General features: G+C 38.5%; 12 protein-coding genes, 2 long non-coding RNA genes and 1 pseudogene across 28 annotated transcripts in view; 4 read left to right on the top strand and 11 right to left on the bottom strand.

The window, feature by feature from the left end:
- Positions 1-2,499: 2,499 nt before the first annotated feature.
- On the top strand, positions 2,500-3,642 carry LOC103715155 (uncharacterized). 2 transcript variants are annotated; one of them, XR_015968893.1, is made up of 3 exons: positions 2,500-2,845; positions 3,035-3,353; positions 3,451-3,642. It is a non-coding gene; the product is annotated as an uncharacterized LOC103715155 (long non-coding RNA). The 2 variants fall into 2 exon arrangements; XR_001879899.4 differs by having other exon boundaries at positions 3,035-3,642.
- Positions 3,643-7,122: 3,480 nt separating this feature from the next.
- Positions 7,123-10,914, bottom strand: LOC120112541 (uncharacterized; annotated as a pseudogene).
- Positions 10,915-12,854: 1,940 nt separating this feature from the next.
- Positions 12,855-21,762, bottom strand: LOC103715156 (uncharacterized). Of its 2 annotated transcripts, none has more exons than XM_039131714.3 (5): positions 21,618-21,762; positions 21,372-21,507; positions 18,265-18,460; positions 14,149-14,205; positions 12,855-13,198 (listed from the first exon to the last, which is right to left on the bottom strand). In XM_039131714.3, exons 2-5 carry the CDS (start codon positions 21,485-21,487, stop codon positions 13,187-13,189), a joined length of 381 nt encoding a protein of 126 aa, XP_038987642.1. In that variant the 5' UTR covers positions 21,488-21,507; positions 21,618-21,762; the 3' UTR covers positions 12,855-13,186. The 2 variants fall into 2 exon arrangements, with proteins under 2 accessions (XP_038987642.1, XP_008800913.1); XM_008802691.6 differs by having other exon boundaries at positions 14,186-14,205; positions 21,618-21,733.
- A 1,980-nt stretch (positions 21,763-23,742) lies between these two features.
- Positions 23,743-41,279, bottom strand: LOC103715157 (2-oxoglutarate and iron-dependent oxygenase domain-containing protein CP2-like). Of its 12 annotated transcripts, none has more exons than XR_003387175.4 (10): positions 40,565-41,279; positions 38,788-38,835; positions 34,755-34,931; positions 34,487-34,637; positions 34,284-34,370; positions 30,647-30,771; positions 30,018-30,136; positions 28,450-28,568; positions 24,095-24,206; positions 23,743-23,979 (listed from the first exon to the last, which is right to left on the bottom strand). XR_003387175.4 is itself a non-coding variant. In XM_008802692.6 (9 exons), the coding sequence occupies exons 1-9, from the start codon at positions 40,871-40,873 to the stop codon at positions 23,947-23,949; spliced, it is 1,161 nt and encodes a 386-aa protein (XP_008800914.4). In that variant the 5' UTR covers positions 40,874-41,279; the 3' UTR covers positions 23,743-23,946. The 12 variants fall into 12 exon arrangements, 7 of the variants coding, with proteins under 7 accessions (XP_008800914.4, XP_008800915.4, XP_088560701.2 ...); XR_003387176.4 differs by having other exon boundaries at positions 30,018-30,133; XR_015968892.2 differs by having other exon boundaries at positions 30,018-30,133; positions 38,788-38,829; positions 40,565-41,252.
- Positions 41,280-45,838: 4,559 nt separating this feature from the next.
- On the top strand, positions 45,839-47,448 carry LOC103715159 (oxygen-evolving enhancer protein 1, chloroplastic). The gene is made up of 2 exons (XM_008802697.6): positions 45,839-46,167; positions 46,545-47,448. The coding sequence occupies exons 1-2, from the start codon at positions 45,922-45,924 to the stop codon at positions 47,301-47,303; spliced, it is 1,005 nt and encodes a 334-aa protein (XP_008800919.4). The 5' UTR covers positions 45,839-45,921; the 3' UTR covers positions 47,304-47,448.
- Positions 47,449-49,521: 2,073 nt separating this feature from the next.
- LOC103715160 (sec-independent protein translocase protein TATC, chloroplastic-like) lies at positions 49,522-56,645 on the top strand. Of its 2 annotated transcripts, XR_605339.6 has the most exons (5): positions 49,522-49,981; positions 54,317-54,615; positions 55,051-55,341; positions 56,082-56,365; positions 56,442-56,645. XR_605339.6 is itself a non-coding variant. In XM_008802698.6 (4 exons), exons 1-4 carry the CDS (start codon positions 49,750-49,752, stop codon positions 56,289-56,291), a joined length of 1,032 nt encoding a protein of 343 aa, XP_008800920.3. In that variant the 5' UTR covers positions 49,555-49,749; the 3' UTR covers positions 56,292-56,645. The 2 variants fall into 2 exon arrangements, 1 of the variants encoding a protein (XP_008800920.3); XM_008802698.6 differs by having other exon boundaries at positions 49,555-49,981; positions 56,082-56,645.
- Positions 56,646-58,875: 2,230 nt separating this feature from the next.
- LOC103715161 (uncharacterized) lies at positions 58,876-65,688 on the bottom strand. Its single transcript, XM_008802700.4, has 4 exons — positions 65,528-65,688; positions 65,341-65,434; positions 60,034-60,243; positions 58,876-59,739 (listed from the first exon to the last, which is right to left on the bottom strand). Exons 1-4 carry the CDS (start codon positions 65,603-65,605, stop codon positions 59,036-59,038), a joined length of 1,086 nt encoding a protein of 361 aa, XP_008800922.1. The 5' UTR covers positions 65,606-65,688; the 3' UTR covers positions 58,876-59,035.
- A 3,388-nt stretch (positions 65,689-69,076) lies between these two features.
- LOC103715162 (protein DETOXIFICATION 12-like) lies at positions 69,077-73,845 on the bottom strand. Its single transcript, XM_008802701.5, has 7 exons — positions 73,416-73,845; positions 71,690-72,234; positions 71,507-71,593; positions 71,378-71,434; positions 71,038-71,276; positions 69,732-69,937; positions 69,077-69,422 (listed from the first exon to the last, which is right to left on the bottom strand). Exons 1-7 carry the CDS (start codon positions 73,839-73,841, stop codon positions 69,360-69,362), a joined length of 1,623 nt encoding a protein of 540 aa, XP_008800923.3. The 5' UTR covers positions 73,842-73,845; the 3' UTR covers positions 69,077-69,359.
- An 8,620-nt stretch (positions 73,846-82,465) lies between these two features.
- On the bottom strand, positions 82,466-87,063 carry LOC149752913 (uncharacterized). The gene is made up of 3 exons (XR_016396511.1): positions 84,614-87,063; positions 84,375-84,513; positions 82,466-82,991 (listed from the first exon to the last, which is right to left on the bottom strand). It is a non-coding gene; the product is annotated as an uncharacterized LOC149752913 (long non-coding RNA).
- A 968-nt stretch (positions 87,064-88,031) lies between these two features.
- LOC149752912 (protein C2-DOMAIN ABA-RELATED 4-like) lies at positions 88,032-88,518 on the bottom strand. Its single transcript, XM_089925474.1, has one exon. It carries the CDS (start codon positions 88,516-88,518, stop codon positions 88,267-88,269), a length of 252 nt encoding a protein of 83 aa, XP_089781600.1. The 3' UTR covers positions 88,032-88,266.
- LOC103699575 (uncharacterized) lies at positions 88,032-96,509 on the bottom strand. The gene is made up of 9 exons (XM_089925473.1): positions 96,027-96,509; positions 95,809-95,921; positions 95,587-95,722; positions 95,121-95,442; positions 94,926-94,987; positions 94,623-94,720; positions 94,367-94,446; positions 89,941-94,132; positions 88,032-88,557 (listed from the first exon to the last, which is right to left on the bottom strand). Exons 1-4 carry the CDS (start codon positions 96,331-96,333, stop codon positions 95,318-95,320), a joined length of 681 nt encoding a protein of 226 aa, XP_089781599.1. The 5' UTR covers positions 96,334-96,509; the 3' UTR covers positions 88,032-88,557; positions 89,941-94,132; positions 94,367-94,446; positions 94,623-94,720; positions 94,926-94,987; positions 95,121-95,317.
- A 986-nt stretch (positions 96,510-97,495) lies between these two features.
- On the bottom strand, positions 97,496-100,715 carry LOC103715163 (2-hydroxyacyl-CoA lyase-like). Its single transcript, XM_008802702.6, has 2 exons — positions 99,186-100,715; positions 97,496-98,108 (listed from the first exon to the last, which is right to left on the bottom strand). Exons 1-2 carry the CDS (start codon positions 100,620-100,622, stop codon positions 97,794-97,796), a joined length of 1,752 nt encoding a protein of 583 aa, XP_008800924.2. The 5' UTR covers positions 100,623-100,715; the 3' UTR covers positions 97,496-97,793.
- A 743-nt stretch (positions 100,716-101,458) lies between these two features.
- LOC103715176 (uncharacterized) lies at positions 101,459-102,402 on the top strand. Its single transcript, XM_008802718.4, has one exon. It carries the CDS (start codon positions 101,561-101,563, stop codon positions 102,368-102,370), a length of 810 nt encoding a protein of 269 aa, XP_008800940.3. The 5' UTR covers positions 101,459-101,560; the 3' UTR covers positions 102,371-102,402.
- Positions 102,403-108,667: 6,265 nt separating this feature from the next.
- Positions 108,668-115,078, bottom strand: LOC103715164 (histone chaperone ASF1B-like). The gene is made up of 3 exons (XM_008802703.5): positions 114,522-115,078; positions 109,418-109,533; positions 108,668-109,328 (listed from the first exon to the last, which is right to left on the bottom strand). The coding sequence occupies exons 1-3, from the start codon at positions 114,628-114,630 to the stop codon at positions 108,990-108,992; spliced, it is 564 nt and encodes a 187-aa protein (XP_008800925.1). The 5' UTR covers positions 114,631-115,078; the 3' UTR covers positions 108,668-108,989.
- An 8,763-nt stretch (positions 115,079-123,841) lies between these two features.
- Positions 123,842-142,713, bottom strand: part of LOC103715165 (zinc finger CCCH domain protein) — an 18,887-nt gene continuing 15 nt past the window's right edge. Inside the window, exons 1-12 of the mRNA XM_008802704.6 lie at positions 142,589-142,713; positions 139,996-141,420; positions 138,082-138,089; positions 134,291-134,466; positions 133,558-133,618; positions 133,378-133,476; positions 130,719-130,813; positions 130,350-130,463; positions 127,747-127,814; positions 126,578-126,688; positions 124,897-125,140; positions 123,842-124,172 (exon numbers count right to left, since the gene is read on the bottom strand). The exon at positions 142,589-142,713 is cut by the window's right edge and continues 15 nt beyond it. Of these exons, the coding sequence (XP_008800926.3) occupies positions 124,062-124,172; positions 124,897-125,140; positions 126,578-126,688; positions 127,747-127,814; positions 130,350-130,463; positions 130,719-130,813; positions 133,378-133,476; positions 133,558-133,618; positions 134,291-134,466; positions 138,082-138,089; positions 139,996-141,317 (2,409 nt within the window). The 5' untranslated portion in view covers positions 141,318-141,420; positions 142,589-142,713 and the 3' untranslated portion in view covers positions 123,842-124,061. The remainder of the gene's footprint in view (positions 124,173-124,896; positions 125,141-126,577; positions 126,689-127,746; positions 127,815-130,349; positions 130,464-130,718; positions 130,814-133,377; positions 133,477-133,557; positions 133,619-134,290; positions 134,467-138,081; positions 138,090-139,995; positions 141,421-142,588) is intronic.

Here is a 142,713-nt window from a genome sequence, read left to right as displayed (position 1 = left end):
TCTGAACCCTTTGTGATAGGATGCAAACATATTTTGCAATGCAATTAAGAGTATATGCCATGATCCCATGGTCGTGCCTCTCTTCTCCATACATCTACTCGGAGGAGATTCCAAATATACACATGATGGTAGGTGGTGACATGCTCATGTACATACCAAATTTTTCAAAATAAAAGGTGCCTTAAGACATTATAATAAAGTAGCACCACTAGCTTGAAATCATGCCTTTTTTTCACCAGTGGAATGATCTTGAAAGCCATACTTACACCCGATCGGTGTGAACCGCCGTTGTATCAAAAAACATATCTTTAAAGGCATCTCTCTCTCTCTATATATATATATATATATTATATTTATGTAGAGGGAGGTATTACCACCCAAAATTTATCAAGGGCTCGCTTGGTTCACGGAAAGCATTTTTCCTCCTAAAAATATGATGTTTGAAAAAGCAGATTTCTAGAAATAGGATGTTTGGAAAAGTACTTTTGGTATGTTTGGTTGACAATGGAAAAGTGACAGATTTTTAGAGTGCTTTTGTTTGGTTGACCATCCACTTTATTGAAAAAGTTATGTGTAATTCGTATTATATTTTTAATAAAAATTAGGTCTTTAATATCTCTTTAATGTTGAAGGGATTTTTTGAAAAAAATAAAAATGAAGTGATTTTCGGTTAATAGAAAAATAACTTTTTATGTTTTTCATAAAAAAAACTTTCTCATAAAAAATAAAAATTATATTTTTGAAATACAATTTTTCTGTTTCTTTTTTTTTTAAACTTCAATCAAATAAAAGATATCCCGTTACCTTTTTTTTGTTGGCCATACTTTTCTCCTTCTTTTTTTTCTTGAACCAACGAGCCCCGGTGGGAAAGGCATCTACATTGATACGGAACACCTGGTGGGGCCGCGCTCTATCCCTCTCTGACGTCCCTCGAAGACGGAATACCAGGAACATGCCAATAAAGTCTACCTCCGTGAATAGGATGGCGACACGTAAGACTGTACCAACACCAATATTATGCGGGCTTAGCTCATGATAGAGATCGCAAAACATCATTACAGCGATAGAAATAATAGAAAGAGTTATCAGGGAACATGGACACTACGGTCATATAGTTGATAAAAAGATTCCTGTCGGCCTCCCCCCAACTTTCCAAGTCCATTCCCTAAAGGGAAAGATTCCACGAAGCGCTCCAGTCCAAATTACATGAAAAAGCTCTCTCATTTTTCCCAAAAAGGAAAAAAAAGGACACCGCTATCTCCAGCCGCAGGCATGGAAACTCCTTAACGCAAGTGTAGTGTTTTCTTTTCCCCCGTGTCCCTAAGTTGCCTCTTTCCACCCCATTTCCTCATGTACAAGGTCCTACCACCATGAGTCCCAAAAAGATTTTGACATCCAATCTACCACCCATTATGCTGTGTGCAGTCCCCCACAAAAATGTTATATAGTTCATGTATGAGTTTCCTGTTGCACCTACGCGCACTGACCATGCATCACTTGGAGTCTTGGACCCAAAAGAGAAGAAAAACAAAAAGCTATACCAGTCATGTAACTTTCTTGCTTGAAATTTTTGTATTACTCATTCAGCATTCACAATAAGATTCACTTAGTGATCGTAAAACTAGTATGTAAGCTTGACCAATACGAGTTTGAACGCTTGAGACTTGCAGTCACCATTTCAACCAGAAAATGAGACAAACCTGAGGATGATGCATGCGTGGTAACTTCTATATGCACGTCCGGGGGGAAGCCTTGTTCAGGGAACTTGATACTAGCTTTGGTTTGCGGGATTCCATCAGTCAAGTGGAACCATCGTGCATCCACCTGTAATAGATGCACTTGTGGCAAATAGGCTTGGGGTCTCAACGCGACCACCCTTTGGGGTCACGCCCCATTATTCTCCTGTAATGGACGGATGAAACAGTGGGAGATATGATTGCAGGATAACGTGTGGTTGGGAAAGCTTTTAATTCAACCCTATGCTGTCTCCTCTTCCCACCATGACACACAGAGAGAATAAGAAATAAGAAGAAGAAAAAAAAAGGTATAAAATATTTATATAATTCGTTTTATTAATCTACATCCATAGATAGAAATAATATAAAAGTTTTATCATGAAAAAATATATTTTTTATTTTTATAGAACTTATGGACTCGAGATATACTCAATAACCCCTATCCATTCTTCTAGCCTTGTTTTTTCCCCCCTTTCTTTTTCCCCGGGGCGTTGGGGGGATGCTTGTGGCCTAGTTGCATGAACGTCCATATCCTTTACCCAATCCTCCTAACTTCTTGTCATCGTATGGGCCCATGCATGTCTTCCTTTAGCTGTCCGATCCCCATCAAACTTTTGCAGGGTTGTGCTCCATTACCTAATCTTGGAATCAAGGCAAATCAAGCAAATGTACTCTGTTTGAGCTCCAGTCACCATTTTAGGTCGCTCCCTTCTATAAATAGGAGGGTGTGGAAGAGTCGTTTTGGTTCTTATACAGGCATTAAGACTCTTTTTGTTTACATATTTCCTAGTCTAATTTCCTTTGTTGATCTGCTCCTCTAGATGATGTTAGCTTGTTGTTAGTAAGAGGCAAAGGAGGCATCCGGTGATGCTGTTGACAGAAGATAGAGAGCACAGATGATGACATGCAAGGCCCTTTGCATCTCATTCCTTTGTGCTCTCTATGCTTCTGTCATCACCTTCAGCCTCTTGCTGAATCCTCTTGAATTAGTTCTCGAATGATTTGACCATGCTAATCTGCTGTTGTTGTTGTTGTTGTATTCTTTTTTTCAGTCTATCTCGAGAAAGTCTTTGATGGAATGCTGGAGCAGCAGTTTCAGAGACCTACAAGTAATTGCTTTGCTTTGGCTGTTATTTAGTTTTCCATGTCAACTGCTTGTGACTTGGCCGTTCTTTAACCTTGTGCATCCAAAAGATTGTTTTATTTCACTTCTTATAAGATTTGAGGATTGTTCTTTTAAATTACCATAGTAGATGTTTAGGCAAAACATCTGTAACTCCTACATGCTTATCTTTCAGGTATCATGAAAGTTTCTAATCCAACGACCATCTCGAGTTACTAAGATGGTATTTCCAGAACCGATATTAATTTCCAATCTACTACCATAACGGAAATTCTGGAGGTGCGTCTCCATCCCCAAGTTCTACTCCTTCACCTCCATGTTCATGTGCACCGGATATGCAACACGACACAGCATAGTCCTTTAATCTAGAACTTGAATCAATATTGAGCAGCACGAGAATGCCATAGATTCCAATTTCTGACTCCAGAAAAGGGGGAAGAGGCCTTAGCAACCTAGTAGAGAGCGCTTGTGCTCCAATGATCTTGCTATCGGAGGTAGTCAAATATGTCCTTGTTTCTGAACTTGAACTTCAATTACTGTGATCAGCATCTTTCAGATGATAGTTCAAATTAATTGCACCATATATTTCAGATACGAAATCAGTCACTGTTTATCCGAGTGAGGTTAGCATCCGTAACTGAAGGCATCCTTATGATGAGTCCGAGAAAAACTTCTCCTACTTTGCTTACAGATGCTTGCTTGCAGCCTTTGTTCGATTACTACAACTTGAAACAACTAAATGAAATTATATATTGACATGTAAGTAGGGACCTTTCTTTGCTAGCTTCTTATCTTATGAATTGTTGAGTTGTTGGCTGGTTTATAGATCATCTTCGATATTTCTCGTCTACCTCAGTTTTAATGGAATCTTTGTTTAAACAGCTGTGGTATATGGTTAAGCATATATAGTCAAGAAAATCATCATATCCATTCCTGATATGGATACTGATATCTACAGTAGTTAGACTGCCTGGATCAACATGAGATTGACTTATATCTTAATTTTCCTTGTTAGCAGCTTAGTTTTATTAATATGGTTTTCATGTGCATGAAGATACAAAACAATATCTCCGCGTCCCCCACTCTCTCTCTATCTCTCTCTAATTCTCTAGCCATACTTTTTTTTGTTTCTTTTTTTTTTTTTTTTTTGCTAAGACGGGTGTTTCACACCACTCTAATGTGAATATATTCAAAAAAATCAGAAAACAACATATTCCGAAGAGCCCTTAGCATCTGTGCCTCAGTGGTCCAGAGAACCCTCGAAAGTGATGTAGAAAAGCCTGCTGGCTCTTCTAGATCAACATTTGGCTATACCTTTAAGTATACCTACATTGTACTCCCATAGATATCATGAGATGCTCAATAGCAAGAATATGGGGTATATACTATATAACAAAGTAAACTTATGTTCCGATCTTCTTGAACAAAAGAAAAGGATAAGAGTTGGGAAGAATCTGCATGCCTTTGCTATTAGTGGAAATTGATGAGCACTCTATAGTGAAGAAATGTGGCGAAGACAAAGCGATGTTGTGACCGTGACCGTCGTAAGTGGGAAAGCCACCACTGGCAAAGATGACAAATTATCCGGTTTCTAGGTACCAAGAAGGTGGTCTCAGCAAAGATTCCTGTGGATATGTAAAAAGCAGCGGTTTTGAGCTAATGATAGCACTTGTTCTTTTATTTATTTACTTATTTATTTGTTTATTTACCTTTCTTATTGAATGAATTTGCTGGGGGCTGAACAACATTGATCTCTCATTTTGTATGACAACTGTGTGAATATTTTAGCCAAAAAAAGAGAGTGAATTAGTATGGTGCGATGCAAACTTGAAACAGATAAGATATTGCATACTTCTGCAAGTTGAATCGGCGTACAGATGAAATAATTGAAGGAAATCAATCAATGAAAAGTTCTTAAGGATGTTTCGGTACTGTCATTGCTGGATGATGTAGAACGTGCGACCCGATGCTTCAATTCACGTATAATTCCACCAAATATTATTCAAATCGATACGTATCATTGGTGTTGTCATATGGATAACCAAAGCCAAACTAAGTTTGTGACAGATTTTAGCTTTTTTGCAATTCAAACATGGCCCTTTGGGTTAAGATTTTCCATTCTATGCACTAACGGTTTGATTTGCCTTGGCTTGCACAATAATTAATTCAGACTTCATATTTATATCATACACATTTGAAGTTGATCAAGGAAGAACAGATTTGTTCAGGTCACAACCCTTCATGTCATGTTATAAAGCAAGTATGGGGTGTATATATTTTTGTTTCCCTAAGGTGGTTGCATATATAGTTGCCATTAGACTTCTGGGAAACACTCAGCTGGAGTATGGCTTACTGCCAACAGGAAGGAAATAGGATAAAACAAAGGAACTCCTAGAACAACTGTGTATCTTATGCTCCTTTCATAATGTTAATATGAGATCACAGTCGTTAGAATTTTAAGCATGTGATGAAAGATTATGGAATAAATCACCATAAGATACGTGAAATTGTCTTTAAGACTAGAGCACGAACCTAACAAGGAAAGATCAGTCCAGTTCATTTTTCATGAAAGATTTTTTGATGGCACTCAATATGTTATTCTAAAGTTTGACTAAATGAAGATGGTATGATAATTCAAAGCTAATGCCATCATATTTGAAGGTTGGGATCCAATTTTGTCTGTGAGCTTGGGTTGCAAAAATTGCAGCAACAAAACATTCTCTTGCCAAATAATAGCTATAACTTTTTATTTTTGGTACATAAAAATACCTACAAATTTACAATATTAATTGTTGTTCATGTTCCATGTTATCAATTGTTAAAAGAAGTAATGAGGGATCCCGACTGTTCTTTAAAGGCGACAACGTCGCAACTGCTCTTTAAAGGATCTGACCTCAAGGGGTATGGCATTTTTTCTGCCTTGTTGCAACACTGAACTCTAGCTATAAAAATAAAGTTGATTAAATATTCTCCATCGTGTTAACATCAATCTAATTTGACCACACCACTTGGATTGCAACATTTTTTTTCGCGTTTTTCTATATTGAATCTTCTTCCGAAATAACTGTAGCTAAAACTCCAAGGAATAAACTATGAGAGCTGCAATCCCACACCCTTATACAAAGACTTGTCCGCAGCATTGTGAAGGAAAATTCTTTGGTTTAGGCTTACCACCCAAGTGTTGATTTATTGCATGCTTGAAGACCCAAAACAGTTGCCCTTATGTTCTTCTATATTCTGAGCTCCAAGTATGATTATTTTATGCAAGTCAGTGACAAAATTAGTGACAGGCCTCCGAGCACCATGGCCTACTCTCTTTAACATCATGATATACTTCGTGATGCCTTGATCTTTTTGGTTGTTTTCCAGTGGCTGCGGCTTCCACGTCCTACGTTGTAGATCTACAAGCTGGTTAGTGACCGTGCGGATTATATGAGTCAATCTCAAAGGATATTAGTCATTAAGATGAGGAGTACTGCATCCTTCAAATTGACAAGGGGATTCATGATATATATATATATACACACACACACACACACACAGAATGATCAATGAAAGGACTTCATCAGAGTCTATCCCTGTTAGAGAACTGGACTTCATGCCATCATAGGAAATACCAAATCCCGATCTCCAATATGTTGAAGCAATTCAACACAGAAAGCTTCCAGTAGAGTTGGAACGAATGTAATAACCACAACTCAGACCCTAGGGGGGACTAAGTTCGCTCGGGCTAAACCAACAACCCCATGTAAGCGAATATATATTGTACATTTCTTGTATATTATTCTTAATAAATTTCGGGTGGTAAAACCTTCTGCTTCATGAAAAGAAAAGGACATGCAGCAACGACGATGACCTAGCATTGAAAACATAAATCAGACTCACGTAGGCTATAGGCATTGTTGCATCCCCTGCAAGACCATCCAATCAGACGAAGTCTGATAGTAAACATGGACGATAGATTGTACTCTATGTGATAATTTCATCATTATTATTTTTTTCTCTTGACAAAAAGAAGGAATTAGTTCTCACCGAGCGAGCTAGGAGTAGATGAGAAAGAGAAAAATAATTTTATTTTTCTGTTCTATTATATTTGATACATCCCAGGAGTTATATATACTTATATACAGATTTCGTATAAAAAAAATAATATAGGCCGATATAGAATCATACTAATAAAATTAATATTATAGGTGATGTAGGTTGTTACGTGATCTCTAAAATCATACTAATAAATAATTTTACCAATACATCTGTGGCAATAGAACTAGATCTAAATGAGGACTCCGTGTAAGTTCCAAACCTTCCACTGATGGGGACATCAGAGCAAGAGCCCTCCATTCAGATGATCCTGAGCCCCCGGATTGAATCAGACCCGGATTGGGTCCATTTGAGTCCGAGTCATTTTCTTTCATTGCATTATTTACTTTTGTCTTAGTCAAGTCAATTTGGTCCGTTGTTTTAGTATTAAACTAGTCAATTGGGTTTATGTAATTGGGTCAATATGTAAGGTCTATATAAAGACCACCCCTCTCATATATGAGGGAATTGATGATTGAATGGAAAAAAACCCTAGCCTCCTTCTTGTTCTTCTTCTTTTTTCTCCTCCTCTTCTCTTCTTCCTGCATCCCTATAACCACTTCTTCCTTCTCCCTCCCTTGTTCTTCCTCCTTCTTCTCTTCCCCTGCACTTGTGCTACATCATCCACTCTCGATCGTCCATAGTAAATTACATCATATACAAATACATATAAGAATTTGAAATTCCAAATAACTCGTGCCCAAGAAGACCTTGTACCAAATGAGATGAGGCGTAGCTAGAATATAAGTAGACTTTATATTAAGCTGTTAACGACAAAGTTATATCTCGTGCAAGCATCGATATCCCATGTGCTTTCACGAGTTCGTATATCTCTACCCACATATATACGATCATATATACATCCTCCTTGGCCTCATCATTCCCACCGAAAGAGTCATGAAGGCCTCGCGTGTACTCCAATAAATACAGCAAAAAACACAGGACTCGCCAACATTGGAACCGGACAAAAAGATCCAGATGAACAGAGTGAACGACGCTTAGAACCCCCTCAAACCCTGGGACCAGAAGAAGCTCCCCCGGTAAACAGTACTCCTCCCCACGTAGGCGGCGGAGACGCCGCCGTCCCTCCATGCGGTGGTGGCAGCGGGCACGGCGAGGAGGATGCTGACATGCATGGGCGTAGCGGCGGATCGATGGACTGGATCACGTTTCAGAGGAAATTAAGCGAGGATGAAGCAGAGGGAGAGGGCTGTCTTACTGCCGTAGACCAACAAGGAGGAGGCCGCGGAGTTGGCGGCGGCGGCGGCGGCGGTGCCGACAAAGACAGCGATGAGGGAAGCGAGGGTGATAATTGCGGTGGTGGGCAGCACTGTGGATGCCATGATATTATTGCGCACTGTATGCACTGCTAGAACACCGTTCTTCAGTGTGGGTCGTGGTCATGACACAAGGAAACAAGAGAGAATGGCCTGCTCAGTGCATGTGAATGCAAATGGCCGGACCAGAGCTGAGGATATTTTAAATTTTCCATGGAAGTGGCCTTCCATCCAGCTTCAGCACTGTAGAACTTTGGTTTGTAGTCCTGCTCATTTGCATGTCTACATCCGTCTGCAGTGGCTACAATTATTTCTTCTTGCCATTTGACTGGGCCCATCATCTTATCAACCCCACAAACTCCTCCGCCCCTTCAATAAATCAATCAATAAATAAATATAAAGTCAAAGAAAAGCACGTGAATCAGAACAACGTCTCTTTCTCGATGCATTATATCGCGGTGAATATTTAGTTTTATATCAACCACGCATTAATTAGATAAATATTTGATATTTATATAAACCAAAAAAATTAAATAATATTTTTTTGCTAAATTTTTTCGATAAGATACTAAGTTATTATAAATAGTATGAGAGCAAATTCAATTCATAGCTAATGAAAGCTATTTATGATTGAATTTGAATGAATTTGAACTCTTCGTCTAATGAGTGTGCTAAAATTTAAATAAAAAATTATATGACGATATAGCATGTATTTAGTTGTATATTAGTTATATACTGAATAAATCTTGAATATTTATACAGGATAAAGAAATCCAAATAACATATTTTAACTAGATTTTTTGGATAAGATTCTAAATTATTGGAGGCATATAACAAAAATAATAAAACTAAAATAAATAATAGTCATTATTGATATCAGCATTACGTTATCGCAATTGATGTATAAGATAAACAGATTGTTGTCTATTTTTGTTACTATTTTTTTAATAACATATAATATTTTAAAATTAAATTTATACGTCAAGTTTTTTTTTGGTTCAATAAATAATAGGTCAAGTTGGAGACACTGTTGATAAGCAGTGTGTGGTTCTGGCATCGCTCATGTGGTCAAAGTTTTTGGTGCGCCGGAAAGGAATGGTGACGTTTGGCAAATACTCTCCCAAGGATCAAAAAGAAGTACAAAGGAGCTCAGCTGCATTGTGACTTTGTTGGATTGTCTAATTCTTTGTTAGATACCGGCTACCTTCAGGTATCTCAACTCAAAAATCTCTGTACTTCCCATCCTCCAAGTCCCTGTCACCTTGTCCTCAGTACTTAAAGGATGCTAATTGTTTTTTGATCCTTTTCTTTTTTAAGCTGTTAGCTCACTATTCTTAAATGATGGCACCTTGACACATACTCCATTGCCACCCTATCAACTCCACTGAATAAAATGGTGTCCCACCAATTAAAATGACCAGCCATGAGATCACAATTGTGTTGGTTCTGTGATAACCAGTTTGCAGACCTTGGTCTCCTCCTGGTTTCAGAGAAAGCACAGACTCCCTGCAGCTCTGGATCCTGTAGACATGTCTTTTTTAGTATTGTTCATCAGACCTATGCATCTCATTGAAGATAGTGAACGCTTAGCAAAATAAAAGCTAGTGATTAGTGAATGACAGCGATGTAATCCCCCCCTACCTACAATCTTATGCTGCAGGGATAGCACAGTGACATATTTGTCCTTGTACGATGCAGCGGGCCATCTATATTATTGCTGGGTGTCACTGAAACTGAAGCAAAGTTTCAATCTATTGAACCGAGCGTCCACCATTCTGATTCACTTAATAATCAGGCACTGGCAATTTGAATGGATGTTTTTGAGTCCGTCTTTCTATAGTTTGCACATGCCCAACTGCATGAGCTACAGAAAAAATACCCACCATGTTGTGCCCAAAGTTGGTCATTCATTTGGGTCGCATCAATCACTTCGCCGAAGGAAGAAGATTCTCGTCTATAAGGTGGTAACTGAGCATCAATCAGCCTCTTCAAGGCACAATAAATAAAAAAACTTCCATGGGGAAAGCTGGGTGCTCACTCCAATTCCCTATTCCCCAACAAAGTAGGCCAACCTTTCAATTGTAATCGTCTTTTCAGCAGCTTCGAACACATGGCTGGTCTGCATCTTTTGATGCTTTGAGCTGAAGTAGCAGAGGAATCTAATCAACAGTAGTTTGTGACAGTTCATACATTTTCATTTATTTTTTTTTCAAAATTGAACCAAAGTGATCGATTACAGCTGAGACTGTAGCGTATTCTTTGATGAGAATGTATAAGAAATCTATGGACTTTAAACTCCTGGTGTTTGGTTATGAAATTCCCAATAAATAAGTGAACTTACACAAGAGATGGGAGGAAGGAGAACAGGGCCATCATTGTTCTGACCCAGGGCGTTGAGGCCGATGACTGTGCGCTTCAGATGGCGAAGTATGGCGAGGAGGAGCCTCCAGTGGTAGGTGGCCGCCACCAGCAGACCCAGGGAACAGGCACCAGGTCCAAGTACTCCGTTCTCTCAGTCCGTGAACAGACGTAAATAAAAATAATAAAGATAAAAAAATTCATATATATTTTTTTTAAATATTAAAATTTATGTGAATACCCTTCTAAAATTGATATTTAGATGTGTACTCTTATAAAATATTTGTTTTGCATGTATATTCTTTATTTTTCTTTTTTCTTACATATGTGCCCACACCATTTAACACCGTCAAAAAATTAGCGGTTTAAAATTAAAAATGATTGAAATATCTTTAATAGGTAGGTATGTAAAAAAAAATATTTATAAAGGTATATATATGTAAATAATACTTTGCGAGGATATTTATGCACTTTCATATATTTAGGAGGATTTACATGCAAAAAATTCTAATTTTATTTTTTTCTATTTCAGCCTATTTTAATACTCGAATTTGTCGAGGATGACCTTCTACTACATGGCCGTAGAGATTGTTAATAAGTCTGAAGAGTTAGAAGTCTAATGATTTTACTTGGGAATGATTGATGTTGTTCTTCTATCTATGAGCATAACATTAGTAAAAAAGCCTGATCATTGCAATATATCGTATGCCTTTAAGAGATTCTAATCTTTTTCTATATTCTAAATGTATACTCTTATATATGCATTTATAACAATAAATATTATAAGCTATATTTCGATAAAATAAGATATAAAGGTTGTTATAAATGAAGAGGAATAAAGTAAAATAGTTTCATAATTAGTAAAAAAACTTCCATAACTCTTTTTGTTATCAAATTGTCGAATCAATCTTTTTTTTTAAGTAATCTTTTTATGAAAAATATTAAGAAGCAGGCACTAGACAAATCTAAGCGTTAAAGCAGGATAAAATAGAAAAAAATTAAATTAAATTTTTTTGCATGTAAATCCTCCTAAATATATAAAATTGCATAAATACCTTCGAAAGTATTATTTGCATATATACCCTTATAAATATTTTCTTTTGCATATCTACTCATTAAGGATATTTCAGTCATTTTCAATTGTAAACCGCTAATTTTTGACGATGTTAGATGGTGTGGGCACATATGCAAGAAAAAAGAAAAATAAAGGGTATATATGCAAAAACAAATATTTTATAAGGGTATACATGTAAATATTAATTTTAGGAGGGTATTTATATAAATTTTAATATTTAGGAGAATATGTATGTAAAAAGTCTAAAAATAAAAAATTAGTATCTTGTAGCCAAACCGTGCCTGGGAGGCCCACCTCACTTGTGGAGGGCAGGAGCACCTCGTTAGGCTTTTGGACTCATTTGACTTGTAAGAAAAAAAAATTTCATACTGAAATATTTTTTTTTTTGAAAAACTAATATATGAGTATATGATAGCTAAAAATAATTTCTACATATTTAATTGATTATAAAAAAACAGCATATTCTGGACTGACTTATATTTAATTAAGCAGAAAAATTATATAAAATATTTTGACAAAAGAAAAAAATTTCCTTCATTCTATCTAGAAGTTTAAAAGTATTTTTGGAAATATGCCAACGACCCGATCTATAGTTTGGAGAGACTGGCCAATATGTATCTAACTTGGGTCTAAATCAGGTTAGAAAACGCCAACGACCGGTATTTGATTCAAAACTTGAGGAACCAAATTAAGTCAAATCCAAACCAAGTTCTTTGTAATTAAGACTCCCAACCCAACCTGACCTAGAGAAAACTAATAAACCAATCTAAGCTAAAATTTAATTGTATCGACAAAGTCTCCTACCAAGCCGACTTAAATTTGGTCCGATTAACCCAAACCAACCAAACTTGATTCAACACCATATTTGTTGACCTTGTAAGATTTGGTATTGGATTAGGCTTAGGTTTTGCGTACTTGAGTCCATTGTCGGGTTTAACATGTTCGGTCACTAAAGAGGAGAAAATGAGGACTTTGCTGCAATTCGCGATATAAGAATAAAATAAGAAAGAAAAGGTTATGCATCAAGCGAATAAACCAGAGGTTTCTCCTCATCAAGCGGCTGCTAAATAATCATGACAATAGCTCTCAGCAGCAATGCATTTTGACGATGCTGTGAGCGCAATTAGCATTTGATAAATACCATCCACCCTGCATCACCCTTCAGGCGAAAGCAAATATGAAAATATTAAAAAAAATCTTGCAACTGAAAAGTTGAAATATTGTATCTAGTCATTATAGAGTTACGTGAAACAGAGTATGGATGGGATGATAGCTGGGTCTCCCCAAGAATACATAGAGAAAATGACGACTTTGCTGCAATCCTCAATGTTAGGATAAAATAAGAAAAGGTTACACATCAAAAAATAAGCCAGAGGGTTTCTCATCAAGTGGCTACTAAATAATCATGATGATAGCTTTCAGCAGCTATGTATTCTGACAGCCGTGCGCATAATTGGCATTTGGCAAACACCATCCACTCTGCATCACCTTCAAGCACAACCACAAGCTCCACTTTGCTCAGAATATATGAACAATGTCATAAGCAAATCTGAAAATGTCAAAGATCTTGCAACTGAAAAGTTGAAGCACCATATCAATCTTGTTATTATACAGTTATGTGAAATAGTATGGAAGGTAGGACAGCTGAGTTTTCTCCGAGGAATACATCAGATTCCGCCATCCCCGCACCACCAAACATTAAAAAAAAAAAAAACCTTCCTGTTTTATTGTGTAGTCATAAGTGCTGGATGCAAAGCCTTTTGAATTGTAATATGGCTGATAAAAGTAATAAGAGTTTAGCTTGTAAAGTATTCAAGTGAAAAGCAGTTGTAGGTGCAAGATCAAGTTCTTCAAGTTTTGTCTTTGGTATAAGGTGCAAGCAAGAGTCTTTTGAAGATCGGCTTTTGAATATTTAAATCAAAGAGTAAAAAATAAGTAAAAATCTTATATATGAAATTGCTTTTAAATCTAGATACTGAAACATATGAGCAATGCTCTCTGACATGACTCTCATACAGAAGATACACAGCTGTGTGCGACCTTCCTATTGCTCAAGCTGGTAACAGCTAGAATCCGGGCAATAGAATTGCTACATATTGGTTGTCTTTCCTTTTTCTGAGCTTTCTTTGGTACCCTAACACTGTTCGATAAGGAAGTATTTATCAAGGGGGTACATGTGCAGTCATTTTCACAAAACTCCTTTTAATATTATTTCTTGGATATTGAAGATTAGTTGGTTATCTGTGAAAATACTCCTATATAATTTCTTTTATAGCTACATACACAAAGATACAACAGAGAGAAGACATAGGATAGTTTAATGTGGCAATCACTTGCTAAGGTTAAAGTTGCTAATATTTCTTTTTCACAACCAATTTTTAGTGACGAAATAGGAAAGTAATGAGACAACTAAGGGTGACCTGATTTTGCATAAGGAATTTAGTGAATAAATGGTAGTGAAAAATATAAATCCATTAAAACAAGCAAGTTAAAGAATACGTAAAAACATAAACTTTCTACTCTGATAAAAGGATACGTCCAGAACAGCACGAAGGACTGCAAACACATAATTAACATAATGTTAGAGAAAATATTTAGCAGTATCAAGCAAAAAAAAGTGAGATAGAGATGCAAACATGGAAAATATATTAAAATGAAAAAAAGCATGCTGAAAACAAAAATGATTAAGCACAAACTAGCAAATTTTTCAAAAGACTCGTTTAATCAACAATCTATTTTCAGATAAGACTCTAGAAAGTCTTTCTTTCACATATTATAACCTCATCATTTTGGAGGCATTTTATATTTAATTCAAATCAGAAGAGCCCTTTGGATACTAATCTTGACAGCGAGGGACACATACTATCTAAATCAGTATCCATTATACAATTTTTGAACTTTGTCACTTATTCCAACAATGCCATCTAAAGTGAGTCTATTCTGGATAATTAATATTATTCCAACATACTATCTACCATTCACCTAAATCTCCCAAGATCCCTCAATTTGATCCCAGATTCATGTCTAAAGCAAGAATCCAGCATTCCTAAGAAACTGATCAAACCAACAACAATTCTCTACTTATGATTTTCAAAAATACATAATTTTTGCAAGCATCTTGTACAAGAAACTAAGAAAAAAATGGGTGGGATAATGACCATGATAGCTATGCAATGGTGGCCCTTACACATCGACTTCTCGGTGTTCTTGGCTCAATCTACATTAAGTACTCCCTCCACCAAGCTCCCAATAGCAAAGAGTTTGGATCATCATCAATTTGGGGTTGAACCGGAGAGGTCCAATCTCTAAATCATAGCCATCGATGATTTGCAAAAACACCATAATTGAGCCCCCTGTGGTACATGGGACAGCAGGTTGCATGATGCTGACTAAGACCCTCTCAATCACACCTGCTGCACAATACATGAATGGCCATGATTGAGAGACCGGACCTCTCCAATTCAACCCCCTGGAGAGGATCCTGGTTCTTAGCAAAAAACCCTTCCAGCAGGTTTGGAATCAGCTAACTAAAAATTGGAAAAGGGTGTTATAAACCTTATGACTCAGTTTTGAGGAGTAGCAATAGGCTTGTCAATACTTGAGCATTTGGAATTGGAACTGGTGCTAGGTGCTAGTTTGTGTCAGTACAGCGCATACAGGCCAGCATGAACTAGGCATGGCTGGTGCCTTGCTTCTTGGATTAATCCAATGATATTACATGGCTAGTTCATATACTTATTAGAATTGATCATTATTAGACTTTTCCCTTTGAAATCTACAATTTTATCTCCTGTCAAAACCTACTTATTTTCTAGCTATTCTTAATCTGCTGCTGATTTGATATTGGCTGAGTTTTGACAAAGAATAACTGTGAACTAACATGTTGAGTCCAAATTTTTATAAACCCATATGCCTTGCTTGTAATGAGACATTCTTTATAACTAAAAAAGTCTTAGACATATGATTTTTCTCTAGAAAAAAAAATCAGGAAAAACTAACTAGCTCATAATTCAAGAACAAACCAATAGTTGTGTATAATTATTATTTTTTTGCTTCTTTTATTCATGTTATGCATTGTCTTCGTAGTGCATAAAAACAAATGGCAGAAGAACCACGTTGAATAGTTTCATTTCCTTCTAATGACATGCTGCCATGTCAGCAAAAACCCATATAAACAGTTTGCCTGCAGGGGTATTTAGTATAAATCAGAGAAAACGAATAACAGGAATTTTTGGAAAAAGAGGAAAAAAGTTCTATATACATGCGTGCCAAGATGATCAAAGCCAACAAAAATCCACTAACCGACCCAAAATCCCGAAAATGCCACAAGTAACCTCATATGTTCTCTACGAAAACATCCTAATCCAACCTTATATAAAATCTCCCACTCCAAGACCCCTCTCCTCTCTCTCTTCCTGAAGAGTATCAACCACCCAATTATTTTCCGAGCTCCACCAACCCACTCATATAAACACCATCCATCTCCAACCTCCTCTTCTTTAACCCTCAATCACAGATCGGCAATTTCCTTCTTCGAAGCCAGTTTAGGGTTCCGGTGTTGTCAAAGGCATGCCTCAATGCAAGGCAACAGTGAAGCCCATCTAAGCACTTCACCTGTAGTGAGGCAAAGCCCCTCTAGAGAGGTACAAAAAAAAAGACTTGAAGTTGTGTGCCTTGTTGAAGCTCTAAGTTGCAAAAAAAGATGCACCTTTTTAAATAAAAAATTCAATCTCATAATTAGATCTGTAGTAATAAATCTCAACCATTGATCAAAGCTGCACAATCTAAAAGCCAACAGAAATTAACTGAGAAGCTGATTCGGTAAGAGGAAACAGGAGAAGAGGAACTCTAGGGTTTGGTCTGGCAAGCTGCTTCTCTCTCTTGTGTGCAGCAACAAGCCATCGACCAAGTAAGCTTCTCCTCCTCCTTCCTCTTCCTCTTCTTCTTCTTCTCCTCCTCCTCCTCCTCTTCTCCTCCTCTTCTTTGGACAGGGGTGTCCATGCCACTGTGTGAAACAAGGGGATGAAATCCCCCTTTTTGGGGAAAACAGAAACTCCAGGATTTGGTGTGGCACGGTTCACTCTCTTGTGCAGCAGCATCAAGCCATCAACCACGTAAGCTTCTTCTTCTTCTTCCTCTTCCTCCCCCTCCTCCTCATCTTTGGACAGGTGCATCCATGCTATTGTGTGAAACGGTTCGTCTTTAGACGGGGCTATCCTTGCTAACATGTGAAACAAGGGGCTGAAAGTCCTCTTCTTCTTCCTCTTCCTCCTCCTCTTTGGATAGGGGCGTCATGCTACTATGTGAAACAAGAGGCCAAAATCCCCCTTTTTGGTGCATCTTCTTCTTTGCACAGAGGCAGGAATCCATGCTACTGTGTGAAACAAGGGGCTGAAATCCCCCTTTTTTTGCTCCTCCTCTTCTCCTCTCTAGACAGGGGCACCCATGCTACCATGTGAAATAGGGGGCCGAAGTCGCCCTTTTTTGTTCATCTTCTTCTTTCAACAGGGGTATCCATGCTACTATGTGGAAAAGAGGAAAGAGGAAAAAGAAGGAAGAGGGGAGGGTGGTGGTGAGGAGGGGGGATGGAGGATCAGAAGTGGGAATCGGGAGAACATAATTAATATAAAAAAAAATTTCCAAAGTACTATTTGAAATTTTAGGACAGGTTGCCTAAACCAGAGTGAGGAAACTATTATATATTTATAATAAAGGTCAAGTAATTAGTTATTGAAGAATAAGTTATCAGATAGTCACATCATTGATTGTAGCCCATATATGCGGGTGAGTGCATGCACTTGTCTACTTGCTGCTGATATATCAAGTGGAGAAACCAGTAAATCAAGTGGAGAAACAAGGTCATCTTTTCCTCTTCCCTCATCAGTGCCTACTGATAGTAGAAGTTTGTTGATATTTGTGTGTTGTCTTTATGGCATGGCATAGTTTATAAGGAGTTCCTCCAGACATCCAAATCTAATTAAATATTACCCAGAAATTCATATTAGATAGCAGTAAATCAAACAGAATGATTGTTTACCAAGTTTCAGGTGTGAGATTGTAGAACAAGAGAGGTAATAAACGGTAGTCCCGTACATATGTTCTCCAGGTTGTTATAACTTCTGAATTCTATCTAATACATTGTTGTCCAGCTGCAGACCTAAAGCCAATTAGAAGCTGCATTGGAGTCGACACATCAACTCTATTAAGCAATCAACAGAAGTTTGGAGTTCATATTATCCTAAATGATAGAAAGAAAAAAGATCTGGTATTCTAACCCCTAGGAAATGGTTGCTATATTATATTACACATGAAAAAACTGTTCACAAATTTCCACCAAGGAAACCAATCAAAGGATGTGCAGGATTTGATATTGCATCCATGTTACTAGAGAATAAAAGAAGTTTTTTATAACTTTTGAAGCAAGAAGCCTTAAACATTATGCATCAGGAAGATAACAGGTACATGTTTAGGCATAGTTACTAGAATTTCTTACAAGACAATTGGCCAGGAAATAGACATTTCATGTATTACAGAAGCAATTATAAACTTGCACTTTGCTAGAAATATTATAGACAGACAAACTCCACAACCAATATAAATGATTTAGAATCATACCATGAGGCCGCCCAGAAATCCATCAACTACAATTCTGTTCCAAGAATCAAAGTATTTCTGGATCGAAAATTTTGCCTTTGCAGCAAATCCCAAAGAAGCGATTGCCATAATCAAGAAGTAAAAAATGAAGCCCATCAAGCCAGTAAATCCCCAAATTCCAGCAACCACTCCACCAATGATAGACAAGAAGGTACGACTGCAGAAACAGAAGTTCGCTGCTCAGTTTTCTGTTAGATGGTTTTCCACCCATTCTGGAAGCAACGTAGCAAACCCAATTGCAGTTTGGATAAGGCATCTAATTGCTACATCAGTTGAAATTAACAATAACAATATTTTTAAGCAAACCAACATTGACTCTTAACCACATGAAGCAAGAAGGTAAATTTACAAGAAACAACTCACAAATTTTGCAAATAATTTAAACTGAAAATAAATAAAAAATGCCCAAGTTGTCATCTGCCTAATGAGATTCCTGATGCAAACTTTCCTTAGCAACCATAATTGATTTCTTGCCCACAGCATTCTGAACATAAATTTACATATTTTACATCGTTGCGCAAAATGGATGCCATGCTCAACAGAAACCCAAAACATTATTTTCCATTTCACCCAAGGAAGTTTGCACTTAAATTTCTGTAAACATCATTATAGCAAATTTTTAATCCTTCACTTTGTTTCTTGAATAAAAGATTCCATTTTTTACTCAATAAACTCTTCAATTTACTTTTATCATTTGCATCTCCTAGATCAAGATCTGCAAAACAAGGATCCTATAATGAAACAATCATCCTCCAACATGATAGAGGAAGGCCAATCAGCTGAAATTCCATAACTAGAGCAACAAATTCATATTCAATCATTATTGATCAATCATGTGAGCATCCACAGTGTCCAATCACTGAAGAGAAGATCCATGAGCATTCAATGTTATTACCCAAGACCCTATGCTTTGAAGATCCATTCGTTGATGCTTTACCAGATCCATCATTGTAATTGTTAATTGACTGGTGATTGAAAGATGTGCAATTGTTAATCGACATGAAATAGAGCCATTGTCTAATGATCTGAATGCAAATAGGTCATGTGTTGGTTTGCATCATCAAGTTTTTGAAATCCAAGAACAAGGACCATGCAAGTTATGCCATCAAAAAGATCCGAGGGATGAGATCTATTCAGCAGAAGTAAATGATGCATCTAAAGGTTGCAGATTGTCAAAGCGAGAACAGATCTATTTCGCTTTTAATTTTTTTCTGTTGTTTTTATTTATTTAATCTTTAGTGGGTTTATGTTAATCTATGGCTGAGATCTTTGCATCTAAAGCCTTAAGAGATAATTAAATAAGTCATGTTATTGTAGCTGGTACTAGTCATGATATCATTCATGCTACACTACCCGGGAGTTTCTAATGCTCGTTTGGTGATTAAGGATTGCATTAGGGATTTTCTATTGTTATAAAAGGGGCATTGAGTCTATTAATGTAGTCTTGGAATGGTTATGCAAATTTTGTCGGATTGAAAGTAGGCTGCAGGCCTTTTCTCTTCTCTTTCTTTTCCCCTATTCCTTCTACTTTTTATGATCCATTATTTTCTCCCCTTTGCATATTGATCGAGATTGAATCAGATTTGAAGAAAATTGGTTATTATCTATATTTTTGGTGGAGCCGTTGATCTTTTATGAGGCTACATTGGGGCAATAAAACTTTAACTGGATTTCAGAACACATTAAGAATTTTAATAGAAGACAATTAGTTTCATTCCTTATCTAAAGGATTCTTATGTTGGTGAGATGATAACAGCCAATTCTCTACATATTGAAGCCAGTGATAAAAGTTCAAGAGAGGATATGTGCCGCCTGAATATATCTCAGTTTTAGTTCTTATAAATTTGTTGTTTGCATGTGAGAGGACTGAAGATCAGTGTAAAGCGAAGCCTACTTTCAAACCGGAGATCAATTGTTTTCTTTTTTAATCTGTCTCCGGTATTCTTGCTTTCTGTTTGGGCATAAAATTGATATTCTACGAAATATTTGGGTTACCAGTGTGCCTCTCACACTCGGAGAAGCATTGACCAGCTTACTGGTAACAAATTGCATATTAAATAATGGACCAAGACCACATTTGCAGGTATATTAACTACGCTGTTTTGTTATATTGATGTCCTGTTGTTATAGCAACTTGCTTAAAGATTGCCAACTAAGTTTCACCTTGCATTTCTTGTTCAAGGAGTTTGTACCTATCTTCTATCCACTTGTCAAAATAATAAGGAATCCTTTGTTTCTAATTCTATTTTATACTTTTGTTTCTATTCTTTTAAGCCAATCAACCTTTTGTTCTTGAAGACGAATTTCAAGCCTAAGCTTTGTTATGATGAGGTGTGACCACACAAATTCCTATTGCAATACTCTTAACCTCTATAATTATCCCCATAATATGAATAGTATATCATTTTCTGCAATGTGGTTTCTATAATTCTCTCCAGTCTTTGTTCTTCAACCATCTGGTCTTTGAAACCTTAAGTCTTGTTCCCTAAACCTCACTTCATAATGCCAATTGGTCCTAGGACACTTCTAACTCGTCCTAACATTTGTTCTCTAACTATCTCTTAAATCTTCATAAACGTAATTAATAACAACAACAAAGAAGGCTGGAAACGTCCATTACTTACAGATGTATGAAACCTCTATAAAGAGACAAAAAAATATCTTTTAAACTACTAAAAAATAGTCTACATGGCAAAGATAAAAATAAGGTCAAAAATGTGATAAAAATGAGGTCCAACAGAGTAGCTCATAATTATATTACCCTGAATCCCAGGGACACCTGAGAGGCAAAATTAGCAACAGAATAGTCTACATGCAGAGAGGAGAGTGTCAAAAATCCAAGCTTTAAGACCATACGCTACATATTTCTAAGCACGCACAAAGTAAAAGAACAAATCTCTTATAAGACAGCAGTGCGCAAAGTTACACCCAGATGTCACGAGTAATAAGAACATGAGCAACTTTTAAGTATCATAGAATTATCATGTAAAACTTGAATTTATAGAGGCAATATTCTCTCAAAAACCATGAATCTATTCATAAATTGATGTTAGGGCTTGAGATTGGACCTATAGTAGATGGATTTCATGTTGCTCTGAAGATTCTCGGCGTTGAAGATGGGCATATCATCGTCATCTTCGTGAAATCTCTTCCCAGAAGCTCTCCCGTCTTCATGTACCGCCATCGCCGATTCCCTCTACACCTCTACCAATTGGCAGAGGGCAGAATCACAAAAAAAAAAAAAAACAATTCAAAGAGAGAATTGGAGAACTGAAAGGCATTAGGGTTCGGGTTAGGGTTTTCGAAGTTCCAACCTTCTGTCCCCAAAAAACGCCGCTCGTCCGGGTTCTCCTCCGTACGTCTGCAACACCGAGGAGGAAGAGAAGAGCAAGGGCAGAGGCCTCCTACGATCTATAAACTACGATTAGTCCTTTTAAACGGATCAGAGTAGGGCATGTTCAGGTTGACCCGAATCCGGTCCGCTAACTTACAAACCCGTTCCGATGATTCAGCGAGGAGCCTCGGAGGGTGGCAGAGTGGGAACGCAATTGCCTTGTGATGGGTAAAAACCAAGTATAAACGGAAGACATATCAACAAGAATAACCTGTGTAGGTTTGTTATGCTTAATTTTTCAAAAAATGGTAAAGAATTTTTTTAAAAAAATCTAAGGTTTAACAATGATATATCTAATGTATCTTTGTTATTGTTATCTAAAAAGAAATAGCACTATCTTAATATAAAAAGTTTGTGACATTGTTATATCATTGCTATAAGTCATTTAAACTGCTAATAATGACCATAATAACACAATAGTTTCATAGTTCCAAGAAAAAAGGAGTCTGGGCTTAATGCAACTTATTATGATAATCTAACAAAATTGGTTCTTGAGCACGGGCACCAGTGATTATGGCAACATAAAGCCTATATTTTAATGTGAGGAATTTCCTTTACTCAGTATGAAGAGAAGGGTTTTATAAGGTGACAATTTGTGCCGTTAGGAAGGGGACAACTCGTTTAGTTGTTAAAGTCATTGAAGGTTGTACAAATGACCTCACTTCGAGTCCTGTCCTCCCCTAGTCTTGATTGAATTTCGTTTCTTTGTTATCATCACAGCAATCAATATATATATATATATATAATTCCAATGGTACACAAAAGAAAGAAAGAATGAACCTCCGCTATTTCATCTGAAAAATCATCAAGAACAAGATGACACACAAACACAATAATTCAACACTTTCTAGACAACTATCCGACCTTCATCGAACCACCATTTTCAGTCCTCTTCAACTCAGGCCCCCTCAGATTTGCTCATCGTGATTTGCCTATCAGCTATGGGTCATCCCCAACAGATGCTAACAATTACTGGTAGCTTCTGATTGAAGATTAATGAAGGGCATGATGGTCTCTGGTTCAAAGAAGTTTTCAGTAATCAAAGGCAGGGATTTATTTTTGCAAATAGCTAAATTTGCTAGGGCACAAATTCAATTATCAGACAATAATGGTTAATATGGAACATTGCAGTATTCACAAGGGAGATCTGCAAAATATCTATACGTATTAAACGACAGCAATCACCCACTGGATCTTTTGAGAGCATCAAGCTGGAGATTTTATGCTATCGAATCTAAGCAATTTACCAAGTAAACACCTCAGATGTCCAAATAAAATGGACTTATAAGGAAACATGAACCTCAATCAGGCGATACATGACATTAACTTTTCAGCCATACTGGACTGCAGACTTCTTAAGACCAAAAGAGCCGGTCGGAAAAAAAAGGGAGAGCTCTCCGTTCCTGATTCTCCTGTAGCTTCAAACTGGAACGAACTCGAAGTTAAGTGAGTTTTGGACCCCTGATTTCACTCCACCTTCAATAAAAACAGTTACAATGGTCTTCCATATATCCCCAGTCAATGGTATAGAAATGCACATACATACAACCCAGCAGCTGGAGAAAACATTAACAAAATGGCAGTTTTGAATAACCAACTAAAATGCAATTGATCGAAGAGAAAAATGCTCGACCAATCCTTTCCAAGCACTAGCCAATAATTGCTCCATATGTTAAACCATTTTCATCAAAATTATAATCGATGATTTTCAAAAGCATTCTACAAAAAACCCATGCTTAGGCATCAAAATGTTTCCCAACTCATTACTTCGACTTTAATGAATTTCTTCAAGAAGATGTAGAGATTATTTTCCTTGGGAAAAAACATACCACATCCATAGAGAACAGACTTGACTCAAGCCTCCCAGTGAAAGACAAAGTAAGAGCCTTCCAAGAAATTTGAGTTCACTGACATATTGCTTGCTCAGTACAATAACAGTATTTCTAACGGAATCCTGCATTCTTATACTCGCAATTGAATATCCATAAGGTTGCACGTAGCTATGGCCAACCATTCAGAATTTCAATATAAAAGTGGTGCAACGATTTAATCAACTGTACTTAAAATATTATGACAGGATTCTGACATTAGTTACTTACCATTTACAAATATCCTTCAAAGTACAACCATTTAAAAAGAGGGGCTAATAGAACTAATGTGAATTACAATAGCAACCACTTGATATCTGAGGGAGGAGCAAGCTTGCTATTTTACAACCATCCAATCTAAATTACAAACAAAAAAATTGCCTAGATGCAAGATCCTCCACTCCGAAGGAATGCCTGTTGAAGAGAAACAAAGGCAAATATTATTCTAATAGTCATGCACTGTTAACTTCTTTCAAGTTTCACAATATGCTCAGAATTCCATAGTAGTGAAACAAGGTAAGAATGCAACCAGCTTGGTAGCAGCAACTGAGTGACGCTGCCTTTCCTTCTTTTCACGCTGACACTCACCACACCAGTTGGAAAAATCCTTCTGATATTGCTTCATCTCCCTAAAAACTGAACTGTAGCACAATGAATTTAGTTAGTAGACCACATGGCTGTTAATTGCATACATAAAAGATAGTTGGAAGTTAAAGGAAACGGAATCACAAAAAAGAAAAAGTGATGCAAAAGAAAATATGACAAACACAAAAGAAGAAAGAAGATGACTGATTAATCAGGAGGAATGCATCATGATTTCTGAGCACATGCCAAGAATATTTCCGCAAAAAGTTGCCGCCAAGATAAGTGTCTCCTTCTCACACAGACAATGAGAAGATATGCCCCAAAAGGAAAGTCGAATTTCACTAACCTAACTAGAGAGTGATTATTGAGGCCTTGTCTGGAATGGAGAAGAGAGGAAAGAGGTTACCGGCAAGTTTAAGAAAACACTCAGAGCACACTGCCATGGAAAAGAAATACATCCGACAACAAAGTAGTTCTTTGTCGTCTGTCAGTTGCTGCAGCATACTCTTGCTCCTGAATGGTAGGTATCAAATGGCAAATGCTATACTGAAGAATGAGGAGGACAGAATGTAGGAAAATGATTAACCATAACAATCTGTAACTTGATGGTCATGCACCGAATGTTAGCCACAAGAACTCAAACTCAGAAAACCAGAATGGGTGTCTTAAATACTTCAAGACAATTATGAGACAATCAAGCGCCACAATTCCCATGTCTCCTTCAATATAAACATTGACCAGGAAACAGAAACAAATAATAACGAGCAGAAAACTTCATGTGAGGCTCAACATTAATAAGCAGTAAAAATCTTGCACATAAATTTAACAATTATGAACCACCAGATCATGCTCATTACCCTCCCCCCAACACTTACTCTCGCCGGAGAAGTTATCCCAGATGAAACATGTGCAAGGTATTACAACATAAATTCGAGAGAATTACACATGCATGCGCTAACCTATGCACATACAAATGATACACAAGCATGCACACATTCCCAGTAGAACTGAGCCTCCATTCTGAAAAAAAGGGGCAGCTCAGTGTATAAGGCTCCAGCCATTTTGGGTCTAAGGAGGGTCCTATGCAACCTTCCCTAAGGATGTCAATTGTCAACAGGGATAGATACCCAAATATTTTATCCATCCCAGAACCGAATGGGATATTTTTAAAGAAATTAAATGGGGATGGTTTTAGTGATGATTTAAAAAATCAAAAACTGTTCGGTTGCAGTTTTGGTGAATTCTCCGACCCGAAACCGAAACCGACACCAAACCCGAAATCAAACATACCCAATATCTCTAAGTACCCTAGAAGCTAGAGAGACGGCTTTTTTTTCTCCATTCAGTACTTCTTCGCAATTATTGTATTTGTTGGACTTTTTTTTTTTGATGCAGTTGGACTTATTTTTAACTTGGATTATTGTATCTGTTGGATAGTTGTATTATTATTTTAGAATTATTGAGTTTGTTGGATGGTTGTGTTATTATTTTAGAATTATTGAGTTTGCTGGATAGTTGTGTTATTATTTTTGGACATATTTATTAGTTGATTTGGTATGAATTATAGAAAAATTATAGATGATATCTTTATTTTGGATATTTATATATATAAATTTTGAAAAGAATAAAAAAAGTTAAACGGTTTTCGGTTTTTCGGTTTTGGTTTTATGCTTTTTTTTGGGTGGTGGTTATGTTTTGTTATTTCAAAAAACATTCGGTTTCGGTTTCAAAAAGCAGTGGTGGATCTCGAGTTCGGTTTTGATTTTTTCACTAACTGTACCAAATCCTCTCCATTGACATCCCTAACCTTACCCCTGTATGAAAATAGGCCATTTCAGTGTTTCAAATATGTGACCTACAAATCAAACAAAGTAACCTTTCCATTGTGCCGGGGCTCACCCTTTGAAGCTTTCCATATGACTGATGAAAAATAAGAGTGCTATGTATATTAAGGATCCACAAGGTTGAACATGAACTGCAATATTAAGATGCACAAAAACAAAAATCCCCATGCTTTGACAGTCTATTGTGCATGCATCAAGTGAACATAAAGAAGAAGAATATCAATCCAATAGTGTCCTAAGATATATTGTACACTCATGATCTGGGCAATGCCCTAGTTGTGACACTCCTCTCCTTGGAGGAGGTTATGGTTAAGTCATGAGTGGTGCATCCCAAGTATTTGGACCTGGGTAACAAATCTTGTGCAAGACTTCCTCACCCTCTCTCTCAGAAGCAAGGTCCGCCGTACCGATACCGGTCAGCGCACCGGTGGCGGCCCGGACCGGTACGTACCGGTCCCATACCGGTCCATACCGGTCCGTACCGATTCTCCAATGATAAGCTACCGGTACCGGATTCCACGCTGATCCGGTACCGGTCCCAGGCCGGACCGGTACGTACCGACCTGTACCGGCCGATACGGACCGGTACAGCAAACCATACTCAAAAGAGATTGTAGAGTCTATAAACTAGAAATCCAAATCATTGATCTTGATCCAGATAGATTAGAGCACACAAATAATAATTGAACTAACGTAGATGCTTCAAAGTTCTAAATCATATGTCAACTCAAAAAATACCATTACAAATTTCCTTAATAGAACCACTTGTGCATTATAGGAAATTTCCAAAACTTTTGATTTCTGTTTTCTAGACATTTCAGATGTTGTATATCACGTTCAATGGTGCAATTTTTCAATTTTACTGTTAATTTTGCATCAGTATGATTGAAGCTTCAAACCTAGCAACACAAAATCAATAATAGGGATATTGAGGATCCATGTTATTGATCATGATCTACAATTTTTAAAATATTTATAAACCAAAGGTACATGTATTTGAGAGTTCATACATATGCATCCAAGGGACTCAATGCATAGTACCTAAAGGACGTGTATGTTGAATATATTATTGTTGAAAATCCATACTATTGATCACCATATATATGTATGTATCATAAAACACATGCAAACTCAGATTCAATGTATCTAGATGCTTCTAAACCATTAATTATTTTTTTTAAATAGTTTTTAATGATCACCTAATGCGTAAATAAGAAAGCTACAAAACAACTGATGTTGTGTCTAATCATTTAAGATACTGTAGGACATACTTAATAGTGTGAAGTTTCAACTTAGAAATTCTATCATTGATCTGTATTAGGAGGACTAAGACTAAAATTCCATCAAATAGACACATACATATTGAAACATCAAACAGACACATCAAATCTTCAGCTTATAGTCACTTCTTTAGACAATTGACGCCTTCAAATAAATGTATTAATCTCTCAGATAAAAACAATAAAAAGCGGTCTATATTTATGAGTCTGCAACAAGGATTTAAGTACCAATAACAGTACCTGTACCATAGACCTGATCAAAGCCAACCAACCCAGCCAACCTGACCCAGTCCACCCACCCCAATATTGGGCAAACTGGGGTTTTTGGCACAACAGACCAAGCCAAGCTCAAGCTGAGTCAAAAGGACAAACCAACCCTACCTGGCCCAACTATTTATCAAAAGTATAAATTTAATATTTAAATACTTAAAGAGTTAAAACCCTAATATCAAAACTCAACTTGATCCTTTCTCACACACCATATCCCTCTAAAAGATTTCTTTCTCTCTCCAGGCATCTCTCTCGCTCCTTTTTCTCTTTCCATCTCTATATCCATTTCACCATTGATCATGTCGCAACTACCAGACCATCATCTCTGCTTCATCTCTCTCTCCCCATCATCCTTCCCACTAATGCTCTCCCTCGCTCATGTTTGGTCTCTAGCATAGAGGGATGGACTACCATTGTTGGCCCTTAGACAAAGGTGTGCATTTTGAATTCAGGCGGGACCAAGTGCATGAATACATCTTCTATTGTCAGATTGAACTCAGACTCCAAAATTTTGGTCCAAAGCCAAGTTGGAGTTGAGTCAGTTCTGTTGCTCTTGATGTTGAGGTTTGGCCCAACCTGAAGCTAGCTTGACCTAATGGATGTGCAAGTCTACTGTACCAGCTTACGAGTATACCAAGTGTCGGCACAAAACTCCAGTCTAGAACATAGTGCTGATACAAGGGGCATGCTAATACGGTACTTTAAGTATCCTACTCATATAGTATGGTATGCCACGTACGGACCAACATGGAATAGTACTAAAGTCACACCATGCAACACGTAAAAGTGGACTATTATCTAAAGTAAACTGACAAACACAATTAGAATTTAATTCATGATAAAAAGTTTAGTTATAAAAAATAAGGCTGCACAATACTATCCATTAAACATCTTTAAATCATGACCTTGTTTTAGTGATAGCTTGCATAATCAGCAAATATTACAAGCTTTATCTAGCTATAGCTCCAATCAACCTCAGATACAGCTTGAACCAAACCAGGATCCGTAGGCATACAAACAGTTCCTGTTGCAATGGAGGTCAACCAACTCATTACTTTGCAATAGCATATAGCAGATGCCTCCACTTAGCCTAATGCTAGAGGGAACTGAATCTCCCACGTGATTTCATTCAAATAGCTTTGGAAAATATAATTGATTATACACCATCTTTCATTCAAAATTAACATTCCAATTTCAAACCACTAGCAACATGAGCAGGAATTCAGGTGTAATTAAAGTACTGCACTCTCTTTTAACTACTTCAACTTATTATGAAAAGAAATATTACTAGCAAATAACATGTTTCAGTAATATGTTATCCTTCCGCAGCAGAGGCTTCTGGATCCATGTTCAACAACTCCAAAGAACATATATATCATATATGATTTTATCATATTTTCAGAGAAAAATCCTCAAAACATCTTTGTCAAAGAGCCGGCAGAGATTTGGAGCTACTAGATTGAGAAATATAACATGTTGCATATTGCTTTTTCATAGCTAAAACACACTGGGCTACAAAGAGACACGAAAATGAGAAACTATTGCAGATCATTTAAGGATCCAGAATAGCATAAGACTTAAACTCTTTGCATCAAAAAACATGGTTGAGTTAAACTCTTGATAATAAACAACAATTACAAATCTCCCTCCCAACAAAAGTCAATGATATCTCATTGATTTGTTAGCTAAACGTAGCAGCTTCATCATATTTTCTATTATTAATGCACCAACCTTTGTAAAATCATCTTTGGTGGTACGTGAGATTGGTTATAGGTGGTCCACTTTCACAACCAAACCTACCTGGCTACGAATATTTTGTAACTAATGTTCTATGACATAAAGACAATATTCAAAGACCAGTTAAGAATCGCATTCAATTTGGATCAGAATAAGCCTACGCATGCCTAATTTTGTTGCTCACAGCCCTCTTGTTTTGTTTCTTCTTTCTTACTAATTAATAGAGTTAGACAAAAGCAAGAGACTGAGGCACAGCCTTGGCACAACAGTAAGGTTGCTCCATTACGATCAGGATGCCATGGGTTCAAAATATGAAAACAGACTCATTGCATAGGGGGCAAGACTGCATACAGCTGACCCTCCCTAAACCCTGCAGTTAGCAAGAGCCTCGAGTACTTCAATGCCCTTTTAGTACAAAAACAAGGGACTGCAAAAACATCCTTATGCCATACTTCTCTCCTCTTTCTATGATCTTTTATCTCTTCATTGCCAGTTTTTGTAGATCTTGCATAGATTCTATGCCCAGCCAAACCAGGTTTTTGACAGGATCAAAAATTATGATAGGCCTCAGAAAACAGTCATTCATTTGTAACTCCACTGAACAATGTCTAGATCTACTCTACATATGCTAATTGTTGTCCAAATCTACTCTACATATACTGATTGTGCATATTAGTGGATCTCAACCTGGAAATAAACCTCAGACATGTGCACATACAGACAAGGATGGGGATACCTTCTACACCACAAAAGCAAATTAATCCTATGTCCAGATGTTGTGGCACGGGCACCATGCCGATGACGACCACGATGAAGTACAGCTTGACCAGGGACATGGGAATAGTCGAAGATCTCCTGTGAATAAAGCAAGATCACTATTACAAGGCACTACAAAAATAAAGATTAGTAAGTTCCCTCTTCATTTGAAGAAAGAATTTAGCATGACTACCAATGAAAACTACATTCTAAACTACTATAGTGGATCACTTAAACATGCAAATCAAATATACAGAACATGACTATTCAATATTACAAAACTCTCAAATTGATTTACATTAAAAAAAATAAGCTTTTGTTACCATGACTTTTGTATCTTATAAAAAAAATGATATACAAGGTCATATAGAGTTCACCTTGATGTATGAACTGGGGAAAGCACAGTATGATGCTGTTCACATCGTGCAAACACAGGCATGATGTTTACAATCGAGGTCTTACCCATTAAATATCGGTAGACATTATGTTTTCTTAAATTGTCTACTTTCTTGAGTTTTGGTACTAGATCAGTTCCCATCAGAATTAGGTATTTAGCTATATAAGTTTACTTATTTACAACCTTCCAGGATTTATAATACATTAACATACCTCAGGTTGGGTCTCTGAGTTTACATGTTTGTCACATCTAACGCCTCGAAAAAATAATTCACCGCCAGAAAATTGCTTGCCCAAGCATATGTTTAGCGTGACTTCTGAGTCATCCACATGGAAACCTACAAATCAAGCTGAAAATTTTGAAAAAAGAACAGCCTAAACCTATAGTAATTACACGTCTCACTCAGCAAACTCACAGGCAACCATAGAGGGGGAAAAAGGAGAAAAAAGTTGAATATATATATAGAAATAGAAACTAAAATAAGCCAACAATATATGATAATCAATCAAGCAATTTACAATATTCACATGCAATGATACCAAAATCACACTGAACTACAAACTTTGATTTCTGGAATCCAGCTGTATCTCAAATGTTCTGCAGAATTAAACATTCTAACAATCAAAAGTTTAGATCACAGCAATGCAAGGGGAAAATCATATTCGTATGCAAATTTTGCTGAAACTTATAATTCTTTTGGAATTTAAATGCATTCATTCTATCAACAAAATAAGAAGTGGCATATAAGTGACAAGGAACAAACCTGAAGTAGAGCAAAACCTCAAGTTAGAAGAGTGCACACCAATATGAAGATGATATCAACAAGAAAAAAAAAAGCAGTAAGGCTTAAGAAACAAGGAGAAAACACGCAATCAAGGAGAGAGGCACTTGATATCCAACAAACAAACCCAAGCAATACAAAAATTACTACCAGATCGGTCACTCCCTTCTAAGTTCTACATCAAAAACTGAATGACTTTACAAACTACAGCATTTAGGGAGGGCTTCTATAGTTTTGCTAAGACTTGGAATGTAGCTATTCTTAGACACCTAATTTAACTAATGTTTTATGATAAATGGTGTTTGGTATGCAATATCTGGGATTGCATTTGTAGTTGAATGGTGACTCCATTTTTTTATGGGACATCCAATACCTTAGGAGGTAGCTACTGGGATCCTCTCATAGACAGTTTTCCTTTTTTTTTTTTTTGGGTACATCGGCGACTCACACATAGACAGTTTTCCTTCGGTGGCTATGAGGGCATCTGATCAATTTGCTCATTACTACATAGCAAACAAAGAACCTGCCAAGCAATTAAGTGATCTAGTATATGAGCACTACAATACAAAGCTTAAAATTGAAGTGCCTTATAGAGAGGGAACTAAAATATGATCATCCCCTGTATATGATGAAGAGCATCCTATGATTGGGTGGCTTGAGGATCAACAAAGCCAGCTAGAATTTGATGAGCCAGGATCACCTCGACTAACCAATGTCCTAGCAAAGCAAGCTAGGATGAATTCAAAGTAGTGGGCAGAGTGACACATGCCACGCTCACAGGCATTTGATGCCCAATATAGCAACCACAAAGGTTAGAAGGAAACTGGCTAGGATCATCACACAACTCTAAGAACTCGAGCTAGAGATATGATAAGGAGTTGCTAATGAGAGGTTACCATGGTACACGAGTCAAATAGGAAAGTAGGGCCAGTCAGGGTGATGGGCCTAGTCGAGCCACCTAACAAAGTTGGTCAAGTTTGATCGGCAAGAAAAGAAGGTAGTTCTTCAAGCATCCACTCAAACTCAAAAAAGAAAGCAAAGACAAATGCAAATCCGTAGAAAGGGCTGATGAGGAGCCAGTTCACTCAAATTTCAAGACTACTAAATCCTTGGACAATCAATTGCCTAAATCATCTCATGATACGAGTAATAATGAAAATAACAGTTCAAGTGATGATGTATCTGGTGGCCAAGGTGGTAGCAACGGACATGATATGGGTGCACATGACTCGCAACCATATGATGTAAGTCAATTCATCAATGGATCTCATTACACTCATACCATGCAAGATATGGAATATGGCGCATGATATAAAGCACATGAAGATAGATAGCATATAGGAGAGGAGGCTCCTGCAATGGTTCAGGATGAAGCACTGATACAACTAATGATGTTAGCATATAGGAGAGGAGGCTCCTGCAATGGTTCGGGATGTAGCACCGATACAACTAATGATGTTACAGGGGGAGTAGGAACCCTAGACATCTCGGGATCTAGCGAATAGTGCATATCATCATACACCAATTATTCTGCATAGTCAACATACCACCCGTATGTGTAGCCCTTTCTAAGACTTCATATTTGAGTGGCACCCACCCTCCATAGCCTTCGCCAAACTACGGATCATAACTTGCTACCTCTATCTTCCCTGAGATTGGACGGCCAGCTCAGTATCAAACAGAGAATCAGTATCAGATAGCTTTTCGGGCTAGAGTGATTACTAGAAGAGGGGTGGGCATAGTGTCTAAGTTGAAGTCAAGTCCCAAGGCCAGATTATGAACAAGACACCAACAACTACGTGCATCGTAGACATGAGGGACTAGATGCATGTATTATGAGATTTAATATTATTTGATATAAGTTTTAAATTACAGTTCATCAAAATATCTATTTTAATTTATTAATTTTGCACAAAGAACAAGGTATACAATATATCAAGACTAGTATAAAAGAAAAATTTTTGTGCCATATAATGAATAAAACATTAAAAACCTAGTTCCAAGTTCCAAACCTTAAAATAACTTTGAAAACCAAAAAAATTGAGAAAACAAAATAAGAGGTCAAAACCCCAAGCCGGTACTGCGACAATACATCCGTACTAACCCAATTCCTGACCAGTATGGCACTTAATACAAGTCTAAGAAATCTTGATGGTAACTAAAAAACAGTAGACAACAGAAACATATACATCCTACCCTCGCTCTTTCTTACAGTCTCTTTTGTTGATATTAATCCTTACGCAACAAAATCACTGAACTCTCTAACCAATGAGCATGACTCATGACCCTTTATTGTAGTTAGCTTTTGAATGCGAAGATTTTTAGCATTTCCTTCGCACACTTTCCTCTTTGTCCATTCTTAGCAGCCTAAATTAAGTACTCTCTCAATTATAAATCATTATCTGTTGTGTCCAGATTTATCTATAAATCCTTCAAGAACAATAGGTATTCTCTTCACCATCTCTATCATCTTCTTGCCACTCTATTTATCAGTGGCCTCTACATAAATGCAATCAATAAATCAACTAGTATTTGCTTTCCTAAGATTCTGGATTTCCTTATTAACATAATTCTAAGCATGTATTTAATTTCCAACCCTTCTTACAAGTCAAACAAATTCAAAGCACAGAACCCATACCAATAAATATTGCATCTTCACGTTTTAAAAAGCATTTCTAATATCTAAAACAATCAAGGAGACAAAGACTAGACATAAACAGGATGGCAAGTAGTGGGTGAAGAAAATAAAAAATAGCATTGCTTCTTTCTAAATTCAGGAAGGATAATCGGATATGCTGTATTTCCTGGGTGATTCCCAAATCTAACTTATGAACATACTAAGTAATCCAAGGAAGACGATTGTGGATAAGCAAAAAGGCCAAATATGAGTATCATTCCTTACTAAGAAACCTTTTACCCTGTACAAGCCATATATGTTAGATTTAACAATACAGAAAATTGTACAGCCTTCATTTACTTAACTACGATATTCAACTTAACAGAAAAGAATATGCACCAAGAAAGAATAACTAAACTTATACTCAATAGATGTGTTTATGCCAACTTACCTAACTCAACATCCTTGTCTTTTCCATACTCGACCACAAAACCATGATGCGAGTCCAGTGTTGATCCACCAACCTCCGGGAAAAATACTGCCACCACAAGAAAAGAAAGGTTTCCATATTTTAAAAAATTAAATAAAAGTTATGACAAGTTGATCACTAATCATTTGTTATAAAAAAATGAAAAGGGACAACATATTCATCACCTTTAGATATGGGACATATGAATTCTTCCATAAGCTTGTTAAGCATAGCTTCCAGGCCAAAATCATCAAGAACAGCACCGTACTTATTCATCGTATTTGGTCTCATTATCTTGAACTTAACTGCATCGACCCACCTTTCGAAATTTTCAACCTAATAAATCAACATGATATGAACAAAAAGTCCACGTTCAGTATACACGTGCTGTCAGAAATTTTTAGTAGAAAAACATATGACCATTTCATGGTGCTAAAAAAAAAAAGGGAGTACCTCATCTAGTAACAACTCGCAGAAAGTTGGCTGAAGCATAGCAAATGTATAAACTTTAGGAGAGGGTTCTGACATTATGTTTCTGAAACTCTCCTCTGTGTTTTCATTGATTGCTTTAACAAATGACGGCACGAAGAAAGTTGTAGGATGTACGTTGTATAGCTCTTTATGTAGAGGCTGTCGAGGTAAAAGAAGCAAGAAAAAGCAATGAATTTTCCAGACATGATGTGAAAGTAATTTACAGGAGGCTAACATCACTTCTTAACTCATAAACAATGCAATCATTTATATTATCATCAAAGTGATGTAAGAAGTTGTATCTTAACAGCATCTATCACATTCCAATGGAAAAATAATTTGCTCAACTAGGCCATCACATATAACACAGCTGTCAAAGCAGCACCTTTATTACTAAAAATTCAGTAATTCATTGTCATCCTATATTCCCCAAGTTTTTTTTACAAACTACAAGGGAAACTACTGTAAGTGGTACAAATATAAGCAATTGTGCACAACTGTACATTAATCAGAACACTGTTGAGCTCACCAAAATTTCCTCTTACATAAAATTCATCACCAAAGTTATTCTTGAGTTTCAAAAAAATTTCAAACTTTGTCCCGCCTAATCATTTTCAGACTACTGCATATGGTAAAATGATAAGTAGATGAAACCCAGTTTATGCTTCCATGAAGAATATCAATGAATTGCACTATTCTACATGGCATAGTAAAAAGAAATGGCATAACATAATCATAAAGCCAACGCTGGTGTAGATGATGCAGCATGGTTGTCATGATCACCGTCCTTGCCAAACCAGCTAAACCATCTCTCCTTGAAAAATGTGCTCAAGTAGGATGGTCTCAACTTAACCCAGCACCTAAAGCCACTATTAATGGGTCATTCATTTAATACAGAAACTAAAGAAAAACAGAAACATGTTTTTGATTTAAAAAAGGAATTAAAACTATAGATACCGAATCCTTAATCCCAAGTAATCCAATATCACCAGCTGGAAAATGTTGGGAAGATTTCGCAGGAAGATGCATTCTAACATTCTCTATATCAATTAGGAGATAGCATTTGATAGAGTGACAAACAAGGTATTTTAGTGGGCATTACGGAAGCAAGATGCACTTAGAAGATACCTATAAATTGCTGAGGACATGCAGTGACACTTGTCATTAGCATTAGGCCATGTCTCACAAAATGAATACAAAATGAATTTTCAAGAAGTGATAGTGCAGTACAAATTATATAAAATGATATCATGCTAGTCGATGATGTCATGATAGAATGGAATATCAAATCATAATTGTAGAGGGAAGCCTTGGTGAATAAGGACTTAAAAATTAACAGAACTAGAACGAAGTAAATCAAATGCAATTCTAGTAATAATAGGCATGAAAACAAAGCCCCAGCTAGATCCCAATTTCAAAATATGATATCATTTGTTATCTTGGATATGTTAAATATTAAAAAGACATGGACAAATACATCTAATGAATTATAGCCTGGTGGGTGATGTGGCCTGCTGATGTGATGCCTTTATGACAAGAAAATTTCTGTCAAGCTAATAGTAAAGCCTAGCATGTAATGTTGAGTGATTCATTGTGATAAATGTGTCGAAAGACTAGAACAAACGTAGTTAAGCATGAATACTTTAAGGAATTGTGGCAGGTTTTAGATTCGTAGCAATTGCAAAATGAGTGGTAAATAATCATCAAGCACTGGCATATGAACCTCATATTTAAGGAGGCCCTAGTAAGGAGACCAGCTTGAGTTTGTCATATGGTTAGGAAACAGAGAGGAAGATCCCTAAATGAAGAGTAACTGCAAGCATAAAAAAGTAAACTCTATACAATTAGAACCTGGAAGAACCTAGATAGCATTTTCCATATAAATAATATCATACATTGAAAAATAATAAAGCTTTACTCATTTCAATTTCACAAAATCAAATAATATAGGGATTCAAGAATCTGGAAAATAAAATAAATGATATAGTTTTTATTGAACTCAGTTTAATCTTGATAACATAAGGTAGCAAGAAAAGATGCTCCACTGAAAATCAAGGTGGAAGCTTATGGAAAAGTTAGCAGAAGCAGGATCAAGATTCCAAAGATTGTGTAGCACCTTAAGACAAAGATTCAAACTACTCAAACAAGGGCTACAACCATTTCGATAAAGGCTGCCATGAACTCTAAAAAGGCCTAGAGAGGCAATGTTGTAGCTTTACAATAAATACTTGGCAGAGAAGGATTTACAAAAAGAACCCCTAAATAATTGTGTAAAGTTTGATGGTTATGGTTTAATAAAGTAACATAATCTATAACCATATTATAAAAGGGATTTTTCATTTTGTGGAATAATCATACAAAGATTCCATTTGTCAGCCTCGATTCCAGAATTAACATTAACTTTTAATTCAACACATTAAAAAGAACAATTTCGAATGGCATATATAGTAAATACTAAATATATGTCCTTCTCCCATCCATTTTCTCTTGTATTGAGAACCTGCCTCTACTTTTCATCCCAAGACGGCCAATCTCTTTGGCAATTATAAGATTCTATTAGGATAATTATTTTCTTTTTAACTTTTTCTGTTTCTCTTTTATTTTTAGTCCAACTCATCACTATACCCAATAATGCAAGAATATTGCTTGCATTGCAATTTTGGCAAGAACTCTGCAATTCAATCGACAGGGACAAAACTGTACCAAATTCTAGCTTCTGTTTTGATGGAAGTCCCTCTTAATCCATGCTATCACTCCCACTCTTTCCTAAATTAGCCCTCCTCTCTCTCTTCATGCATGCATGCACATGCATATACATGCACATGTACACATAACTCCCCCCCCCCATCCTCTCTATAATTCACAATATTCTCCCCCTTGATCTTTCTTAAATTAAAACACACACAAAACATGTATACATATAATTCCCTCTCTTCCTCTCAATAATTCACACCACTCTCCCCTTTGATCCCTCCTAAATTAAAATATTAAATTATTTAATATCTCTCTAACAAATACATCATCCCATCTTCTCTTAATCCATACCATCCCTCCTGAACTGAACGTGGATTCTTGTTGCTTTGAATTACATTTTAAATTCAATTTACAAACTTAGTTTTTTTATTTTCTTTCAATTTTACATATTAGTTTATTTTTGTTTTAGTTGTAATATTTTAATCTGTAATCATATTTTTATCATTTTTGCTAACTTCCATGAACCTAATTACTAGTATTATAAAATTTCAATCATTATAATACTAAATGGTAAGTTCTTTATCCTTGAGAAATATGGATGACCTGCCAAGTGTTGCAAGTCTCAATCTAATTAACTAAATATGCATGTTCGATGCAGTTCAAGTAAGGAAATGCAGCACAGCACGCATGGAAGACTGTCATTATATGAATGTACTGTAAGAAACTAAGAATAATTAGAAACTACATAGACATGAATCAATAGTTCAAGAAAACGAACAATTTATAACCGATGTTTACAAGAAATCCCACAGCTTGGTGCCAAAAGAGCATAACCATCTTCATGTACTGTGAGGTGCTTTAAACACAAAAGATCCGGAACCATCATATTTTCCAGCCCTTCAATTCATATCGCAATCTCTTGATATACAAAAAAAAATAATGTGAATAAAAAAAATAAATTCCTACTTGTCATTCACCAAAAAAAAAAAAAGACTACGGTCACAACAAACAAGAAACTAACGAAGCTGTCAATATTATGAGAAAATGGTCAGAAATTAATATATCACATATTACGATGAGCAAACTCTTGGTTGCTACAAACTTGCTTCAAGAAAAGATACAAAGGAAATACAGGATGCGCGCGCCCACACCCACACGTGCGTGTGCGCGCGCGCATTGCGTGTGCGCCGGCCCTGCGCGCACACATGCACGCATGTAAGCACAAAGTTGATCAAACATATCCAACATCAACGTTTAGAGAAACTATACCTAAAAATCAAAAACCTAAAAATTAAGCATAAAAAACAATCAGAAGACGGACCTGATATGCTGACATTATCTTCTGCCTGTATTCTTTGTGCCTCTGAACCTAATACAGTAAGAAGCTATTATTATCTGTTGAGCTGGAAAATGACTTACTTAACCTAAAAAATATGATCAGAATTTGACAATAGAAGTCAAGAATCTAAGAGGATAAAGTGATTTAACATGCTCGGCAGTTGGCAATTTAAAATATAGAGTTAGTTTAAGCATCAAAACCTCCCTATCAATCAATACAGGAACAAGGGCAAATTTGTATTTAAAGTATTTTTCTAGCAGACTTTGCATTTACTGAGATTATTTTTTTTATTTTTTTTGGTGAGAGAAAGGGAAGAAGGGGGCGAGGAGAACCTCACCCGTGTAGCAACCCCCACTAGGCCCCATCCCCGCTGGAGCATGTTCAATTCAGGTCGCAAATTTCTGCGTGCCTTCTCCACCCGTGGTTACCCACGTGTGAGTACGTCACCCTAGCACCACTCCCGTTGCCAGCAGACTAGTAGCACTCCCTCCAGCAGCGTCCAGGCATGGGGCATCCGGTCCCTGAATTTAATCGACGCCCGCGTGTTTCGAATCTGGACTACCTTGGAGGAACCCACTGGGCTACCAGATTATTGATGCATCTATCATTCTATAATTATTTTACGTATCTTAGATTCAATATATGGTAAGGCTGAAGAGTGTTTCAAAAGGCAAAATACCCATGCTTGCAACATAAAGTGATTCAAAGTCCCATTTCAATGAACATCTTCTAGTTCTGAATGTCTTAAAGTTATAAGTTGATCTAGAGAAACTTTTCGACCTTGGTGTGCATAAAGTATTTAACTATTATCATAAACCAGTTCAAAAATTCCTTTTATAACTATTCTAACATTTCAAAGTGAAGAAAATAGAGCTACTTCTGAATACTTGTAGGTGGCCTCCAGACTCTTGGCACTTGCACTTCTTTGCTCTCCTTTTTTCAAATTAGTTCCTAGTAATTAGCATAAGTATGCAAACTGCAACAATCACACAATGTGGCATCAAAATTCATTGAGTCTTTACCTGAAGTCCATGTTTGAGTGACTACACCAAGTTTGGATAAGACGCATACCTAATCTCCCAGACACCCAAGTTCCACATCCAACCATTGTTTATTATAAGTACAGCCAACGTGTGCAACAAATCAAGACACAAAGTACATTTATGAATATAGAGAGATGTTGCTAACTAGGAAATGATCCCAGATGCTCCACAGGGACAGACCAAATCAACTGATCCTTCAATTCACCACAACCCATCAATAAACTATAGATAGTTGCAATTCATCCATCCATAGATTTGAATATAAATCAACCAAACGTTGCAATTTTTCCACATACCAAAACAGTCTTGGACTTCCTTTCAAATCAGATATCTTCCAACGGCTGATACTGCTCCAAAATCCATGCCACAATAAGCTTATCAAGTAATAGATCATGAGCAAACCGATCAACCCCTAGCACCACCCAACGGTTAGATGGGTTTCCGGACTGGCACATGGATTGCTATTCGGCTCGAAAGATAATTCCCAGCAACTTCTGCTGCCGGTTATACCACAGGCCAGGCTTGCCAACTCGATTTGTTGGTGCTAGGGCAAACCAAGTGGACAAGGGCATTTCCGTCATCCACCATTCAATATAATTCGAAATAGAAAAACATAAGCACAAAACGGTAACCCTAATTCCAGAAACCCTAATCAAGGAAAAAACACACACACACACAGAGAGAGGGAGAGAAAGGAGAAGAGAGAGACGGCTCACCCTGGTTCGCTCCCCATCGGACAAGTACCTGGCGATGATCTCCTTCATGAACTGGACCTTGGAGTCGCGCGGCGCCTCGAGCATGCTCGGGGGGAGGTGTCGCTCCAGCGATCTGAAGATGGACGGATCCAACTCCGCTTCCAGGTCGTCGTACCGCTCCGGCTTGTGCTCCGTGTTCGGGTTCAGCCGGAGACGCCGGTTGCCATAAGATGGCCGGCCGGTCGGCGGCGCCACCGTCACCGCCCCATTCCCATTCCCGTTTCCCGCAGGCGGGTCCTCCCTCATCTCGACGGCGCCGTCCAGGGACATCGCTCCAACGGCAGGAGTCCGCAGTGGAGCGAGCACCGGGAGGAGTTCACTGCTCGCCGGCCATCTCGGAAGAGAATTCGGAGGGAAGAAAGAGAATATTAGGGTTAGGGTTAGGGTTTGGATGGAAGCTCCGGGTGGAGAAGGGGGTTGGAATTAGCGCTTGGCAGGTTCTTGGGGTGGGAGAGACGGAGCAAGTGTGGCTCTTTTCACGTAGCTGCCATATGGGCGGGGTTGGTAAATGCCACCGGTTTGGTGAGAAATGACGTGAATTGCCCTTTTGTGTCGGATATTTTGGGAATTTATCGGCTTCTCCTGGAACCACGTCAGGCTTGAAGTGGACGCGGAAGCCGGAGGGCGGGTGATTGTGCGCTAGGGTTCGGAAAGAGACGAGAGTGCAGCTTTCTTGGCTATACGAAGACAAGAAGCAAAGAGCTTTTCCCAGCCAAAAAGAGGATGACACGTATGCAATTTCTCTTGTCAGTGTTGCGTAAGGCTTATTCGGGCAAAAGGCTGTTAGGTAATTCTTGCAACAGTGCTTGCTACCTTTTAACAAATTCTTCGATTTTTTAAAAAAATAGAAAGGCGCTTATTGAACAAAATAAGTGCTTGACAATATTATCAGAAAATTACTACTAAAACAATCACAAAAAGCACTTGAAAAATCTAGTTTCTGACTTCGCCTCCTTTTCTTATAACAATAAATAACTTACAATATTTTACTAATCTTTCAATTATTAGTTATCGTACATGTGCAAATATGCATGAGGCTACTATTAAAGATTTTAGATAAAAAATATGTTTTTAATAAAATTTGTGGAATCTTCTTTATTAAACTATTTAGAATTTGTTTTATATTGTATTTAGTTTAGCTAAGTATTTTTAAAATAATTTTTAGCTTTATTGAAAGAAGGTGTTTGGTTGTAGAAAAGTAATCAAAGGGAGAAGTGTTTACTTTGTAAAAGTGACTATTGCAGAAAGTAAAATTTTGTTGTTTGGTTTGAAAAAAAAAATCTTAAAAAATATAGTTCTAAAAGACTTCTAATAAAATAATGATATATCTTATTTTTTGAATAATAAATAATATTTTTATTGTTTGTAAGTAACAATAAATTATAGCATTATTAATTGAATAATATTGATATTATTAATTACTAATAGTGATAATTATTTTTATTATTCATTACAATTGAAAAATTAATATTATTCAAATAATATTATTATTAATATTCATATAACAATATTATTACTTCTTTGGTGCTATTCATTATTATAATAAATAATAAAAATAACAAAAAACTTATTTATTGAATGATAAATTATTTATTATAAACTATCTACTCAATATCTACATTATATTATTACTTGTTTATTAATTAAAAATGAATATTACCATATATTGATTGAACAAGATAATATCTGCTATATTAGTTTTCTTCATTATCAAATTATAAATACTAGTAATACTAATAATAAAGAAATAATAATTAATGTTATTAATCATTGAGAATTAAATAACATTAGATTTATGAAATTTAGCAATAGTAAATTATCCATATTATTCATTATTAGAATATTCTTACTTTCAATATTTAAATGATATTATAATAATTATTTCACATCATTATCTATTAATATATCTATTATTTACTAAATAAAATAATATATTTTATAATTATTTTCCAATAGTTGAATGATAAATAGTGATATTCTTAATAGAAATAAATAATAAATGATATTAATATTAGTTACTTCTATTAATCACATTAATTAATGATACTATTTAAATATGAAATATAATTATTATAATTGAATAAAATATATTATAGATTATTTTTAATATGTGGATAATATTTTATGGATTATTTAATATATTTATTATGAAATATATTATGCTTTTTAATATTATACTTTTTAATGATATACCTTTTAATAATTAAAAGTGTGATCATGGTTGAAATCAAATAAAAGTTGAGAGAAAATTGATAGAGAGTCCCTCTTTTGCGTCTTTTCTCTCAATCAAATGGCTGCGGAACTTGAATAGCCATAGGGCTTTGTTGGAAGTAGAGCTGTTGGAAGTAGAGTTTTTATAAAAAGTTGTTTGATGTTTGGTTACTACATTTCTAAAGTGCTGTGGCGTTTTAACATTTGTTTAGTAAACAAACTGAGAAAATACTTTTATATAACAAAATAACCATAAAAGACATTACTAGTATTATACAACAGAGCATAATAAAATATAATATATATTAATACATAAATATATGATATGATATAATATTAATATAATGTTATATAATATTATTATAATATAGTACTATAACATTGTATACTATAGGATAATAATTTAATATAATATTAAATTATTTAACATAATATATCAATGTATTATGATATAATGTAATATAATATTATATTTATAGTATAATACAATAATAAATGTATAAAATATTATAATTAATAGTGTAAATTAATTTTCACTCTTCTGATGACTATTTATCTCTCTAACAAATTTTCTAGCTAGGTGATAAAATTAATTAAATAATTACTAATATTATTTATTTATAATTTTATTTCATTGAAATATATTTATTTATTATCTTATTTATTTATTTATTTATTTATTTGTTCATTTATATACATATTTATTTTTTTCCTTTTCTTCTTTTTATTTCTTTTTCTTCTTTTTTTCTCTTTTTTTCCTTTCCTTTTCTTCTTTTTTCTATCCTTTTCTTCTTCTTTTTTCTTTTCTTTTTTCTTCTCTTCTTCTCCTTCCTTCCTCTCTTTCCTTCTTCTCCTTTCTTCTCTTCCTGCAAGGCCGGCGGCGCCGGAAAGGGGCTGGGCCGCAGCGGCCGCGGGAGGAGGCCCGGGAGGGAGCTAGGACGGGGGGCTGTAGCGCCTGTCGGGGAGGCGGGGACCATGGCCGCCCCTTCCTCTTTTTTTTGTTTGTTTTACTTCCCATCGCTCGACGGCTACGGTGGGTCGCAGCGGCGAGCTGGACATCCGTGCGGGCTCGTCGAGGCGACAGGCCGCAGCGGCGGCCACAGGTGGTGGCCAGCGTAGTGGCTGCCATGTGGGCAGCCTCGGGCAGCCTCCCAAAACATAAAAAAATAGGGCTGACGGCGTTGAGAAGGAGAAGGAGATAGAAAAGGGGAGAGAGAGAGAGAGAGAGTGGGAAGGGTGAGAGGGGAAGAGGCGGTAGGATGGAGGAATTGGAAGGAAAAAAGATTTTTAAATAAGTGTATTTTGGTAAAAAAATAGCTTTCCGGTAAAGCTGAAAACAGCGTTTTCAAAAAGCTTCAAAATGAAGCTTCTTCCAAAAAGCTGTTTTCAACTTTCTGAAAATGCTAAAACATCTTTTCAAAATTTTTACCAAACATCATTTTTCATCCAAAAGTACTTTTAGAAGGCCAGAAAATGCTTTTTGGCTCTCCAAAAGCTCCCTCAAACGAGGCCCAAGTCGCTTTATCTTCTTGTTAATTGCTTTGGATGAAAGTTATTTTAGAGCTTAAAATGACTTTCATTTCACTTTTATAACTAAAAGCCTTAAGGTGGATCAAAGTCATTTTTTGAAAAATGGCTTTAAATTCACTTCACCCCAACATGGCAGGTCGCAAGCAACATCAAATACACCCTAAATTTGTCTATAATCAATAAATCACTGTGAATTTGGATTTTAAAATACTTCGGACTAGTAGAATGTATAAGATCATGGAAGTCACAACTTACGAAGATTTTACCTACTCCTTGGAGACAACCAATGTTAGGATTCTTCTCGCAATGAAGTTTGGTATGGTTAGATTATCTAAAAAAGGGATCTAACTAAGATTTTTATGGAAATTCTCTATAATTATTAGAATTATTAACAATTTTTGAGAACTTAAATCATACTTATATCATAGAAAGCCCATGCTATGCACGTTGCACGCGATTAAGAAAAATATAATAATCTACTATATGATACTTAACAAACAACATAATTTTTTGTTTCAATAAAGCTAGATAGCTAGTACAGTTGAGCACATATAATCTCAAAAACTTCAAGATCAAAGTCATGAGGACCATATAATGATACTCATGAAAATACTCAATAAATTAGTAATAAAAATGTCATATTATATTTTTAAATTGATGATGAATACCAAGAATTTTAAATTACATTGATGATTATTAGCGCACTTTGAATTTGTAGGTACAATTTAATGTGGGTCTTGAGGGATGTAGCATAATTATCATATAGAAATTTAGGATCACAACAAACTGTTTATTATTTTCGAGAGAGAGGGAAGACACCACCCATACTATAATTATCTAAGTCTAAATACGTATATGCTCTGCATGTTGACTGGCAGATGCTCTGCATTCTGAGCTTTTAACTATTTTAGCATTATATATCAAAATATAAAAGCTTATCGTTCTTCCTCCACAAGATTGTGACAAGTTCTTCATTGTGTAAAATAAGCTTGCAACCGTGACGATGCTCAACAGTTCATGAAGCACCTTCAATGCGATCATCCCAGTAGTTATTAAAAGTGTTATTGTTTGATGAGAGAAAGTTACCATTGCAGTAAATCAATAACTGCGAAATCCTTTATCATCTTCATACATAACCACCTGAAGGATCTTATGGATCTAATTGCCGAATTTACTTACCAGAGAATCCTAAAAGTTATGTATGGCATCTTCATTCAGCATCAACCGGCATTTCTTCATCGAGCTTTGGAAATTTCAGACGCAATAGCTTTTGGGATTCTGCAATTTGTACTGATATCTATATATTATAAGTTTTTGCTTGACATGGCAGCTGCCCATTGGTTGGCTTCTTCCACGGGCCACATCCTATAAGCACCGCATAGGAACAGGGACAGCCATGCAAACTGCCACGTGTGAAGGAAGAGAATGAGCACCATAGCGCCAAGGAACCAATGAGAGAGAATCCCTTATCCAATCCTCTTATCCGCCACCCAAATAATACCTCCCCTCCCTCACAAAGAGGCTTCGGATAGATCGCTTGGAGAGAAGGAGAGAGAAGCGAAGAGGAAGAGAAGAGGATGGCAGCGTCACTCCAAGCCGCGGCTACGTTGATGCAACCGGCTAAGGTCGCTGCCACAGGCCGGAACCTGGCCGGGCAGCAACTGAGAACCGGTTCTCACCTCTCCAAGGCCTTCGGCTTCGAGCCCGCAGGAGCCAGGCTCACCTGCTCGCTCCAGTCGGATCTCCGAGACCTGGCTCAGAAATGCGCCGACGCCACCAAGCTCGCCGGCTTCGCCCTCGCCACCTCGGCCCTCGTTGTTTCGGTAGAAGCGCAGCGCTTCGTTTTTCCATATAATCCCTCCCCTAGCTCTTGATGTTGTAAATAAAATTTCCCACAAGTTAGAGCGCGTCTTTAATTTATGAAAAATAGGCCCTTGGGATTTCTTCATAAAGATCTCCTCTCTTTATGCTTGCATATACGAGTAGAAAGTATAATCTTACAGCTTCTACTTACGAGGATCAGAATTCTCCTGCTCACGTTGTATTTTTTTATCTAGTATTCCCATTCAACAAATCCTCTGAATTTTCTTTTCAGAAATACTGAATATAATATAATATATATAATTATATTAAGATAAATTTTCTTTCTCCTAGTTTTGTTTTGTCCTCGATCGCTTCTCACCGCGGCCACATGAAACAGGGAGCGAACGCAGAGGGAGTGCCCAAGAGGCTGACGTACGATGAGATCCAGAGCAAGACATACATGGAAGTGAAGGGCACGGGCACCGCCAACCAGTGCCCGACCATCGAGGGCGGCGTCGACAAATTCGCCTTCAAGCCCGGAAAGTACCAGATGAAGAAGCTCTGCCTCGAGCCCACCTCCTTCACCGTCAAAGCCGAGGGTGTCAGCAAGAACTCCCCACCTGAATTCCAGAAAACGAAGCTCATGACTCGCCTCACCTACACGCTCGACGAGATCGAGGGCCCCTTCGAGGTCTCTCCCAGCGGCACGGTCAATTTCGTGGAGAAGGATGGCATCGACTACGCGGCGGTCACCGTCCAGCTCCCGGGTGGCGAGAGAGTGCCGTTCCTGTTTACTGTCAAGCAGCTCGTGGCCTCGGGCAAGCCGGAGAGTTTCGGAGGGCAGTTCTTGGTGCCGAGCTACCGGGGCTCCTCGTTCCTCGACCCCAAGGGGAGGGGAGGGTCTACCGGTTATGACAATGCCGTGGCTTTGCCGGCCGGAGGGAGAGGAGATGAGGAGGAGCTCACCAAGGAGAACATAAAGAACACGTCGTCGTCGACCGGGACGATCACGCTGAGCGTGACCAAGAGCAAGCCAGAGTCGGGGGAGGTGATCGGAGTGTTCGAGAGCATTCAGCCTTCTGATACAGATTTGGGGGCTAAGGTTCCCAAGGAAGTGAAGATCCAGGGCATCTGGTACGCCCAGCTCGAGTCGTAGAAGCTTTGCTGCTACTGTCGTTAGAGTCGACTGTATCCTTCTCTTGGGCTCTTTCGGCTTTGATTTTTCTTCTGCTTTTTGTTGAAACTGGATATATATATGTATTGTAATAATTTGTCTAATGGCTATAATCATGTTTCATCAACGGTGCTTCATCTTCTACGTTCCTTGAAACCCAGCTGCCACTTCTAACCGAAAAAAAGTAATGCAAAAATAGCTGCCAAGCCAATGGGAGATGGATGTGGAAGCCAAGGAACTTTCCTCTCTCCTCTCTCATTACGTGAAATGGACCAGCTTGGAGCCTTGGTCCAACGAAATGCACCAAGTTCAGTGAAAAAAAAGGCCCCGCACTGTTGCCTGCATCCTTGCAGCAGGATCTCAGGAGCTCTATATATCTCCTCTTTTGCCCTACCAACGTTGGTTGCTACTTGGGAGGTCATTCGGCTGTAATCATATACCGGGCAAGATGGCAAATTACAAAAAGGCTGTTATCATATCTGAAATCCTCGATATGCATTAATGTAGGCATCCTAACATTAATAGCTATGGTAGCTTCAGTCCAGATTGTAGACATAGATCATATCGGGGGCTCAAAGATGGCTCGCTAGAAGGAGTAATTACACCGAAGGCAACTTATCTATTTATAGAGAAAGTCAATTACGCCAAAATTCTGCTTCCATATAATGATCATACCTCTCGAGATACCTTCAGAAGGAATACAGACAAGTTGCCAGTTTTTTTGGCCAAGAACACAGTAAGCCTGGGAAATCGAGTCTCCAGAAACACTCGTTTTTAGAAAACAATAAACATTTGGGTTATAACTTCTAATTTAACCTTTTCTAAAATTAAAGGATGGCTTTGAAGCCTTCGTGCAATTCCAATAGGGGAGAATCTTGGGACAGGATGGAGGAGATTTTGTAGGGTTACTTGTGGCTACCATCATGAAGCACATCTTTAGCAATATCCTTCTCCTCCAATATGTACACCACCCTAGTGGTTGAGGAAGGAGGACCGGGAGAATTGGAAGTCGCCATTCTTGGGGCTTGAAACTGACGAAAGTGATGGAGATTTGAGGGAAACGAAGATAGGGAGCTTCCATTTTGCTGATCTAATATGGCATAATGACCTGTAGGTCCTGCAGCCTCAAACTGAGCTATAAATCTTTGATACGTGATTAGATAAGAAGTGAAGCCGAAAATAGCCCATGAATCCTATATAGATGGGCCAGGCTTGGGTTACAATTTTGCACAATTTTGGAAAGAGCTATTTGGCAAGTAGTACAAAATTAGGCTTTTTGGCCAGCCGATTTTCATCCCCAAACATAGATAGAGTTGATCCACCAAAGTTTGCAACTTTGTATTGTACAACAAGATTAGGGCTACAAAGGATCCGAGCTATTCATGAGTAGCTCAAAATCGGCCTATTTGTAGTTCATTGAGACGTGACTCAATTAGTGAATGATCCAGGCTCACACAATTCTAAAAGCTTCATTCATAGATGAGTTGGATCTAGATGTGAGCTAATTTGCAAAACAAAAGCCTGGCTTGGTTGGAGAAAGGCTTGGCTCCGAGCTTATTTTGTGCTAAGGTCCAACAATTGAAGCCAAAATTAGTTTAAGCACGACAATATATACCAACTCTTGTTAGAATAGCTTGATACTCAGATTTGTTCGACTCATTGCATCCTTAAACAAAGTGACAACTAATAGTTTTATATGTTATGCTTCCATGGCCATGCTTAATCTAATAACAAGATGAGCTTACATTACATTTCAAAACAATAATTTTAATACCTTTGTCAACCATTTGAATGGGGTTGCGGCCTCGAGCAAGATTTAAATGGTGACATTATTCCATTATAATAAGCCACCACCAAAATCATTATTGACTATTATAATGATTAATGACTATTATTTATTATATTATGTGTGTTTTCAATTTTTTATCATTAAAATAAAGAAATTATAATAAAAGAATAACACCATTATTGTTTAAATTGTTGTTCACCAAACATAAATTTATTTTTATGTGACAAAAAATTAAAAAAAGAATTTTGAAGATATTATTTATATAGGGGATAACATGTAAATAACAAATAAATGGCCAATGGTCGTGGTTGTTATTTTTTATTTTAACGAATATCATCTGTTAATCCTAATGCCACTATGGATCCATCTTTTTACGACATAACATGAGCTCTCCGATGCTTATTTTAGGAATGCGGTTATTTTGAACCGTCGCCTGGAGGCAGAGCAGTGCCAAAATTGAGATTCCACTAATTACCGAGGTCAAGAAAACAAAGAAGAAGAGCGAGAGGAGAGGAATGAAGAGCCGACAGAATATCTAGCGCTAGCCATTTCTGGCTCACCTCTCGACCTGCTTCAAAACGAGAGGAAAGAGAAAAGTCCGGCGGAAGAGAGCGAGAGAGCGAGAGAGAGAAAAGAGAGATGGGAAGCACGGCTCTGGTCTCCCATCCACAACTTAGCAGCTGCTTTCGCCGCCTTGGTGCGGCCAAGCAGCACCGGTACGCTGTTCCGCGGACCAAAGTAACGCCTTTCCCGAGCTCTCCCCGCAGGCATCGTCGGCTCCTCCGCTCCGCTCTCGAAGACGACGCCAGAGAAGGGCAGCAACAGCTGCAGCCATTGCCCGGTGTTGGGGCCGCCGTCGAGGAAAGACCCGGTAGGGATTTCTCCGTTTTTTCAACTATTCTTTGGAATTTTTCTTAGAGACTCCAATTTTCAGATGTATGCTAACTTAAAAAGTATAGGTTTTATCATTTTTTGCATATTCAAAATTTGCAAATTTTAGAAGTTACAGATATTTGGGAACTGTTTGGTTGGTAAATGAGAAACTTTGATGATAGAAATAAGAAAAACATCGACTTTGAAGATCCTACGCAAGGTAAAATTTTCCAATTTCATGCTCTGATGAATTTCTATGAAATTTCACCACACGGGCAAGCGACAGTATCATGACTTATTACTGCAAGAATCACGCAGACTCATACTAAATCACGAATTACCAACGCTAATGACTCTCGATTTTTTTTTAAATTTTTTTGTGTTCGACTCTAAATTAGTGATTTTCCTCAAGCGAGGTCTCGTTTTCGTAGTTTTGTTCTTGTAAGGTTGTTCCTATGTTAATGATTGGGCGGTATTGTTGCAAGTTTAAACCCTAATAGGGGAAAGAAGTAGAAAATCGCACTATGATCTGATCTATTTTGGTAATTCTGACTGCTATTATATTTTTAATATGAAGAAGAAGGACGAGGAAGAGGTGAAGGTGGGGTAGATTATGACCTGCTTTTATGATTCTTACCCGAGTTTTGATGGTGCTAGTTGGTTCTGTTGTCTTTCTTATATGGGCTTGTGATACTGTTATAAATGTAGAGTTCTATATACAGAAAAGGATATAACTATGTGGGTTCTATCTAATATTATAGATATGATCTGCAAATATATGATTTTTCTATTATGGAATGTGGGCGAATGGGATTGAGATTTTAGAGGTAATGACTTAGAATTGCTTCACCACAGATCAGAAGATCGTTGCGAAAATGGTTTCCTGAAAGTAGGTTTTATAATTCAGTTTTTAAAACATGTATTGCGAGTGGCTGAAATGCTTCACACTTCGCTGTCTTAGTGAAAAGGTGGAAGATTCTTTGAATATTGTTGCAAGTTTGAAGCCTTATAGGGCAAAGAAGTAGAAAAGCGCACAATGGTCTGATCTATTTTGGTAATTCCGACAGCTATTAGATTTTTAATATGAAGAAGGAAGAGGAAGAGGTGAAGGTGGGGTAAATTATAACCTACTTTTGTGATTCTTACCTGAGTTTTGATGGTGCTAGTTGATTCAGTTGTCTTTCTTATATGGGTTTGTTATACGGTTATAAATGTAGAGTTCTATATAGAGATGACACTATATCCAAAGAAATTAATGCGCAAAAGTATCCTGGGTAAAGTTTGAGTTTTAATAAGTGGTTATACTTAAAACCTTTCATTTTATGCATGCAATTCCCTTTAATAGATGGTATTCTTGGACAAAGTCAATGGATAGTCACAGCTTTAGTTGGAGGCATGGGACTGAGGGAGCTTTAACACACAGCACTACTATGCTAGAGTTAACATAACACTAGCATGCTGATGTAGTTATAGTTTACATGGGGCATAGGTTAAGGTTTTGTTACTTTTCATAATTTTTAAGCTAATTTTTGGTATGCATTTTATTCATTTTTTTGAGCTGGCGCAAATGTAGATTTCTTTTGAGCCAGTACTGCTCAAATAGTGACTTACGCATTTTCTCTTTTATGGGGGTTTGGCTTGTTCTCTAAAGTGGCAAAGAGGCACTTAATAATTTTAATTATATATTGGTGGATTTTATGGATGAAATAGTGTTTAAGGTTTTGGACTGGAATCTCTTTCCCATCTTCTTTTCTCCCTTCTCTTTCATCTGTCTTCCCTCTTATCTCTCCCTTCCCTACTTTTGTTCCTCTCTCTTTCCTTCTTCCCTACATAGCTGTTTTTGTTTCTCCTCTCCTTCACTCCTCTCTTAAATCTCCTTTCCCCTCTTTAACTTCTCTATTTCTTTGTTTTTTCTCGTTCCCCTTTTCATTATAGGATTTGATCTGGACATTCCTCATCACTTGCCAAGTTCAGGGCATAATTAATAAAGGTTCTTCTTTTCTATGGCAAGCATACACAAAATATTATTCTCATTTAGTTGTCAGAATATTTGGAGCTATAGTAAAGGAACTTTAGAATATTAGAATGATAAAGTTATTGTGGAGGCCCATGGAAGAAATGGATATTTAAATCAACCAAAGATGAGTGGCACTTACTAGAATAATATATGCTCTATATAAGACACCGGCAGCATTGGAATCTCTGCTTGAAATCACTTGTGAAGTATTATGTAATATCTACCTAAAGCTAAATCAATGGGCTCTTGTAGCTCTTGTAGCCCTCCTTTCTCCTAAAAAGTGAAGCTTCTGCCAACTTCTTTTTGGATGCCCCCTCTGATAAGTATTTTGAAGTTGAACTTCATGTTTACTCCTTGAAGAACTCAGTATAAATGGAGGAGTTATTACATACGCATGTGTCATATTTTTCATAGCTTTGAGAACTATTGGTTAAGACTTCAAATGAAACTGAGACTAGGGAAAAAGGAAGTTTAAACATGCAAGGTAGTGATCCAATGGAGGAATGATATTGGTTCATGAACTCAAAACTGTAAGTTTATACCATGGAAATAGGTACACTTTCACAGATTTCATTTTTTATTTCTTTTTGATTTAAGGATATTAGGTAAGTCGCTTGTAGTTAGGGCATTATATTTGCTTATATCTGTTTTTAAACCAATAAGATGCCCAAGAACAGCTGGGGCATACTGAAGTTTTCTTTCGTAGAAAAATCTAACTTGACAATGTTGCAAGAATAAACTTCTCAGATGCCTCAAGATGAGGTCCTCACCAGTGCCTAAGGAGAATGCTTGAGGTATTTATGAGTAAAAGAATCTGACATGGACAATGAAGGACATGCTAGACATGTGCCTCATGCCTCCTTTTATGTTGTTTATTGTAGGCAAGGATTAGAACCTTAATTCACCATTGCAAAACAGGCAAAAAGTAACATAAAATGAAGGCTTTGCTAACTGCTAAACCAATTTGTAACCACAACCTACAGCTTGCAAAATTGTGTTTCAGTTTTGCTGTTTCTTGATGCTTAGAGATGAATCCAATTCCCCTGTGTTAATTAATGTTGCCTTCTTCTCCTCTTCATTAAGGCTCCTGGAAATCTAGGGTAATCGTAGTGGATTGCTGAAGCATAAGCTTGATTTGTATAACCAACTGTCCAGGCAATTGTTCATTCATACCTTGTGAAATTGCCAAAAGCTGTGTTGTTTGGAATTCAAAACTAAATTGCTATTTACTTAACATATTAGAAGAAAAATAGGATAAGGCTGTTTCAAAATAGGCCCAATAGTTTAGGCTTACAAAAACCTCATGCATATAATTTGTTAACGACTGAATGGGTTTTTCTAAGGCTAAAATATTGAGCCTATACTTAAAACAGGCTAATATTATTTTCTTCTAACATGATAGTCCTGTAGAGATTTGGTGCTTAATTTGCTAACAGTATAGCTTGAGGCAATGCCACAAAAAATGAATAACCTTATGGGCAGTGTAGCAAGGAAATACTTGATATTCCATAAAAAAATGCCAAAGCTTTGTGTTTCTTCTACTTGTACAGATTTTTCAACAGTTTTTGGAAATCTAGATTCTTGAATGCAAACTGGTTTTGTGTTTGTTCTTTTGTATCATAAACCCATGTTTTTATGATGTTGAAAGTAGAAAATTTAATGAGAATGGAAATAAACCATTTATCTTGGATCTACCCATCAATGAGTGCTAACACTTTCAAAGTATTCCTCTGCTTCTACATATAGTTCTGTATTGGTTGATATACTCGGATGCCAAGGATAACTATTGGATACCCAGTAATAAGGTGATCTCCAAAAATAACAATACCTTATCATATGGCTGATGGTTAGTGCATATAATATGCAACTTCATGCAGATTTTTGAATTGCTATATGTTTACGTATGCCTGTTACTTTTGTCCGATTCCTTAATGTTGCCACTACATGAAAATGAATGTCCAGTTTAGTCATGTTTATTACACTCTCACTCATACATAACTATTCTTCATATACTTGTTGCGATTCCAGTAGTTGCTCTGTGTTCTGCAGTTAATGTCAAAAGTTCAGTTGAGTCCTGCTACTTATTGGCACCTTTATGAAAGCTACAACTGTGCTGATAATTTCCTATTTATACATGTAATTTGCCTTGAAATAACAGATGTTCTCACCTAGTACGGGTCATAACTTTCTAAATCTTGTTAGGTTAGCTCAAACGTACTGCAACCATAGTCATTTAGTTTAAGATGCAACATGGAATTGAAATACATAACTTTGCTATCCATGACCTAAATTCTTTTGGTAATTTTGGTGCGGCAGAAAACTTCCAAGAAGACTCCCCAGAAAGCATCAAGCAAGATAATGGGCAAAGCACTGTCTATAATTTTCTTTATCCTAGCAAAGAGCATCTTCCTGATGATAAAGAGATGAGCATTTTTGACCATTTAGAGGAGCTTCGCCAGAGAATATTTGTCTCTGTTTTGGCTGTGGGAGCCGCTATCTTAGGTTGCTTTGCTTTTTCAAAGGATTTAATATTGCTCCTTGAAGCACCTGTAAGTGCTCAAGGAGTTCGCTTTCTGCAACTGTCTCCTGGGGAGTTTTTCTTTACAACTCTAAAGGTAAAATTTCGAAAAAATGGCTGCCTTTACTTACTATTTGTCTTTATCAGATGCTATTCTACCTAATTACTGCTGAGGCATATTTTTTGTTTGTCTTTCAACTGCACCATTTTTTCTTGAAGCCAATACTCCTCATCGGATGTATTTGTTTAATACAACTCAGTAGATCCTGTGTTTTGCTTCTTCTTTTTGGCATCGGCTGTCTGATTAGCCTTTTCTAATGTATCTTTCTCATTAATAATGGCTGATATTTGTAGAACCCCCCTCCCTTTCCTTTTTTTACCTTCAGCCATGTATAATTAGAAACTAATTGGTTTTACCATGAAGGGCTTTTTTCTCACTCATGCCACTTCTGAGGGTTTAAATATGTCAAGGTGCAGCAGTTTTAGGAAATGATTCTGCTCATTATGATACAAGTGTTTTAATGCTAAGCAGGTATCTGGTTACTGTGGGCTTCTTCTGGGGAGTCCTGTCATTCTCTATGAGATCATCGCATTTGTTCTTCCTGGTCTAACAAGGGATGAAAGAAGGTTCCTAGGGCCTATTGTCCTGGGCTCTTCGGTTCTCTTTTATGCTGGCATTGCTTTCTCCTATTCAACTCTAACTCCAGCAGCCTTAAATTTCTTTGTTAACTATGCAGAAGGGGCAGTAGAATCGTTATGGTCTATTGATCAATACTTTGAGTTTGTGCTTGTGCTTATGTTCAGCACAGGATTGTCATTTCAGGTACTGTTGAATATTTCCATTACATTTCTATTGAATTTTCGTATGAGAGCATGCTACTTTAGAGATCCCTATCATGAAACCACATTATGCCTTGACAAGTCAAGTTTTCTCTTATGGACAGAATAAGTGGAGATTAGAAATAATACCTTCTCAAGTTTTTTTCTGTCATTGCATTCTCTCTCTCTCTCTTTCTGGGCATGCGCACGCTGTTGGTGGCTTGTAGCATATGCTTATATAGTTCCAATGGGACTTGTCAATTTTTTTTTGCAGCCATCTCATTCCTCATATACATGTTTATGCAGCACAAAAAAAACCCCGTACAACTCTTTCCTGCTACTTGTGATATATGTGTTCTACAATTGTTATTATTGTTATTATTATTTTGTCAATTAGTTCATTGGCCACCCTTCTGTCTTATCTTTCATGCCATGCATTTTTTTTTGGGGCATCCAAATTTCATCATTGCTTCTGTTGAAGACTAAGAGCATCTTAACAATCAATATATGATCTTCTCATTAGATATAGGGCTCGAGTAGTACTCCAAAACTGCTGTTATTTATTGATCCTGGTACATGAGTTTGCATGTCTATAGATCTATAAGAGATGTTAGTTGGACAAGGGTTGTGGATTCTGGTTACAAGACTGATAGTGTTCAAGGTCAAGAAAGCTGACACTAATTACTAAATTGGGTCCAGGGCTTCCCAACTCATTGCACATGCTTTTTAATTTTTGATTTGCAGGTTCCAGTTATACAGCTCTTGTTGGGGCAGGTTGGTTTGGTGTCTGGAGACCAAATGCTCTCCATCTGGAGATATGTTGTGGTTGGCGCTGTTGTTGCTGCTGCTGTGCTTACACCATCAACCGATCCGCTGACCCAGTTACTGTTGGCAGGGCCACTGTTAGGTCTCTACTTAGGTGGTGCATGGATGGTGAAACTAATTGGTCGTTAACTGCTTCACCTAATGCATGATTTGCCTTCAAATGGGTCCATGAAAACCCATTAGGTATCACAAGCACAGTAGAGGTAAATGTTGTTGGCATTTAATATTTTATTTGTTTTTGAATTATGACCATACCCAATGCATATTTTTTGTATTTAGGTGGATGGGAGGCCTTGGGTTTCTTCTGTTACTTTAATGTGCCATGGCATTTTTTAGCTTGTTTTTATATGTAATTACGTATTTGTACATCAGCTAGCAGGAGTTATTTATTAGTTGATCCAGTTAAAAGTAGATGATGTTGCATTCTGATTCCTGAGTTGTACGACCTTTTAACCAAATGAAATTTTCTCTGGAGTTCTCTTCTATGTATTTTATTTTGCCTCTTGAAGCTAACAGAAAAAGAATGGAAACCATTGTGATCATAATGTATTGAGACTTATTTATGACAGATTGTTTTTTCTAACTGTTTCCCTACCTTATCCTACCCTAAAAAGAAAGCATTTTTGATAGTTTCTGGTTTGTCATTTGAAATTTGATCATTCCGAAGAAGAAGCCATCCTTGAAATTACTCCAGATAATCAAAACTTATTCCTGCAATTAAAACCCAGGGGCTTTGAGGTAGTTGTTTTAATCCATTTCATTGTCATGATTATCATACAGTTTCTAAAAGATCTTGCATTCCATCTAGTTATGAAACAAAAATAATGATCACATAGAAAGCAAAAGTATTATACACATATATGTGAAAAATTCATACAAATCACAAGAAAATCATTGGTAAACTAGTTTTAAATAGATTTCTGTTGATTTCTTAGGTTGCATGCATTAATTCATGAATGTTTGATAAAAACTCCTTTCCCTACTCTTTGTTCTGCTTTTGAATGGAAATAAATAAAATTACTGATTTATTTTAATGGTTTTATCAAGACCATGAAAAAAATCTTTGATTTAAATTTTCCTTCTTTCCTTTCCCTCTATCTCTTCATTGCTAAGCCATTCTCTCATAACTCAAGTATTGGGCATCCAATTTATAGAACTTTCCTTTTATTCAGAATTCAGGTTTCCTAGTGAGTTGCTCAAAAAAAAAAAAAAAAAAATCTCATCAGTTTCCCAATTTGGTTTTCCTAGAAACTCCTACTTGAGTGGGAAGGAAATGTGTTCATATAACTATGGTGCAGGATAGGCACATAGATAAATATGATCATAAATATGCTCACCGTTTAGATATGAAATGAATCCCAGAGGGAAAAACACAAACAAGCACTTGTCCCCTTGTCCGATGCCAGAAATTTTTAGGAGGGACACAGGGTTGTCTGGCTGTTTACTTATCTAAATCGAATTAGCACAAAATAATGTAAGACGTATCCAGGGTAAACTATATAAACCATTGTTTGCGAGAAGTAGAAAGAAGCAAAAGGTGTAAAATGCTAACTCATAAATCTCACTGCTCTTCTTAGCTTTTTGGCATTAAATCAAACCCAAAACTAGCAGCAAATTAGAGAGCATCTCCCTTGCCTGTTCAATGAGATCTAGCGTACTTTTAAAGAGACCGCAATGCGCTTGCATTCCTTTCTCATACCTGGAACGCAATTCCCTCATATTGAGTGCTCTAGTTAGGCGTGGTGTTCCCAAATATTTAAGGTGCTTGTTGAGCTTAATTTAGAGGCCTCTAAATGTGCTATCTTAGCATTCTTGAATGCTTTCGATCCATCGATAACATTCAGAATGTTCGAGCGAGCGACATGCTTATGAATTGATTAAAATAGATGGTTTATGTTAATTGAAGTTAATAGTAGTATCTCTGTAGGATTATAAACCTCATGGTTTAGGTTGCTGGTTAATGAATCAAGTTTGAATGGCTGGGGGGCTCTAGATATCGTTTAGATGTGCATTGATGAAAGTGACGAGCTTGTTTATATTCGATACTGTCTGTATGTATAATCTTGGTGCTCTTGTAAGATGTTTGTATTAGGAACTCAAATATTTTACTTCCTGAGATATCAGTTGTCATCCATGAAGCCTGTCAAATGGTTTTTTTTTTGCTGTTCTGGTTGAACACGGCATGGTTTAGAATCAATTATGGGCGAAAGAAAAAATTATATCCCAGCACTATCCATATCAGTATATAATCATGTCCACCTCTTTGCATTCTATCGTAGCATGCAAAGACATCAAGTATGGTCATATAACCGGTCTCAAGTAAATTAGCTGATAAAAAAATAAAAATCAAATGCAGAAGATTTCTTTTTTTTTTTAAAAAAAAATATTAACTTCAGCCAATAATCATGATTACAAATTCTACATACATCTCAAATATGATTTGCTAGAAAACAAAATTTGCCGTATCGATCGGTATCAAATCGGTACGCAGTCTTATGTCACAACAATACTGTGCACTGATGCTATAATAGGATGATACCACTATAAAGTCCGATACCGCGAATCCTCATAAAAAATACTGCAAACAAATATTTATTTGTTTATTTTAAAAAATATATAATAATAATAATAATAAGAAGAAGAAGAAGAAGAAGAAGAAATTTTGCTTTTCTTCTCTCTTCGTGATGGTGGAACCTGTTTAGACTCTAACCTATTGTGATCAAATTAGATTGCATTACATTCCCTCACTTTTTGAGTCAAATTCACTTCGAAACGCGTTTTGCTACACAAAAGGCCCAAACTACTGAACCATAAATAATCGCTCACACGCTCAAAGAAACAGTTCAGATGCTACACAAAATATCTCCGGCATGCTATACGGCAAGCCTTCCCATTTCAGGAACTAGATCATCCCCCAACATACACTCTAGTTTCCCCAGGGAATTCTTCAGACCTTCAAAGGCCTCATATACACCTCCAGAAGAGCCTTGAAGGCTGCCAACTTCTGCACGCATCTCATCGACTCCACCGTGCATCTTTTTTGAGATCAACTTCATTTGAGAAATCTCTTGCGGAGGGTAAACAGAAGCTCCAAGCTCATTAACCTGGGTTCCCATCTCCTGGCAGCAGCCCAGCAATCTCTCCAACGAATCAACATAATCCTCGGTGCTGCGCACATGACCTGAACTCTTGAGCAAGCCAGTAATAAACCTGATCACCTCTTTAATGATGGTAAGTGCATCAGACACCACGCTAATGGCTAACTGAGCAATGCCCATCTCCTCAGGTGTCAGGCCATCACCAAGGTCACTCTCAATCAAACCACCCTCTTCATCAGAGTCTTGTGGTTTGTCAGCAGCTTCGCCGGAAGTTCCATCAGCTGAATCATCATCAGAAGCAGCAGGCTTGAGTTCTCCCAATTCCCGGAGGACATCCTTAACGGAGACTGCAACCTGAGCCATGGCCCGCCCTATGGCAGTGCAGTTTGTGGTGGGAGTCTTCTTAAGGGCATCACATGCTTCCCAAACCAAGCCTGACAGCTTTGGGATTGATAAGCTTTTATTGGAACTGCGAGAGTCTGCACAATTTTTTTAAAAACATAAGGCTGCTTTATTTTCGACCTAGCGTTGTGCCTAAGTGTAATGTAGAGCTTTCCATCTTATAAATGAAGAAAAGGTCATTTGAAGCAAGCACATACAGAATTGCCCGAAAACTGAGATGGATTCAAATATTTAACCATATGATTAATTGGACAAGATGTCGTCTGACTCAATTCTCAATTCACAATTTAAGACCCAAGAGATGGAATGATTTCAAAAACTTTGGACATCATAAAAAGTCAACAAAAAATTAAGGTGAGAGAGATGCATACCACAAGAGGAGACTGCTTCCCTTAACAGTGAAATGCTGCAGTCAATAACTTGTTTTGCAGAAGCACAGATGCTCGCGTGGAGGGTTGGCCCAGCGCCCACAGTGCTACCATGGCAAAGTAAAATAAACCCATGAAGCAAATTGCAGTATGCCCCCATGTTCTCCTCCAGTGCTTTCACATCAGGTGTTTCTCCACTCCAAAGCATTCCAGCTGCAAGACAGCAAAAGCAGAATGAACAACTTGAACATACATCTATAAAGCTGAAAAGTACTCAGACATCATGGCCACGTCGGTTCCTTTCTCTATTGCGAAGGTATACATTGAGAAGACCTTAGAAGCTGTAAGGCATGGTCTTATCAAATGACGAAATGTGATGAAGCCTAGCAATTTGCCTTTTTGGTTAGCAACAGATAACTAGGAAAAATATGAGTTCAAAATGCTAATCCATTTGATGGTCATGTAGTGGTCAAGTTTAACTGCAAAAGAGTTACGAAAATTAAGCAACTTCTTTTGTTATAAAATGACATGCCTAAAGGAGTATGGATGTGAGAACTTGTGACAAAACAGAGTTTCATTTACAAAGAGTAGAGTTTGGCCCATGTGATGCACGTCAGGTATTATGGATGGCTGCGATCAAAGTCTGGAGAACAGGAACCCAAAATTGTAACACTACATTACTGGTTCGATATGGTACAATTAGGTATGTATGACATGGTACACATCCTACACCAAAACAGGCTCTCAATATTTTTTTCTCACCCCCAGCTGTACAGGGCGGTTTTGCTCAGTTTGGATTGGCACAGACAAATTCGACTCATATACCAAAGTGAATATCAGTATCGTAATGGTACCTTACTAATATGGTATGGTATGATATGGTATAGTCCATATGGGTCAGCATGACAAATCTTAGTTATGATCCTCTAGTCTTATTAAAGATTTCTTTCTTATTCATATATTTGATAAACACACCGTCAAATTTCGGATATGCACTTTTCCTGTTACTTTCCCTTGGAGCAAGACAGGAACTATACCAGGTAGACTTGTTTAAGATTATAGTAATTCTAGCAGTAAGAAAATAGGGAGACACAGAGATGGATAACTAGGAACTCACGAATGGAGAGACACTCGGGAGTTTGGGTTTAGTACTAGAATAGATAAGGACCATAAGGTGATGTACACTCCTTTACGCTCATTTTTCTTTAAAGATAATACCCTTATAGAAAACATCATTTAAAAGAAAAAAATGCCATTTGACTGCAAAAAAAAAAAGAAAAAAAAAGAGAAAGAGAAACTAAGAGGATGCATGTCTAACAAGAGGGAATCCTAATTAACTTAAACCCTACATACTTAAACAATTAGTTGATAAAGAAAGGAGCACATGATGAGCCTATTTAAACCATCATCAAGCCCTTTGTTCTCTCTTCTTCCCTTGGTTTCTTCCCTTCTCTCTTCTGCTTTGCTTTCTGTGATGTTTACCATGTATTTTAACATCTACACACATGATGCACATAAGACATGCATAAGCGTGCATATGCATGCACAAACATATGTGATTCAATACCACATTTTCATCAGAATGAAATATAAAAATGGTAAATATGAGGAGAAACAATGCATCGCAGTAGTAATGGAAAGATGTGCACACAAGCAAACAATATACATATGTTCTGATTCAGTACGATATCACCATTGGGTGAAGAAAGAAGAAAAATAGAACAGTGGAATAGGAACAGGGTGGCAGGAGAAAAAGGAGAGAATGGAACATTGCATATCAAATTTTTGGGTTAATCGGTCCCTCATTATATTCTTAGAGCGAAAAATAAGTGTGAAGGTAGAATGACACTGGCTGGTACTATCTACCTCGAGAGTACAAGCTATGCAGGCCCTCCAAAAAATTCAAAAGTAATATCCAAAAATTTGATAAGGCTAAAACACAATCTTATATGAACTATATGGTCTGATATAATCTGCACTATGAATGATGTAGTAACCGTAATGATAGATAAGCATAAAGGTAGAGTGTCTATATCTACACCCTAACCACACTAACCAAATTGATAAATGCAGCAACCATAATAGACTAACCAGACAGCTAGAGAGTGTATGAAAGCACTTTTCCCTGTTATGTTCCCACTGTTGAGTCAGAAAGGCCTCTATGTCTGTCCCCTGTAGCCTCTATATATCTATGCAGTTCCTTAAATAGGACTCTGTAATGTCAGGCCTTTCTATCTTCAAGCAGCCAGCTTTTTAGCTTCTACAAGTAACAGATTTGCCCTTTAAACATAGAACCTAAGAAATTTAACCTAATTGACATGTGAATTCATCTGTCTAGTAAAAGCATTCAAGAATCAGAATTTGTGAAGAGTCTCTAGTCAAATTATAGCTGCACTAAAATACTATCACAGGACTAATCCTGCAGTCATCTTGGTGCACCGGATGGGCACACTTCTTGCCTGCTACAGCAGACCTTTTTGTGTAATGCTTCATGACAGACCTACCTTAATCCTTCCTAAATGAAGAAAACAAAATACCAAATAGCTTCCTTATCAATCCTCTCCACCTTCCTTAACAAATAGGCTCTGAAGACTTTCTGATCCACTAAACAGAAAAATGGACCTTGAAATTAACTTCCACCAAAAATAGTTTAGTTGCTAGTAGGATCGTTTAAATGAGGCTTCCTGCCACAAGTGTATCTCAGGTACACAATTCCCTACACCAAGGGTTGAAATACCAATACTGGAACCAGTACTGGTGGGGAACCAATGTGTACTATACCAACACAATTTATGTTGGTACTGGCACAGAAAATGTGACACTAACTACCATGAGTCGGTGTGTTGCATAGCGAGCGGCATGCTGAGTACCAATTCCCTATATGCATGGTACAGTACACCTTGTACAAATTGATTTGAACTAGTACTCAACCCTTGCTCTCCACCAAGGTGGCTTTTTCCCCTCTATTCAAAACAATGGTTGCTCCTCAATAGTCTGAGCTAGCCTATGTAAACCATTGTAATGGTTTACCTTGGTCTTGTTAAGAATGGCAAAAACCTCCATTTTCCAACTTCCTTGACCAGAATTGCAGCACCAATTCATCTAGAGTTAACGTTAGGCTGAGTCTCAACTGTAAAAACACAATCAAATTTTCAGGCTTGCAATATTGTTTATGATATTGACAACATCCAGAGAAAATAGAGCACGAAGTGCATGAGCATCATCGTGTATCATTCTATCATGGTGTATTGCATATGTGACTGTAATATGAGCCAATATTATGCTATACAAGCTGTTATCATCATCACAAGTACACAATCGTGTATCATGTAACTCTTAACAAACAACAAGCCAATGCTGTTATCCTTCAAGGATGAGTCCTCACAAAATATGATTTACCTTATTACAGCATGGCTCATAATTAACTTTTTAGGTATGACCATATGAAATTTCACCATCTGACAGATTCTGTTAAGTTTGCAGTTTTTCTTTAGGAATGACAACCAAAAAGACTACCAGAATACACTCATATGGAGTAAGAATAATGCCTTGACAATAAATTAGTTTACTATCTATTAGAAAATAAGTCTAGCTTGGCTGGCGATACAGTTTATTGCCTGGTTAACATTTGCTATACAGACACATAAAATGAATCAACAAAGTATCTCAAATTTGTTGATATCATGTTAGCATGCCCTTACATACCATGGGACATCTTTCTCAATTAACTCACTTGTTTTCAGCCATCATTCACCTGATCACTAGCTATATTACAGACCTGAGCCTTTTCTGCATTGCATAAGCTTTCAGATAAACAGCATCCAATTCAAACCAACTTCCACCAGTCAACAAACTCCCATCCCCACACCTCCTCAACAGTGCTACCACATCTCCTGTTAGCAAGGAGACTTGCAACAAATGCCTGGATTTAAATCAATTTCAGCCCTCACATGGCAGGTTTAGTGTATTTGCAGCAAAGGTAACTCCACTATTGCAATATGAAGTCCATCCTTCAAGTTTGTCATGCATCACTCAGCAATTTAGACTTTCTTTTCTCCACCAAATACATCATACTAGGCCTGTCATGGAAATGTAATATTATAATGTAATTATCGGGATGTGGATAGAACATAATTGACTTCAAAGTCCTTTCCCAAGTACTTTGCCTCAAAATGGACTGTTATAATTTAGTTACAAGAAGGCTTCTAGACAACCTTTACTTTTTATTTCTAGATAGGTACAGCAGATATTTGCTTATATTTATTATATTAAGAACTGTTATTTCATGGGCATCATCAGATTAACATGCACATGTTACCACTACAAGACCTAAGTGGCCAGTTGGATTTCCGCAAGCCTGACGGTTACTACCATGGGAAAGGGATAATATATTGTTTCATCCTTAAATTTTAGGATGTCAAACATTCTCTCAAAAGTTGGTCATTTTGTTAGGAGGTAGCTTGGCCCATGCACTCAACTAGTATGAAGCAGGGGAGCAAGACAAATGAGCCTTCTACCTAGGCATGAGAACATGGAAGAGCCAAGCAAGGCTGAATGAGATATATGAGTCTCAAGAGTCCACTAGAGGGTGTCCAATAGTTCCAGCATACTCTTAGGGTTTGTGAAACAGGGGAATTATCCAATTTATTTTTGCAATCATGTTGTGCAGATTTATATTTGTAATTTCAAAGAATCCAAATCCATTAGATGTTATCCAGTTAGCATCATCCTAGGCATTTAGCTTAAAATAAAATAGGAGCTCTATATGAAGACAAACAAAGCAAACTCTAAGCAAGCTTCAAAGCAAATAAAAGGGTCTTGTCGTTAACTTTGTTATTCTTGTGTTTCTTGGTTCCCTAGTCTTAAGCATAAAGGAGTGGACTTGAGGCCTAAGAGAAAGGGCACGGGGGGAAATCAGTCCTTTTCTTTATGCATTTCATCCAACAGCCGCACAAGTTTAGAGCTAAGTGAACATAAAGAACATGAGATACAACTCTCTCCCTAGCAGCACTTCTTCTAGCAATTCATCTATTTCAGTACAACTCCAAATCAAATTGCGGACCATGGCAGCAAAAGTATAAAAAATACTAAAAAAAATCAACTCTTTGCAGGTAAAATTATGACAAAATTACAAAAACCCTTTTTTGGCCATGCCAGTATAATGATCGTGCATACTGTCTCATCCATTCTGATAAAAGATATTATTTTACATCGTTTTCAAGAATCCATCCAAGTACTAGGAACAATTCAAAGCTAACCTCCACATAAACCCCATAAGAATATATTCAGATTACAAAAGAAAAGACTTACCTACGGTTGCCTGTTTAGAGATCTCGTCGCCGAGTTTGGTGACCTGGGACCACGCCACCTTGTCGAGAGACGAAGGAGGGGGCTCCTCGAGCATCTACAATCCATCCAACGAAGAAGGAGCAGTAAAGGAAAGCCAAGAGAAAGAATTGGGAGGCGAGGATCGAAGAGGAGACCGGAGATGGCCCACCTGAAAGATCTCTTGGATGCTCCGGACGTGCGACTCCAAGACTCCACCCAGATACGCCCTTCTCCCTCCCTTCGACATTGCTCTCGCTCGCCAAGCGTTCGGGAATTGGGAAGGAAGAGAGAGCGGACTTGCAAGAAGTCGGCAGTCGGAACTCTGAAGTCGTAGCCTAGTAAGAGTAGGGCATGTAATGGACCCGGGCCGTGCTGACTATGGGCCAGGCTTTGGTCTTAAAACGTTGACCCTTGCGATGGAGGCATGAACGGATTTCCAGAACGGCACACGTGTGATCACTCGTGTCCATAAGGCAACAGCTTCCTGGATGGCTCGTGGCCCCTCAATAGCCCACTCCAAATCAGATGCATCGAGTAGTGTGCAAATTGGTTTAGGCTCAACCTAAACCTATGTGCTCAATGGGTTCACTGCATAAGGTTTTATAAATTTGGATGATTATTTGGATCGTTTTTGTGCGAATAAGTTCATCAAGAACTCGATAATGGTCGAGAAGTATGATTTATTAATAATTTTTTCATGAATTTTCCGAGCAACACTCGACTATTTGGATCATCTGTTGTTGTTGGTAGCGATGTTCCTATATTTGTTTGCCCATAAATAGATATGTTGATTTTAAATTACCTTCAATACTTTGCTTTTTATTTTAAAATTTTAATCATATGAGCCTTCCTAGCTATTAGTTATTTGTTTGTGTTTTAATCTAAATAATACACCCTGCCGCCTTCTTATGTGAAGCAAATCTTGAAGACATGATATATCACTTTGATATCGAATCACATAAGATTGATGCCCCCAAGAAACCTCAGTTATGTATGAAGGCCTCATTAATAAAATAACAACCAGCATTGAACCCACTAACCATAAGATAATAATTTCATTCCATATATTTTATATGGCACAGCTTCTAAACAAGTCTTGTAGTAGACACAATCGAAATGAAGTCAAATGAAGAATTTTTACTCACCTCCTAGTTTGAAGCCTTTTTTTTTTCCCCTGCAAACTTAAACACATTTGCTTTCTTTAAAGCAAGAGTTTTTATAACTTTTACTGAAAACTAGGCACTTTTTTTTTTTGCTACAACATAGGTTGGTTCCACTGCTAAAATTTAAACAGAACATTAGCTAACTATATTTTAAACATTTGCAAATCTGTAAAATATATTTATCATGATTTTATATATACCATCACTTAATAATTTTTGATCCACAGGATCTTGCATCCATGTGGCTAGCTATGGGGAATTACTAGTGCAAAGTCCCCTAACCATAGATGGAATTGAAGTAAATTAAAGCAAAAAAATGTTGACAAACAATATTTATTGCTCCATGTTGTCATCAAATGTAGTAATCTCAATTTCCCTTTACACTACTAGTACATGAGACTATCAACCTTGTTGATGATTCTTTCCTACTCTAGTAATGTTAAATACAAAGAATTACAAAAGCATTTTATCGACTAAATTACATGCAAAATAATCTATATTTATTTATTTTCTATTAAGATTGGAAAGAACCTAATGTTGTATGCAAATGCACCTTGCAAGTTTTAGTGGTAGATGTGTTGTACATGTTACAACTGCTAGAGTCATTGTACATAATCATTAGATGCACTGTTTTCTAATAGTTAGTGATCCAACAAAAGATTATCCCATAAAATTAACTTAAAGATTTTAGGTTCGATTAGTTTTTTTAATTGCTACCATCAATATTGATGATATATCTTCAAAATTCAAGAGGTTCAAGTTAAATATGGGTCAAGGTAAAAAGAGAACAAACCTAGTCAAAATATTATAAGACCTAGATCCATCATTGTGCTATGGTGAGAATGGTTGCCTCTCTAGTATCGTGCAGAATGAATGAGAGAGCGAGAGAGAGAGAGAGAGGGGAGAGAGAGAGAGATGAGAGGAAGAAAGGAGACTAACGAGAAATGAAGAGGAGCAACAATAATAAAGAACATAGGATTGTTTTTGTACCCTCCATATTAGAGTAGAGTAATAAAGAAGTATCAATACCAATATTTCTTGTGTGCTTTAGGATAGGTTTAGGGGGAGCTGTTAGGTGTCTTTATAAGAAAAGCATCTAGAAAACTTTGACACCTGATTTTTTATTTAATTCTATTTGATGTTTAGTCCTTATACATTTAACATTTTATATTTAGTTTTGAACACTCTTAGGCTAGTATTTGTACTTACTTAGGCATGTAACTAAATATTAAATAGTTATTGAAATCAAGGGTTGTGAATTAAAATATTTGTTAAAATACCATGCAGTCAAACAAAGGACCGAATGGATTAAATGTCAGGATTTTAGGACAACCTAAAGATATTGCTTTTAAGGCAAAACTTTTAAATGCTAGATTTTAAAGATAAACTAAATATATTTTTCAGTCAAAATACCCGACAGTCAAATAAAGGACTGGGTGTATCAAATGCTAAGATTTTTGGATAACCTAAAGATAATACTTTTGAAGGTAAAACTTTTAAATGCTAGATTTTAAAGATAACCTAAATATAGCCCTAATAAACATTTGCATTTCAGAGATGACCTAAATATGAAAACTTTAAAATATGAGACAAGGGTTTTAACTATTAAGATTCTCTTTCTAAATTTTAGATTAGTTACAATAACTCATAATAGTGAAAAGCTACTAGGTGAATAGTTTGAGAGTTTTATTTTTCCAGCAAATTATTTTTATCATTATCGTAGCTTCAACAAATGGTGCTAAGCATGTTTTTGGACTTATTTGAATAAGATATTTTAGGAAAAATAGCGGCTCAGTATAAAATATTCAAAATAATGATGGTACAACTCTAATGGTGTATAATGCATTATTAAGTGTGATGCAGCCACCTTCAAATCAATGCGTGAGAATAAAAAATAAATAGTTTTTGTTGGTGTATTAGGATATAACCACCCATTTTCTTTTTTAAAGAAAAAGGTAATAACCATGCAAATCCCAAGATATTTAAGTCATCATTAGGTTAGAATCTAATCCATACCCAAATTGGGTCATTAATTTGATCAAAATAAAGATGTTTCTTCTCTCTCTTTTTTTTTCCATTTTATAGTTGATTAACCTTTAATAGGAGCTACCTTATTTTATGGGTTTGTCAACTTGAAGGTGAAATTTTTATTTATTTCTTATTTATTACAATTGCACCCCCACCCTTCTTTTTCCAAACTAATTTTTCTTGTTGGATGGTTGTATTTTCCGCCAACTAATGAATGAAATATTTAAAACTATTTTTTTAAGAACAAGCAAAATTAAAGTTTGTTTTTTCACGAACAATATTTGAACTCTTAGCCTGACGAGGATATTAGAACTTAAATGGAAAAGTATGTGAGGATCCACGCAGGCGTATTTTAATCCTACAGCAGTTATTCGTGAGGTAGATCTTCGATATTTATATAAGATCAAGAAATCCAAATAATACTGGCTAGTCTTTTTCATTGAGGTTCTGAGCTATTACATACATAAGTTTATACTGTCTATTAGCCCTCTATTTTTACAATTTTTTTATTTCTACCAAGCAAAAAATGGCAATTTCCATTTCATCTATTTCATTACATTGATTTCACAATTTTGGTTCACTCGGGAAAACTCGTATCGATACCAATGTCAACCCTTGTTCAAATACATAACAGACCTGATACAAACCTCGATTCATACAAGATCCCGCAGAAGCCAAAATGCAACTTGCTACAGAATCATCTGTGCAAGACTCATCTTCCTGACCAAATTAAGTGTTACAGTTCTTAAAAATAAAAAAAACTAATCGTGGACAAGCCAAAATCAGAAGGATAAGGACTAATTTGCTGGCTCATCTCAGACCATTCTCCAATGGTAATCTTTCTTCAAATAATCGCTTCCTTGCCATGTTTACCTGCAAGGTTAATTGACACCAGAAAAAGAAATCACTAAATGTTTCATGACTCTTCATTAACACCAGCCCTGCAAGCACACTGACTGTAGAATAGAACAATATAGCTAATAGGATAATCTACTCTACCAATACAAATTGAAAAGTTTCTTACATCTTCACCTAATCACTGTCACAACCGATTTTAGAAATGCTTTTACTTCTTGTAGTTTGATTTTACCATGGCATAGCACAATAAATTTTTAGATACTTTGTCGCTTCAATAATTCATCCATATAACAGAGGCCAGGTTTGGTGAAGGGAATAACACACCTGTTGCTGCCAATTTGTGAAGCCTGTTATTAGAGAGAGAAGAATTGACTGCGTCGTAGCCCCACACAATATACCAATCCAAAGTCCCTTTCCTCCTATGTGCAATGGAAAACCCAAAGTCACAGCTACTGGAATTCCAATGAGATAAAAAGACCCGAGGTTGACATAAGCACCTATGTGCTGCCATCCGCATCCTCTTGCAATACCTGACAAATCAGAAGATGACCACATAGTGGTTAAGTGTAAAGACTTTCTATGAAGAAGAAGGAGCTATCCAATACGAAGTTGAACAATTTGTTTCTCCAAGAAGGTAATTTGTATTGTCTGCATTGATCACATTTTCCCCATAATCTGTACTCTGGATTAGAATCATCTTACATCATAATAGATCACCACTATTGCTAAGACAATAGAAGCAGTTTCATAGAGCTAGTCAAAGACATAGCATCAAGATTTTGTTCTACTCAGTCCATAAAATTTGACGATTCAAAATTAAGATTTTCATCAGATATATTTCCATTCCTACATTATATTCATTAACTATGCGAGTTCTCCGAGTATTGATAGTCCTAAACAGAAGGATCTGATACTGGATCCAAGCATAAGTCATGGCTTATGTCCAAATTTTAGAAATTGTAAAATTTTATGCATCCTAAAGCTGATATTTTCAGGTTCCTGAGAAAAGAAATTGCAGGTATATACCTATGATATTAGATGTATCTAGCAAATTACCTATTAGATTTGTTTCAAATAGGAGCTTTTGAATTCAGATATTTTTGCTAAGCTCCGAACATGCCTGGTAAAAGACTTTCAACATGATGTATAATCTCACTCACAGTATATCTGCTTATCTTCAATATATCTACCATAATATTCACATGACTACAATATCACTATTTGTTAACTTTCTTATAATCATATCCAATACATAAGAAATTTAGAGAACAGGCTCATGAAAAAAAAGAAAGAAAGAAAGAATGACTTTTTAGTATTGCATAGACCATTCTTTTAATACAATAGAATGAACTCTTGCCTCAAATCCATGATAATCAATATTTCCTCATTTTACCACACAAGTTGCTGGACATCCTAAACAGCTTCATCTCGTAGAGGTACAAAAATTTTGATTTTACTAATATGTCAATATTGATTGGAAAGTTAATTTGTAAGAGAAACATAAAAGTAACCATAGAAGGCTCCAGAAAAACATTTCAACAATTTTCATGCTAATGATAATAGCTTGGATTGAGTAATGGTGCCACTGCAACTTTAATCAAAAGTCAGAGAGAAGGAAGGAATAGATTACCTGAGAGGACCCCTTGTAGGCTATCCATTATTACAGAGACACAAACCAGAGGAACCATTTCCCTGACATAACTAATGACCTCCTCCTCATTGCTGTAGGCATAACCCAAGATGCGACGCAAGGCAAAAACGGTCCCACTCACAAGAATGGCCTCCGTAACTGCAAGAAACATCACAACCCGTACTGCTAACCGAGCTCTTTGTGGATTCCCAGCTCCTAATTCGTTTGACACCCGGGTACTATTCACAGGAAAAGAAAAAAATGGACGTCTTATCAATTATGCATGAAGACATATAAAAAGATAAAATAATAACAATAAGCATGCGAGTTTTGAGCTTACCTAGCAGCAGCACCAAGTCCATATGGAATGGTGTAGAGCATTGAGATACTAGTAAGACTGTCCACAAAGATAAAGTGAGTATAAGAGTAATGCCTTAATATAGATCACTCAGCTCAAATTGTTCCTTACCAAATAGAAAGCACTGAAGTTTCGAGCTCTGGATTGGGAAAAAGCCCAGAAAGTAAGACAAGAAGCTCATAGGACCACCACTCAAGACTGAAATCAATACCAGCATAATATCCATTACTCCACAAATTCAATAGAAAAATGAAGAGCGTAAGATAATTTTAAACATATCATGTTGATAATTACCATATCATTACGGCAGATGGAAGGGCTAACTTTAAGAACTCATTGATCCCTCTGAAACATTCTTTTGAGATTGGTGAGCGAGTACTTTTGCAAGATGCTGAATACTTGATATACAGCACAAGCATGAAGACGTTCAACCAATATGATATGCTTATAGATAGAGCAGCACCAACATTGCCCAAACCAGATTTAAAAACCATAACCCAGCACAGAGGAATGTGAAGGCATAATGTTGTCATGGAGCTTAGGAGCATAGGAAGAATTAGGCTTTGAGATTGAAGGAACTTCATAAGGGCTTGAGCAGTGGCGTAGGCAAACAGGCTAGGGATCATCCAGACAGCATACTTCCCTGCCTCTAGTGAGATCAGAGGGTCTTGACCTGTGAACAAGAGGATCTTTTCCATTGAGGCCCATATGAGAGAGATGGGAATACAAACCACAACAAGAGATAGAATGGCTCTGTAGGTGTGTATTGCAAGCTTGTGGTACTGTTGTGCCCCATAGGCTTGCCCGCATAATGTTTCCAGTCCACTTGCCATTCCTAGCTGTTTATCATGTGAATCATGTCAATTAATTAGCTCAAAGATGGTGATGTTAGAAAACCAAAGCTTAAAACACTTTGCAACAGAAAAAAAATGGACAAAAAATGAAATGTTAGACATTCCTTCGTGCTTCCTCTTCACAGAAATGACAAGGTTAAATCAAATTTTATTCAATTTAATATCAATATATTCGTATCATAAATTAGTTACAATAAAAATTACTGGTTGTAAATGGCCTAAACCTATTACAAACTATAACTGATTTTGTAGTTATAACTTTCTTTCATTTTGTAATTATTTTATTTAAGTTGATTAAGGCTAAATAATTTAGAATGAATTATGTATAACAAGAAAGTCCTTAGCTATTTATCAAAGGAAATAGTCATAATCCCCAGACTGCAATTTGTAGAATAACTAGAACTCAGTTAAATCAACTATTTTCTTAACCGAAAAAAATAGTAAGATGGAGAGCCGATCTCCCACCCAAGTTCTTGTCATCTTAGCTCAAAACTCATTTCAATACTACTATCAATTGTCACTCCCTTACCAGCTCAGTCACCCATCTAATGTAGCAATGAAGAACTGGTGCAATATGGGGAGGTAGACGCTCATCATGCGCGTTTGGACCACTCCCAAAAGCACCACATCAACACGCCTCGCACCATGACAGATCAAAAGAATGCCAATTCAAAAACATGTCCTGTCGACTCGGTTATCCACAAGAATCACAACACTTGGTGGTGGTCACTCAATGAGCCTTTGAAGTATCCTTTCCAACGACCAAGGCAGGGAATCATTGCTTGTCGTTTAGAGAGAGAGAACAACTAAAGTCGCAGGCAAACATTAGAAGCCAACCACGTGGGCCGACGGCCTGTGAGTCTGCCAATTTTTCTTGGAACTTACCAAATCATGTTGGAAACAGGATACACTTCACTTCCAGGGAGTAGTTTAGCCTGTTCATTATCTTAACCCAAAGTAATAAAAAAAAGCCATGGGTTTCGAGTTAAAAAAATATGGCAATACGTGATCGGTGGCGGGCCTCGTTTGAGAACTTCTCTACCGCCCGTCCCCGTCGCCGCCGTCGCCAGCGCCCAGCCACACCCTGGGTCCAATCCCGGACCCCCTCAATCCCAAGTGTTTGGAAAGAGAATGGAGAAGAGAAAGGAAGTAGAAAACGAACTTACGAGGAGGCTGAAGCCGGTGACGCCGGTTAGGGAGGTGGCGATGGCGGAGCTGGAGAGGGCGAGCTCGCCGAGGTGGCCGACCATCATGCTGGAGATCACCTGGACCAAGTATTGGGATAGCGTCACGGCCACCATGGGCGCCGCCACGTACCCCATCCTCCTCCCCTCCTCCTTAAATTCACTGCCCCATCTCGTCACCGCCCCCACCCACCCTCTTCTCTCCCTCTCCTCCTCCTCCTGCTCCTCCTCCTCCTTCTCTCTTCTCTCCTTCGATAGCAAACCTTCTTCCATCCTCTCTCTCCCTCTATTTCTCTCTCTCCCTCTATATTGAAGAGACGTAGAAAGGGATCGCGCCTCTTCGTCGTCCGTCCGGGGGCGCTTGCTTATTATAGTAGGGTCCCGAAGGGAAATTTTTATATACATCATTTTTACCAATTGATGGACGGTCAGGATGGAGGTCGTGTATTCGGGTGAGATGCCCGCCGATTTGCGGTATATCATGCAAATCCTGCGCGCGGCCCCACCTTTTTCGACGCGTGGGATGCCGATCACAACTCTAAAGATGCCCTAACTCCGTTAGGAGTCCGTTTATAAATTAAACAAAAAAATTGTACCAAAAGAAAATTAAACAAAAAAAGATTGTGCCACAAAAAAATTAAACAAAAAAGTTCAAAATAAAATTAAAAAAAGGGCTCTCTTTGCACCCTGTCCTCTTATTCTACTGTGAAGATTTTCCTATCGTCTTTCTCATTGCCGCCGCCGTCCTTTGTTGTTCAACTCACGGTGCCTAGTCGTCATCCTGCTCTGTTGACATCTGTTGCTACTTCAACCTCAAAAGACCCACGAGATTTCTGGAGCCGATGAGATTGGAGCCTCTATTGACATCCACGCAGGAGTGGCTTGTCCAATGTCCAGTCTAACCCAAATAAGAGATTTTTTTTTGGAGGGATCGATTGAACGACTCTATGTGATACCACTAGAAAAGCTCAACAATTTTGATATGATCTAGGCCTATGATGGCGGAGAATCTAAATTGAGCAAAACTCGATTGCCAGAGGAGTGAGTTTTCCTCTTTTTTTTTCCTTTGTTTTTTATTTTTATTTTATTTATTTGTTTTGAGACAAACTCTTAACGAGGTTCACCATTTAAGGGCTCTTTAAGATTGGTGATCAGCTACGGTGCACAAGATCTAGGGTGCGCGGCCGAATGCACTTCCCGTGGACTCCCATCGTGACAGCAACATCCACGGCAGACGAATTTGACGAAGTCCATATGAAGTAGTCTAATTACTCCGTCGTCAAGATCAGCTGATTTGGAGATCCAAGGGTTCAGAATGAGTTTCTTTGGATGCAAGTCGGAGTATCGACGGTTGCAGTCAAATTTTTCGGCGGTAAGTTCTGGCCACGCAACAGGGAGCAAGGATATGATATAATATGCTGTTTTTTCGCTAAAGATATAATATGCTTTTGTTTTCTTTTTTTGTTTCGGAGGTGGAAGTGGGATGGAAATGCGATCGGTATCTATGAGGTCGGGAAGGAAGTAGGTAGAAGACAAGATGGCGCTGACTTTGATGTCCTTTTCCCCCGGGGCTTGGCACTAGCCTCTGTCGATTCTAAAAGCTACGAAGGACAACGTCATAGGATGGGAACATCCCACTAAGGATCCTAGTCGGCCAGCCACCTGAATGGACTGCAATTTTATATTTAATCATTATTTATTGAAACTATTAATTTCAAATATCGATTGTAATGATCGTGTCATGCTCATTTTCCTCTCTATATACATAGTATAATTATTTTTTTTGGTAAGTACATGGTATAATTATTAAAAACTTAAATTGGGCTAGAAAGGAAAAATAACTTAAACTATATGCGAAGAATAACATCAAATATTAACTTTGTATGCATTAAACATAGGTCGGAAAGGGAGGCCAACATCTGTATGTAAGGATGTGTTTGTGTACGTATACAGATATATTACTTAACATGAAAAACTCATTTAGTTTACAGAAAAAGAAGGGAAAAAAATTGTGGTTAACAAAAAAAACGAAAAAAAAAGACATCTTGTTATCAAAAATAGTTTTTTCATGATAATAAAATTTTTATATTTCAGAAAAAATTTTTATGAGTAATATGGAAAAACTACTTTTCCACCGGTTAGAAATTGAGATACTTCTTTTAAAAACTATTTTTAAGCCATCAAAATCTATGAATAACATCTTCTCAAAAAAAATGTACCATTTTTTCATGACCAACCAAACATGCCAAAACTATTTTTTCAGATATCATATCTTCAAAAATCAACTTTTTTTAAAAAAATATTTCAGTAAAAAAAATTCTTTTCACGAACCAAACGAGTCCGAAAAGTCAGAATGCCTCGACTGTAGAATTCTATCAGCAACATATCGGCTTTCCACAAAATCTTGTGGGAAAACAATCCATTATGGAATGAAAGGTGACTACGAATAGGGATAAAAGCAATAATTATTATGATCATAGAATCCAACGAGAAAGATGAGGCAAGAGAGCGAAAATAAAAGGATAAATTGTCAACGAGCACGGGCAAGCTGAAACCATGTAGATAATGGACCATATGGCAAAGATAGCCGCTTCCAAGATGCCCTTAACATCCTTGATCTGGGCGAAGATGGGATCTAGGGCGCTGGTACAAATATCTATAGATTTTATCATGTATTACTGTATCATCATATAATGAGCCACTCAATCAAGCTGATAATATTGTCAACAACTAATATCTTTGCAGTCTCTTCCCATAGCTTGCAAAAGGAACCCACTTTTTAAAATAGTACATACAATATATTATTAAAACAGCAAGAACACCTAGGGCTGTTATTGAGCCGAGCTGCTCGGACTCGGCTGGGACTCGGCTCGGTAAAAGCCCGGCTCAGGCTCGGCTCGTTAGTCAAACGAGCCCGAGCCCAATATGAGGCTCGTTTACATCTGAGCCCGAGCAGCTCACGAGCCCAAACGAGCTCTAGTCTCTCACTGAAAAATCTTATTTCAGCAATCATAATTCATAAAAATCTGACCATATAGAGAAAAATAGCCTATTATCGAGCCCGAGTTCGAGCCCGATTACGAGCCCGAACCCGAGCTCGGGCTCGTCCTGGAGCTCGTAATTGAAACGAGCTTTACGAGCTCAAGCCCGAACCTTTGCTTTGCCAAGCAAGCCCGAGCTTGAGCCCAATACAGAGCTCGTTACCGAGCCCGAGCTTCTGTGAAACGAGCCGAGCCGAGCTCTCCCAGGCTCGGGCTCGGCTCGGCTCGTTAACAACCCTAAAAACACCTTAGTTTTAAGTAAAGTTGAAGCCACATATTTTGGCAGCGAATGCACATATTTGTTGAACCCTGGACGCATATAACACGTTTGTGAGACTAGGTCAAAAGCTTCCAAACATCTCAAAACTAAGATGTTTGTGAACAAAATAAATAAACAAAAGTGACTGAAATATGCAAAAATTAAAATAAAGTGGGCCACAACTGCAAGGTTCCAGAGAACTAAAGCATAAGACCTAAAAGTGGAGACAACAATAACACAATAATCATAACCTTCCTGCCTTAGAACAACTAATTAGAATCAGCTATATGGATCGTTGTTTGCCAATTGTTCCTCTTGCGGGGACAACCTTTGGTTGGAGCCTCACACAATAGCATAACCCACATTAAGGTAGCAGAGAAAGAGGACTGCATTTTTTCCGAGGTATTGTCCGCTTTGGGCGCTCCGGCCCGCGCGTCCAGCGCAGACGGGGGGAGACCACTGCCCTTTGGGCGCTCGGGCCCGCGCGTCCAGCGCAGACGGGGGGAGACCACTGCCCTCACGGTTTTGCCCTTCAAAAGGCGTCTCGAAAGGAAAGAATTTCTATCCCCCATTTAAAGCACAGAACTTTTCCGCTACTAGCCGATGTGGGACTAAATTCAAGGCCCCCCCCAACATAGCCCCCCAGTAGGAAGGTTCTTGAGCCTCCGCAGTCCTGAGGGGTAGTCAACGGTGGGAGGAGGTGCCCCCTACCTGGCGCGCCATCTGTTGCGGGGACGGCCTTTGGCCGGAGCCTCACACAATAGCATAGCCCACATTAAGCTAGCAGAGAAAGAGGACTGCGTTCTTCCCGAGGTATTGTCCGCTTTGGGCACTCCGGCCCGCGCGTCCAGCGCAGATGGGGGGAGACCACTGCCCTTTGCGCGCTCCGGCCCATACGTCCAGCGCAGATGAGGAGAGACCACTGCCCTCACGATTTTGCCCTTCAAAAGGCGCCTCGAGAGGAAAGGATTTCCATCCCCCCGCAACAGTTCCAGTTAAGGAAACTCTCTGGTGCTATCACAAGTTTTTTTTTTAAAAAAATAAAAATCTTTTTCACTTCTTCCATCCATAGAGCTTAGATTTTCTGTGTTAGGCCCTTTGACCTGAATCAAGCACTTCAAAAGAAGTACTCAAGAGCCTCCACAATCAGTTCAAACTATGCCATCCTATAGTATCTAAATAAGCAGATTAATGAAGTGATTTATCAATTATACGGTGCATAGACATAGCAATAAGATCGGAATTATATGGACACTGGATCCCTGTTCTCATAAATGGGAAATGAAATGTTTATGCATGTATGCTAGTGCCCTCTTTTGGTGTGTAATGTGCATGTTGAGTGTTGATCAAAATTTGCATAGATAATTAGAGTTTCAATTAAAATCAAGGATTAGAAAAACCAAGGATACCCCTATTCAGCAAAATGCCTTGATAGAATGCTCACAAGAATCATTGTACACGTGAATTCCAGCTTTATAGATCATATGTTGGAAATACTTGTCTCAAAATCTAAATCACCATCATCATTATAATCATAATCACTGTCATCAACATCTTATTCAGACTCAACAGACGCCTCTTCATGACTAAGTACTAGACTATTTTTTAAAACTAAAAAAGAAGCCATAGAGTAAAACCAAGACATTATGTAAACCTGGAAGTTACAAAGAAAAAAAAAAGAAAAAAAAAGTTTATCTCCAAACCCCATGGGAATAATGCATCATTACTTACAGGATGAACAGTACACAGCAGAAGCAGATGTCTTCTAATCACATTTCAGCACAATGATGTGCAGCATGCAACACATTCCAAGGTTGAATGATACCAACTAACAAGTTATAGAAGCAAAGGAATAAGGAGAAAAGCAAGCACACAAACACAAAAAGAACAAGACATCAGAATCAAATACTAGGAATCTGACAGAAAACAAGGATGGGAAAGGAGGTAAGAGAAAAAGATACTTGATTCACAAAGTTATTGGAAAATTTTATGCTAGGAAAAAATGGAAGGAGTCTGCTAAAAATCATCTCTTAAAATGAATTTAAGTGGATGGTACAGAGGAGAAACTGGCTTACAATATAAAGTTATGTTCAATCCTCTTGAATAACCTATCCTTTTCAGATCTGGAAGCTTCTTCTTTCATTGCCTCGTGCTCCTCAGCAGATATATTTCTTCCCCACCATGCCTGAGCCTCCAGAAATTCAGCTAATGTACCTGCAAGTGCATGCCCTTCAAGTCCATCAGCATGAGATTCCCCAACAATACTGTTGCATGCTTTCTCCTCAACTCTTGAATATTTCTTGTCAATTCTTGCCTTTCCGCCAAAGCAGATGCTACTGAGGTCGGAAGAAAATCCTTCCCGCGACACATGACAATGTAATATTTGTTCCGGAGAAGCAAGATTCCTCCTGTCAGTTTCTTGTAAGGTAAAACAGTTATTGTCCATACACCTTGAAACTCGAATTCACAGATAGTCTCTGCCTTTTTATCAATTTGTACTTCTTTTTTTTCTCCTTAATCCATAAAGCAACCTTGATAAGTTAACGACTATAAATGAGAGGAAAAAATGCCTTGGACTGAGAGAAAGATATTCAAAACAGTGAGTTACAACAAATAGAGTAAAAGAAGAAAATGAGCTACAAACAACGGTAAAAACTTTGAGATTTAAGTCAATTCACATATGCATTGTTAAGAAAGTTAGAAACACTAGTGAAGACCAGGACCATAAATCATGCCAAATACTGCAGGTGAAAATGGAAAATAAGATATATCAATTAGATGCAACCTTTAAAATTTTGTGCCCATTCTTTCCACCTCCTCGTCCTCCTCGAGGCCCAGGCCTAAATTCCGCAGCCGATGCACGATCCTCTCGATCGAGCCTCGGCCGGCGTCGGTTTGACTGAGGTCTCCGGCGCGGCGAGGCAGGGCGGGGATCGGGATGGGTTCATTGCTGGAGCCAGGAGGCGGAGGGGGCGCGGGAGTGGTGGAGGCTGGGTTTTTTTTCAGGGTTAGGGTTTTGGCCAGCGGCGGCGGCGTCGTCTCAGGGGTAGTTCGGGGTTTGGGGGGTACAGTGAGCGTCGGAGTCACCGCCGCCGCTGCGCTCGCCGAGGCGGATGCGGAGAAGAGGAGACGGAAGCGGCAGCGGAGAAGGGAGAGCGAGAGAGAGAGGAGCGGGAGTATAGGGGGAGGGCACCGTGGTGGAAGGGAGCTCCAGTAGCCTCACGGTGGAAAGAGCCATTTTTTTTTCCTCTCTCCTCTTGCAAAGAGCTTGTCTTAGATTTTGGATGGAGCAAGGAAAGAAATTGGCGCGACAGGACGGAGCGAGTGTGGAAGTCAACTCATAAATAAATAAATAAAAACATGATTGTCGGAGACGTTGCCTTCTAGATTAAATACATGAGAGGTCAATAGAACTATATATTAAATGGTGGAACTACAAATCAAGCAGCCTCGTACGTAGCAAGAAGCTCTTTAGGTTGGTGAGATGAGACTGTATAGAACGCTTTGAAATTTATTATTTTTTAACTTTTTCTTTATGTATTTATACTGCATAAGCCATCTGGTAAAAAAGAACTTGGAGATGAAATAGGAGTGTTTTTAAAAAAGCTACGATGAGAAATACCGGGGATTCGAATCTGAGTCATTGTATTAAAACTTATTTCCATCCAGAAATTGATCATGATTTATATGAATCTGTATTTTCTTCACTCAACCATATTGGTATTTTTAATTTAGATATCTTTAATTTCTTTTTATCTGCATTGCATTTTTATTGCAATGTTGCACTACCTTTCAGTCATCACTATATTTATCGTTTTACACTATTACATGCCGTTATAATGTGATTTGCTGCTATAGATTTCTGGCAGGAAGATTCTGTTTTTGTTTAGATGATTTACAATTGATTATATAGATGATAGGGGTGTGAATTGCACAGGAAAGACCTGCTACCATCGATTTCTAGCAGTAAAATTCCTAGATTTCTAGCAGGGTGGTGCATAAAAATGATGATCAACTCCTTATTTTCCTGTATGACTCAAGATAAATTCATTAATACTGGTAGAAAGGAGCTGGGGATTTGGACGTCGGTCAAAGAAGCAAACTAAAAGTACATGATGTTACATCTTGATGTGCAAAATAGATTAAAAAGATAGCAAAAGCAATAATCTATTCATAAAAATCAAATTAAAGCAATGCAAATATAGAGATAGAGGGGAATGTGAACCAAATTTACATTTGTAGGAGGCGACAAAACAGAAACTAAAGCCAGAGTTTATGGTTGAGTCGTTAAATAATCGCCGATTTAGAGCATCCCCTTTCTTGTTCTCATCTTCTTAGGCACTCAAAAACTCCAGAACCGATGGGTTTTTAAGCTACCAAAACAAAATGCATGGTTCTACTAAAAAAATGCATGTTTTTTTAGTAGCTTTAGTTACTGCATCTAAATGTCTCTTATAAAATGGTCCTTTAATACATCTAATAGTAGAAATAATTCGTGCTTATATAACTGAACCTATGATTAATTTTATGATGAAATATAGTAATCTATAAAATAAAGGCCATCCATTGACTAATCAAAGATCGGAATAATTTATCCATTAAATTTATAACTGATCTCTAAATTAATTCTATCATTAAAAAATATTTTATATAAATTCCATAAGGATGACCAAAACTAATTTTTTTTTACTTTTAATAGGACTATAGATATTAAAAGAGCAATGGAAATATTATCCGATTTACAAATAAAACTTTATTTATAACAATCACAGAGATGAATAAATTTGGAAACAAAAGATGTGTCTACCGCACATCGCTCTACATTTGATGGGATCTCTTGAACCCTCCAAATCCCTTTCTTTCTATACTACACTACAAGAATAGTGGTCATTAGCGACGCTTTGTTTGGCCTTTAACGACGCTTTTAAGCGTCGCTAAAAACCATCCCGACGCTTTCGTAAGCGTCGGCAAAGCGTCGCCTATGCTACAGTGGAGAAAATGTTTTCCGACGCTTGCAAAAGCGTCGGAAATTAGCGACGCTTTTTAGCGACGCTTTAAAGCGTCGTTAAATGTGATTTTAACGACGCTTTAAAGCGTCGTTAGAATATTATTTTTTTTAAAAAAAATTCGTGATTTTAACGACGCTTTAAAGCGTCGTTAGAATATTATTTTTTTTAAAAAAATTTCGTGATTTCAACGACGCTTTAAAGCGTCGTTAGAATATTTTTTTTTAAAAAAAAAAATTTATGGCATTAAATATTATGATTCGGCATTTATGGCAATGCTAGGAAAATGGTTAATTGCTCAAAACCAACAAAATCCCATAGCCAATAACCCATAACTCGTGCAATCAAGGCCTGCTTTCCAGGAAACTCCTGGTTATTTCATGTTGTGACAGAAGGCATTACAAACACAGCACATAGTGGATAACCACAGAGAGAGACGCATATAAACAGAAAACACAACCAACTCATATCACACAAAATACTATTACGCACAGAAGCAAGGGGCAGCACCACCATTTGTGAAGACTACTTTTGCTGCAGAGATGAGGGGATCAAAAACTGTGGAAGAATGTCCATTTTTTAGCATGGTCCATCCCTACATTTATTTTCCCAGCTTGCTCTCAATTATTGCAACAGTGCCAGCTATAACTAAAAACAATCCACCCAACAGTAACACAGTGTTTCAAATTAAGAGAGATTCTAATGCAGGTTAAGGAGAAAAAAGAGTGAAAAAGCAAAAAGAAATTGGCTACATGCAAAGAGTTGCATTACAACGGCACCTCAGGCTTCCATTATAGATAGATATATCTGAAGTCAGCTGTTACCTTCTCATGCATCTAATCCTGATATACAAATATACAGCACACACATCCCTTACAAGGCTGTTTTAACATATCCTAACCAAGCTAAGAGCAAAGGCTGTCCATAACATTACAAGTTCGCCTTGATATCGGATAGAAACTTATAAGCCCCTCGCACCTGGAATGCTGATCCATTGCAGCTGCAGCTCAACTTCACCACATTCCACATTTCTGAGTCTTAGGACAAGATCTTGAATGACCTTTCCATCTGACCAGTAGATCAGACTCTCCTCGGCTAAGCAATTTTGCCTGTTAGGTCTGACCTTAGTTATAATGGTGCCATTTGGAACACCTTCAGGATCCATCCTCACAGCCTCCAGAAATGGTTGGATGTCAAACTCCGCATCGCCCATGGGATCATCAAAGCTGAATGTGTCCTTATCATACACTTGCTGGATCGCATTAAAAGAAGATGAGGGATGATAATCTTCAATAATTCATATCATGGATGCAGTGATCACATTCATGGTAACAGTGATAACCGAAAAACAACAAAACAATAACCACATATATATTGGGCAAACACACAGGAGTATCACCATATAGCATTATGTAAGCTCCTGATTTGAGTTATTTTTCACAGAATTAAAACTAAAAAAGAGGCATGCAACCCAACTTCAGCCCTTTTTAAGCTAAGAAGTCCAGCCAGCAAATAAATTTCAATTTTTACCTCCGTAACGAGGTTGAGAGAAATAGTATATCTTCTGCCTTAATCAATTAATGCTGGCAAAACCAGAGGACAATCAAATTGAAGGGTCAACTCCAAACCACTACTGCCAATTATACTCGATGGCAACAGTTATTCTCTTATTTTGATGAATTAAGGAGGATCGGAAATTAAATCAGTTCTTATTTCCTGGAAATTAAATTAGTTATTCTTTGTTCAAGAAAATGGTGCCTAATACCAGTTTTCTACCTCAAGGAATTTGGGCACTGACCCATAGCCAATGGACACTGGATCCCTGTTCTCATAAATGGGAAATGAAATGTTTATGCATGTATGCTAGTGCCCTCTTTTGGTGTGTAATGTGCATGTTGAGTGTTGATCAAAATTTGCATAGATAATTAGAGTTTCAATTAAAATCAAGGATTAGAAAAACCAAGGATACCCCTATTCAGCAAAATGCCTTGATAGAATGCTCACAAGAATCATTGTACACGTGAATTCCAGCTTTATAGATCATATGTTGGAAATACTTGTCTCAAAATCTAAATCACCATCATCATTATAATCATAATCACTGTCATCAACATCTTATTCAGACTCAACAGACGCCTCTTCATGACTAAGTACTAGACTATTTTTTAAAACTAAAAAAGAAGCCATAGAGTAAAACCAAGACATTATGTAAACCTGGAAGTTACAAAGAAAAAAAAAAGAAAAAAAAAGTTTATCTCCAAACCCCATGGGAATAATGCATCATTACTTACAGGATGAACAGTACACAGCAGAAGCAGATGTCTTCTAATCACATTTCAGCACAATGATGTGCAGCATGCAACACATTCCAAGGTTGAATGATACCAACTAACAAGTTATAGAAGCAAAGGAATAAGGAGAAAAGCAAGCACACAAACACAAAAAGAACAAGACATCAGAATCAAATACTAGGAATCTGACAGAAAACAAGGATGGGAAAGGAGGTAAGAGAAAAAGATACTTGATTCACAAAGTTATTGGAAAATTTTATGCTAGGAAAAAATGGAAGGAGTCTGCTAAAAATCATCTCTTAAAATGAATTTAAGTGGATGGTACAGAGGAGAAACTGGCTTACAATATAAAGTTATGTTCAATCCTCTTGAATAACCTATCCTTTTCAGATCTGGAAGCTTCTTCTTTCATTGCCTCGTGCTCCTCAGCAGATATATTTCTTCCCCACCATGCCTGAGCCTCCAGAAATTCAGCTAATGTACCTGCAAGTGCATGCCCTTCAAGTCCATCAGCATGAGATTCCCCAACAATACTGTTGCATGCTTTCTCCTCAACTCTTGAATATTTCTTGTCAATTCTTGCCTTTCCGCCAAAGCAGATGCTACTGAGGTCGGAAGAAAATCCTTCCCGCGACACATGACAATGTAATATTTGTTCCGGAGAAGCAAGATTCCTCCTGTCAGTTTCTTGTAAGGTAAAACAGTTATTGTCCATACACCTTGAAACTCGAATTCACAGATAGTCTCTGCCTTTTTATCAATTTGTACTTCTTTTTTTTCTCCTTAATCCATAAAGCAACCTTGATAAGTTAACGACTATAAATGAGAGGAAAAAATGCCTTGGACTGAGAGAAAGATATTCAAAACAGTGAGTTACAACAAATAGAGTAAAAGAAGAAAATGAGCTACAAACAACGGTAAAAACTTTGAGATTTAAGTCAATTCACATATGCATTGTTAAGAAAGTTAGAAACACTAGTGAAGACCAGGACCATAAATCATGCCAAATACTGCAGGTGAAAATGGAAAATAAGATATATCAATTAGATGCAACCTTTAAAATTTTGTGCCCATTCTTTCCACCTCCTCGTCCTCCTCGAGGCCCAGGCCTAAATTCCGCAGCCGATGCACGATCCTCTCGATCGAGCCTCGGCCGGCGTCGGTTTGACTGAGGTCTCCGGCGCGGCGAGGCAGGGCGGGGATCGGGATGGGTTCATTGCTGGAGCCAGGAGGCGGAGGGGGCGCGGGAGTGGTGGAGGCTGGGTTTTTTTTCAGGGTTAGGGTTTTGGCCAGCGGCGGCGGCGTCGTCTCAGGGGTAGTTCGGGGTTTGGGGGGTACAGTGAGCGTCGGAGTCACCGCCGCCGCTGCGCTCGCCGAGGCGGATGCGGAGAAGAGGAGACGGAAGCGGCAGCGGAGAAGGGAGAGCGAGAGAGAGAGGAGCGGGAGTATAGGGGGAGGGCACCGTGGTGGAAGGGAGCTCCAGTAGCCTCACGGTGGAAAGAGCCATTTTTTTTTCCTCTCTCCTCTTGCAAAGAGCTTGTCTTAGATTTTGGATGGAGCAAGGAAAGAAATTGGCGCGACAGGACGGAGCGAGTGTGGAAGTCAACTCATAAATAAATAAATAAAAACATGATTGTCGGAGACGTTGCCTTCTAGATTAAATACATGAGAGGTCAATAGAACTATATATTAAATGGTGGAACTACAAATCAAGCAGCCTCGTACGTAGCAAGAAGCTCTTTAGGTTGGTGAGATGAGACTGTATAGAACGCTTTGAAATTTATTATTTTTTAACTTTTTCTTTATGTATTTATACTGCATAAGCCATCTGGTAAAAAAGAACTTGGAGATGAAATAGGAGTGTTTTTAAAAAAGCTACGATGAGAAATACCGGGGATTCGAATCTGAGTCATTGTATTAAAACTTATTTCCATCCAGAAATTGATCATGATTTATATGAATCTGTATTTTCTTCACTCAACCATATTGGTATTTTTAATTTAGATATCTTTAATTTCTTTTTATCTGCATTGCATTTTTATTGCAATGTTGCACTACCTTTCAGTCATCACTATATTTATCGTTTTACACTATTACATGCCGTTATAATGTGATTTGCTGCTATAGATTTCTGGCAGGAAGATTCTGTTTTTGTTTAGATGATTTACAATTGATTATATAGATGATAGGGGTGTGAATTGCACAGGAAAGACCTGCTACCATCGATTTCTAGCAGTAAAATTCCTAGATTTCTAGCAGGGTGGTGCATAAAAATGATGATCAACTCCTTATTTTCCTGTATGACTCAAGATAAATTCATTAATACTGGTAGAAAGGAGCTGGGGATTTGGACGTCGGTCAAAGAAGCAAACTAAAAGTACATGATGTTACATCTTGATGTGCAAAATAGATTAAAAAGATAGCAAAAGCAATAATCTATTCATAAAAATCAAATTAAAGCAATGCAAATATAGAGATAGAGGGGAATGTGAACCAAATTTACATTTGTAGGAGGCGACAAAACAGAAACTAAAGCCAGAGTTTATGGTTGAGTCGTTAAATAATCGCCGATTTAGAGCATCCCCTTTCTTGTTCTCATCTTCTTAGGCACTCAAAAACTCCAGAACCGATGGGTTTTTAAGCTACCAAAACAAAATGCATGGTTCTACTAAAAAAATGCATGTTTTTTTAGTAGCTTTAGTTACTGCATCTAAATGTCTCTTATAAAATGGTCCTTTAATACATCTAATAGTAGAAATAATTCGTGCTTATATAACTGAACCTATGATTAATTTTATGATGAAATATAGTAATCTATAAAATAAAGGCCATCCATTGACTAATCAAAGATCGGAATAATTTATCCATTAAATTTATAACTGATCTCTAAATTAATTCTATCATTAAAAAATATTTTATATAAATTCCATAAGGATGACCAAAACTAATTTTTTTTTACTTTTAATAGGACTATAGATATTAAAAGAGCAATGGAAATATTATCCGATTTACAAATAAAACTTTATTTATAACAATCACAGAGATGAATAAATTTGGAAACAAAAGATGTGTCTACCGCACATCGCTCTACATTTGATGGGATCTCTTGAACCCTCCAAATCCCTTTCTTTCTATACTACACTACAAGAATAGTGGTCATTAGCGACGCTTTGTTTGGCCTTTAACGACGCTTTTAAGCGTCGCTAAAAACCATCCCGACGCTTTCGTAAGCGTCGGCAAAGCGTCGCCTATGCTACAGTGGAGAAAATGTTTTCCGACGCTTGCAAAAGCGTCGGAAATTAGCGACGCTTTTTAGCGACGCTTTAAAGCGTCGTTAAATGTGATTTTAACGACGCTTTAAAGCGTCGTTAGAATATTATTTTTTTTAAAAAAAATTCGTGATTTTAACGACGCTTTAAAGCGTCGTTAGAATATTATTTTTTTTAAAAAAATTTCGTGATTTCAACGACGCTTTAAAGCGTCGTTAGAATATTTTTTTTTAAAAAAAAAAATTTATGGCATTAAATATTATGATTCGGCATTTATGGCAATGCTAGGAAAATGGTTAATTGCTCAAAACCAACAAAATCCCATAGCCAATAACCCATAACTCGTGCAATCAAGGCCTGCTTTCCAGGAAACTCCTGGTTATTTCATGTTGTGACAGAAGGCATTACAAACACAGCACATAGTGGATAACCACAGAGAGAGACGCATATAAACAGAAAACACAACCAACTCATATCACACAAAATACTATTACGCACAGAAGCAAGGGGCAGCACCACCATTTGTGAAGACTACTTTTGCTGCAGAGATGAGGGGATCAAAAACTGTGGAAGAATGTCCATTTTTTAGCATGGTCCATCCCTACATTTATTTTCCCAGCTTGCTCTCAATTATTGCAACAGTGCCAGCTATAACTAAAAACAATCCACCCAACAGTAACACAGTGTTTCAAATTAAGAGAGATTCTAATGCAGGTTAAGGAGAAAAAAGAGTGAAAAAGCAAAAAGAAATTGGCTACATGCAAAGAGTTGCATTACAACGGCACCTCAGGCTTCCATTATAGATAGATATATCTGAAGTCAGCTGTTACCTTCTCATGCATCTAATCCTGATATACAAATATACAGCACACACATCCCTTACAAGGCTGTTTTAACATATCCTAACCAAGCTAAGAGCAAAGGCTGTCCATAACATTACAAGTTCGCCTTGATATCGGATAGAAACTTATAAGCCCCTCGCACCTGGAATGCTGATCCATTGCAGCTGCAGCTCAACTTCACCACATTCCACATTTCTGAGTCTTAGGACAAGATCTTGAATGACCTTTCCATCTGACCAGTAGATCAGACTCTCCTCGGCTAAGCAATTTTGCCTGTTAGGTCTGACCTTAGTTATAATGGTGCCATTTGGAACACCTTCAGGATCCATCCTCACAGCCTCCAGAAATGGTTGGATGTCAAACTCCGCATCGCCCATGGGATCATCAAAGCTGAATGTGTCCTTATCATACACTTGCTGGATCGCATTAAAAGAAGATGAGGGATGATAATCTTCAATAATTCATATCATGGATGCAGTGATCACATTCATGGTAACAGTGATAACCGAAAAACAACAAAACAATAACCACATATATATTGGGCAAACACACAGGAGTATCACCATATAGCATTATGTAAGCTCCTGATTTGAGTTATTTTTCACAGAATTAAAACTAAAAAAGAGGCATGCAACCCAACTTCAGCCCTTTTTAAGCTAAGAAGTCCAGCCAGCAAATAAATTTCAATTTTTACCTCCGTAACGAGGTTGAGAGAAATAGTATATCTTCTGCCTTAATCAATTAATGCTGGCAAAACCAGAGGACAATCAAATTGAAGGGTCAACTCCAAACCACTACTGCCAATTATACTCGATGGCAACAGTTATTCTCTTATTTTGATGAATTAAGGAGGATCGGAAATTAAATCAGTTCTTATTTCCTGGAAATTAAATTAGTTATTCTTTGTTCAAGAAAATGGTGCCTAATACCAGTTTTCTACCTCAAGGAATTTGGGCACTGACCCATAGCCAATGGACACTGGATCCCTGTTCTCATAAATGGGAAATGAAATGTTTATGCATGTATGCTAGTGCCCTCTTTTGGTGTGTAATGTGCATGTTGAGTGTTGATCAAAATTTGCATAGATAATTAGAGTTTCAATTAAAATCAAGGATTAGAAAAACCAAGGATACCCCTATTCAGCAAAATGCCTTGATAGAATGCTCACAAGAATCATTGTACACGTGAATTCCAGCTTTATAGATCATATGTTGGAAATACTTGTCTCAAAATCTAAATCACCATCATCATTATAATCATAATCACTGTCATCAACATCTTATTCAGACTCAACAGACGCCTCTTCATGACTAAGTACTAGACTATTTTTTAAAACTAAAAAAGAAGCCATAGAGTAAAACCAAGACATTATGTAAACCTGGAAGTTACAAAGAAAAAAAAAAGAAAAAAAAAGTTTATCTCCAAACCCCATGGGAATAATGCATCATTACTTACAGGATGAACAGTACACAGCAGAAGCAGATGTCTTCTAATCACATTTCAGCACAATGATGTGCAGCATGCAACACATTCCAAGGTTGAATGATACCAACTAACAAGTTATAGAAGCAAAGGAATAAGGAGAAAAGCAAGCACACAAACACAAAAAGAACAAGACATCAGAATCAAATACTAGGAATCTGACAGAAAACAAGGATGGGAAAGGAGGTAAGAGAAAAAGATACTTGATTCACAAAGTTATTGGAAAATTTTATGCTAGGAAAAAATGGAAGGAGTCTGCTAAAAATCATCTCTTAAAATGAATTTAAGTGGATGGTACAGAGGAGAAACTGGCTTACAATATAAAGTTATGTTCAATCCTCTTGAATAACCTATCCTTTTCAGATCTGGAAGCTTCTTCTTTCATTGCCTCGTGCTCCTCAGCAGATATATTTCTTCCCCACCATGCCTGAGCCTCCAGAAATTCAGCTAATGTACCTGCAAGTGCATGCCCTTCAAGTCCATCAGCATGAGATTCCCCAACAATACTGTTGCATGCTTTCTCCTCAACTCTTGAATATTTCTTGTCAATTCTTGCCTTTCCGCCAAAGCAGATGCTACTGAGGTCGGAAGAAAATCCTTCCCGCGACACATGACAATGTAATATTTGTTCCGGAGAAGCAAGATTCCTCCTGTCAGTTTCTTGTAAGGTAAAACAGTTATTGTCCATACACCTTGAAACTCGAATTCACAGATAGTCTCTGCCTTTTTATCAATTTGTACTTCTTTTTTTTCTCCTTAATCCATAAAGCAACCTTGATAAGTTAACGACTATAAATGAGAGGAAAAAATGCCTTGGACTGAGAGAAAGATATTCAAAACAGTGAGTTACAACAAATAGAGTAAAAGAAGAAAATGAGCTACAAACAACGGTAAAAACTTTGAGATTTAAGTCAATTCACATATGCATTGTTAAGAAAGTTAGAAACACTAGTGAAGACCAGGACCATAAATCATGCCAAATACTGCAGGTGAAAATGGAAAATAAGATATATCAATTAGATGCAACCTTTAAAATTTTGTGCCCATTCTTTCCACCTCCTCGTCCTCCTCGAGGCCCAGGCCTAAATTCCGCAGCCGATGCACGATCCTCTCGATCGAGCCTCGGCCGGCGTCGGTTTGACTGAGGTCTCCGGCGCGGCGAGGCAGGGCGGGGATCGGGATGGGTTCATTGCTGGAGCCAGGAGGCGGAGGGGGCGCGGGAGTGGTGGAGGCTGGGTTTTTTTTCAGGGTTAGGGTTTTGGCCAGCGGCGGCGGCGTCGTCTCAGGGGTAGTTCGGGGTTTGGGGGGTACAGTGAGCGTCGGAGTCACCGCCGCCGCTGCGCTCGCCGAGGCGGATGCGGAGAAGAGGAGACGGAAGCGGCAGCGGAGAAGGGAGAGCGAGAGAGAGAGGAGCGGGAGTATAGGGGGAGGGCACCGTGGTGGAAGGGAGCTCCAGTAGCCTCACGGTGGAAAGAGCCATTTTTTTTTCCTCTCTCCTCTTGCAAAGAGCTTGTCTTAGATTTTGGATGGAGCAAGGAAAGAAATTGGCGCGACAGGACGGAGCGAGTGTGGAAGTCAACTCATAAATAAATAAATAAAAACATGATTGTCGGAGACGTTGCCTTCTAGATTAAATACATGAGAGGTCAATAGAACTATATATTAAATGGTGGAACTACAAATCAAGCAGCCTCGTACGTAGCAAGAAGCTCTTTAGGTTGGTGAGATGAGACTGTATAGAACGCTTTGAAATTTATTATTTTTTAACTTTTTCTTTATGTATTTATACTGCATAAGCCATCTGGTAAAAAAGAACTTGGAGATGAAATAGGAGTGTTTTTAAAAAAGCTACGATGAGAAATACCGGGGATTCGAATCTGAGTCATTGTATTAAAACTTATTTCCATCCAGAAATTGATCATGATTTATATGAATCTGTATTTTCTTCACTCAACCATATTGGTATTTTTAATTTAGATATCTTTAATTTCTTTTTATCTGCATTGCATTTTTATTGCAATGTTGCACTACCTTTCAGTCATCACTATATTTATCGTTTTACACTATTACATGCCGTTATAATGTGATTTGCTGCTATAGATTTCTGGCAGGAAGATTCTGTTTTTGTTTAGATGATTTACAATTGATTATATAGATGATAGGGGTGTGAATTGCACAGGAAAGACCTGCTACCATCGATTTCTAGCAGTAAAATTCCTAGATTTCTAGCAGGGTGGTGCATAAAAATGATGATCAACTCCTTATTTTCCTGTATGACTCAAGATAAATTCATTAATACTGGTAGAAAGGAGCTGGGGATTTGGACGTCGGTCAAAGAAGCAAACTAAAAGTACATGATGTTACATCTTGATGTGCAAAATAGATTAAAAAGATAGCAAAAGCAATAATCTATTCATAAAAATCAAATTAAAGCAATGCAAATATAGAGATAGAGGGGAATGTGAACCAAATTTACATTTGTAGGAGGCGACAAAACAGAAACTAAAGCCAGAGTTTATGGTTGAGTCGTTAAATAATCGCCGATTTAGAGCATCCCCTTTCTTGTTCTCATCTTCTTAGGCACTCAAAAACTCCAGAACCGATGGGTTTTTAAGCTACCAAAACAAAATGCATGGTTCTACTAAAAAAATGCATGTTTTTTTAGTAGCTTTAGTTACTGCATCTAAATGTCTCTTATAAAATGGTCCTTTAATACATCTAATAGTAGAAATAATTCGTGCTTATATAACTGAACCTATGATTAATTTTATGATGAAATATAGTAATCTATAAAATAAAGGCCATCCATTGACTAATCAAAGATCGGAATAATTTATCCATTAAATTTATAACTGATCTCTAAATTAATTCTATCATTAAAAAATATTTTATATAAATTCCATAAGGATGACCAAAACTAATTTTTTTTTACTTTTAATAGGACTATAGATATTAAAAGAGCAATGGAAATATTATCCGATTTACAAATAAAACTTTATTTATAACAATCACAGAGATGAATAAATTTGGAAACAAAAGATGTGTCTACCGCACATCGCTCTACATTTGATGGGATCTCTTGAACCCTCCAAATCCCTTTCTTTCTATACTACACTACAAGAATAGTGGTCATTAGCGACGCTTTGTTTGGCCTTTAACGACGCTTTTAAGCGTCGCTAAAAACCATCCCGACGCTTTCGTAAGCGTCGGCAAAGCGTCGCCTATGCTACAGTGGAGAAAATGTTTTCCGACGCTTGCAAAAGCGTCGGAAATTAGCGACGCTTTTTAGCGACGCTTTAAAGCGTCGTTAAATGTGATTTTAACGACGCTTTAAAGCGTCGTTAGAATATTATTTTTTTTAAAAAAAATTCGTGATTTTAACGACGCTTTAAAGCGTCGTTAGAATATTATTTTTTTTAAAAAAATTTCGTGATTTCAACGACGCTTTAAAGCGTCGTTAGAATATTTTTTTTTAAAAAAAAAAATTTATGGCATTAAATATTATGATTCGGCATTTATGGCAATGCTAGGAAAATGGTTAATTGCTCAAAACCAACAAAATCCCAACCTATCATATGTCTGAGGTAGGCAATAGCTCAAAACAATGCACCAAAAAAAGGTGAACACCCACAAGATCAAAGTACAAATCAACCAAACATCTACTTCCAAACACTCCACAGTACCCATACAAACAGAGAAACAGCAACATCAAAGAAGGTTGTTGAATAAGTGGAGCTTGAGATCTCATCAGAGAATGCTAGGAAAATGGTTAATTGCTCAAAACCAACAAAATCCCAACCTATCATATGTCTGAGGTAGGCAATAGCTCAAAACAATGCACCAAAAAAAGGTGAACACCCACAAGATCAAAGTACAAATCAACCAAACATCTACTTCCAAACACTCCACAGTACCCATACAAACAGAGAAACAGCAACATCAAAGAAGGTTGTTGAATAAGTGGAGCTTGAGATCTCATCAGAGAATGCCAATGATGCTCCTTGAGTTTGTCATAAGAAACCGGTTCTAAGCATAGCTATAGATTTTAAAGGAGTAGCTAGAAAGTTGATAAAACTGAGATAAAAATAAATACCCCATTACATTTTGTACTGAGTTGCGAATACCTCTTGCATTTTGTATTGCTGCATATCAACCTTCTGTTTTTCATTTTGCTCAAATAGGTCCAAAATCTACTCAATTTACAAGTGCCACCTCATAGAAATCCCTTGTAAGCATGCAATTGCTACAATATATGCATCAAAACAGTAGTCATAGATGTATATTAGTTATTATTATATGCAATTGCTACGAGCTATTTCATACACGATTTAGAAAGTAACCAAATTTTTTAAGTAAAAAAATGCTCAAGAAACAAATTGGGCAACAGCCCAATAGTTTGCACCTCTTCATTTGGGTGAGGCATCATGTTTAAAGCTTGAGAGGTGGTTCCCCCCGGTATGTCATCTGGCTGTTTCTCCCATTACTTTTCTCAACTCTTGGTCCCCTTTCCTATTATCAAAAAGAAATTGAACAGAAGAAGCAAAACAAAAGAAAAGCTATCAAGTAGGTCATGGCTAGCTGTTGAATCATAAATATATGCTGTAAGAAAAAAGAAGTATTAGATCTGAAAAGCTAGGAAATCGCAACAGTAAAGATACTTGGATCATAGGACATACTAAGAAAAGAATATATAATTTTTATTTTCAACATAGTAGGGAACTAAAAGAACAGTAGCGCACTTACCTGTGTCAGTGTTGTTGCATCTGCAATAACAAACGGCACATTCACAAAGCGAGCTAATGTTTTTGCAAGTAATGTCTTTCCTGTCCTTACAGACAACACAAGAATTTATATGCAGGTCAGACCATCAATCAATAAAATCCAGTAGATAATTCCTTTTTAGTTCTCATGGTGATAGATAGGACATAACAAGTGCCAGCATGTTCAGCAAAACCATCACATGATAAAAATGTAACAAATAAAAAGGAAAACATTATACCTGAGCCAGTAAGGCCCATCAAGAGCACATTGCTTTTCTCTAACTCTACATTATCATCATCATTTTCAGCCTCAAAATTCCCTGAATCAGCTCCAGATCTGTGTATTTTCAGTAAATTCAGCTCAGCATAACCATCAGAAGACCATCACAAGAACAAGCAAATTTTCGATGCTTATAAATGCAAGTCAACAATCTAGATATGCTTAAACTTAAAGAAACAATATATAACAAGACAAGATCAACATAAGCCATAGCATTATAGCGGAAAACTGAAATAGATATAAAGGTCACATGAAAACATACACTTTCTGTAAAGATGCATGATAGATTCTTTTATAGTGGTTGTACACAGCCACAGATAGCACCTGCAATTTTTAAGTGGATTACTAATCATAAAACAAAAATTCTAGAAATAATTAAAAGCATGATAAACAAATAAGACAATTATTATAAGAAAAATAAATTCTCATTATTGGTTTAACCAGATAAACATGGTACCTGATAAAAAGAATAAAGAAATCAATCATGAGACTTGGTATCTTGAGAGATAGAACCAGATATTATGGAGAATTATCTTTGATCACTCAATTGGTAACAGATAAGGTTGATCGAAGAAGAAAGTAGACAGATATTATGGAGAATTCTCGTCGCCGTCGTCGTTCAAGAACTCGGGGGCGATGCCGGAGAAGGCGCGGTTAAGGAGGACAGCGAGCAAGGAGAGGCCGCCCACGAAGATGGGCAAGCTCCGGACGAACCCATCGTTGTTGGAGACCCAGTCGCCTACCAAATCCCGCCGGGGTTTCGGGCCTCTGTAAGCCCCCTTCGCACCAAAGAAACCAAGTTATAGAAGAGAGGAGAAGAGAGGAGGGTACGGCTGCGTACCTGAGGATAAGCCGAGGGAGGAGAGGGAATAGGCGGAGGGGAAGAGGAGGCTTGTTTTGCATGTCCCTCTACTACTCCGTACCTCTGTTTTGCATGTCCATGGCTAGTATGAGATCAAACTCCTTGAAATCGGAGGGGCGAATCGGCCTCGAGATCGAAGTCACCTCGATCCCACGCCTTTTGGATGCTGCCCTCATCCTTGAGTCCGCTGGATTACCCTTCAACCCCAAGAGAAACAAACCAGTTAATCGCAGATCGTATTTATATATATATAAAGGAATGCAGGGAATTATCAGAGAGTTACTTCGTGGTAGCCGATGGTGCCGGCGGAATCGATCCAGAATTTGGACTCCAATCCCCTCTTGCGGACAAGGTCTCTGAACACGGCCTCCGCGGCAGGGCTTCGGCAGATGTTGCCTGGAAGGAAGAGATGGAGAATTAATGCTAAGGAGACCCAAAGTAAGGAGGAAGAGGTAAGGATGGAGCTATAGCTTTCCAGGGTCTGGGATTGGGAAGGCTCACCGAGGCAAACGAAAAGCACGGAGAAGGGCTTGGACTCTGCAGCGGATGGCGCCGCCATGGATGCTGCTTGCTCTGCGGCGGCGGCGGCGGCGACGACGAACCGGAGAGAGGCGGAAATAGGATTCCGAGAGGGCAGATGATGATGGGGAGGATGAGAAGAAGAGGGGAGGGGATGTGAATAGAAGGTTTTATAAGGGAGGAGAGTGGGTTTAGTAAGATCAAGAAAGGGGAATGAACCAAGTTGGCAGAATGGTAATTTCGGTACAGTTGCCGCTGCTGCTGCACTGAAGCTTAAGGCGTCTCTCATGTCCCCCTTCTGCCCACCGACCACCAATCGGAAAGAAGACGAGAGGGGAGAGAAGGGTCGGGAATGGTTATTTTCGTCGCTATGCAAAATCCGGTGGTCGAGAATAGCAATCACACAAATCGCCGATGCCTTGTTCGAAAGAGAAGAAGACAGCCCACCTCCATCCGACGGGGTTTTGTGGAGGGGAGGAGGGAAGTCCGACGACGCTTATAAGCGTCGTCGTATTTTTTTCCTACGCCGACGCTTAAAAGCGTCGGCGGAACGTTCGGCAGTTACCGTTGCAAGAAAAAAATTTGCCGACACTTTTTTGTAGGGTCGGCAATATAGAGTCGCCAAAACCCTTTATTGTTGTAGTGCTAACTTCTTTCTAACAAACTTATTTCTACCATATCTCTATCTTTCTGTCTAATAACTTTATCTATATCCTATCATTATTTCCTATTTTATTTCTATTTAATATTATTTGTTATGTTGTTTAATCTTGTGTTTTTTTGCTACAAATGCATATCACATACCTGTATATTATTCTTTTTTAAAATATTTACTTATATAGGCATTAACTAAGCTCTATATTTCCCCAAATTTGCAAAATAACTGTCTGAATTTATTGCTGCATGGTTTTTTGTCTGCTTAGTGATGTTTTAGCCTAAGGAAATGTTATATTTTCCTGAATGAACATCCTTGTCAACCTTAATCTGTCAACTCTCTACAATCAAACTCCACATCTAAAATTTTTCTCTCTTTTGTAATTCCAGGCATGCTTGAAACAACTCCTTGATCCAGCTCACATCATTACATGCCAAGATAGAATTTTTTTTCTCTTTCTTGTATGTTTATGGATTATGCCGAGATGTAAGACCCCAGAAAGACATCATTACATGTTGCAAGTCACTAAATTATCATCATTGAACTTAATTTCTCATGTTAGAACTGTTGTCATGATACATATGGCTTCCTGGGGATCTAGTAGAAGAGGAAACAAGCTCAGATACATCATAGTGATAACAAATAATCGAGTCCCCATCACTTCAGGGAAGCATCGAGAAATATCTTAAGCCACATTTTCCTTTTAAGTTATCTCATCATGTGAATCAGGTAAAGCTAAATATAAGTGCACTGTAAACACAACTACTTGTTTTCTAAATAAAATTATAAAAATATCTCACCAATTGTCCATGAGAAGGACAATACATCAATATATAAATGGGATCATGGCTAATAAAAGAAGCAAAGGAAAATGCTACGCATACAGTAATGTTTTCACTGGTTGCCTCAAATATCTTCAACATATGGAGGCAGCATCATCTCCCTAAATTTCAAAGTTACAAACACTTACATAATCCGTGTAATTGGCAACTGACATGGGTTAAAAGTGAAAAAGAACATACATTGCATGAAAAGCAATGGTTATTAATAGGAATCGAGAAACTGCAAAAAAAAAAAAAAAAGTAATATGAGATTTAGTTCTTATGCTGCATTCTCCCACTCTCTGCACCGGCATATGGATCTATGATGACATTAATTACAGCAGGTTTCCATGAAGCAAAAGATTCAGAAAGAGCAGACTTGAGCTCTTGCGGAGACCCAACAAGATAGCCTTTACCTCCAAAAGCCTCCATTAGAGTATGGTAAGCTGCACCTGGAACAAAAGAAGTTGGGGCGGGGTCTTCTTTGTATGGTCCAGTTATTTCATCAGGGGTTCTTCTATCACCACCATATACTCCACCGTTGTTAAAGACTATGACCACAACAGGCAACTGGTACCTTACCAATGTCTGCAACAGGAGAATTAAAAAATCAATCATTTTTGAAATTAGGTTCTGACTTCTGAACAAGAAAGTCCGAAATCAAAAGAACAGACTAACCAAGGTTTTCCGTTTCAGTATCGGACCCGTACTGATACCATCTTATTATAGTATCGGTACGTTCAGTGCGGTACCCAAATCGAAATATTGAGTGTTGGTATGCTCTCTATGCTATATACCAATATGGTATGGTATGGTCTGTACGTACAAGTACCAACCGGCATGGCAAACCTTAAGACAAACTATTTGTCTCATAGCCACCTCTTCTTATTTGAAAGAGGATAATTAAACTTATAAATATAAAATTAAGTGCATAAAATGCTTCAACGGTCATGTTCTTTCCCCAAGTAGTCAAGAATATTCTAAAGTAGCATTTAAACCTTACATTGAGAAGTGCAGATCAAACATACCTCAAACTTAGATTAAAAACATAATACATGGCAATTCTACATCTTCAAACTCATCAAGTACATACAACTCAGGCTGCCATACATAACTATAGATGCAAGAGCAAACAAGCCACTGCAAATAACTAGCTAACAGGCCATGTTTTTTGAAGAACCTACGGTCAAAATGCCACACATCTGGCAATGTCCTTATAGAACCTCAGACTGATGCTCAATGTTCCTTTTCTAATGAATTAAACTATAACAAGGTTGTTCATCCAGGATTTAAGCTGAGACAGATAAACAAAATACTTCCACTATATAACTGATGAACATTTCCAACCTATGTGATCATATGATACTCATGCATAACAGTACGCAGCCACATATAAAGCACCTCTAAAAATTCCTCTGTTTCTCAACATGCATTTAACTGGCTATACATATATAAAAGTAATTAAATGTAGTAGATTTAGTCCTTGAAAAGAATTTGCGATCAATTTAATAGGATGCCCTATAGTAGATGTCGATCCGGAACAACACATAGGTCATCTAGGTTAACAGCCCCCTGCTATATTGGAATCCATCAGATTGATATAAATCTAACCAAACCATTGGACTTATATTTACATTTTATATGTAAGGAAAAGATCAATCATACCTCAACTTCCATGGCACTAAATCCAAAGCCAGAATCCCCTTCCACAGCCACCACCAAGCGACCAGGTGACGCCACGGCAGCTGCAATGCAATAACCCAAACCAACCCCCATTGTTCCCCATGTTCCTGCATCCAACCTTGTCCTCGGCTCATTCTGGACCAGCACTGCCCTCCCGATATCCATCGTGTTTGCACCTTCCGACACCAGTATCGGAGCTGGGCTCCCCTGGGCAAGAATTGCATCCCTTATAATCCTCATTGGGGTCAAGAAATTGAAGGGAACCACATCCTTAGCCAACTGAGCCTCCATCTTTGTCACGTTCTCCTTGGCCTTCTTTGAAATGGCCTCCACCCAAGGATGTGATCTCCCCAAACAGAAAGGGTCGTCCTTGACCTCCTCATTGATCAGATCCAACACCCTCCTTGCATCATCCACCAAGCCCAAGTAGGGCTTTCGGAGATTGATCTCCTCCTTGGAGATATCCACCAGTATAAATTTCACATCTTTAGACCATCTTGGAGGTTCTCCGAAGTGGAGAAGCCAATTGAGCCTTGCACCGACGACAAGAACAACGTCGCAGTGGCCGATGGCCAGCGACCGGGCTGCGGTGGCAGCAAGCTCGTGGGTGTCCGGCATCAAACCCTTACCCATCGGCGTTGGAAGGAACGGAATTCCGGTGGTCTCGATCAGCTTCTTGAGAGAATTCTCGGCCCGAGCAAAGGCGGCGCCTTTCCCGAACACGATCAAAGGTCTCTCCGCGTTTCTCAGTAAAGACACCGCCTTTTCGATATGCAGGGCTCCTACGCGCTTAACTTCTTGAAATATAGGGTTTTCGGCCTCGGATAAAACCCTACCAGCTTCGGATTCGGGGATCGTCTGGTGGAGAACGTCTGCCGGGATGTCCAGATAGCACCCTCCGGGCCGTCCGGCGACGGCGGAGCACAGCACCTCGCGGACCAGGCGGGGGATCTGGGAGACGTGGGTGGCCTTGGCGGCGTGCTTGACAAAGGGCTGCACGGCGGCCATCTGGTCAAGCTCCTGGAAGTCTCCCTTCCCGAAGTCGGCGTGGTCGCAAGAGCCGGAGATCATGACGACCGGCCATGTGTTCGTGGCGGCGTTGGAGAGGCCGGCGAGGCCGTGGACGCAGCCGGGGCCGGAGACAGTGAGGAAGACACCCGGGCGGCCGGTGAGGTAGCCGTAGGCGGAGGCGGCGTAGCCAGCGGACTGCTCGTTGTGGAAGGCCAGGAAGCGGACGCCGAGGGCGACGGCGCGGGTGGCGACGGCCGTGACGGGGATCCCCACCACGCCGAACATGTGCTGGACGCCAGCGCGGGCGAGGGACCGGGCCACGAGGGCGCTGCCGTCGACTAGGGTTTCATTGGGGCACGAATCTAGGGGTAGGGATTCTAGGTTTTTGGAGTTGGCTTCGTCCGCCATCGATGGAGAATCAGCGAGGTGGCGATCGAGCTTGAGCTGGGACAGCTGAGACTAGCTCTATTTATCGCAAGGTTATTATTTATGTTGCGCCACAGATCAGTTTAAGCAAAGCGATTGTTGATCTTTGAATGGTTGAGATCTATTTGATGACTTAGATCGATAGATAAATGATTGAGAGGCTCCTTGTGCTACATTATACCGACGTACATCGTAAGGGGGCAGAGATCGACGCCGCCACGTGAGTGGTGATCTTGTGAAGTTACCATATTAGCCTTAACGGTTGACGGGCTCAGCTGGGATATTTAGGTGGTATGAATAGAAAATCAGTGCAAATTTGATGGATATTTATGTCTTTAGATGAGAAGATAATCACCCTCCCTTAGTAGCGACTAGCGATGAGAAGATCAGCCTCCCTTAGTAGCGACTAGCGACTGTCCCGAATGTCGCCTTCACTAGATCCGCAACTAATAGTGGGGTTGGATCGGCAGTAGAAATGAAACAGCAAACACAGTGCAGACCGAAAAGCAACATGACAGGTGGTAATTTTCAGCACCTTTCGCCAGTCGGACGAAAGGGATTGGCAGGGAGCTTGTACGGGCAACGAGAATGAGCTCTTCAAATTTGCTTCTCCAGTTGACTGAGACTGAACTTTAATAGCAGACAAGATTTTTCAGAAGGCAACTTTTGAAGAAATCGGTCAAAGAATACTTAAAAAAATAATTCAAAAAATGACTCCCCCCTTGTCCCACCTCAGCTCTTGGTGCTTTTCGTACATAATCTTGAAAGCTTCCAAGATCTTTAAGAGAAAAAAGAGGGAAGATTCCCTATCTTTTTGTGGCAGGTATTCGTTGCGGGTGAGGGAGAGGAGTGAGAGAGAGCCGTACCAATAGTCGTGCGGTCTTGGAGGGATTTCATCAAACGGGTGGTGAGAGGGCCAAATGGCCGACACCAATGCTAAGGAGCGGGAGACGGGGGAGCGTGGGAGGGCCGGGGAGTTGGGGCACCATCCTCTCCGGGATGATTCAAAAGGCAGGTCATGGGCGGCGGTTGCTAAGGGAACGGCCAACCAGGGTCGGTGGATACGCCACTGGATCTCGGAGCGGGAGCTAGGAGCCCTCAAGAGCTGCTTCACGGAGGTCTTGGAGGTCCCTGAGGAGAGATTGGAGATGACCAGGAAGGAGTGGCGGAGCACGTCTGTGTTTATGCAGAGTGTAGGGCGAAAGGTGCCGGCGGAGTGGGTAGGGCGGGAACTGAGACGGATGGGGAACTTGGACTATAATGTCGAGGTTGTCACCATGGCGGACGATGTTCTGGCGGTCTGCTTCGCCTGCGAGAGGGATCGGGAGGCAATGCTGGTGAGGGGGCCGTGTTTAGTGGCCGGCCAACTCTTCACCATGGAACGGTGGAAACCAAACTTCATTACTGGCTCTGGTGGTGCTGGAAGGGTGGTGGCTTGGCTCCGCCTCCCGCGGCTGCCGCTGGATTTCTGGGCAAAGGAGACATTGCTCCAGATCGCATCGACGGCCGGGAAACCATTGGCATTGGACGCGGCTACGGACCAAGGAAAAAAGAGGGGGTTTGCACGGGTGAAGGTGGAGCTCGACATAAGAGCTCCCCTAAAGCCAGGGATCTTCTTGAAGGGAGCTAAGGAGGGTTTGGAGAGGAAGATTTGGCAGGATTTTGTATACGAAAATCTACCTGAATATTGTTATAGATGCGGCCGTATTGGTCATGGGGCGGCAGCCTGAGGTTTTTCTTCTCCGGCGACGGCTGGAATGGAGGCGGGAGTTGACAGTAGTGGCCGGTGTCCGGTCTCTGGGAAGGTGCCAAAGGGAGCGGAGGATCCTTTGATCTACGGTCCTTGGCTTTCCATGAACTGGAACGAGGGCACCGGGGCACCAAAAGTGTGGAAAGGGAAGCTGAAGCAGACGGGGGCGAGCACCAGTGCGGGCTCGGTTCCGGCGACGGCTGCGGTCGATCCGAGCGCGGGAGATTGGGGGCTGCGGCTGCCCGTTTCACCGCAGGACTTGGAAGGTTGGCAAAAACCAACCAAGGTGGCCAGGCGGAGGTCGCCAGAGAAGTCAACTCAGGGCGGTTCGACTGAGGTGGTGGACGGCGCCCTGAGTCAACCAGGCGAGCAGACCGAGCTTAGCAATGAATCGGTGAGTGGACCGGGGGGGGGACTCGGACGCCCTCACTGGGCCAGGTGGATATGGGTAGGGCTGGACCGGGCCCAAGTCTGCTGAAAAGGGCCCGGGGTCCGGTGAAGGCCCATCGGGCTCTGCCAGGGTCTAGGCTGCATCAGGGAGCCGGGTTGCTGTCTGCGACCGGCCCGAGTGTGACGCCTCGACGGGATCTCCCCCCCGGGGAGAGGGCTTCCGCTCGGTCGGAGGTGGTCGCCGGCGTAGCAAGAGCTCGCCGCCACCCCTTGCGGCGGACACAGCCACGATGGTGGATACGGAGGAAGGAGGCAGCCGGCGGGAGTTGAAGATGGATTGCCGGTGCAGATGGGAGCTGGGGAAGCCGGCGAGCAGATAGAGGTGATGCGTTCCGGCGAGGTAGACTCTTTGGCCACGGGGGTTTCAGTGGGAAGGGAGAATAACAGGGCTGTTGGGGGTTCCCTCTCTTCCGTGTCAAGTTTGGTGGGAAGCAAAGGCTGCGATCCAAGCAGGAAGGAGGTGGCACACTGTGCTGATGGTGATGGGGTAGGATTTTTAACAAAATGTGGCTGTGAGTCCAAGGGGAACAGTGAGCCAAATGGCACAACAGCAAATTGGGTCACATCATCAAGCTGTGCAGCGGCTGTTGTTTTCAGCTAAGGAGGTGATGCACTGTGACTTGGAGAAGGAAGGAGCATTGGTGTGTGGTGCGGAAGTGGAGGTGGAACCAAAATGCGGTAGCGGCCGGGGGAGGTGGGTTGTGCCGATGCACCATGTGCACCATGAGAGCCCTCCTTTGGAATTGTCGGGGTGCAGGTAAGCCTTCCTTTGCCCCGATTTTTCGCAGGTTGGTGCAGCAGCACAAACCTGAAATTTGTGTTTTGTTTGAGACCCGACTTTCCGGGCAAAGCCTTCAGAAGGCTCGAGCGGCGATTTCGGAGTCTTGGGGTTTTTTTACAGTGGAATCTCAAGGACTATCTGGAGGTATCATTGTGACTTGGGCACAGGGTGATTACCAAATTGATGTTTTCAATGTTTGTAGACAGGAGGTCATCTTAGTGATCTCGGAGGATAACCGTAGTTCGTGGGTGATAGCAGCTGTGTATGCCAGTATAGATTATAGAGTGCGGAGGCGGTTGTGGGCGGAGGTGTCTCAACTTGTCACTCAGGGCTATCCCATGCTGGTGGCGGGGGATTTCAATTGTATCATGGATCCCCAGGAGAAGATGGGGGGAGGGCTTTTACTTATAACAGGGAGATCCGGGAGTTCCAAGATTTCATTATGTCAAATGAACTGGTAGACTTGGGCTTCTCCGGACCATCATTCACATGGTGTAATAATCAGCAGGGGCAGGCTCGGGTTTGGGAGAGATTGGACAGAGTCTATGCCACAGCCGGGTGGACCCAGTGCTTCCCCGACTGTCAGGTCCGTCACTTGCCGAGGATAGCGTCCGACCACTGTCCCTTACTGGTTAGTACTGATGCAGTTGTTTCCTTATCACTCCTCCTTTAGATTTGAGAAGTTCTGGACATGCTACCCACGGTCTTGGGAGATTGTAAGGGAGGCATGGGGGGTATCGATTAGAGGGGATGCTATGTACCGTGTGTCTCGCCGATTGGAGTTGACAAAGAGCAGGCTGAGGAGGTGGAACCGTGAGGAGGTAGGAAATATCTTCAGGAGGATTGAGGAGTCTGAGGAGGCCATTGCTAGGCTACAGGATCAGGAGGCTTGGGGGGGAGTTTGGCAGAGGAGGAGATGGGGGAGCTTAGGTCTCTCCTAACCTTGCATGTTTTCCTATTGAGACAACAGGAGATGTTTTGGAGACAGAAATCGAGGGTACAGTGGATCCAGGAGGAGGATCGGAACACTAGTTTTTTCCACCAGGCGGCAGTGATTAGGAGGCATTGGAATAGGATCAGGGCGATCAGGGATGAGGATGGGCAGTTAGTGGAGGATCCAGATATGATTCGGAGGGTGCTGGAGGGTTTCTTCAGGGCCAGATGGTCTGAGCAGACGGGTTCTGGGATCTCAGAGGGTATTGTATCGCCACTGGTACGGGTGGCATAGGAGGATACGACCGCACTGATTAGGCCGGTATCGGAAAGGGAGATTAAGGAGGTGATGTGGTCCCTTGAGGGGGACAAGGCGCCGGGACCGGACGGTTTTCCACTGTTATTTTTTCAGAGGTATTGGATGATTGTTGGTTAGGGTGTGACGGCGGCATTACAGCAGTTTTTTAGCACAGCCGTGATGTCTACAGATTGGCAGAGGACCCTGGTCACTCTGATACCGAAGGGACTGGATGCCTCCGAGCCCAGTCACTTTCGTCCGATCAGTCTTTGTACTACTTTGTACAAGGCGATGGCGAAGCTACTAGCTATCCGATTGAGGGATATACTCCCGAGACTGATTAGCCCGGAGCAGGAGGCTTTTGTGGGAGGGCGGAGTATCACAGATAATGTTCTTATTGCCCAGGAGTTCATGTTTGATCTTGGTAGGGCGTCGAGTAAGAGGAGTTTGATGGGGATCAAGCTTGATATGGAGAGGGCATATGATATGATGAGATGGGACTTTGTGCAGCAGTCTCTGCAAGGGTTTGGCTTTCCCGAGGCTTGGAGCATATGGGTTATGGGCTGTATCAGAGGTTCTTCCTTTGCCATCTTGGTAAACGGAATGCCATCACGGTATTTTGTGTCTTCTGGTGGGCTGCGTCAGGGTTGTCCCCTCTCTCCATTATTGTTTATTATATGCGCAGATGCTCTTTCCAGGACATTGCGGTATGCAGTGATTACCCGGGAGCTGGAGGTTTACAGGTCTGTGCCGGAGGCCTCGCCGATTTCTCATCTACTATTTGCTGATAATTGTCTTCTGTTAGCGCGGGCGACTAGACAGGCAGCATGGATTATCTGGCGGATTTTTCGGAATTATTGTTCTATGTCTGGTCAACGGGTTAATTCATCTAAGTCAGCTATCTGTTTTAGCCCGAAGACCAAACCGGACGTGAAGACCGCTATACTGGAGATACTGGGGGTGGGAGAGCAGGTTGGCACATTGAGGTATTTGGGGGTCTCGATCTCTGGTCAGCGTCTACGCAGCAGCGATTGCTTTTCTCTCGAAGTCAGTATCCGGCAGAGGTTGGAGGGGTGGCAGACACATTCACTCTCCATGATGGGCAGGATTATATTGGTACAGTCAGTTCTCTCCTCGATCCCGATTTACCTATTAGCTAACTCTCTTATACCAGTAGCGACAGTCAGGAAAATTGAACAGATATTCAGGAACTTTGTTTGGGGGAGGACCAGAGGCAGTAGGGGTGTCCACCTGATGGCATGGGAGGTTGTATGTCAACCGACGAGATATGGTAGTTTGGGGATGCAGTCCTTGATGACGAGGCGGGAGGCTCTAGCGGCACGGCAAGCCGCCAGAGTTGTTTTGGAGTCTGATGGCATGTGGTCCTCACTGATGAGGGCCAAGTATGGAGGTCTAGTGTCGGGGGCGCGCACTGGGCGTCGCCATTCACCGATGTGGAGGGAGATTTGTGCTAGAGCTGGGTTGGTGCTTCCTGCTATTAGATGGGCTATTGGTGATGGCCGGGCTATTAATGTGTTGGAGGATCGCTGGGTGACGGAGCAGCCGATGAGTAGACTTCCGGTTACAGTGGATACATCGAGGTTAGTCGGTCTCAGGGTCTGTGATTTGATGGAGCCCGGGGGGATCGATAGAGGGTCGACCTAATTAGGGAGGCATTTGAGGAGCAGCTGGCGGAGATGATCTTGGCCCTACCTGTTGGTGCCCGGGAGGGGGCGGATAGATTAGTCTGGAGGCCGACAGGGCGAACGCAGGTGCGAGCCAGGGACATTTACATGTTGTTGAGCCGGGAGCCAGCACGGCAGATAGAGGGAGGTTGGATTTGGAGGATGCGGATTCACCTGTGTGTGGCGCTCTTCATCTGGAAGGTGGCGTGGGGTTGCCTACCGACTAGGAGCTTGCTAGCACGGCGAGGGGTGAGGATCACTCAGTGTTGTGAGGAGTGTACGGAGACTGAGGAGACGATTGATCATGTTCTTCTGCAGTGTCCTAGAGCTACGGGTATTTGGAGCCGATCGCCCACATTGCTGCCCCTTTCAGTCGAGTCGACACAGGATTTGATTCACTGGTTACGAGTGTCCATGCGGCGGCCTAGCACTGTTGAGGCCGGGATTCAGTGGGCATATTTGGCTCATGCTATTTGGCTGGACAGGAATGCGGGCATTTTTGAGGGTAGGCGGTTACCCCAGCGGGTGGTGGTGGACAGAGCCATGCGTCTTGCTAGAGAGGTTTCTACTACTACCATTAGGTTCTCTTCTGAGATGGCCAGGGACACCTGGGGTACTCTTTCTGCTATCACAGCGCCCAAGTTCGCCCTAGTTACTTGGGTACCCTTACCCCTTGGTCATCTCAAAGTGAATTTCGATGGTAATATGTCGGCGGATGGGGTGTCAGGAGGAGTTGGCTTTGTCATCAGAGACCACCTCGGTAGTTTGGTAGCAGCCGGTGGTCGCCGTGCGCTGGGACTTACTGCGGTTGGTGCGGAGCTGCGAGCAGCCTGGGAGGGGATATCCTATGCGAGGCGGATACTTCGGGCTGAGCACATATGCCTTGAGGGAGACTCCTCTGTGGTGATAGAGTGGATACGGGGAGTGGACAGATATGGGGATGGTCATCCTCTCATCCGTGAGATTCGGACATTGGCTCAGGAGCCGAGCGCTTTCCAGGCTTCACATGTTTTTCGGAAGGCAAACAGGGCAGCAGACTGGGTTGCCTCATTTGCTGCCCGGCATTCCGGGGAGATCATTTGGTCATCTATAGGAGATATTCCTCCCACTTTGCACTCTTTACTTTATTTTGATATGGCTAGATGTACTCAAGTTAGAGCTATATGAATTGCCGTTTTCACAAAAAAAAGAAAAAAAAAAGAAAAAAGAAAAAAAGAGAGAAGACAATTGAAGACAACCTAACCAGATGAGATTTAAAAAGAGGGTGAAAAAGAAAAAGGGAAGATAGAGGTAAAGAATATCTGGGCTTTCCCATGTATCATAATTTCTGAGTCCCCTTCTCTTCTCGTTCTTTAGATAAATCCCTGATTAAAGGACTCTAAGACCCTCCTTGGAACATGTTTTAGTGAGCGTTTTAGAAATAAAACAAGGTGATGTAAATGAGTGGTTTTTTTGGATTTCAAACCTATTTGATGTTGGGAGCAAATGCTGATAAACCTCACTATCCCATATAATATTGTATGTTTAACTTATTTCACGAATAAAAGATAAATTAACTTATATATCCATAATACTCCTCGGAGCAAATGGTTCGAGATTTGGTCTTCCTCATGTAAATATCTAATATACTCTGGAACTTTATTATATAAAATATTTTATTTAATCACAGAACTGAAATTGAGCTCTAATATGCAAGTCATAGATGAAAAATTTCTACCTTTGATTAGACCATGGATGACATTTATTTTAATGTTAACTTGTTTCGTCTAATTAATAATAAAGTCAAATATACAATTGTTGGATGAATTATTTCTGCCATTATACATATTAAAGGACCTTTTATCATAGCCATCAAAGAGTCGGCTATGATTCTTAGCTAGTTGTAGGGACTTCATTTTTATGTAGCCAATAAATATCCAAGAACAAGCATCGGCTTGGAGATTGTTTGAAGAAGATAAAATAAAAGTTTACAGAGATGCATAATTAGATGAACAAAGACGTATACCAAATCATGACTGCTCGAGGTAAGAGGAGCTAGCTTGAAAAAATTCTGTTAAAAGATAAAGTTTAAACAGGAGGCATGCTATATAAATTGAATGAAATCGTTAGTCATGACATTGGGCTCAAGGGTACCATAATCACAAGAGTTCCTTAAAACATCTCTGAAACACTTCGACACAACAAGCAAGAGTTCCAGCAGACACCAAAATCATGCTTAACCAGCGCATAAGGATCACTTAGAGTGCACCTGACATTCAAGTAGGGCATAAATTTTTGCATCATGAAAGCCAGTTAAGCTGGAATAGCATGCTCACAACCCACCAGAACAATTCTAATTCTACAAAGATCCAGTTAGGTTAAGCACTTGCAACTTTTCACCTTACCATGACCATAACCATCAAGCCTTGTCCGAATTGTTTTGGACCCTCTCCCTTTACATTAATAAAAAAACTCATTTTGGAGGCTGATCAAGCTGTGGCTCATCACTGGCATGGTTTTCAGACATGGTAGGCGGCGGTGGCTGCTGCTGGCCACCACTTTCACTGGTTTCAGGATGGAAATTGATAGGGAACTTAGTGACACGGGGCTTGTCAGCCAGGATATTTCTCTGAACTCTGTCAATTAAAACCCTTGGTGGTGGTTCTTCTCTTAGCTGTTCATCATCATAGTCATTGTTCACATAGTAGCCTACTCTGATGAACTCCTGCCCTAAATAGGAGCAAGTCAGAAGCAGCACTGTCACACCTATGATGTCTTCTTCACAAATCTTCATTGGGTCTGGTGGGTCTGCCTGAAAAGTACAAATGTATAGACTATTAATTCATGTCGTTCAAGCAGATAAAGTCATGTTAGATATCGATTCAGCTTGGTAAAAATTACCTGGAATACAAAACGGTAGTTCCCAACATTGACAGGACCAACAAGCACACTCTCAAGGAGCTGATCATAGGTCTCATCCTCTGCAGACCCTACATATATGAGCTTCCATTCCAAATCTGAAGGGTTGAACAAGACTTCTTTTGTTAACTCTCAGCAATATATCAAGATAGGATCCACCAAATTTTGTTAATGACAAACTGCTAAACAGAAACACCACCAATTCCATGCCCACAATCACTTTCAGGTAAGGAGCTTCTTTGCTACTGAATTATGCTCATTTAGCATAACACTAACAAAATTTATTGATGAAGAATAAAGTTACCATTTACTTATTATAAAAAAATAAAGGCCAGATCTTATTACCGTTTTATAACTGCTAAGCTCTGTTATGCATATCAATAACAAAAAGTTGCATAAACTTGTATGTCTCATAACATAGAGAATTTCCCAAGATATTACCAGTTTCCATCAAAACTAACATCAGCACAACAAAGTGCAAACTATGATGCTTAAAGGACATGGTGCAAAAGATTTTAGGATTTAAAAATCTATATAAATCACTGTACAAGAATGAAATGTCTATTCAAACAAAAATGTACTTTAGAGAAATAAGGTCCCATGGAAGAAAAAAAAGCATTAGAGACTTTTAATTAGGAAACTGATATGGCTACAAAAAGTTAAAGACCTTGCACGATGAGACTCGAAATATCACATAACCAAAGCAAACAGGTCTGATCAACTTAGAAAATTGCATCTAACTTCTGTTTGCCTTCGAAGCAGAGAAGTTAGACAGCATGATCAACATATTTAAGGGAATCACATAATCATGAAAATTACAAATTAGATATGTAAGTTCACACCTTGACCTGACTCAATATGATGGAATAAGGCCTATTTGTAGGGTCAAGATATTCAATATCAAGAATCCATGGTACAACACCAAGGTTTGTAATTTTTGTAGGTTGTTCAAGGAACTTAATTTAGCATCAACAGAGTACAACAAGAAATATTATAGATGGTGGGCCCTAGCACTAATAGGATGAGTGTGGCTTCACTTTCTGATACTTCATATGTACCTGATACCTGTAAACTGTAGGTATGGTTACAAACACATCATGTAAGTGCAGAAGCATAATATCTGCCAAGATAAAATTATATTGCACATTCATGCAACTAAACTTCATAAGGGTTATTTGCTTAAGTGAAACATAGAAGCAAATTATGCAATCTGAACCATCCAACCATTATGCAAATACGTAGGCATACAAGGTTTATCTATCTAAAATTTTGAGAAATACTCTCTATGATGTGACAACGGAACTGAAGCCAGTCTGATGCTTGGACTTAAAAGGTGGCAGGTTGAATCGTGAATTTGAAATTCAAACTACAATTTATGTTCATTCAAGAGAAGTTAGAAACAACTTGGATAACTTTCCAAATTATGCAGAGGATGATCACCTGTTAAGTGGTCTGAGGCCCTTAACAGCCAGCACTAAATAAAGCCTCTGGAACCCAATTCAGCAAAAATAGTTGATTTTTTTGCAGACTCACTACCATACACGTGGCTACACGCCCTTCTGTTAGATTATACAACCTCTTCTTCATACAAAAGGAAATTCTGCTCCAGATGAACCCGTATTTTTTATGAGCCAACTTTACTGATATTTCTTAAAGACCTACTTCTATGTCTTAATGCAAAAAGGGACCTACTTTTATGCGCTGAAGGAATGCACTCATCAGTTCCCAAATAGAAATTTGCTTCCTCAAAAAAGAGCTTTTGTAAAAATGAAGATGCTTAATTCTTAATAATCCTCCATACTATCTTAACCTATTAAGCTTCTGGCTTAAGTTCTTAACTGGCAGCATTTACAGGAAGAGTTTCTTGACTCATGCATCTTTTCTATCTCCTAAAAAAACTACACAAGGTTGACATGAAGCATCAACGCTGAAGGAAACCAGATAAATAAGTGATTTCAGAGTTCATCAGACGGGAAACTTAATGGTCTATCACTTCAAACAGTACTGACCCTATCGGCATCTTCTTCCATAACAGGAAATATTATCAGTGATACGGTGCTTAATTGTTGTTAAGAACACGAAAGATGGAAGTGATCATTATCGACAAAGAAAGTTAGCTATAAACTGAAAATGACCTTTCAAGAAAATGTCTATGGATATAGAAAATTAGTTGGCAAAGGTAGAAGCAAATCCAATTGATGCATCATCAGATTGTTTTATCAAGTATATAACCAATTCAAATGATCTTATCTTTGCATTAATACTTGCCTTCCACCTTTATTGAGCGACTATATGATTCTTAGAATAATAAATCTCCTTGTGTTACACTTTCCTACTAGGAAAACACCTTAAGATGAGGAAATAGAAGTTTCCTACTACAAAAAAGGGGGAATAGTAAGGGTTTTGAAACTTTGAAAATCGTACAATGTTATTATAAGAAACTATTAAGGGTCCTGATGTTTCATAAAAATTTGGATATTCCTGCCTGACAATTTCATCATCTCAAGTCCCTGTAACCAGTCCTAGGAATTGATCAATAGCATCCATCTGATGCAATTAACAAACTTAAAAAACAAGAAGCAGCCAATTCCCTCATATTTGTAGGTTGTTGAACAGAAGAACTTTGTCCCTGGCAGAATCAAATTCTTAAATAGGGTCACCGTATAAGATAGCGTAAACACTTTCTAATCGTTGTTGCCGCCCCTATTAAACTCCCATAGCACCGAATAAAGCCTCTCGTTTTGCACTTTAGTCGTAAAGGCGAACTTTCTATGCCGACCCCTGAAGTTTTTCCCTTTTATTTTGTTTACGGGAGTGTTTGATGTGGGTGGATTCGGAAGAAAATAGGTTGATGGTACATTCTTGAAACTTGTTTGCGAGGTCTATAAATCTAAAGTTATAGGCCAAAATAAGAAGCTTTGGGTGTTGAAAGGCCCAAAAATTAGGGTAAATGAGGAGATAATCAAAATAAGAGAAGCTTTTTGATTCAAATTTAGAGGCATCTACAATTATTTCAGATATGATGAATTTCTTGTTTTCCCTAATAATTGAAAAAGATAGAAGAAAGAGAAAAAAAGGAAGAAAGAAGATTTCTTATTTTGACTGGAATAGAAATGTCAACGGCCCAACATACTTTAAAAGAATCTGGTGCAACTCTTTGGTGGGCATTAGCTTGTCAACCATATCTTGCAAGTAACCATCAATTCTACTATCACTGCCAATCGTGAAATAACACATCTTGTCAATGGAGATTAGAAGATATCATTGATAACAAGCAGCTTCAACCTTAGGAGCCATCAACATAATTTGAATAATTAGAAAATATCCAACCTCATGATCAAACCCATCTCATGTATTTCCATCAACATGCTCATGTTATACTACATATTCAAGTTGTCTTCAATCTGTTCCAAAATATCTCTGCAATCATTAAGGCACTTTGTTGGGCATTAGGCTCAGAGTTACCTTTATTTTTGGACCTAAAGAGATCCAACATATTTGTTGGCTCATCATGGAAAGCTCTCAACAGTCACTATTCATTGTTGTTAGTACTAGTCATAGGCCCAAAGCTTGATTTCTTTACTACTTAAGATTTACTTTCCTAATTCAATTAGGTCATCTCTGGTAAGCAAGATTAATAGGAGCCTGCACTTTAGGAAATGCACGTGCATTGCTCCTGATGCGCTGAATTAATTATAGTCATGTTTATTCTGCAAAAGATAAAAGAAATGGGAAAATGGAAACAGGAGTGAAATTATCGATCATAGAGCCGTTCTTCAAGAGAGAAACCAAGAGTCTTAGGGGAAAAAGAAGCACGCAAAATTCTGAAGGTGGTGAAGTCTGGGACTGTATTAGAGTTCAGTTCTGCAACAATAAAAATAAAAAGTCATAAATCACTTTGTAAGGATAATTTCTTTTCAATGCTACCTAAAGTGCATATCACTGCATCTCATACACCAAGAGCCTTCTTCGATATATACAAGCCATATGTGATAAACATAGTACACTTGCAACAGCATTACACCAAACCAAAAAAAAAACAAAAAACATGAAAACAGCATTAGGAGAACTGTGGATCCATTGTACAGCCTCAATTTAGGCATGCATAGAGTATTGCAATGTAATGGTTAGTACCATAGTCTGCCGTACCGGTCCGTACCAGCCGGTATGGGCCGGTACGTACCAGTCCGGCCTGGGACCAGTACCGAATTAGCGTGAAATCCGGTACCGGTAGCTTATCGTTGGAGAACCGGTATGGGACCAGTACGAAGCGGTATAGACCGGTACAGCACCGGTATGGGGCCGGTACGTACCGGTCCGGGCCGCCATCGGTACGCCGACCAGTACCAGTATGGCGGACCTTGGTTAGTACACTTTAGTGCAGAACAATAATAATTGATGCCAGGCGGATACAAACCTACCACATGTCAAGGATAAGTATTGTCCTAATGCAACCTGAATCCTCAATATATCTTAAAGTAAGATTCATTTCACAGTGGTAAAGTAGATCATGCATCAAAAAATTGAGTTGCAATATTGAATTAATATGGTTGAGTTACTAGGTTTTCGCTTTCATAAACTCAGTGCAATCTTATACAATTTGGGATCTATCCACTCACTGACGGTTGCTGGAGGCATTCTAGGATTATAATTTAAGAAAGAAATATATATCATTCAGTTTTATCATGTCATTACAGACTGATCCCCTCCAAGCAATCAAACTCTTCTCTTTTCCCCTGCTCTCCATTTGCTGCTTATTTTCTAATTTATTGGCCATTGTTTCGATTGGGCTCCTAAAAGCAGCTCACTGGCCTCGTAAATTCATCCAATCTTCTTCTTCTTCTTCTTCTTCTTCACCTTCTATTTGCTATTCTCTTTCCATATTTTCTTCTAGGCAGAGCTAATTAGCACACCAAAACCAATAACACTTCAACATCCAAAACCCTAATAGTTCAAACTGACCAAAAAACCCTAAAAGAAACACCATTCCAAAAACAACGACAAATAGGACCAAAAACAACGACAAATAGAATCAGTTCCCACTACAAAATCCAATGCAAAAGGAGGGATTTGAACAAAACCATACCATCTTCGAGAGGGACCAAGCACTCGTACGAGATCTCGAACTGGAAAGGGTTGAGGAACGGCGCCGGGTTGTCCAGTACGGTGACGTTGGTGATGTTCACGGCGCTCATGGTCGCCGCCGCTCCCCGAACCTAATCGAAGACCCGATGTCAAAGCCTAGACCTCAACGCCGGCCCATCTATCGGCCAAAACCCTAAGCAGCGGATCGATCGAGGCGCGGAGAGAAGGCGAACGCGCTCGAAGGAGAAGGGAAGGAGAGAATGGACTAAAAATGGAAGGAAAGAAAAAAAGGTTTGGTTCGCCCGCGTGGATTGGCGTCGGCGAGTCGCCGTGATGCGAGGATACGAAGGAATGGAGAGGGAAGGGGGAAAGTTGGGCTTTTTCCGGGTGGCGCAACTGGAAGGGGGAGGGTGGCTACCGGGAGTAGCCGGTTTTGCCGGGGGAATGGCGGAGAGGAGGTTGGCGGGAGATTTTTGAATGGACTTTGGGTCGTTGAGGGTGGGAGGGGAGAGGAGGGGAGAGAAGAAAGATTTGTAAAGGAGAATGGATCCCCAGAGAGGAGGCAGCCACTTTGAGAATAGGAAAAAAAAAAGAATTCAATTTATACTGAGAGAAAGAAAAAAAAAGAAAAAAAAGAAATCCAGAAAAGTAGCAGTATGGCATCTTAGATGCTGAAATCATGAACTAAAATTTTGTTGTTGTTGTTATTATCTTTGAAAGAAGATAAATTTTTTTTTTAATGAGTTATAATCATTACCCTAAAATTTCAGAAGAATTTGTTTTCTTTAATTTTTTTTTTTAATGACAATTGGATGTTTGCCAATATCTTATTGAGCTTTGCTCATATTTTTTTTTACTAAATAAATACTCAGATTCTTTAAATTGCTGAAAGGATCTTCTAATAATTTTTTTTTTAACATTTTCTTTCTCACTATAGTTTTTCTTTTTTCTTCTCCAAACAAAGGCCAGTGATAGAGCCACAATGTTTAAGAGATTCGCTAGATATTAACGAAACTTACTGCTATACAGGCAAAAAAAGAGTAATTGAAAGATTACTTGTTTGAAATGACAAAGCAATTGATTTTTTGTTTTCCACTGGGCAAGGAGAAAGAAATCAATAGATAGAATTGCCAAATTTTTACATTACAACCGTTATTCAAACTACAGCTAGAAGCTTCACCTCAGCCTCGTCCAAGTTCGATAGCAAATGTCACTTCAAAATCATATTAGACATTGATAAACATAAAAATTCGAGTGGTTGGAATGGGTGCAATTTTGATGTTCGCGGGAGAATGCTCCTTGTGATTAAATCACAATCATAGTGTTTATGCTGTGCTTTCTGCTCTTTTTCACTCTCACATACACACAGGGTTACCATATTGTCACTCAAGCAAGTCATTCGAAAAAAAAGATATTTTGGTTTCAAAAAGAACTGCTCATAAATGGGTTAATAGTAATCATCCGACTTTAAAGGAATGCTCCAACTATGGGTTAGCTTTCAAGTGTAAGCACTGTTTGAAACATAGGTTGTCATTCTACAGCACGTTCATTAGTTTGAGGAAGTCAATGACTTTGTTTGAAAGGCTTTACCTCAACAACCAAAGAATGCCAAGTGAACCCATGAGTTAGAAAATCCCTTGCTGGAATCGATGTCTCTTAAGTCAAAACATGCGTGCACATGATTAGGCAAAACACAAAGGTAAGGTCAGATCCAATGATTGAAAGGGAATCTGTCAAAACTCTGATACCACTTGAAGGGTATCAAGCACTCCCCAGAACGCCGGCTTAACTCCTAGAGAGATCTATTCGTCTTCTTTGGAAGAGCCGCCGCCTCCCAAAAAAAACTTCAAGTCTCTCTCACGCTCTTCACCTCACCCTAGGTCTCCCAAAAAGACCTATTTATACATTTTCACTTCAAAGGAAAATACCCTCACCAAAAACAAACTCAGAAAAGATACTCCTGGTCAAATTCTGCTTCCTGGGGTCGGCCTCGGATTTTTGGTCTTGGATTTCTGCAGCCTCAACCTCTTCAGCAGCACGTAACCGCTTGTACGTAGCTCCGATTTCAATGCCGTTTGCGCCATTGGATCCCTGACGTCATGCTCTTTGTGTCCGAGACATCCTTGAGTGCTGAAAGACATCCTAGATCTTTGAGTCTTAGCTCAAAGCAAACTTGCCAAGCATAGGGCAGGACTTCGCCCCCCCCCCCCCCAATAATCTCCCCCTCCAAACTCATGGGAGGAAGAGACCCACTGCACGTCTTCTTCAAGCCATGCCCACGAGCTTAGAACAGAGCTCGTGCTTCTCTCGAGTCACCATCTTAGTAGTCATATCTGCCGGATTTTTACTTGTGTCAATTTTCTTGATAATCATCTCCCCCTCTTCAAGCACTTCTCGGATCCAGTGATACCTGATTGCTATATGCTTGGTCTTCGGGTGGTACGTGGGGTTCTTGCATAGATCAATTGCACTTTGAGCATCACAATGCAACACAAAAGTCTCCTACTTTATCTCCAATTCAAGAAGAAACCTCTTCAACCAGAGAAGTTCCTTGCCGGCCTCATTCACGGCAATATACTCAGCCTCGGTTGTAGATAGTGCCACACACTTCTGCAATTTCGACTGCCATGACACAGCTCCCCCCGATAAAGTGAAAACATAACCAGAAGTCGACCGCTTCCTATCAAGATCACCTGCCATGTCTGCATCTGTATATCCTTGTAAAATTGGATTGTCACTGCCAAAGCACAATTTGAGATCTGAAGTCCCCCTCAAGTATCGAAGTATCCACTTCACAGCCTCCCAGTGATCTCTACCTGGATTTGCCATATACTTGTTCACCACGCCCACGGCATGAGCAATATGGCATACATAAGGCTCCCCACGGCTGAGGCATATGGAATTGACAACATCTCTTTTCTGCCTTCCTCTGAATCCGGTGACATACTGGAACAAAGTTTAAAGTGACCCGCCAGAGGAGTACTTACCGGTTTTGCATTCTTCATACCAAATCTTTCAAGTATCTTATCAACATAAGTACTCTGAGACAACCATAGTCTTCTACCCTTCCGATCTCTCTCGATCTTCATGCCAAGAATGTGCTGAGCTGAACCCAAGTCCTTCATGTCAAAGGCTTTGAATAAATCTCTTTTCAATGCCCTGATCAAATATGCTTCCTGGCCAACGATCAACATGTCGTCCACATAAAGTAGAAGCACTATGAATCTCCCACCGGTAAAACTCCTTCGATAGACACAATGATCTGCAGCGGTACGAGTGTATCCTTGACTCATCATAAAGAAACCAAACCTTTTGTACCATTGTCGAGGAGCTTGCTTCAGGCCGTACAAGCTCTTCTTCAACCTGCAAACCATATGTTCTTTGCCTTTCACCTCGAAGCCCTCTGGTTGCTTCATATAGATCTCCTCCTCAAGCTCCCCGTGAAGAAATGCGGTCTTGACATCGAGTTGCTCAATCTCTAAGTTCATCCAAGCCGCCATCGCCAATACCACCCGGATTGATGTCATCTTCACCACTGGAGAAAAGATCTCGGTAAAATCAATACCTTCTTTCTGCTCAAAACCTTTGACCACAAGTCGCGCCTTGTACTTCGCAACTTCTCCGGTACTGTCCCGTTTAAGCTTGAATACCCACTTGTTGTGCAAAACTCTCTTTCCCCTAGGAGCCTTGACAATCTCATAAGTGTTATTCTTCTTCAAAGAATCTATTTCTTCTTCCATGGCCTTCAGCCATTTTTTCTTCTCTTTATCACAAAGAGCCTCTTCGAAGTTCTCTGGTTCCCCCTCTTCTGTAAGCAAAGCATAATCCTCTGAATTATACTTTCTTGACGGTATAGGCACTCTAGTGGACCTCCGGAGTTGAGGCATTTTCGGAGGTGGGAGCTCTGTATCTTGCCCGGTAGATTCATCACGTACCGGAGCTTCATCACCACCAGCTGGATCCCCAACCACTGGTTCTTCATGAGCCTCTCCTTCTCCCCCCTCTGGAAGCTGTGGGGAGGAGATAGGGATATCTTCATCATGTGAACTTCTACTAGTATTTGGCTTCATATTCTTCTGGATGTCGGCGATAGTCTCGTCTTTAAAGAACACTACATCCCGACTTCTCACAATTTTCTTGGCTTTGGGGTCGTACAAGCGGTAGCCGAATTCTTCATCCCCATAGCCTACAAACACGCACGGTGTGCCTCGATCATCAAGTTTTGATCTGTTCTCCTTTGGGACATGCACATATGCTTTGCAGCCAAAGACTCTAAGATGGGCATAGGAAACCTCCTTCTTCAACCAAATGTTCTCTGGAATATCCTCCTTCAAAGCAACTGAGGGAGACCAGTTGACAATATAGGAAGCAGTCAGCACTGCCTCCCCCCAAAAAGTTTTTGGAAGCTTTGACCTGAATAGCATCGCCCGAGCTTTCTCCATCAATGTGCGGTTCATCCTCTCCGCCAACCTGTTGTGTTGAGGGGTGCGGGGAACAGTCTTCTCATGCCTAATGCCATACTGAGCACAGTAGCTCTCAAACTCATGGGAAATATATTCCCCTCCATTATCACTACGGAGACACTTGAGTTTCTTCTTAGTTTCACGCTCTACTTTCACATGAAACTTGCAAAAGGCTTCAAATACATCAAACTTGTTCTTCAAAATATAAATCCATACCTTCCGTGATGAATCATCAATGAAAGTGAGGAAGTAGCGGTGCCCACCGAGTGTAGGAACATCGAGTGGACCGCATACATCGGTATGGACAAGCTCCAAGAGCTCTTTCTTCCTCTCTGAGTGTTCTGTAAAGGACACTCTATGTTGCTTTCCTGCAAGCATGCCTCACAAGAGCGAAACACCATCGATCCAGCATTCAAGGGAATAGAGTTTTTCTGACAGAGTAATTTCATCCCCTTCTCGCTCATGTGGCCAAGTCTCTAGTGCCATAATTCAGGAGTAGCTTCAAGTGCATTTACTGATGCATCCTGAGCTACTATCTCTACATATGTCTTGTACAAGGTACAACATGCTTTGCCTCTAGCCACTATCATAGAGCCTTTGCTCAGCTTCCATGCACCCTGCCCAAACATACTCACATAGCCATCTTTATCAAGAGCCAACCCTGAAATCAAGTTTAGACGGAGATCGAGAACATGTCTGACATCCTTCAGAACTAAGGTGCAGCCAACATCGGTCTTCATGCATATATCACCAATCCCAGAGATTTTCGCCACACTGCTATTTCCCATCCTGACATTACCGAAGTCACCGGTTCTATAGCTTGTGAAGAAATCCTTTCTCGGAGTTACATGATATGATGCTGCGGTGTCCACCACCCATTCGACCTTGTCGCCTGAGGTATGAAGGCACTCTGATTCGTCTACAAAGACTACAATGTCGTCATCCCCTGTAACAGCCGCTGATGTGCCTTCATCCTTCTGCTTCACCTTCCCCTCCTTCAAGTTGAATTCATAACAGTTCTTCTTCATGTGGCCATCCTGATTACAATACCAACACTGATACTTGGACTTTCCTTTCGACTTGGACCGAGCCTTAGACTTCCCTCTACCATGGGGCTTCCGTCTCTGACTTCTTCCACGGTCCTCGTTCACTAGGGCTTGCGGATGCTCCTCACCGTTAGCCATCCTTCGAGATTCTTCATTGAGCAAGACACTGTGTACAACTGGTACCGTCAAACTTCCATCTGGAGTCGAGTTGCTGATTGATACCACCAAGGTATCCCAACTACTTGGGAGAAAACTCAGCAACAAGCTAGCTTGAACTTCCTCCTCAAACGTTGTTTTCATGACTACCAACTGGTTTACGATACTCTGGAAGGCATTCAAGTGTTCTGCCATTGAAGATCCATCTCTGTACTTCAAGTTCACAAGCTTGCGAATCAACAGAGTCTTGTTTCCCATGATCTTCCGCTCGTACCTTTCGTGCAGCTTCTGCCACATCTCATATGCCGAAGTGATTCCGAAACATGAGGACATATGCTCACATCGAGCCATTTCGGATCATCCCGCAGGTTTTCCGATTCAACACCCTCCACTGTTCAGAATCCATATTATCCTTAACATCACTATCTCTCAGGATAGGGTGATACAGATCCATGCAGTAGAGTATATCCTCCATCTTCTCCTTCCAAATCGGCCACGAGTTCATGCCGGTGAAACAGAACATCCCTGTATCCTTGTTGTTGTTCCCAGCATCCATCTCGAGATCTAGATCCAGCAAAAGACAATAACTGGTTCTCCAATCACTTGAACCTTAGGCTCTAATACCACTTGAAAGGGAATCTGTCAAAACTCTGATACCACTTGAAGGGTATCAAGCACTCCCCAGAACGCCGGCTTAACTCCTAGAGAGATCTATTCATCTTCTTTGGAAGAGCCGCCGCCTCCCAAAAAAAGACTTCAAGTCTTTCTCACGCTCTTCACCTCACCCTAGGTCTCCCAAAAAGACCTATTTATACATTTTCACTTCAAAGGAAAATACCCTCACCAAAAAACAGACTCAGAAAAGACACTCCTGGTCAAATTCTGCTTCCTGGGGTCGGCCTCGGATTTCTGGTCTTGGATTTCTGCAGCCTCAGCCTCTTCAGCAGCACGTAACCGCTTGTACGTAGCTCTGATTTCAATGCCGTTTGCGCCATTGGATCCCTGACGTCATGCTCTTTGTATCCGAGACATCCTTGAGTGCTGAATGACATCCTAGATCCTTGAGTCTTAGCTCAAAGCAAACTTGCCGAGCATGGGGCCGGACTTCGCCCCCCCAACAATGATTTGTTAAAGGAGTCAATCCTAGTTGGGTTTGGAAACAGCACATGCAATGATGCAACTTAAGCCACATCAAATTTGGAGACGGATATGTAGCCAAGTGCGTTTGGACTTCCAAACATGGCTTAATGTCACTTTTGTTCAGACTTTATATGATAGCATTCAGAAATTTTTTTCTGATCACTTAAATGATTCTGGTGTGAAACTGCTGTTGGTTTATCGTGGTTTTCTTTTTTCCCTTCCACTATCATAGCATCATCGAACATCTATGTTGCCACTATTTTGTCATCCTTTTACCATGGAGTATGATGACAAAAAGAACCACTGCAAAAGAGAATGCACCTCATGAGAAGATGCCACCCCATTGCCCTCGATGTGTAGCTCCTAGTGGTAGAAACTGTTGGGTAAAGTAATTTAGCTTCATGAGGCGTCATGTGAAGCAAAGCGCTAGGGCATATTTGGTTGGCGGAAGTTGGACTCTGAAATGAAAATAAAAATGAGTGACTCCCACTCCACTAGTTTGGTTGGAGGAAGTCTCATTTTCATTCCGATTCTAGAGAGAAATTGGAATTAGGGGTGGCAATCGAATCAGATCGGATGCAAGTTCCGATTCCAGAGAGAAATCAGAATTGGGGGCGGCAATCGAATCGGGTCGGATGCAAGTTGGATCAAATTAAGTCAGAAACACGTTAAGCAAGTCACAAACAGGTTAAACATGTTTAAATAGATTAATAGACGGATAATGACCCGATCTAATTATTAAATAAGTCAAAACGGATTGAACAAGTTAAAAATCTAAATATGAACCTAATTCATCTAATAAATAAGTTTAGACAAATTGACTCATTTATGACCGAAACCTGCTTATGTCTGCTTAAAGTAGGTCGTTCGCAGTCGAATATATGGGTTGAGTCATAATTGCCACCCTTAATAGAAATGCTTCAATTTTCCAAAACCTAATCACCACTCTTGTCTAATATTGTCATTATGGACATCACATTCTAATTCCAATTTCGATTTCTGCCATGAACCAAATGCATCAAGAAATATAGCCATTCTGATTGCTATTACAGCTCCGATTCCGGTGTGAACCAAATGCACCCTACATACTATGTCACGTCGAGACTTCTAATATTAAAATGGCAACAAATATTGGGGCAAGTAATTTATCAAAATATATGATAGAGGCGGTTGGGGGATTTGTAAAACTGAATGACCCCGTACTCGAACAAATTTTATGGGATACAGATATGGTACTGCTGGGGTTTTAACCAGGTTCAGCAGGAATTGGATCGTTGGGTTCTATCTTAAATGCCAGGAAAATTGTATCCTGCTGCTTTAGAAGTGTAAAGCAGTAGCATTGTTTAAGCATTTGCTTCGTGATTTGCATGTATTTCCATCTCACCCTCTAGGTGCGGAGTCCTGACAATATTAGAACCACACCAGATGGGCCGGACCCGGGCTGCTATGAGTTTAGGAGGCCCGCAAAAAACCAGCCCATGACGATCCCCTACGCGTTCTCAGGGTTGGGCCTCTGGTCCACAGTTTGGGATTGCCTCTCGCAGTAAAATTCTTGTACCAAGGAAGACTTGGTCTTCCATGATGGTTACGAGCTGCTACGACCGTTATATTACAAGTACCCGGAAAAGACCCGTTGGGGGCTCATTTTGGCAATAGAATTGACACTAAACAATATTAGTATGATGATAAATGATTCAAAATTCACTTAAGTCCTTGGAAAAACATTTGGGGCTCGTTTGAAGAAGGAAAAGTGTGATCAACAGAAAAGTAATAAGATGCCTCTTGTTTGGTTGGAGTTTTTAAAGGAGAGAGATGGAAAAATTGTATTCCTATGAAAATATGATTTCCACATTTCATGAAAAAAATTTTCCCATGAGAAACATGAAAAAGTTACTTTCCTATGAGGTGGAAATCACTTCATCTTTATTTTTTTGCAAAAAAATCCTTCAGCATTAAAAAAGCATTAAAGTTACTTTTGCAAAAATTACACAACTTTTTTAGGAGTGTAGATGGTCAACCAAACATAAGCACTTTGAAAATTTGTCACTTTTCCATGTTTAACCCAACATACCAAAAGTATATTCCCATGCATTTTCTTTCTAGAAATTTTCTTTCCAAAAATCATATTCTTAGAAGGAAAAATGTTTCCCGCAAACCAAACGGACCCTTGATTTGTTTTCCCTTCAGCCATGCAACAAACAATAATACGAAGGGCCAGAAAAATTAGGATGTAGCTATGACCACAAGACTAGATTTTTCGGCAAGTTATTAAGCTAGCGATCCAGAGCAGCATCACAGGGAAAGAATGAACAAAAAGACTGGATGACTGATCATTCTTCCAGAGGCAAAGATTATCGCAAACCAACGAACAAGTTCAGTTCAAAGATTCAAGTTTGCTCTTAATTGCCGTGAACAAAATTTGTCCAATAATTAACCACCATCCCAGCTGACCGTTTTTAGTAAACCTAAATATGGAAGGGAAACACAGATAAATTCATGAACCATTCCCGCTGAGATTAAGAATAAACTATCATAAATATCATTTACTCATAAAATTAGCGAATTTGGTGACCTAGAGTCAACCTGATTACACAAAGGAAATCACACCTTCAAGACTCAACTACGTAGAGGAAAGAAGCTTTACCTATCAGAGTCAGCATTATGCACATGGATGCAAGCATTTTGCATGAAATTATAAATAAATGTAAGGAGCCTAGAGATATATATATCGGATTGCTAATTCGGGGAGAGAAAATGGACTCGAGCAAGAGCATACTCCTTCCCTGCCACCCAAACACCAGTCTGTGACCACTGTACGTCTTCCCAATCCAAATTCTCCTCCAATACCTGCACCATTGAAACAGTAATATAAGTAAAAAACTATGACTGTTTAGAGTGAGAACACATGATCTCAAAGCACCAGGCTGCCAGGCTATTACATGAATGAACAATGAGAAATGCTAACATCCGAACAGCCTGGTACACAGCACCAGAAAAAGCCCATGATTCTGAACAGGTGGATGGGTGTAACAGGAAATGACTACCAACCGATTATATATGTGATATATATATCTATATGTGTGTGTGTGTGTATGACTAGATTTTTCTTAAGAGTTCCATACCAAAACCAGCCAGACATTTCAACAAGTTATCAGATTTAGACTAACAGGTAATAGCAGCCTCTGCCGGAGAGCAACAAAATTTTGACAAGGAGTTGATCATGGTGGATAAAAATGATTCTAGCAACCAAAAAAAAATTAACTCAAACATCTCATTTCAATTCAAAGTGAACCTGACTACCTGTGGTTGATAAAATGATAAACTAACTGAAGTGCAATAGTTGCTTAAGAGAGCACAAAATTAACATACCATCAAAGAAAAAAAAAAAGTTAGCCCCAGAAAATGCTTCAAAATGTCATCCAAATAGTGCCAACTAAAGATTACCTCCAAAACCTACTTGTGACTTCACCCTAAATTAACCATCATACAGACAGCTAGCTATACTCAACAAAAAGTACCAAAACAGACTTATTAGGATGCTTGTCTCAGTGAAGGGGAATCAGCTACCTACCTCCACATGTTCTATGGGTAATGGGAGTCCAATGGAACGCATAGTTTTCTCTGGAAAAATCTTCTTACAGCGAGACCACCGAAACACATCAATGACATTCTCGCGGTCTGTTGAATTTCTGTCCCCGTTTTGGACATGAGAGCTATGGGTTTGAGGCTTCTCCTGCTCTGACTCTGGTGCTTGAGATGAAGTTGGCATTGTTCCATTACAAACAGTCTTCTCCCCATTGAAGCATAACTCATACCTGCAAGGAAAAAAAAATCAAAAAAAGGACATGGTTCAGAATAGTGATAATTTTAATACTGCTAAAGGCAACCCCAAGTTTATCATAAAAGATCAATTTACTTCTCAAAACCCCAACCCCCCTCCCAAAAGGAAAAACATAATAAGGGACCAGTATCCTCAGCATTCAACAACCAGCTTTATTGAAATACATTGGCAAATAGCATAGTTCCTTAACTAACAAATATATTACAAATTTCAAGTTTAAACAGGAAGAATGGAAGAACCCACTTCTCATAAGTCCTCTTATACAGCAACATAATGAAATGCCCACCCAATTGGGCTGCTCTCGCCCATCTTTCAATTTCAGCTAATCAATCCCAATGAGAGAGAGAGAGAATCTTATTTTGAATCTTTGCAACCCCACTTTGAACCCTTTTGTGCAAACTTGCTCCCTGAACAATATTAGATCTCCAAACCATGCGATACATTATCTATGGCATAACTATGCAGCCATGGTTAACCATACGAAAAAATGTAGTATCAATAGAAAATTGCATCAGACATCCTCATCTTCGACAACTTAAGAACACCCAAAACAAACATAAAGACCTCTTAGACAAAACTTAAACCACCGGAATTGTATTTCAAATAGAAAATATAAGGTATGGAAATCCCTATGTAAATGATACAAAGAAGAGAGAGATGTAAGTTTAGCTACTAGATATCCGCTACAAAACCGATTTATAATCATGAAAACCTGTAGTTCACACTGAATATTAAAATATCTAGATTTCCTTATTACATCACCCTGTGCTTAACTTTGTCAATAATATCAATTGCATCTATAATCTATTAATTGGTGTCACTTTTCATAGATTACCCTGACCCAAAATCCTTTATGATAATCAAAATGAGCGAAACCTGGAGGAGTTAACTCCAGCTGATTGAAGTAGACTATATGATAGCCACAATACACTGGATCATTCCTAGTACCAGGACTGCACTACTAACTTCATGATAATCTAATATAATCATGATTCACTGGATGATTTCTAGTACTACCAGGACAAGCCTATATTAATTCCCTACTCTTAACAGTAACAGTGACCAAGGAATATCAGAAAATGTTGAATAGTTCCCTAAGATGTAATATTTCAAGAACAAATGGGACAGAGAGGCTCAGTAAGTACGCAAGATGCTGTAAACTAACCAATACTTAAAAGCCTTTCTTTAATCAGCACCATCTAGATATGTACATGGAATTGATCAATTGTTTTTAGTACAAAATAAAAAGTAATGTACAATACAGAAGTAATTCACCTCTACTGGCAATATACTTTAACAGTGAGCACAATAGATCATAACAAATAATTATGAAGACTTTTCAAATAATAAAATGAATGAAAATACTAAGACAACTTCTCAAGGAAAATAAAATTCTATGTAAAGATCATACCTATTAAAATGTGTTTCCAGATATAGAACTTCACCCTTCTTCAGCCGTGCTGAAGTATAGAGAGGCTTCTTCAGCCCCTTATCAGCAACTATATTAATACTGTATTTCAGCCTGAGGCAATAAAGATGGAGAGGAAAAAACAAAAGTCATTTCATCATATAAAATGCATTTAATAGACTTTGTGTGTGAATTTCATCATGATTGCTACAATGACATTGACAAAAAGTCTGCAACTTAAAGTGTCCAACTGGAATAACTCTGAAAATCATTAAATCTGAAATTGTGTCATCATGTCAAGTTCAAAATGAAGTAACCATAGGACATATAAATTAAAAATCAAACGAGATGCAATCCATGAACCAACATCATCTAATTTCTATAAACATAATATAATTATTCCAAGCTTTTACTTTGCACAATCTACTCAGGTTTGCATTATATAATAAAAATCAAACGAGATGCAATCCATGAACCGACATCATCTAATTTCTATAAATATAATATAATTATGCTAATCTTTTACTTTGCACCATCTACTCAGGTTTCCATTATATAATTCCGTAAAGTGCAACTGACATGACTCTAAGTACCCAATATAGGTTCTCTTGGGACTTTTCTGATGAAAAGTCAATAAGAAAAGAAAAGAAAAGGCCAATATGCATAACTATTAGAAGCTCAAAAATATCAGAGAGAAGTAGAAAACAAGCATGAAACCATCAAGCTTTTAAAAATATCAATACATAAGTTATCGCATATTAGCGGGACGAGACACCTTAGTCATGGTTGGGGCAAAAAGTTTTGCAGTAACTGAGGAATATCAAATTTGGCAAACTGTCACCAATTGCTAGTAATAGAGTTAAACAACTGGTGATAAGATCATATATTAGTTTATTATCGAAACACAAAATTTTTAACAAATAAAAAATGATAACTATGTGAATAGATGAGAATATTTTTTGTATCATAGTTGATGACTATCAGATCAATAAGAAGCAAAAATTAAATTCTTATATCTACATGAATTTTCCCCGTATAAATTTCAAGAAATAAATATCATATATATAATAAGCTATGTCCCACAATAATTATGTTTCAAACATCTGAAATTACACTGGCATTGGAGTAACATAGCGTCCATATAAAAGTTATTAGGTGAGAATAGATACTACCATGGCTCATTGCAGAGATTGTACTGAATCGTGACTTCACGGACAAACCTTTGTTGCCGCAATGCATTCTGCAGCAAAAATCATGCAATGCCTCTTCAACCAATACAAATCGCATGTTTTTTTCTTATGGTAACGTCAAAAATTTTAATACTGTGGTGTAAAAATGAGAGATACAATAGTTTAAAAGTAAATAACAATCAAGAAATAAGTGAAACAAGACAAAGTTTCCAAGCACACCAAGGACTAGAAACGTACAAGATAACAATGATGAACCACAACATCAGAAAATTTATGTGGTCCTAATCCAGCTCAAGATGCCCTATATCTTATTAAGGAGTTGCCTTGGGTGTTTTCTATAATAACATGTGCTAATTAGAGGCATCTATATACATTAAAAGCATCGATCCTTATGTAAGGAAACGACATGCACTTCGGAGAATATACATTTGTCAGAAATCTAAGCATGAATCTCTTTCGATTGAAGTGTGGTGTACTAATTTGTGCCATACAAAATGAAAAAATTCTGGAGACTAAGAAATGGGACTTTGTTACCAGACTTTCATATTTAGTAATGTTTGGATATAATGAAATTCGAAGGCTTTAAGACTTGATAATACCCCGTTTTTTGAGAGTGGGACAAAAGGAGGGAGATCCACTCACAGTATAATTACTCAGGTCCAAATACTTCAGATGCACCATAACCCAGAACCTCTTGGTTGCCAAGCAGAGGGCTGTAACCATTGGGATAAGCATTTAAAATTGGGATAAATAAAACATTTACTTAAAATAAGGTTTGTTTCTGGGCCTGGTCACCAACTGAACTGACGGACCATGCTTATAAAGAAGGACTACTGAAACTAAGTCAGATAGAAAGGAAAAGAGAGCTAGTAGGTGATTGTGGGTGAAAGTGGGGGAACAAGGAATTTATTGGCTTTATGGGTACTGTATTATAAGTAATTGTTCCATGCATTTTGAAGTTAAGATCTCTTGTGCTTTTTAAAACTCAAATTGATTCCAGGTCTAGGTATCCTTTTAAATATCTAAAAGCTTTGTTGTTTTCCGAAATTTACGGTTTCTCATTGCAGTTTGGAGTCTAATTAGCTTCAAATACATAAAATTGTTATGTGTTCTGATGCTGTAACTAGCTAAAAGTCTTTGGCTCATTCTTATATGGACATCTGGATCTATGCGAGTACAAATTTGTGTTTTAAGTGTCTATTTCCTTGCACCCCTAAATGCTCAACCACCTGACACTTGCCTGACAGTTCGGGCTACTCAGTCTACTGGACGACTGCTTAGAGCAAAAAAGAGAGATGATTTGCTGACAGAGCGACTACTTTGGAAATTTTAATCATGAGTGTTCAAGTTAATATTTTTGAACTCATATTTACGCTTGAAACATGCATCTGTTGTGCACAAGAGTGCTTGTTGACATTGGTGCCTTCTAATAAAAATTTCAAAATGACATGTGAAGTTATGTTTACTCTGAAAATAATGCAATATGTGTAATATATAATTATATATGTCAAGGCAGGTAGTATATTTGGATCCCAACTGAACTATCTATGAGATATAGACAAATCACTAATCAAGTGGTATATCTGGGACCCAAATCAATGATGAGGGCATATGTGGACCTCTAGCCTTGTGGTATATCTGGGCCTATGAATTATTGATGATTAATATAAGCGGAACTCTAGTTAGGTGATATATTGGTCAAATGCTCCTCTGAACTTATATTTTGGAGGTCATGACTTATGGACGAGGCCATATGTGCACTTTGAGAATATTGGTGGTGGCCTCATTCTTGTTATCAATGAGGATATACACAACATCATCTGCATTAGCAATGGACATATACTTGGCCTTGAAAAACTGGGAACTTTATAAAAAAATGTGAACCATTGTGAATTACCTAAGCTGTTTTTATAAATTAAATATGATCAACTTTTGCAGTGTCTCATTTCATATTAGAAATCCTGATTTTAGTACATCATTACAAAATCATTTTGTTGAACTTTTGTTTGACCTTTCTGGCATTATTTTTTGCATTTAAGAATTTATGCTATATGTTCCAAATTCATTTTTTTCTACTGGGAATACTTTTGAACAGAGTGAAGATTACTTATAGAGATATGTAGCTCATTCAAACATTATGGAACCTTTTCAGAGTGAATAGTTGGAGCGGACAATCTGAAGGAAGCGGGCTCGATAACTAGGGTTGCCTGTTGGGTTTGGTGATGGTTGAGACTTGAGACAATACTGGCACCTTAATATTATTGCATGTCACATGGTACTACGCATCTTTATAAAGCTATAGTACTGTATTATATGTAAATGCACTTTTTATACCTAAGACTTATGGTTGTGTACCCTTTTACTAAATTATTCAATCATACAGCGTGTTTAAAGATGGCCTACTCTTAATGTAACTTCTCCAGCAACTACAATGGTCGCTCCTTGGGACTCAACAAGGTTTGAGCCTCAGGAAGTCACAACTTAATAATATACATAATTGCATGAAAACAGTCTGAAATTCATGACATGGCTAAAACATGCTTAATGGTGCGAAAAAAATATATATAGGACACCCATGCTATTACCGAAGCTGCAGCTCTTGTTGTCATAGTGCGTTCAACAGATACAGGAGCAAGAGTTGGTTCCACTGCTGATGTATGGGTAAGACGAGGCTCCAGATCGATTGTCCCACCACCTTTCTGTCACATAAAATAAAATTGAGCCAAAGAAAAATGACATATTATAGAACATGAATTTGCCAGATCATTTCCAGCATTGGCAATACGAAGTGCAGATCAAAAGAATACAAATCATGAACTACATGAAGTTATACACTAATCCGTCCACTTAATGAGAAGATTAGACGGTTGGTAATCTGAAAATAGCAGTTTATAAGAGCAATATGGGTATCCCAAGTATAGCCGAAGTAAGAAATAATAGCAGATGTTTATTGCCTTCACAATGCAGCATCGCTCTACACGAAAACTGCAGCCGATTCCAGCTCCCCAGGCACGTGAACGAACATTATTCCTCAAGGTTGAAGTGTAGCCTAAACAAATATTAAGAAAATAAATCTCAAAAACTATACAAATGATATAGTTTCATTTAAGGAAAAAAAGATGTCTGCAGCAAACAACAAACAAACGACTACTTGTTCACCTGTAGTAGTTCAACAAGTATAAATGGTACCTCCAAAGAAGAATCGAGCTAAAATAGTCAAGTCTATTATTTAAAATAGTATTGAGGAGCACTATCGCTTTTAAAACATCAAAAAGGCAGGCTTAAAAATTTTGCATGAACTAAAAGAACCAAAGTGGATAGTAATGAATATTCATAATCATGAAAGCTCCTAGTGGTATATGCAGTTTGCAGGGCATTTGTGGAAGAGTGGGATCTTTCAACTTAGTTTTCTCTGCAGCATACAAAATGCTGGAACAACCTCCGACAGAGTAGTTCCCTGGAGCCTCGTGCTAGAAAATGTTGCCAATCTACTGATAGGTCTCTGCAATTCATGCACCCACATTTGAGTAGCACATGAAAAGCTCCTTTTTCGTAGCATTGTATGATCAAGAGAATAGCAGCTGATAATCTCAGAATAAACTTCCAAAATGGGAGAGAAGTAGACTAATAATCATCATTAGAAAAAACCCTACTTATATGGGTCCCACACTTAGGATCATTGCAGGTCCTGCATATCAAGGAGGCATGTGCAGCACGTGACACATTGAAATAACGACCTTTACATATTCATGTTTTATATCATTACTTTGACTACTTTTGGAAGGATGCCTTTTGGAAGCAAACACAAGAGACATTATGTATACTTTGCTTATGGTTCAAGTTGTCATAGCAAGCAGGAAACAGCTTTTTTACACAAACAGTCAAAGGTTGATAAGAAGTAGCATATATCAAGATGGAGGCCAGGTTTAAAATTGTTTCAGTCCATAATGCCTAATAAACAGACAAGGCAAGTTCAAGAACTCCTACTGGAGCGAACCTGCCTGTCATCTATAGGTTCCAAAGCTGTGATGCCTGTACCTCAATTCTATTAGTCAGATTATAACAGATGAAGGGTAGGCAGTACCATTGCAAATCTTTAATGTGGCACCTGCCATTAAATTAATGCAATAACTCAGAGGAGGAATGGATTACCCTGGCAAGGTTCAGGTGTCTAGTTACACACAAGGTACTCAAGAATAGGGAGAAGTAAAATTCAAGGATCGTTGTAGAGTTTGTCATTAGATAGTATAGCTATTTTGGTCTGGTTCAAGCTCAATAGATCAATTTGTTCCACTTCTCATAACTGCAAGTCAACATTGCAGTCCTCATCAGATCGTAATAGGTTATTGCAAGTGATAGTATTATGGTAAAACTGCCCCTAATTAATAAGCTAAAAAATATTCCTTACATTTCATCAAAATTAAAATCAGACTAGGTATTTAAAATGTAAAATTCAGGGATCCTTGTAGAGACTGGAATTTGACAATATAGCAAACTTGGTTTGCTTCAAGCTAACTAGATCAAGTTGTTCTACTTATCACAATGCAAGTTGAAATGTCAGTTCTAGTATTAAGTAAAGGCAAATAACTGATTAAAAAGCTAAAGAATATTCCCTAAACCATAAGATTTAAATATTATGTATTTAGATGCTTTCTGAAAAAATACAGCAATTTGTCCAATCCTTTTACATAAGGAATTACTGCAAATGTCAGAGGAAGTGCAGAGGCTATTGCGAAAACACTGTTTAGTTATTACAAATTCCAGATTCCTCCAAGTCATAATACGTTCCATATAAAAGTATATAATCAGCTTATACTACTACGTTAACTATCAATTCAATAGGCCCAGAAACTTGATCCAATTCAAATTAGTCATGTCTCCAAGGATGAGGCCACAAAAAAAACAAAGAACAAAAGACATCAGGCCTAGTTACTTGGGCCCCCATTCATGTCTGGACTGGGCATAGATCTATTAATAACCTGCAATATGTGTGCACTAAGTGAGCCCCAACATGTATAAGAAAAACCATCCGACCAACTTGCAGCAATTCTTAAAATAATAAGCAACATTGAAGCCATACAAATGGACATTCCATATCAACAATTTTCTTAATTGCATTCACAGTTCAAAGACACAGAAGTTCTTAACCATGATAAACTATTCTACCTAGCATATTGTGCTTGCAGCTTATACAGAACATCAAAACCAGGACAAGTACTTGATTCTAGTTACATATGCATTAACTGATCTAAAAATTAACTACTCATATTATTTCTTCAAGTATCACTAAGATACCAGATGATATAGAGAGAATGCATTTCACTCTGTGATAACATGTCATTCACAAATATCAACATTATAAAGTTTCACAAAAAAAAATCTAGGTACTAAAGTTAGAAAAAACCACTTTCATTGTAAGTCAATATAAAATAAAAAAATAACCAATATCACCCAATTCTAGTGTAAAGACACTATCCCAAATTAATCAATAAGATGTGTCTAATGCACATAAAGCTACACAGCTATGTTGATGCAGTTGAAAGCATTTACAACTCCCAATATGCATAACATACAAAAAATAATATGTAAATAGTGTTGAAATTGTGAACTTACTATCTTGTGGTGGCAGAATTCGTACTGTTGCCCGTAACTCCTGAATGGCAGGTGGGGGAGGGGATGATGTTGGGCAACAGTAACCAGTGTGCATGAGAACTGGCAAAGAAGACCCATATAAGAACATTAATGTAAGGATGAAAATAAGGTCACAAATAGCATGCATAAGAAAATAGATACCGGCAACTAGATCTGAATCATTCGTATATATATCTGTTCCCCATAGCTGGGCACCTTTGACCTGCAAATGCATCTGTTAATAACCCCCTAAACAACATATATTTCAAAAAATAACCAAACAACCACTAGAGATGCATTACAAGCTAATAACATCTGATGTCTTATTTTAGGATCTACAAACACCATGCATAAATGCAGAGGCAATGAACCTTACACCAATAACTTTTCTTTTGGGACATATTTTTGACTAAACATGTAGCCTCATCAATTCCTATGATTAAGATCATATAAAATAGACCTTTTTCGTTTCTCATTATAAATTGTATATAAACACAGTAGATCTCAATAAATGTGTAGGTATATATGGACATAAAATGTAAACACAGTAGACCTCCAGCTAACTGGCATAAACCAAAGAACTTTGGTACATCTGTTGGCATTACGTTAGCACTTGTTATAAACACCACTAATTCACTTTGCAGGCTCTTTTTATAGTTATGCCCTACAAAAGATGTCATATGACTTATTCGATGGGGCTAACTATAAGGAATTTCAGAGAAAATAGTCGTGTCATCATTATTGACCACTTATAGCAAGTTGCCACAATCATTTTCACATGCCCTACATAATTTACAAGCTAAAAAAATTCTCACTAAGTATTCAACAGAACACTGAGAGATTGTGTATCAAAATGATAATAAGAATATTTTTTTCCTAATCAATTAGTGCTCACTTGATGGTTAGTGGAAGTAACATATTCGGCAGGTATTCGGATTTCCAAAGTTGGACCATTTTGCAAGCTTTCATCACTTTTAGTATCTTGAGATGCTTCAAATTCTTTCCAAGATTTTAAAAGTTCTTGCATGCATTCGCCAGCTTTATAAACAATTGCAGATACTTCAGGTTTACCTGCAATATATGGACAACCAATTACAGACAACAAAGGAAATAACAAATATTGTCAGAGCATAAATAAGTAACTATGTACTCTATTCCCAAAAACAACCATTAAAAACATGTGGAATCCTAAAGCTCCTTGCCTGTATTCCTCGGCATGAGTAAACAAATTAAAATCTCCCCTTATCTTTACCGCATTTTTTCCAATAAATAAACACAATCAAGACAAAATTATCTAGTCCAGGTCCAGTTGTATTTAAAATGGAACCAGACAAAAGGTCCAAAATTAGGTGTAATGGCATTGATTTGTGTGGATCCTTCAGGTCAAAGTTGATAGAATCAGGTTGCCTGTCTAACACTTAATCCACATACCAGAAGTATTTGACAGGAACTGAAATCATAACTTAAGCAATTGGCTTTACTTGATACTCAGATAGATAAATTCTAATTAAATCATTTATTTACATTCAAATGCAACCTATTCATAGGAAGTGGCATAAACATCAAAAGCACTGCCTAAGTGCCTAGGCACTTAGAGAGCATAGGTCATGGAAGGGCAGGCACTCTTATATTAGCAGATATATGCTCTTTCCTTTTGGTGCTTTTGCACTTTATTTTCATTATTGTGACTGAAAAACATTCAATTAAAAGAAAATAACATAAGATATATTTCCACTTCACTTTCTTCCAAGTTCCAATCCGACACCTCCCTCATCTCTCAATGGTACTATGGCAAGTTATTCCCTTCTGCAACTGTCATCTACCCATCTGCCTATGCACCACCAACTAGAGGCTCAGGAGGACACCTCCAACAGCCACTCAACCACTAGCTGCCCTCTAATAGGTGCCCACAGTTTGTCTGATTGCCAAAAGGCCTCCTTTTTTTATTTTTTACACTACTTACTCTTTTCCTTTTTGCTTCCTCTTTTCTTCTCTTCTGCTTTGCCTTCTCATTTGAAAAAAGAAAAAATCAATTCTTTTTCTTCTCCTTTTCTTCATCTTCTTCTTTTCATCCCTATTTCTGTTTATTTTCCATTTCTCTATTTTTCTGATTTTCTCTATTTCCCTCACTGTTGCAATTTTTTTGGGTGGGGGGTATGCAATATGGGATTTATAAGCTTCAGTTTTCTATTATTATAGTAGTCAAATTTGTAGTTTTCAGAATTAACTTTTAAAATTAACTCTGCTTCTCCTTTATCACTCTTATGTTGGACTTGGTCAATTAGTAAAATGAAACCATGCTATGGTTAATCAATTTCTATGCTATAACAGTGTATTTGTTTTATAATATATTATTTGAAAAAAGAATGAGTAACTACATTATTTTTAGATAGTTAGGCTCCCTACCAACTAGGGGATGCCTCGCTGCCTTAAAAACTTGATCAGAAAAAACAAGAACCTGTGCAATATCAATCTGAGTTCGCATCTTATGCATAAAAGGCAGGGATATCCAGCTCATTAAACAATATTAAATGGTTCATAGGTGCCAGATTTAGCTATTAAGGATGACACAGGAGTTCATCCTAAATAAGCACCTCAATCCTCATACACAACGACTGAAATATAGTGAAGAATTCAACAATAAATCTAGAGCTCAAAGTACTAAAAGATGCTTGAGGAATGATGCAAACGTTTAAACGTAGTCTGTATAACAAATTCAGAACAGACATAAAGCTGAGAGACTGAAAACTTAGACATAAAAGAAGAGAAACTGGAAGTTCACACATAGAACTTTTTCTTTTGAGAATGAGAGAGGTGAAGATGTATGGCCTCAAGTTAGTAACAAGTTAACCTGTTCGGGTGCATTTATTTTAGTGGAAAGCTAGAGGTTATAATCAATAAACTAAACAATCATCAGAAAATTTGCTGGCATGACTTTAAGTTCTAAGAAATACATGTGTGTGATTTAATGAGGATGTGTTATGCATTGTTGCTGGCCCAAGATACCTAGAGTCTTGCATCAATTTGTGTGATCCAATAGTTCCTACCAAAAGGAAAGTTCTCTGAGATGTCAGGGAGTGAAAATTTATAATCTCTGTCTGACAATTATATGTTGTTCTTGTTATCCTAAAAACTACAAAATATGCAGAAAACCAATAATGAAAGAAAATAAAAACAAATAGCACAGCCCAAGACTAAAGATTACTAATACACTTTAAGAGATGAGGGAGGTCATCATTGATCTTTTATCAGCCATTGCTTGCTGGGATCATAATTCTGCCAACATCCATGTTGATGATGGAGAGCTGAACATTAAGGGACATGGGTCAATGCTTATTATAGACTCTGATCATCTCTGTATCATCCAACTTATGTCAGGTTAGCACATTATCATCTAGTAAATATGTTACCTAAAGACATGATTTCAACCTTGCCAAATAGCCCAGGCGACCATGTGGGGTTCGTCGATCGTTTTTGAACCATTACTCTTTGGGGTCATAATTTTGTCAACATCCAACTTGATGATAGAGAGCTGAACTTAAAGAAACACAAATACTTAGTATGGACTCTGATCATCTTTTGAGCCATCCAACTTATGTCAGGTCAACGCATCATCATCTAGTAGAAGTGTTACATAAAGACATGTTTCAAGTTTGCAGCCTTGCCAAGTAGCCTAGGCAACCCCATGTAATAGCCTAGCAATGTCACCCTGGCAGTTTTCTAGGCACTCACTCAGGCAACAGACCTGGTCCAAACTCACCTGATAGTTTTTTGATTTAGCTACAATAAGTTAAACATTTTAACAAACTTCAGAGAATACACTATGAACATAAACAATTAGAACACTTTAAAGATAAATTATAGTCTGTTAAATGCAACCAAATTCATAATAAATATAAAAGAAGATTTGTTGTTTTCTTTAGATGTTTAACACCTAAAATTTAAGCTAATTTACTTTTTCGGTAATATAGCCTTTTTGAAGTCAAAGGTAAATATGCCACTCCATTGTCATCATAAACATGTTATTTATTAGATAAAATCAAAATAAAATTTATATATTACGTATGCATGTTTATATATTATTATGCATGCTTATATACAAGTAATATAGTTATGTATGTATACCTATACATTTGTGTGTTTGCATGTTCATATATACCACATGCATTCACATTATTTTACATATATATATATGTAATTATTAATAGGCACATTTATATATAAGTATTTTTATGTAAGCATGTATATATAATGGTCCTGGCAAGGCTCATCTAGGCATTCAGGGGCTTGTCTATCACCCAGGTGATAGTGTAGGTGCCCAGGCAACTAACTAAATGTAACAACAATACAACAAGCCATACATAGGCCCACAACCATACGATAGGTCTCCCAAGAGTAGGAAGTGAATTGCCAGATTCAAATACTTTCAACAGCATGAATTAAAAATTATAGCCAATAAATCAACCATCATAAAAAAGTAAGCAAAAAGGAAGAAATCAATGGAAAAAAGATGTAAACAATTAAATGCAAGTATGGATATTTCTTTTAGAAGCATATCCATGAACTTAAATTCTAGAAGAGAAACATGGCTTTGCACTGGCAAGATGTTCCCCTTGGTTCAACTTGCAATCAAGCATTTGCATCAGCAAAACCTGTTAAAAGAAGAAATGATATAGATTGGCTGACCTTGAGATCTGCAAAAGGTCAAAAAAGAAAGAGAAAAGTAATCAGCATATGTCTAATAAGGGATAATGAAGCACATAAAGCATATGAAGCTACTAAAAATAGCAGACAGAAAATTATCTCTCAAATTTAAATGATAAATATCCAAATTTTACTACTTTCTGTTCGAGGATACACCTCAAAAAAGCCAAAATTCAACCCAATAAAGGTGGGAGGATGATGTTAAATGCAAAATTGCAAAAAGAATGAATAGATATAAAAAGATGGAGAGATAGAAACCTATTCAGGACATAGCAAGAATATAAATTTCAAAATGCATGCAATAAATCAAAGGACCGTGGACAGAATTAAGGGGGGCCACCACGAGTCAAGGCATCCTAAAGGCTTCAACAATTCTCCAAGTACCTACCCCATGCCTCCCCTTTTATAATATCATTTGCTATTCACATGACCCCACCACCTCTCTCCATAAATTTATCACCCACCTATTTATGAGCCAGATATTTTCTGGTCTATGAACGTATCATTTATCCATTAAGAGGAAAAAGAAAATCTTTGGCCAAATTTCATCAGCTTTAGATAGAGAAATTAAACTAATCACTTGTTCCCACCTTTAAATAACCCCCAAGAAGCCAATTTTCTATGCCACCTAGATGGTTTTCCATTATTCAACTTTTTCTTCTCTATTTCTCTAACAGCAACACTCTAAATTAGTTTCTTTTTCCTTTTTAAGCCACTAAAATAGAGCTTCTCTAGCACATTTCTTTCAATTGTAGTTGTTCCCTTTACTCCCACAAGCTTGTTTTTGCCGACATTTTATTGTATTTTTCTTTTATAAATATAATATCTTGTCATCTGCAGTTATTCTGTCACTCTCCTTATCACCTCAAGGAAGGAGGGAATCTTAGTGTCCTTTTCTTTGGAGTGTGCTTTTCTCTTTTCCTTAAACATAGCTTTCTACAATTGCCTTTTCAAATATAAACCAACTTAGGGGAAAGCAAATGAAGCTAACAATTAAGGTTGTCTAATGACTATATTAGGAATTGCACATCTGTGAAAGTTATTCAGGGATACGCAAATCAGGATCTTCTTTCTCTTCAAAATAAGGTAGATACATAACTGCAGGATTTTGAAGTAAATGCTAAAATATTATAGGCAGCTGACTGGCAGCCAATGGGCTGCTTAGTGCCTAGGAATTGTGCAGGTGCCTAGGAATTGTGCAGGTGTACAGAGGTCAAAGCAGCCCAATGCAGAAATCTGGGGGAAAAAGAAAGAATCCATAAAACACATAATATATCAAATCAAATGATGCTAAGTAAATGGATGGTACTCACATAATAATAAATAATAATGATTACAGATTAATCTCGTCCTTAACGTGCAAACATGATGCAAACAATAAGGCAGGCACCAACGCAGCGGTTCTTAAAAACATTAAGTACAACTAAGAAGCACCAGAGTGAAAAGGTCCTATAACAGCAGACAATATAAGGTCAAGAAAACTGAGAACAGGCTCAGTTCCATATTTTGTATCTTCCTCATAGAAAGGTGGACGTAATGCAGATGATCCAACTGAACCCCGGTGACTACCATCAACTTCTATGCCTAACAAACAAACTGAACACTAAAATTTAAATTAACCATCAATATTTCTCTCAAGCTGGCATGTTAGCACATAAAATAATTAGAAAGTGATATGTATGTGTACATTCAAATTAGCATAAATAAATTGTAAATGTATACATATATATATATATATATATATATATATATATATATATGTGAGTGTGCCTATGAATATTGATGTATGTATATAGATGGAATTTATGTGCATGTGTGCATGAATGCACGGAAGATAAGGTTCCAAAAATTTGCATTTTTAAGAAAGATTCCAAGCGCAATTATATTACAGCATACCCTTCATCACGTCCTCTACACCGGAACCGTGGTTCTCGGTTAGGTACTTGAGGAGTCCCCCTTGACCGCAACATCCTCCTACGTTGCTGAACACCACCAAAAACTTCCTTATCCTTTTCTGTAGCTCCATCTGGTTCTGCACATCCATCATCTGATTCCTTGTCATAACACTTGCTACGCTGTTCATGTCTGTCACCAGCATCTACATCCCTTTCTCTTTTTCTATCTTTAAAATCCCTATCATAAGGTTTCCAGCTGTCATCTTTAAGCCTCTTAGGTTCAAATGTTGAGTTTTCCTGCTCAGCAACTTTGACAGATCCATCCACAAATTCCTTCTCACAGTGTAAACCGTCCTTTTCATTTGCATTTGATGACTCTTTCTTAATAATGTCCTTCTCTCTGTCATTCCGTTCCTTGTCTTTTTGAGTGTCCTTTCTGTCCCTCTCCCACCTCTCCATATCCCTCTCTTCTCGCAGCACTTCTTTGCGTTCATTGCTAGCACCACCTTGTTGCATACTGTTTCTACGGTCATTTCTATCCTTATCCCTTTCTCCATAATCTCTATGTTTGTCATCCTTCCTTTTCCGATCCTTATCTCTGACTTTTTCTTCACCTTTCAGATCAACTTTGTTTTCTCCAACAGCCTCATGTGTTTCCATGGAATCCCGCTCTTCAGTTGTTGTGATATCCTTTCCAGCTTCATCTGTGTTTTGCCTTGCGACACGCCATGAGTCCAAACCATCATTAGGGGACTCAAAATATCTTTTACCCCTTAGATGTTCTTTGCCGTCTTTCCAATTTAGGTGTGAACTTGTTGAAGTGTAATTGTCTTTATCAAATCTGATGTCACCCTTATAGTCAATGTGAGGACCCTTATCAGACTTAGGTTCCTTTTCATCCCCCCTAGTATCCATCCTTGAATCATTCTCAACCTTGCTACCTTGAGTATCCATCCTAGCATCGGTGTGCAGGTCCCTAATCTCTGCCTTTGTTTCCCGGTTTTCAGGCTTAACTTCTCTGGCATCCTTTGAATTTTTGAAATCTAACCTGTTTTCAGATGTAACTGGATGGTCTAAAGAGCTGTTAGGAGTTGAAGGCATCCGATGCAGCAGAGATGATCTCTTGTCAACATCGCGGGGCTCAACACGTGGGACTTTTGCAAATCGTCCATCCTGCCCGTGTTCAAAAGGTAGGTGAAAGTCACTACCAACTGGTTGAATTAGCTTTCCAGGACTCGAGTATATGCCAGTTTCTTCAAGTGGTCGTTTTAAAGGAGTAGAGTGACCTCCCTCCTCATGCAACCTCTTCGGAGCACCACTCATAATATTTCAAATGTTACAACTCAGCTGTTTCTTTGATAAACAGAGAGAGAAAGCAACTGACTGAAAGATCGGGTAGCTTCAATTAACATATGTTCAGAACCTCCTGCTGACAAAAAAACTCAAGTAAGGATTTGGTCTGTAACATAAATAGAAACAGAATGCTTTGTCTTATCATTCTGGGTGAACTTTAATGTAACAATTCCATCAATTGTTTCTACTCAGGGTGCAATTCTGATAAATAGCATTTTGTTTAAATAGCCAAAAACCAACTGGATAGATATTAAAATTGAAAAAAATGCAAACGATATGAATGCTGTGCATGGACTAGGTTATGAACTTCAGATTACATATTGCTGCATCAGGTGTACAAATAGTAGCTAATCTATAAATAGCATCTAATTGTACTCAGGCTTGATGAATTATTGATATTTGAACCCAAGCATAAAATCAGTATTACCCACACCCAATTTTATTCAGCAAATACATATATAGATATGAACATTAAATAAGCAGTAAAATCAGTAGCCATACATGTTCTGGAGAGATACAGATACAAATCCAAAATTAGCCATATCCAATACTAGTTCTAATGGCTGGAGATACAAGCTAGACATCAGTTACATCCATATAAATTGATACAGATATCAATAAGATACTAATTGGTGCACATAATGAATTTAGACCAAATGAGACATTAAAGTCCAATCTATCATACAGTGGTTGCATCTAATATTATTATCTTAAATATATAGAATTATCAGATAAGTAATGGGCCTTTACATCTGAATCACATTCAAAGGCTTTGATTTCAGAAGCATTATATGTTCATATTCAGATTAAATATGCAGAATTCCGAAATCTGATTTACTAATAACTGCCAAAATCGAATTGGCCAGGCACAAAGAAGATAATTGGTTACATATGAGTCCAGTTTAATTCAAACCCTGGGAGGGTAAAAACGAGTAACAGAATGGCAGGTTCTCAATGTTGATTCATATAGCTCGTCACAAGAAAACGAAGACTAATAGATCTAGCCATGAAACGAAAAGTAATTTGTACCAAAAAAAAAACTGTTTTCATTGGTAAAAGGGGAAAAAATTGATTTTCCTAATAACAGAATCATCTCAATTTATTTCCCATGGCAAAAACGAAGAAGAAACACAAACACGCACACGCAATTATGAACTCTGTTCTCCGATTCCTCCTCTCTCTCCAAAGCTTAGGGAAGAAAAGCGAAAAATACTTCACTCCGGAGAAGAAGAAGAAATCACCTCAGCTAGGGAAGAAGACGAGCCACGAGAGATCAACGGGAAACGGCAGCTCGGCGTCGAATCGAGGTGGTTTTGGAAGGGATAATGGCAGCACGGGAAGGGGAAGGGAGAACCTAGGGCAGAGA

This window comes from Phoenix dactylifera, chromosome 9, assembly GCF_051530095.1.
Source record: "Phoenix dactylifera cultivar Ajwa chromosome 9, Ajwa_hap1_PhDact_Kaust_v1.1, whole genome shotgun sequence".
NCBI lineage: Eukaryota > Viridiplantae > Streptophyta > Magnoliopsida > Arecales > Arecaceae > Phoenix > Phoenix dactylifera.
This window is presented reverse-complemented; position numbering and strand designations above follow the sequence as displayed.

Coding starts and splice junctions, on each gene's coding strand:
- LOC103715156 (XM_039131714.3), bottom strand. CDS start 21,487: ATGGCGGTACATGAAGACGGGAGAGCTTCTGGGAAGAGATTTCACGAA. Junction 18,461..21,371: donor ATGAAATCCATCTACTATAG/GTCCAATCTCAA, acceptor CTGTTTCTGCAG/TCGTACCTTCTTGTCTATCA. Junction 14,206..18,264: donor GATTTCTGGGCGGCCTCATG/GTATGATTCTAA, acceptor ATGTGTTTGCAG/TCCTTCGTGCTGTTCTGGAC.
- LOC103715157 (XM_026807714.4), bottom strand. CDS start 40,873: ATGTCCCTGGACGGCGCCGTCGAGATGAGGGAGGACCCGCCTGCGGGA. Junction 34,932..38,787: donor AGATAATGTCAGCATATCAG/GTCCGTCTTCTG, acceptor TTACCTCGACAG/CCTCTACATAAAGAGCTATA. Junction 30,134..30,646: donor ACTCAGAGACCCAACCTGAG/GTATGTTAATGT, acceptor TATTCACAGGAG/ATCTTCGACTATTCCCATGT.
- LOC103715159 (XM_008802697.6), top strand. CDS start 45,922: ATGGCAGCGTCACTCCAAGCCGCGGCTACGTTGATGCAACCGGCTAAG. Junction 46,168..46,544: donor CCTCGGCCCTCGTTGTTTCG/GTAGAAGCGCAG, acceptor CACATGAAACAG/GGAGCGAACGCAGAGGGAGT.
- LOC103715160 (XM_008802698.6), top strand. CDS start 49,750: ATGGGAAGCACGGCTCTGGTCTCCCATCCACAACTTAGCAGCTGCTTT. Junction 49,982..54,316: donor CGCCGTCGAGGAAAGACCCG/GTAGGGATTTCT, acceptor TTGGTGCGGCAG/AAAACTTCCAAGAAGACTCC. Junction 54,616..55,050: donor TTTTCTTTACAACTCTAAAG/GTAAAATTTCGA, acceptor AATGCTAAGCAG/GTATCTGGTTACTGTGGGCT.
- LOC103715161 (XM_008802700.4), bottom strand. CDS start 65,605: ATGTCGAAGGGAGGGAGAAGGGCGTATCTGGGTGGAGTCTTGGAGTCG. Junction 65,435..65,527: donor GCATCCAAGAGATCTTTCAG/GTGGGCCATCTC, acceptor GATGGATTGTAG/ATGCTCGAGGAGCCCCCTCC. Junction 60,244..65,340: donor CTCTAAACAGGCAACCGTAG/GTAAGTCTTTTC, acceptor GCTGTCTTGCAG/CTGGAATGCTTTGGAGTGGA.
- LOC103715162 (XM_008802701.5), bottom strand. CDS start 73,841: ATGATGTATATAAAAATTTCCCTTCGGGACCCTACTATAATAAGCAAG. Junction 71,594..71,689: donor CCATCTGCCGTAATGATATG/GTAATTATCAAC, acceptor TATTGATTTCAG/TCTTGAGTGGTGGTCCTATG. Junction 71,277..71,377: donor GGACTTGGTGCTGCTGCTAG/GTAAGCTCAAAA, acceptor TCCTGTGAATAG/TACCCGGGTGTCAAACGAAT.
- LOC149752912 (XM_089925474.1), bottom strand. CDS start 88,518: ATGGGCGATGCGGAGTTTGACATCCAACCATTTCTGGAGGCTGTGAGG.
- LOC103699575 (XM_089925473.1), bottom strand. CDS start 96,333: ATGAGAGACGCCTTAAGCTTCAGTGCAGCAGCAGCGGCAACTGTACCG. Junction 95,922..96,026: donor CGTGCTTTTCGTTTGCCTCG/GTGAGCCTTCCC, acceptor TCTTCCTTCCAG/GCAACATCTGCCGAAGCCCT. Junction 95,723..95,808: donor GCACCATCGGCTACCACGAA/GTAACTCTCTGA, acceptor TTGGGGTTGAAG/GGTAATCCAGCGGACTCAAG.
- LOC103715163 (XM_008802702.6), bottom strand. CDS start 100,622: ATGGCGGACGAAGCCAACTCCAAAAACCTAGAATCCCTACCCCTAGAT. Junction 98,109..99,185: donor TTAGTGCCATGGAAGTTGAG/GTATGATTGATC, acceptor CTCCTGTTGCAG/ACATTGGTAAGGTACCAGTT.
- LOC103715176 (XM_008802718.4), top strand. CDS start 101,561: ATGGCCGACACCAATGCTAAGGAGCGGGAGACGGGGGAGCGTGGGAGG.
- LOC103715164 (XM_008802703.5), bottom strand. CDS start 114,630: ATGAGCGCCGTGAACATCACCAACGTCACCGTACTGGACAACCCGGCG. Junction 109,534..114,521: donor CTTGGTCCCTCTCGAAGATG/GTATGGTTTTGT, acceptor TCAACCCTTCAG/ATTTGGAATGGAAGCTCATA. Junction 109,329..109,417: donor ACTACCGTTTTGTATTCCAG/GTAATTTTTACC, acceptor TGTACTTTTCAG/GCAGACCCACCAGACCCAAT.